General features: G+C 40.3%; 2 protein-coding genes across 5 annotated transcripts in view; both read right to left on the minus strand.

Annotated features, from left to right (window-relative positions):
• dgki (diacylglycerol kinase, iota) overlaps window positions 1-27,457 on the minus strand; it is a 233,394-nt gene extending 205,937 nt beyond the window's left edge. For all 4 annotated transcript variants that reach the window (XM_073058951.1, XM_073058953.1, XM_073058952.1 and 1 more), the window contains exon 1: window positions 27,112-27,457. In XM_073058951.1, coding sequence (XP_072915052.1) covers window positions 27,112-27,419 — 308 coding nt within the window. In that variant the 5' untranslated portion in view covers window positions 27,420-27,457. The remainder of the gene's footprint in view (window positions 1-27,111) is intronic.
• Window positions 27,458-48,722: 21,265 nt separating this feature from the next.
• Window positions 48,723-121,064, minus strand: creb3l2 (cAMP responsive element binding protein 3-like 2). The gene is made up of 12 exons (XM_073058954.1): window positions 120,893-121,064; window positions 91,557-91,764; window positions 84,643-84,851; window positions 82,317-82,404; window positions 77,860-78,041; window positions 76,238-76,387; window positions 75,016-75,074; window positions 70,116-70,184; window positions 65,082-65,181; window positions 63,187-63,313; window positions 54,894-55,161; window positions 48,723-54,238 (listed from the first exon to the last, which is right to left on the minus strand). Exons 1-12 carry the CDS (start codon window positions 120,992-120,994, stop codon window positions 54,169-54,171), a joined length of 1,632 nt encoding a protein of 543 aa, XP_072915055.1. The 5' UTR covers window positions 120,995-121,064; the 3' UTR covers window positions 48,723-54,168.
• Window positions 121,065-137,136: the final 16,072 nt, after the last annotated feature.

Raw genomic sequence — 137,136 nt, forward strand, 5'->3', positions numbered from 1 at the left:
AGGAACTGAATACAGTGCTCCAAGTGTGGTCTAACCAGAATTTTACAGAATTGCAACATTAGCTCACAGGTCTTAAACTAACAACATGACCAACTAACAAAGGCCATCACACCTTACGCCTTTCTAACCACCCTATCAGCTTGTGCAGCAACTTTGAGAGATCTATGGACTTGGACCATAAGATCTCTCGGTTCTTTCACACTGCTATGAATTCTGCCATTAATCCAGTACTTTACTATCAAGATCGACTTTCCAAAGTGAACCACTTCATACTTTTCTGGATTACATTCCATCTGGCACTTCTCGGTCAGCTCTGCACTTTGATCAGAGTCCTACAACCTGCTGCACTTAACCACAACACCACCAACCTTCACGGCATCTGCAAACTTAGTAACCCACCCTTCCACTGCCTCATCTCAGTCAATTATAAAAATCTCAATGAGCAGGGGTCCCAGAACAAATTGCTCTAGAACGCCACTAGGTACAGACCTCCAAGCTGAATATAATCCTCTACTACCATCTTCTGTAGACAAGCGAATTCTGAATCCACACAGCCACGTTTCTCTGGATCCTATGCCTCCTGATTTTCTGAGACAGTATGGCCATTAATATGATATCTGTTGGAGGTTTTTAGAAGAGGGGTAACACATTCAACCCCTTGAGCTAGCTCTGTTCTTCAATTACAGCCGCTAATACGTTCCTCAAACTCAATCCTTCAATCTCAATTCCCCTTTCACAGCAGCTACTGGGGTGGGGGCGGGAATGTCTGTAGTATAATCCCATCACAGTGAGTTCAATCCTATTAAATCAATTTTTTTTGTAAATAGATTAAACTACAAAACACAGAAATTATCCAAGGCAACACTAGAGCCTTTTGTACGTCAGTGCTCCTATGAGTCCTGCCAACTACTGTAAACTTCCTTCTTAATTTTGACCTCCCAAAGTGGAGCACCTTACACTTGTCACTACTCTGCCCACACTTCCAACTGGTCAATACTCCACTGAACAGGACAAACTTTCTCACCATCCACAACTCTTAACTATTTTAGTGTCATCTGCAGATTTACACAACAAATTTCAAGTACTGCAGGCATATCACAATTCAATCACAGTGCTACAGCCATTTCCCAAGTCTACAATAGCCGTAGACTCACACACTACCTCCATAACGATCGGCACTCTAAAATATTCACCAACTCCCACATAACATCCAGGGTATAAATACTAGCATACAGGCTTGAAAACCATTGCTTTGTTAGACTGGGAACCAGAGAGATAATCTTTACTTGTCACACGTACATCGAAACATACTGTGAAATGCATCACCTGCATCAGATCAAATCAGTGTGGACTGTGCTGGGGGGCAGCCCGCAAGTATCACCATATTTCTGACACCAGCACAGCATGCCGACAGCTACCTAACCCTTGCTCGTACAATATTGGAAAGTGGGAGGATACCAGAGCATGCTGAGGGAACCTGCGTGGTCATGAGGAGAATATACAAACTCCTTTCAGACAGAGGCAGGAATGGAACCTGATCTCACATCTAGCACTGTAAAAAGTGATTGCACTGACTGCTACGCCACTGTGTTGCCATAGATATTGCATCAATATCAGCAGGCAAGTGGACGAACTGCATTGGGTGCAATTACAACACATGACAGGGTATATAAAATTATGAGAGGCATAGATAGGGTACATAGAATCCTTCTTCTCCAATAGTAGAAATGTCAAAACCAAAATGGCATAGGCTGAGTGGGAAGATTTGAAAGAGGATCAGAGGGTTAATTTTTTCCATATAGAGTGGTTGATATATGGAACGTGTTGACAGAGGGGGTGGAATCAGATACGCTTAAGAGGCAGGATATTGGAGGACATGGACCTAATTAACAGAGACAATGGGGATTATTATTAATGGAAAAAGCAATCAGCACTAGCATGGTGGGCCGAAGGGCCTGTTCCTGGGCTATACAACCTCATGATACCAAGATTATGGAAGGTAAGACAAGGAAAGTCAGCCTAGAGTACATTAGAACAGTTGTGAGCACAGTTGTCCAGCTAACACTGCCTTTACCTCACAGCTCTGAATACCTAGATTCAATCCTCACCTCAGATTCTATGTGGAGTTTGTATGTTCTCCATGTGCCTTTTGGGTGCTCTGATCTCCACCAATGGAAATATTGTTGATTGATTGGTGACTATAAATTGCCGTGTGTCTGGGTGAGTGGTATAATGAAGGGGAAGAATAGGAAATGCAGGAACAATTAGTGGGATTACTGTAGGTTGAAAGTAGTTGCACGATGGCTGGCATAGACTCTGTGGGACTTTCTCCACACTGTATGACACAATGACACTACAAGAAGTTATTTTGGGTGTGTCCTGACCACAATTTGACTGAGAAGGAATGACTCGATTTAAACGCTGGCCTAGATGGACTGAAAAGACAGGGTGTCGGGACCAGAGGGAAGAGTAGGGCTGGCTCTGCAACACTCTTAGCCAGCTCTTTGCTGCAGTGAGGCTGTGCTGTAGGCCTGCTCCACTTGCTCTGGGATTTGAGCCTGTAGCTTCCACAACACTTGCTTCGCTACGTGCTGAACTGAAGCTGAGACCAGTGGGCCTTTTCTGTCTGCTCTGGGCTTGGTGTCTGAGGACTCTCTTTTGTTCTAAATGCCATTTGCTTACTTTTATTGTTTGCATGACTTATTTGCTTTTTTCCCTCTCACAGCACGTTGGTCTTTTTTTTTTAAATGGGTTCTTTTGGGTTTCTTGTTTTGTGGCTCCCTGTAAGGAGATGAATCTCAAGATTGTATAATATATACATAATTTGAAAACAAATGTGTACTTTGAGCTTTGAAGAAATAGACACAAGCAAGGGTACTTCCAAGACACAAGAGATCGTGCAGATGCTGGAAATCTTGAGAAACACACAGATGCACGATGCTGGAGGAACTCAGCAAGTCAGGCAGTATCTATGAAGGGAAGTAAATAAGGGTATTTCTATCCAACTGGACCTGAAGCTGAATCAAACCTCAGAATGCATGGACAACTCTTTAAAACAGGGATGAGGAGGAATTTCTTCAGTCAGAGGGAGTCTATGGGATTCATTGCCACTTTCAGCTGTGGAGACAAGTCATTGGATATACTTAAGTTCTTAGGTTCATAAGTTCTTGATTAGTGAGACATCAAAGGTTATGGGAGAAGGCAAGAGAATGGGGCTGAGGGGGATAATAAATTATCGAACGGTGGAGTAGACTAAATGGGCCAAATGGCCTAATTCTGCTCCAATGACTTATGGAAGAACAATCACATTTCCCACTAATGTTCTCTGTAACCTCTCCCCCAACCCCACATTCCCTTTCATTACTAAAGATTCTACCCCTCATCAATGCATGAGGGGCAAATTTGCATAGCCAAGTAACCTTCCAACCCACAAGTCTTTGGAATGTGGCAGGGAACCAGAGTGCCGGGAAAACCCATGCTGTCACTGGGAGAACGTGCAAACTCCATATGGAGAGCACCGATGGTGATTAGGTTTGAAACTGATTCCCTGGAGCTGAGAGCTCAAGTAGGCCACTCAGCCCCTCGTGAAGTTCCTCTGTCATTTAATAGGATCACAATTGATTGAAGAGTCATACAGTTCCCAGCCACATGCAATAACTGCTCGAGTGAAAAAAGCTAAGGGAAGTACTTGAGTGTGTGGAAGAGAACAATAACTTGGGGGATGTGGAACAAAGCAAAATGCAACTACTCCAAACTGATCCTACGACCTCCAGACTCACTTTCAATGAGTCTTTACAACTCATGTTCTTAGTGTTCTGGTTGATTGAACAGTTTGTGTTGTTTTACACATTCACACAAAATGCCAGAGGAACTAAGCAAGTCAGGCAGCATCTATGGAGGGGACACAGTTGATATTTTGGGCCAGAAAGGGTGTCAGACTGATGTGTCAACTATTTATTCCCTTCCATAGATGCTGACTGATGTGCTGAACTCCTCCAGCATCTTCTGTGTGCTGCTCAAGATAGTCACCATCTGCAGAATCTCCTGTTTATTTTTTTTTCGCAGTTTGTTTGCAGTCTTTGTCAGTTTATGCATATTTTTCATAAATTCTATTGGATTTTTGTCCTGTAAATGCCCATCGGTAAAATTAATCTCAAGCTGGTATTTGGTAACATATGTTCTTTGATAATAAATTTACTTTGAACTTTGAACTGTTAGACAACCAGAGAGCAGAAGGAAGTGAGGTTTAGAAATGAGTGCTGACTGGCATCCCAGGAGTCCCTGATGGAAGACAAAGTCAGCAGAAAATGTCAGACCTTCATAAAGACCATGACTTCAGCATTAACGTCCACACAGCGCTCAATATGCATATAAATGAAAATCACATGTGTACTCGTGACAGACATCACCACTCACTTCTGCTACTGGAACCATGAAAATTCTAACTTGGGCAATTTGCGTGTAAGTTTACACAAACTCTGAAAGTCATACCCAGAGATAAAGGAAACAGACCTTTCATATGTACTGCTCTTAGAGTCACCGGTGTGTCAGGAGGTCAGATGATACTTCAAGCCTACACTGATTAAATCAGAATCAGATTTATCATCATGGTGCGAAATTTGCTATTCCATGGCAACAGTGCAGTGCAAAAAAAGTTATTATGAATTACAAAAATAAGGCGCAAAAAGAAAGGAACGATTATGTAGTGTTGTGGACCGTTCGGAAATCTGATTGCAGGGGGGGGAAGAAGCTGTTTCTGAATCTTTGAGGGCAGGTCTTCAGGTTCCTGTACTTCCTCCCCGACAGCAAGAAAGCATCACTCGTTTCTTCAACTGAAAACTCAGTGCAGTTTCCGAGCCGCAGACGGTCATTGAGCATATGCGGAGGTTGACAGGCTCTTGATGAGAAAGGGCTCAAAGGTTACGGGGAGAAGGTAGAAGAATGGAGGGGAGAGGATAAATATATCAGCCGTGATGGAATGGCAGAGCAGACTCATGGGCCAAATGGCCTAATTCTGCTGCTATGCCTTATAGAAATAGAAATCAAGAAAAACCCTGCTTGCTCTGATTAATCCCTTGCTGCCTAATTAACTGAAGTCCGTGTATTTCGTGTTTGGATGGGGCACAGTGAGTACCGAGACAAACTGAAGGTCTTTTTAACCTCCCACTAAGACAGCTTTAATTTAGAATATTTTTGGCTCACAGCCGCCTTCACATTCCGTTCACTTGTGAGGAGCTCTGCTCCTTCTCACATGTATTGCTCCATCTTATTCAAAGCTATTTGTTAGAGAGCTAGAAAGATATTGCTTGAAGCATTGTTCAATCCTGTTCCAATAACCTGAACCAAACCTGCGACGTAGCTGGCTGACCTTCAGTATCTGGCTAGCACCAAGGTTACCCTTGTGGTTAGTCTGGATTTCTTCAGGATAACTCCTTGAAAGCGATGTCACAGGTAGATGGGGTTATAAAGAGGGCCTTTGGCATGTTGGCCTTCATAAATCAAAGCATTGAGTACAAGTGTTTGGTTATTATGGTGAAGTTGTAAAAAACATTGTCAAGACAGATTTGGAATATTGTGTGCATTTCTGGTCACCGACCTACAGGAAAGCTATTAATAAGCTTTAGAGCATGCAGAGAAAATTTACAGGCCTGTTGCTGGGACTTGAGGAGCTGTTACAGGGAAAGGTTGACTGGGCACCATGGTAGAGCAGTGGTTAGCACAATGCTATTACAGTTCCAGAGTTCGGAGTTTCATTCTGGTGTCACTCTGGGAGTCCTCCTCGTGGAATGCGTGTTTTTTCCCAGGGTCCTCCAGCTTACTTCCACTGTCCAAAGATGTACCGGCCAGGTTAATCAGTCATTGTAAACTGTCCCCTGATTAGGGGAGGGTATAGGGAGCTCTGGATAGAGGTAGTACCTTTGATATCTGGCATGCTGCTCCTTACCAGACAGGGTGGACAGGCATCACCGGTCGTCATCCATCTCCTAAATCTCTCATGTGTTGGCTCCAAGCATCATACCCTGGTAAACCATTTCAGCTGGCGGGCTAAACCAGGTGAGGGGGTGGTGTTAACATGGCACCATGGGTGAATAACTTCCATGATGAAGTCACCAACCCGGGTCGGAAAGGTTCTCAGATGAACTATAACGGCCACGTGTTCAGGACCAAGGTGAGCCATCTAGTTGGAGGAAATCGGCTGTGGTCAAACCTGGAGAGGGATGGGATCCACCAGGTTTCAGAGGCCCAAGACACGCCGCGTGATGAGCGATCACCAAAAAGCTTGTCATGATGGCACCCCAACGACTCCACCAGGAGTTAAGGGAACAAGAAGAATCGTTTTTGTTTGGGATTGCTGGGGAGGTGTGGCTCGAAGGGCCAGAAGGACCAACTCTGCTGTATCATTAAATAAAATAAAAGGTTATTCACTGGAGTGCAGAAAATTTTGAAGGGTATAGATTAGGGTGAGTGCATGTAGGCATTTTCCCCCTGGGTTGTGTTCAAAGTGCAAGGTGAAATTTATTATCAGAGTGCATACAACCCTGAGATTCTTTTTCTGCAGGCATACTTGGGAAATCTGTAGAACAGTAACTGTAAACAGGATCAATGGACTACAAGCTGTGCAAATGCAGAGATAAATAAATAGCAAGCATGAAATTACGAGATAAAGAGTCCTTAAGGTGAGACCATGGGTTGTGGAACACCAGAAGTAGAATGGGTGTAGTTATCCCCGTTTGCTCAAGAGCCCAATGGTTGAGGAGCAGTAACTGTTCCTGAACCTGGTGGTGCGAGTCCTGAGGCTCTTGTGCAGCAATGAGAAAAAAAGCATAGCTTGGGTGGTGAAGATCTTTAATGTTCGATGCTGTTTTTCTAGAACTAGAGGCCATAGGTTTGTGCAGGGTTGAGGGTGAAATATTTAAGGGGTATCTGAGGGGGAAGTCCTTCTCTCAGAGGGTGGTGCAAGTGTAAGATGAGTTGCCAGAGGATGTGGTGGATACAGGCTCAATCGTAACAGTTAAAAGATGTTTGGATAAGTACATGGACGAAAGGGGTAAGGAGGGCTATGCCCTGGATGCAGGTAGATGGGATCAGGTGGAAAACAAGAACTAAATGGGCCAAAGGTCCTATTTCTGTGCTGCTTTGTGTCTCAAGGATATTATTTCATCCTCGTGGAACACTGCAAACATAAAGGACAGACTGGAAAATATGTGCAACTTGGAAAGGGAACTCTGTGGAGAGAAATAGCCAATGAGATTATAGCACTGAGGTATGGAACTATCTCCCACATTCTTTCAATCATGTGTAGCACAGTTCAAGCAACCAACAGCTACCAAATAGTACAGAGCTAATATGTGCTGAGCATGTTACATGTGGAAATGGTAAAGCATGTTTGCTCTAGTCTTGCAGAGTTAGGGTCCCTTATGTTCCAACTACTGTCAGCTTCATATTTTACCAATATTCAGAATCAGAATCGGAATCTAATTTAGTATCACTGGCATATATCATGAATTTTGTTGTTTTGTGTCAACTGTACAGAGCAATACATAATAAAAAACTATAAATTACAACAAGAAATATTACATATAATTAAATGAAATAAGAAGGGCAAAAAAAGGGAAAAAAATTGTCTATGGGTTCATTGTCCATTCAGAAATCCGATGGCAGAGGGGAAGAAGCTGTTCCTAATACATTTGAGTGTGTGGCCTCAGGCCATTGTACCTCCTCCTTGATGGAAGTAATGAGAAGGGGGCATGTCATGGGTGATAGGGGCCCTTAGTGATGGATGCTGCCTTTTTGAGGCATCACCTTTTGAAGGTGTCCTCTGTGCTGGAGAGACTAGTGTCTACGGTGGAGCTGGCTGAGTCTACAACTTCCTGCAGCTTTTTCTGTTCCTGCGCAGTGGTCCCCCCATACCAGACGGTGATGCAACCATTTAGAATGCTCTCCAGTAAATTTCTACCAATGTACCATGGAGTCTTTGGTGTCCTATGAAATCTCCTCAAACTCCTAGTGAAATATAGCCAATGTTGGCAAGCATTCTTAATAGTCGTGTAACAGTGGTGAACTGTGTTGGCTCCACTAGTTCCACAGGTGATATGTTGGCGGTGGTTGGTCAGAGACTTCTGGTTGTAATCGCAAGGCATCGGGGTGCGAGTTTCGTGACTGCTGATCAGAAAATCAGTTATTGGCATGATCCTGAGCCACAAGACATCAACCCAGAAAAGCTTCAGACCCCTCACCCTTTAATACATCTCTACTTATGAGCTTCTACTGTTAAATAAGTTTCAGAGATACAGTAGCATTGTATTTTTCTGATGCTGCTAGAAGCAAAGAAACAATAAACAATAACCAACCCATGAGGGATTAACAAAAAACTCTAAGTAGATATTACGTGGGGAACTGGAGAGTTTAAACATGGAAAGCAAATGAAAAATTTGCATTCTTGCAAGAGTCTCACAACCTTAGGGTTTTCCAGAAGTCTTTATAGTGGAAATGGGCCCTTTAAAATTCCGTCCTTCACTTTGGGGGTAGAAACAATCCCCATCAATGTCTCTTTCAGTTTAATATTAAATATATTCAGTGAGGTGCCAGATAAAAGGTTATTTTAGACAAGATAATGACTCATGGTGCTGAGGGTCATATATCAGTATGCATTCCCCTCAGAGTTAACAGCTCAGTTGCTAACTTGAGAGCAACTATTCGGAAACTTGTATAAAAGATACGGTCACCGGTTTAAATCCCTACATAACAGCTTGGGGATTTCAATTAAGTTTATTAAATTGTCTAGAAGTATAAAACTGAAAGGTAGTTTCAGGAATATACAAGTCACAATGCTGTTATAAAACCTCATCTAATTTCCAGGGAAAGAGGTCTATTCACTTAAACACAACAGGCAGCATCTATAAAGAGAAATAAACAGTCAATGTTTTAGGACAAGACCCTCATTGGCCCAAAACAGCAACAGTTCATTCCTCACCACAGATGCTACCTGATTTGTTAGGTCTATTGGCTTTACTTGGATGGGTGTAAATGCACTTCCAACCGAAACAGACTGGATGACTTGTAACCATCTCTGTCACCTAACAAGTCATTCGGTTGTTATAAATCTGGATTAAAACACAATGAGAATAAAAGTAAACTGAAATAAGGCATCGTCATTTCAGACACAGGAAGTGGCACTCGGCAATAGCTGGGAACAGGATCAGGGACCAAATTTATTCACCATACTGTATATTTACATGTATTAGTGGTTTGCTATGGTGTATCAGCGTGACATGCAATAAAAATATTCAACAATTATAAGAATAAAAAATTAAATAAAAAATACACTGAGTTTAAAGTCTGGATATGGAATAAAATGTGGATAAATATATAAATACTGGCATGTATTCACAATGTAACCAGCGGTATAAAAACTGGTTTAAAGTGTTTACAATGTGGTGCAGTTGTAAGGGTAGATAGATAGAGCTGACTAGAATGGTTGATCAGATTAACGGCCTGGAGAAAGGAACTTTTAAGATGGCTTTAAGTTTTTGGTTTAATTGCCCTATAAACTGGCAAGGTGGTTAGTGTCTGCAATGTTTTTTTCCAGCTCACTTCTTTGTCCTGGACTCATACAAGTCCTGCAGTGATGGTAGGCTGCAGCCAATGACCTTTTCAGCTGACCTGACAGTCTGCTGTCGTTTCGTATATTACAAGAGGAGCTGCAGCACACCAGACAGCAATGTCTAATGTGACAGTGCTCTCTGTGATGGCAGTGTAGAATTACACCAGTATGTTCTGAGGAAGATGGAATTTTACCAGCTGCCACACAAAGCACATCCTCTGCTGAGCCTTCTCGTTAATGAAGGAGATAAGAGGTCCTGCAAAATAATCAGTGCCCCATTTTGGGGAGCTCTTCACAGGACCATCAAGGATGAAATGGGACCACGAAGACTCTGAGGATGCTGGAAATGTTGAGCAACACACCCAAAATGCTGGAGGAATTCAGCAATGTCTTTTCCTCATCCCTAGCAGTCAAAGTCTCAGGCTTCCCTACCACAATGCTAAAGTAGGTAATGTCCCACAAAAGAACATATAGGTAGGATATTGTGATCCTCAAGGAATGCTCAGGAACCCATAAAGTTTCATAGTATCAGATTCCCTCCTCCCTCCATTTTCTGCACATCTTTCCCTCCCCGCCCACTTTCTACTTTACGCAGGGATTGCTCCCTACACAACTCCCTTGTCCATTCATCCCTTCCCACTGATCTCCCTCCTGGCATTTATCCTTGCAAGTGGAACCTACCCCTACACCTCCTCCCTCACTACCATTCACTACCAAACAGTCCTTCCAGATGAGGCAACACTTCACCTGTGAGTCTGTTGGGGTCATCTACTGTACCCGGTGCTCCTGTTGTGGCCTCCTATATATCGGTGAGACCTGACGTAGATTGGGAGACCGCTTCACCCAGCACCTATACTCCATCTGCCAGAAGAAGCGGGATCTCCCAGTGGCCACCCATTTTAATTCCACTTCCCATTTCCATTCCCATATGTCAATCCATGGCCTCCTCCACTGTCACAATGAGGCCACACTCACATTGGAGGAACACCAACATATTCTGTCTCAGTAGCCTCCAACCTGATGGCATGAACATCGATTTCTCGAACTTCTGGTAATGCCCCCCCCCCCCCCACTTTCACCATTCCCCATCCCTTTTTCCTTCTCTCACCTTATCTTCTTGCCTGCCCATTGTCTCACTTGTTGCTCCTCCCCCTTTTCTTTCTTCCATGGCTTTCTGTCCTCTCCTATCAGATTCCCCCTTCTCCAGCCCTGTATCTCTTTCACCAACTTCCCAGCTCTTTACTTCACCCTTCCCTCCCAGTTTCACCTATCACTTTGTGTTTCTCTCATCCCTCCCCCCACCTTTTAAATCTACTCCTCATCTTTTTTTCCCTCCAGTCCTGCTGAAGGGTTTCGTCCAGAAAAGTTGACGGTATTCTTGTCCATAGATGCTGCCTGGCCTGTTGAGTTCCTCCAGCATTTTGTGCGTGTTGCTTGGATTTCCAGCAACTTCAGATTTTCTCTTGCTTGTGATAGTATCAGATTCATTTTTTATTACCCGAGTGCATGGAATGTGCTCCCGGGGGGGAGGGGGTGGTACAGGAAGATACATTAGGGACACTTAAAAGACTTTTAGGTAGGTACATGGATGAAAGAAAAAAATGGAGGGCTATGTGCAAGGGTATGGTTAAACTGAAGTTAGAATAGGTTCAAAGATGGTACAGCAGTGTAGGCCAAAGACCCTGTGCTTTGCTGTGCTGTTCTATGCACATCAAAACGTGCAGTGAAAGGTATCGTTTGCATTAACAACCAACACAACCTGAGTCTTGTGCTTCACAGCCCGCAAGTGAAACACAAGCAAAGAAGCCTCTTAAAAGCACAAGACTCTGCAGATGCCGGAAATCGTGAGTGACACACACAAAATGCTGGAGGAATTTAACAGGCCAGGTAGCATCTTCCAGGGGAATGAACAGCCGATGCTTGGGCTGAGACCTTTCATCATGACTGGAAAGGAAGTTGGGCAGAAGCCAGAATGAGTTGGTGGGGGGAGGGGGAAGGTGTACTTGGAGGCAGGTCTTAGGTGAGACCAGTTGAAGGAGAAAGTGGGGGGGGGGGGATGAAATAAGAAGCTGGGAAGTGATAGATGGAAGAGAGGAGATTCTTCCTCATCACTGATCCATGGTGATCCTTTAGGTTAACTGTACAGAATACACTCTGGATGGAGGACCTCAATACCCAACTGCAATTGTGACCACGTGCAACCACTACTAATCAGAAGATACAGGTGCTGGCATGCATCTGAGGAAGGTGGTGAGTGAGCAGACAGTGAAAGGGGAACCTTACTGACCCTGGCTTCAACCAGCCATCTGTCTCAGCTGCATCTGTCATAATAGGCAGATGTCCACGGTAACTTTGCCGTACCAGTGACCCGGGTTCATTTCCCTCTGCTGTCTATAAGGAATCTGTATGCTCTACCATGACTGCGAGGGTTTCCTCCCACAGTTGGTAGGTTAAATCGGTCAATGTAAATTGTCCCATGATTAGGCTAGGGTTTAATGGAGGGGGTTGTTGCTGGGCAGCACAGCTAAAAGGGCTGAAGGGCCTATTCAGGGCTGTATCTCAATAAATTAATAAAATAAATAGTCACCATGGAGACAAAGTCCTGTCTGTAAACAAGGGCACCCTCTATCAGAGACTGTGCCACTATCATGGCATTAAAAGGAAAGAGACTTGGAGCTGATCCTGAGCTCAAAACTAGGCACCTGTGAGGTGCTGACAGCCAGCCACAGCAGAACAATATACTAAGGCAACCTGTCACCTCGTACCATGAAGCACCCTTCATTCTACCTCTGCCACCGAGGTAAGGGGCCAGACCTGATTCAAGAGCTCAGCAGGTGAGCTTCAACAGGAGGCATGGACCCGAGGGGGATATCTGAGCCACGAGTGCCCTGAACAGTGAAAACAGCACCTTTCCCCCAAAATACCTAATCCCGCAACCCAAGGAGCAGATGATATAGAATAGAGAATGAGGCAGCACAGGAACAGGCCCTTCAGCTAACGATGCTGTACCAAATAATTAAGATGCCCTTAACTCCTGGTGGAGTCATCGGGGCGTCATCATGACAAGCTTTTTGCACCCATCTTTTGGCGATTGCTCATCATGTGGGAGACAGAGTTGCTAGCTCGACACTCAACCCAGCACAGATGGAAAGTGTGCGAGGGAGCCGGCTGGATTCAAACTCGGGACCTGTTGCCCCGAAGTCCAGCGCTGATGCCACTATACCACCAGCCGGCACCAAATAATTAAACTAGTAATGAAATGTCTAACTAAACTAATCCCTTCTGCCTACACAATATCCGTATTCATCCATTCTCTACACATCCACATGTTTATCTAAAAGCCTCTCAAACATCTATATCACACTTGTTCTCACCATCAAGCCTGGTAGTGCATTCCAGGCACCCAACCACTCTCTAGGTAAACTTTCTTTGAACTTACTACACCCCTCCCCCACCTTAAATGCATCTTCTGTAATTAGATGTTTTGGGAAAAACATACTGGCTGCCTACTCTATCATTGCATCTCATAATCTTCGAAACCTTTAACAGATCTTCCGTCAGCCTTGGCCACTACAGAGAAAACAACCCAAACTCCCAAAGTAGAACACCTCACACTTGACCAGACGAAATTTCATCTACCATTTCTCTGCCCTTGTCTGCAACAGATCTGTATTCTCCTGTATCCTTTGGCAATCTTCTACACTATCCACAACACCATTGAATATTGCATCATCGCAGTACGATAATGCACATTTGTGAATGGTGATGGACATCGAACAGCAGGCTTGAGACTGATAGATTGAGACTGATAAATGTTGGTCTTCATTGGACCTGGGTATCCTCACACAAGGATCACAGAATGTTAACATGAATTAGCAAGCATTAGGAACTTCTGGTAATGCCCCCCCCCTTCACCATTCCCCATCCCCTTTTCCCTCTCCCACCTCATCTCCTTGCTTGCCCATCGTCTCCCTCTGGTGCTCCTCTCCCTTTTTCTTCCTTCCATGGCCTTCTGTCCTTCCTGTCAGACTCCCCCTTCTCCACCCTGTATCTCTTTCGCCAATCAACTTCCTAGCTCTTTACTTCACCCCTCTCCCTTGCGGTTTCGCCTATCACCTTGTGTTTCTCTCTCCCCTTCCCCACCTTCTAAATCCATTCCTCATCTTTTTTTCCACTCCAGTCCTGCCGAAGAGTCTCGGCTTGAAACGTCCACTGTACTCTTTTGCATAGGTGCAGCCTGGCCTGCTGAGTCCCTCCAGCATTTTGTGTGTGTTGCTCAGTCTGGTACATGATCAGAGCTTCATTAATATCAAAACAAGCCTTCGCCTGAAGAGCTTACCTTTGCACTAATAGCTGAATGAAAAATGGATCAGACAGCAGAGCACACAGTGACTCGAGCAGCCGCAACGACTTGTGAATGAAGTGTTAATGTTTCTTCAGTTTCGTGCCAGGCTGCTGTCACGAGCAGCAAGTTTTACTGAGTCACACCAAAGGACCAGATGGCCCTCCCGCTCAACCAGGAGAGTCCTTACAAAGCAGCTACAACCTGAGGGCCTGCGGTTTACAATTGAAGATGAGGGAGCTGAGGGATGAGGAAAATCCCATTCTGTCAATACCGATGAAGGGTCTTGGACCAAAACATCGACTGTTTGCTCTTTTCCATTGATGCTGCCTGGCCTGCTGAGTTTCTCCAGCATTTTGTGTGTTACTTTGATTTCCAGCATCTGCAGATTTTCTCGTTTCCCATTCTGCTTCCCAGTTTAATCTCACTCCCCATGACATCCAAATGTGTTTGCAGAATCATTCCATCTTGAGGATTTATCAGAGGAGACCATTATATGAGGTGTATTCAGGGCAGAGATTTATAGCTTTCTGACTGGTACAAAAGTTATGGATGGCAGGAGAATGGGGTTGAGAAAAACACTCAGCTATGATAGAATGGCAGAGCACTCGATGGGCCGAAAGGCCAGATTTAGCTCCTATTGCATATCTTATGGTCTTATGATGTTCATACCATCCAACAAGAACTTCTGTGTCACAAACCATTTGGCCTATTTTAGCTCATAGCCTTGTGGGTTACTGCACATACACAGTTAGTCCACCACTGTCAAACACGATGAGGGCTTCTCATGGAGTCTGGGGAGATAAAACACAGAAACAGGCCCTTCAGACCACTAAGTCCACACTGATCACTAACCACCCATTCACACCAATATATACATTTTTAAATTCACACCAACTCACCCCAAATTCTACCATTTACCCTAGGGGAAGTTTACGGCGGCCAATTAGCCCATGAATCCATACACTTGCAATATGGGAGGGAGTCAGAGCATTCAGAAGAAACGCACGCCACCACAGAGAAGATACTCATGCGCAAACGTGAGTGGTCAGGATTGAACCTGAGAAGAGAATGCAAAGAGGGCATGTCCTGGGTGGTAACGACGATGCCACCTTTTTGAACTTTTCCTCAGTGCTGGGAAGGTCAGGATCAAACGTGGGTCTGTGGAGCTGTGACGGAGGGTTCTCCTGGCCTCATCACTGTGTCGCCTCCTTCCATCTACCCAGTGAGTTCCTTTCTAGAACAGGAACAGGGGTCGGTCACTCAATCCCCTGAGGTTACTCCACCGTTCCTACGAATCTGATCAGACCTCATCTCTGCTTGCTCTTCCATTCCACTCTCCTACAGAGCTGCAATCTATTTCACTCTTGAACACATTCAGCGATGTTGTCAGCGTAGCATGCTTCCAACTCCAATTTCAAAGATTCGCCGCTGCCTAAGAGAGAAAGTTCCTTGGTTCTAGAGTTACTGGCCTCCCCCACTGCAGCTCAGCACCACCACGGTCGAGCACCTGGAACCTGATACTTCAATGAGATCCCCTCTTATTCCTCTGAAGTCCAGTAATGAGGGGACCCTTGCCTGTTAGCCACTCCTCACAAGTCAGTTCCTTTCAATTCACGTGTCAAACTAGCAAAGCTCCACTGCATTGCTTTCAGTGCTAATGTATCCCTCCTTAAATATGGAGAACAAACACAATACACCGTGTACGTTTGAAGTTTTCGTACTCCATTTCTATGCCAATTACTTGCCTAATATCTGGGTCCATTCTTCAGTCTCTTTCCAGTCAAACAGCACCGTGTTTACTTTTCTTCCAAACAAAGTGGATAACCTCACATTAGTTATTGAGGTACAACATGGACTACACCCTTCCAGCCCTTCGACCTGCACTGCCCAGTAACTCCCAGTTTAACCCTAGCTTAATCACAGGACAATTTACAATGGCCAATTCACCTACCAACCAGTATGTCTTTGAACTGTGGGAGGAAACTGGTGCACCCCGCGAAACCCATGTGGTCACGGGATTACGTGCGCACTCCTCACAGACATTGCATCTGCCAAAATTTTGCCTATTTGCTTGGCCTAGCCCTTGAGGCAGTAGGGTAATGTGGTGGCAAGTGTGACACCATTACTGCAACAGTGGCCTGGGTTCAAGTCCCGCTACTGTCTATAAGGAGCTATACGCTCTCCTCACGACCACGAAAGTTCCCTCCAGCTGCTCCAGTTTCCTCCCACATTCCAAAGATGTACAGTCAGGATTCGGAATAGTGATTTCTGGGAATGCAGGTGTCCCTCACTTTACGAATGTTCGCTTTACGCCACTTTGCTTTTACAAAAGGCCTACATTAGTAACCGGTTTTTGCTTTACAAAGAGGATTTTCACTTTTATAAAAAATTTTCCCATATAAATGAATGGTTCTTCACTTTACGCCATTCCGGCTTAAGAAAGGGTTCATAGGAACGCTCTACCTTTGTAAAGGGGGGGGGGGGGAAATACCTGTGTTATGTTGCTGCCAGAAACATAGTGACACTTGTACAACACAGGACAATCTTCGCTGATTTGATTTGATGCAAGCGATGCATTTCATTGCAAGTTTCAATGCTCATCTGACAAACAAAACTAATCTTTATCTCTCCTCATAAATAAACCTTGCCAAGCTCCTCTTACAGTAATATTCCTTTGCTTCTGTATTTCTGGTGAGCAGACCTTCACTGTGCTCTAGTTATACACTGTTTATCAGTCCTGTTTATGTATATCTTTTCATAAATTAGAAAGCACTTTTCCTGTAAATGCCTGCAAGAAAATTAATCTAAAGGTATTACAAATTGGGTACCTCTTATGCGAAATCCTTCGGGCCCAGAGGTTTTTGGATTTTGGGATACGTAATGAGATAGCTTGGGATCACCTTCATTTTCGACTCTAAATTTATGTGCCATGGTCTTTGTCTTACATTTGTTCATCACATATATGTACTTAACAGTAATGAGAATACAATATAATGTGTGCAGGCTAACAAAAACAGCACAGCAGCATTGGCAGAATACCTGAATCAGCTGTTGAACAACAACAACAAACAGCAGGCCTTCGGTCTCCACCTACGATGCCATGTTTTGATTAAAAGCTTGCAGTACACTATTTGTATTTTACTCTTTATTTAGATTTTATGTAAGGTATAACAACAATCATCATTGTAGACTCGCTCTGGTGTTAGATTTTCATCAGCGATTATCTTCACAAACTCATCAATGAGTTTCTCTGCTGCTTCATGATCAGCAGAGGCTATATCTTGAACATTTTTAAATCTTTAAAAATTTAATGTCGTGCCTTTTCTTAAAGCCTGCTGAATATTCACAATTACCTTCAATTTTCAGTGCATCATGATAGATCTTTGCTTGTTTCATGATCAGCATACTGGCACTCCAAAACTGGCCAATTCATTCTTTCAATATACAATCAAGATCTTCATTTTCCGCTTTATTCAGTATTTTTCCATTTTCATTAACTTCTGTTCATCGCATATATAAAGTCACCTCTCAGAGCTGTCTGTGACGCACAGAGTCCTGAGCAAGGCCTGGGAACCTTCCCAGTACCTTGTGGAATTTTTCCATTTGTCATGTCAGCACTCAAAATAATTTGAGATTTTGGAACTCCAGATAAAGGGTACTCAACTTTGTACAAGCCGAGTATGACCGCCTACATCATGTTTGACTGGTAAAGCCATTTATTCCACAAGACTTCTTAACAACCTTGTCATCAGACACTTGTAACACACTCCAGGATAGTTTGGTTTCTTACCCTTCCATTTGTTGTGTGTTTCCTTGCCTTAATCTTATCCTTCACTTCTCCAGACAGAATAGAATTTGCTGATTTTCTGATTGTCAAGTAACCTCCCTGCAGTTTTCACCGTTCCCCAGCACGATCACACATACACCCAAATTCCTGAAAGTTTCTTAATCAGACCCTCCACATTTACAGATGAATCATTTAAATGCATTCAAAAGGCAAGAGGCCTAGCACTGAGTCACACATAGATTCTCATTACAAGCAACCGGCCAGAAAATCACCCATCAACCTTTGCTTCACATACACTCAGCCAATTCCATACACACTTTCTCACCTTGCCCCAGACCCCATGAGTTTCTGCCTTTAAACCTCCATGTGAGTCTTTGTCAAAAGCTTTCCTAAAATCCAGATAGATGACACCTAATTATTTGCCCTTACTGGCCTTGTTTTCGCCTCCAAAACTTCAGTCAGATATGGCTTCCCACTAACGGACCTACAGTATGCTCCCTGTTCTTGATTAATTTGCTTTCGCAAAGATGATTTAAACTGTCCCTCATTAATTTTTCCAATAATTTGTTACTTTAAATGACTTCAATGTTTATGTCCATATTCCCTTGCCTGCAAATCATCCAAGATATTTATTAATCTTACAGTAAATACTTCATTCCTTATATCAATTACACGTTTACTCTCCCCTCATTCCCATTTATGTCTCAGAGACCTGCTGAAGGATTTTAACTATATAATTTGCATTGTTTACATATTTTTGCAAGATCTCTTCTTAAATACCTAGAAATAGAAAATAGGAGAGGATAATTTACCCTTTAGACCCCATTTCATCATTTCACATGATCATAGAAGGTTTAATATCTTAATACTATATTCCTACTGTCTTCCCAGAGCGCTTGATGGCTGGTGCTTCCAGAAACACATTCTGGGGTGCAAAAAATTGTGTTTTGTCTTTTCTTGATGCTGTCAGCTTTTTGCTTCTCCAGGAAGAAAATAGCTCATTTACCCTTTCCATTGCCATGCCATTATCTCCCACTTTTGTACTTTGTAAAGTTTCCAACTCTGCTTAAAAGCTGGTAATCATTAGGTACCAGCTTAGTCTCTTAGTCTCAGGAAATAAAGACACACCGTGCCTATTTTTGGCCTTTCAGTCATTTAAAGTACTAAACAACAGAAATAGGACGCCGACTATTGCAGACCTGAACAATGACAAATGTTTACAAGCTGCCCTGCATCTAAAACCTCATGAGATAGATTGCACAACATGCCAGGCGTGACAACACAACGATTTAAGGAAATTTGTAACAAAAATCACTGACAAAGGAGAAGGAGAAAAGTTACGAAGTTGTTACGCTGTGCTGGAAGTTAATGTAACAATGACTTTCAAAAAATAATTAGATAAATAATTGAAACAAAAAAGTAATGTTTCATATGCTGACAGTTCTGGCCATGATTGCAAGAAACTGCAGAGTTGTGGACACAGCTCAGCACATGGTGGGAAGCAGCCTCAGTAAAGCAGCCAGAATAATCAAAGATCTCACCCACCCCAGTCATTCACTCTTAGCCCAATGGACAGAAGACGCAAAAGTCTGAAAGCATAGCCTCTATCCCATTGTTATAAGTCTATTGAATCTTGGTCACCCAGAATGATAAGATGGACTCTTGATGGATCATGTTATGGCCTTGCACCTTATTGTCTGCAACCTGCTGAAGAGTCCCGATGAAGGGTCTCGGCCCAAAACATTGACTGTTGATTCTGTTCCATAGATGCTGCCCGACCTGCTGAGTTCCTCCAGCATTTTGTGTCTCAAGTCAAGTCTATTGTCATTTCGACCATAAACTGCTGGTACAGTACACAGTAAAAACGAAACAACATTCCTCCAGGACACTGGTGCTACGTGAAACAACACAAAACTACACTAGACTATGAGACAGCACAAGGCTACACTAGACTATGTAAAAACATAAAAACTGCACTAGTCAACGGACCTGCACAGAACTCCATAAAGTGCACAAAACAATGCAGGGCAGTACAATAATTAATAAACAAGACAATAGGCATAGTAGAGGACAAATTACAATATAATAATAAATGACATAGATGTCAGTCTAGTCTGAGTATTGAGGAGTCTGATGTCAGTTACTCTGCATTCTATTGTTGTTTTCCCCTGTAGAACCTTAATGGACCGAAATCAAAGTTCAAAAGTTCAAAGTAATTTATTATCGACATATTGTATAAATTACACAACCTTGAGATTTGTCTGCTTACAGGCAGCCCACGAAGCAAGAAACCCGAAAGAACCCTGTTAACAGAAGACCAGCACCCAATGCGCAGAGAGAGAGAAAAGAGCACACAAACCATACAAACAATAAATGTAAGCAACGGCGTACAGAATGAAAAAGAGTGCACAGTCGTGAAGCTCGCAGACATGCAGCAGTCAGAGCAGAACTGGCCCGACCCTCGCCTCTGATCCCAACACCCTCCCTTTTCAGTCCATCTGGCCTGGTGCTTAAATTGGCCCAACACAGGGTCGTCCCCCACACTAGGACCTGGGACCGTATAGGTGGTATGCAAAACAGTTTTTCACTTTACCTCAGTCTAGGTGAGATTAATATACTCAGTTCAATTCACCACGATGGGCAAAGTGCAAAGCAATCGGGATAACTGGATACAAATAATTGGAACAGGTACAGTGGATCAAATGAGATTCTGCAGATGCTGGAGGAACTCAGCAAGCCAGGCAGCATCTACAAAGGGGAATAAACAGTTGGTGCTTTGTGCTGAGAGCTTTCAGAGTTGAAATGGATTAAGTGGTGACTGCATTGTTTTATCACTCGAGCCACCCAACAGAAACACATCTTCACCGCGTTCGTCCTCACATCACCATGGGAAGAAAGGATGAATTTTCCACACCACCACACTTAGAAAACAACAGCTGCATCAGGAACAGACATTATGATTTACAAATGCGATTAACAAATAGATTTCATACAAGCTGCCTCCAGTCTCTGTGTGGGTTACATCAGAAGCGATTGCATCTCTCTGTAACTGGCATTTTTCCTGCCACCACGGTTTGTTTCTGCATACCTTATAAACTAAAAGCCATCAGGCTTCAAGGAGAGTTGCCAGTGTGTAGACTACAGGACTGGAGCTGAGGAAATCACAGTTAGCTCTCTTATTAATTACAGGTTGGAGACACCAAGGACAAGCCTGATACTTACAGTCTGTCCTTAATTGCCCCTGTGAAGAGAGTCAGAGAGAACTACAGCACAAGCATGGGTCCTTTGGGCAATCTAGTCCATGCCGGCCTAGTTTTCTGCCTAGTCCCATCTAACTGTAGCCCTCATTGGGATGGGAAAGGAAGGGGGCAGAAGCCAGAATAAGAAGGTGGGGTGAAGGGAAGGAGTACAAGCTGGCAGGTGATAGGTGAGACCAGATGAGAGGGGTGAAGGAAAAAGCTGGGAGGGGATAGGTGGAAGAAGTAAAGGGCTGAAGAAAAAGGAATCTAACAGGAGAGGATAGTAGACAGTGGAATGAAGGGAAGGAGGCAAGAAAACCAGAGGGAGGTGATAAGCAAGCCATGAGGGTTGGAGAGCAGAAGAGAAGGGGTGAGATAGCCGCCAGGATGCTAAGAGAAGGAACAGGGGAGTGTGGTCAGGTCGGAGACTACCAAGAGAGAAAATGAAAAGCTGCTTCTCCAACCAATATCTGGCCTCATCATGGGTGCAGAGGAGGTCATGGACATGTTGGTATGAGAAGGGGAAGTGGAATTGAAATGGGTGGCCACTAGGAGTTCCTGCTGTTGCATCAGACAGAACAAAAGGTGCTAGGTACTAGTATCCTATCTATATTCAAAACCCAGCCAAGAGTCCGCTTGATGTGTCACAGTAGGATCAGCTGGTGTACAGCACTGCTCTGCATTGTCTTTTGGGAGACACTCCTGTGGTGAACTAGATATACCTGTCTGACTGCTCCTGTGGCTCCTCCCAAGACCCTGCTGACTACCCCTGTGGCTCCTCCCACAGACCCCTGTATAAAGGCGACTGTGGCCTGCTGCTCTCCCTCATTTTCCCCAGGATGTAGTGTTGTTCTTCAGTCAATAAAAGCCGATATCTCACTACCTAAGTCTCGGCGTGAGTTATTGATGGTGCATCAACTCCATTAAAATTCCTATTACAGGAATTGCCGGCTGGAGTAGACCTCCGCATATGATCCATGGCTAATCTCTGCCATAATTCCACTGCCTAACAATATAGTAGCTGCAGTTCTGACATTTGCAATTGATTTCCAACAGCTGATGTGCTTTGTGTGGAGGTATGCTTCCCAATGTCATCTTTCAAAAACTTGATTTTAATGTTGAGGTTTGCCCTTGTTTTCATAAAACATTGCAGCAGCATACTGGCCCTTTGGCCCACGATCCTTTAATCCAAGATCAATCGAACCCTTCCCTCGCAGGTAGCCCTCCATTTTCCTTTCACCCATGTGCCCAAGAGTCTCTCAAACGTCCCCAACGTATCTGCCTCAACCAGCAGCCCCACTCAATGTGTTCTACGCACTATCCACTCTCTGTGTGAAAAAAGGAATTAGGAATATGTACAGAATTAATGAAGACAATTGGGAAGGATTATTCTTCCAGTGGGAGAGTACAGAACAAGATGAGGCATAGATAGAGTGCATAGCCAGTGCCTCCCCCCCCCCAAAGAAAAACTACATCTGATACCTCCCCTATACTTTCATCCAAACACCTTAAAGTTATGGCCCCTCATTTCCACTGTGGGGAAAAAGGCTGTGCACTCTATCTATACCTCATCATCTTTTTCTGTACTCTCCCACCAGAAGAATAATCCCTCCCAATCATCTTCATTAGTCCTTGTGTATTATATGCCATGTGTCCAACTGAAGGGCATCTGGGCCTTTCAGAGGCACGTCAGTGGCAGTGTGTCACATCCACAGCGTAGAGTCTTTCTCTGTGGGTGCAGCTTTTTTGCAAGATGCAGTTTCACAGCATAAATTCCATGCCATATATGGCCACGTCTGTGTTAGTAGCTTCAGTAGGAGGACACTGTCACTGAGAAAAAAGCAGCACCATCAACAAATAATTGGTTATAAAAAAAATCTGATTTTTTTTTTTTTTTTTTTTTAAACACAAGAAGCATGCAATGCATAAATGTCAGAGCTCTTCACGATGGAAAGGCAGATCGCTTATTATATGCATTATTTTATATCTTGCTAAGGGCAGAACTGTTTTAACTGATGGTTTGCGTTCTGACTCATTCAAGGATAATAATTAAACCACCAGGCTGTGTGATATTTTGACTAGTTTTAGAAGAAATCCTATATGATTGAAGCAAAGGCAACCTACCTTGCCTTGTCCCCATTCTGCAGGGGTTTAACACAAGTGACCACACCACACTCCTCTAACCTGCGTCCAGCTGTGTCGCACAGGTTCGCTTGGCATTTTCATCCATGCGGAGAATAAGCAGCAGTGGCTACACTTCCCACACTTGAACCATCATCTGCAGTGCCCCTTAAAGGTCAAGCCTCAGTTCCACACTACTTCCCACCTGCAGTCATGGAATTACAGAACACTACAGGACAGAAACAGGCCCTTCAACCCATCTAGTCCATGCCTAACCTCATCAATCTGCCCCCCGAACTATAGCCCTCCATACCCCTCTCATCCATGAAGTTAGCCAAACTTCTTTCACATTGAAATCAAACCCACATCCACCACTTCCACTGGCCGCTCGTTCTACGCTCTCACCACCCTTTGAGTGAAGCGGTTCCCCCTCAATGTTCCTCTTAAACATTTAATCCTTCACCCTTAACCCGTGACTTGTGGGCTCTTCAATGCCAGCATCATCTGGAAATAGTGTTGGCCATGCACGTAGGCTGATATCTTTTCATAGAATCACATGGTACAGAAACAAGCCCTTCAGCCCACCTCATCTATTCTGACCATCAAGTCCTCATCTACAATAATAAGCAGCACTTAGCATCTATATCCCAATAACACATACTCATCTAACTACTTAAATGTCACCAGCCACTCAGGCACAAAAACTGTTGCTCCCTCTAAACTTGCAGGACTACAAAACAGGAGCTACTGCGTCCAATCCCACCAATTTCTGTGGCTCCTTCCCCCTTCCTTTCCAGTCCTGATGAAGGGTCTCAGCCTGAAATGTCGGCTGTTTATTCCTCTCCACAGACGCTGCCTGACTTGCTGAGTTCCTTCAGCACTTTGTGTGTTGCTCTGTTGCTTCACCCTGAATTGCTTCTGCCTCCATGCCAGCTGTTGGAAACTAAATCAGACTGCTTGCATCACTGCTACTGTCTTTGACCCAAGGTGAACTCTGGCTGTAGGTTGTGCTACAACACAGATTTCATGGTATTATTAACCAGTTCCACTCTCACCCAGATCAGCTGCTGCTTCTGAAACACTGACCCATGCTTTGGTTACCTTGAGACCAGATTAACTGACACCATCCTAATCTGCTGTAGACGCCAAAACTCTACACCTCTTTCCTCTGTTTAAAATGCAGATCAGTTTCCACTTCGCTCTGTGGACTTGTTCCTCCCCGCTCCCCTCCTTCCCCCCTTCAGGTTGAGGAATATCTGCAATGCACTGTACATGTTGATGCAAATATCTAATCAGCCAATCATATTGCAACATTTCAATGCATAAAAGCACACAGACATGGTCAAAAGGTTCAGTTGTTGTTCAGACCAAACATCAGAATGGGGAAGAAATGTGATCTAAGTGACTTTAACCGTGGGATGATTGTTGGTGCCAGATGGGGTGGCTTAAGTATTACAGAAACTGCTGACCTCCTGGGATTTTCACACACAATAGTCTCTAGAGCTTACAGAGAATGGTTCAAAAGCAAAATCCAGTGAGCAGCAGTTCTGTGGGTGAAAACATCTTGTTAATCAGAGAGATCAGAGGAGTATGGCCAGACATTCAAGCTGACAGGAAGGTGACAGTGACTCAAGTAACAGTGTTACAAGAGTGGTGTGCAGAATTCTGAATGCAAAACATGTCAAACCTTGAAGTGGCTGGGCTTCAGCAACAGAAGGTACAAGAGGTACCTAATAAAGTGGCCACTAAGTGTATATGCTGGCTTCTTATTCAGCTGGATTTGGTCTTCAGTTTCTAATACTGGATGTTCTGGAACCTCTTTCATAAACTTTCTTACTTCCTTTTCCTACAAGATGTTCCTTAAAACTTTCTTCTCTGACCAAACATTTGGGAATCTACCCTTAAAGATCTATTTGGTTTGAAACTGTTTTTCTGGAGCTTTGATGTGGAGAGGATGTTTCCATTAGTAGGAAGGTCTAGGATCTGAGGGCAGTCACAGAGTTAAGGGATGTCCCTTTACAAATTAGATGAGGGATTACATGAGGCAGAAGCTAATATCTATTGCTACAGAGGGTGGTGCAAGCCAAATTATTGGGCATATTTAAGATGAATACAGTAGTTTCTTGATTGGAAAGATGGGTTAAAGATTAAAGAATACAGAATACAATTGGGGTTGGGGAAAAACAGCTATGATTGACCAAGGGAAAATGATCATAAGGCCATAAGATAGAGGAGCAGAATTAGGCCATTCAGCCCATTGAATCCGCTTTTCCATCCCATCACAGATGATTTATTCCTATCAACCCTATTCTCCTGCCTTTTTCCGTTACTGTTGACCCCCTTACTAATCAAAAACTTAGTGACATCCACTGTAAATAAACCCAATGACTTGGCCTCCACAGATGCTGTGGCAATGGTCCATGAATTCCACAGATCCACCACCCTCTGGCTAAAGAAATTCCCTCTCACCTCTGTTCTAAGGGGACGTCCTACTACCCTGAAGCTGCTTTCTATGGTCCTGGATTCCCCCCACTATAGCATAACATTCTCTCCTAGTCCATCCCATTTCAACCTCTCAATATTTGATAGGTTTCCATGAGATGCCCCTCATTCTTCTAAACTCCAGCAAGGACAGACCCAAAGCCATCAAACACTCCTCAGACATTAACCCCTTCATTCCTGGAATCGTTCTTGACAGCCTTCTCTTGACTCTCTCCAATCCCACCACATCCTTTTTTAGATAATGGGCCCAAACTTGCACACAACACTCCAAGTGTGATCAAACCAATGTCTTATAAAGCCTCGGGATTATATCCTTGCTTTTCTATTCTAGTCCTCTCAAAATGAATGCTAAATTGAATGGCAAAGCAAACTTGATGGGCTAAAACCTGATTCTGATCTTTTATCTTATGTTCTATGGTCTTTTGGGGGTATCTTCATTGCTTAAAGGTATTGGACCAAATACTTAGTCTTTGCTTTCTGCATTACATAACCTTCACAAAACAGAGAGTACTTTATATTTATTTCTGATTCTCTTCCTCTCTCACTCATCATGTGACTTTTGCTGGCAGTCTGCTGGAACTCTGTCAGAGACCACTGCACATTGGGGACCTGTTCAGACAGCCAACGCCAACAAACTATTGAACAGTAGGGCGGGCAGGATGTCACAAAGCACATCTCCCTTCAGCAGCTCGATTGCATTCTCCTAGCCCCTTACACCAACTCTTGCACTCGTCGCAGCTGCATATTTAACAGGTCAATAGAAGACTTCTTGATGTACAGGGCTAAAAAAAACAAAATTAGAATTAACCAATGGCTCGGTGAGCTTTCTTCCCCCAACTGTTTTCACTTGAGTTTTCATGCGACGATATGTCGCGCAAGGGCAGAATTGTCAATGGACTCAAATATCAACAGAAAAATGCAGCTGTGACTAGCAGGTTAAGCACTGACACTGCCTGTTGATAACAGAAGGCTCAGCAAGTCTGCAGTGTGTAGCAACCCCCTATCCTCAGCTGCACCGCACACTACCTCAAATTACACCGGCCAGGAGATATTCCTGGGACCCTCACCCTCTTACAGCCTGTAGCGAAAGGACAAAGCCAACGAAATCCGGCAAGAGGGTCCCAACAACCGAGGGGGGCACTCAATATTTACCACTCGCCGGTTATTTGATGTACTGCAGCTCTGTAGAATGGGCAAATTCGCCAGCAACGTTTATCGCCCTACTATGTAAACAAGCAACACCGTCAGGGTTGTACAATGCCGAAAAGAACACGGTTGGGGAATGGAGGTTCAGCAGGCAAACTTACAACACAGTCTATCTAAGCAACACACATCTTAAAAAAAATCTGCTACACGAATGTCAATTGTAAAATAGGCAGTGCATGTTCAGCGTCTACAGATTACCTTGAGCCGGGGGATGTTGCTTTGCACTGACATTGGGTTGAGCTGATTTTACCTCCCCACTCAGGGTTAGACCAGAGCCCGGGGTTCAGAGACCACGGTGTTGACCCACCTATACGACGTCTGTTTTCTGATGCCCAGCTCGCTCAGCTGCTGCTCCAGGCTCTGCGATCCGCTCAGCGACGGCAGCAAGGAGCTGTGTCCGGGATCCGGCGCCTCCCGTCCCGCCGCGCCCGCTACTGCATCCCGCTGGCCCACTCCCATCCCCATCCCGAGTCCCAGCCCGACAGCAGCGGCCGGCGACCCCGCCGCACCGCTGCGCTCCATCACGCCTGGCCGCGGCGCTCGGTCGAAGGGGAGCGGCGATCGCCGCTGCGGGGTGGGAGCGGGCAGAGCGGCCGCGGGCGGCGCAGCCTCCATCACGGCCGGCGCGGGATTGTGGGAAGATCCGTGCCCCTCCTTCGGGGAGTGGGGGGGGGGGGGGGGTGGAGGGAGGAACCGAGACCAAACCGGGAGCTGAGGTACTCGGGGCAAAATCCAAAGCGGGGTCCAGAAAAGCGGACCACACCTAAGCCCGGACTGGACCTGCTGCCGAAGGGAACAGAATCACAACTGGACCCAGAGCAAAAAGAAACAGGACCACAACTGGACCTGAAGCAAAGGGAGTGGGACTACAACTGGACCCAGGGCAAAAACGGGAGCGGGGCTACTACTGAATCCAGAGTAAAAGCAGAAGCTGCATCAGGTGCCAACGTGGGAGAGGGACCAGGACTGTATTCCCGCCCCCGTGCAAAACCGGGAGTGGGACCAGTACTGGACCCGAAGAAAGTCGAGAGTGCGAGCGACACCGGCTCGGGAATAGATCTGAGACTGGGACCAGGACCGGGAGCGGGAGCGGGGATCGGGACAAAACCGCGAGCAAGCCACAAGAGTGGCACTGGGACCAACAACTGAAATTCGGTCCAGGTTCAGGAGCAGGACTGGGAGCAAGTGCAGCAATCGAGATCCGGAGCAGTACCCGTAGCAGGCGCCCGGAGTGGGAAAGGGACCGGGATCGACAGCTTTTGTGGGGCAGAACCTTCAGCTGGGAGGCGGGCGGAATCAGAGAGAGGAGTGGAACCTGGACCGATGGCGGGAGCAGGTTTAGAATCTGAGCAGCAGGGAGCAAGTTATTGCGGACCAGCAGCCTGGGAAAGCAGTGCAAGCTTTCAGAGAGAGAGAGAGAGAGAGAGAGATAACTAGCACGAACAAAAGCCAGCGACAGAGTGCCAGCGGGATCCAGTAGCGGGAAGGAGCTCAAGAGCCGGTTTCTGACCGAGCGCCATTTGGGATCTGGATCCAGCAAGCAATGAAGACAGTAGATGCAGTGGGAGACATCAGCAATGGGTGCAAGCAGCTGGAGCAAGGAAAATTTCCGTCAGCATCAGAGTAAATACAGGCGGCAAATACCAGTGTCAGGAACCTGGTACCAAGGAAAGGCCTTTGCCTATCAACTGCAGATTGGACCAGAGCAGCTAGAAAGAACCTAGCATCAGGAAACAGGAGCAACTAGGAGGCTCCTGGAACTGAGATGAAGGCTTCAGATCACTATTGACCAAAGCCACCATCTTACAACCAACAATGAGTAGTAGTAGACAATAGGTGCAGAAGTAGACCATTCGGTCCTTCGAGCCTGCACCACCATTTGGAGATCATGACTGATCATCTACTATCAATACCCGGTTCCTGCCTTGTCCCCATATCCCTTGATTCCCCTATCCATAAGATACCTATCTAGCTCCTTCTTGAAAGCATCCAGAGAATTGGCCTCCACTGCCTTCCGAGGCAGTGCATTCCAGACCCCCCACAACTCTCTGGGAGAAGAAGTTTTTCCTTAACTCTGTCCTAAATGACCTACCCCTTATTCTCAAACTATGCCCTCTGGTACTGGACTCTCCCAGCATCTGGAACATATTTCCTGCCTCTATCTTGTCCAATCCCTTAATAATCTTATATGTTGCAATCAGATCCCCTCTCAATCTCCTTAATTCCAGCATGTACAAGCCCAGTCTCTCTAACCTCTCTGCATAAGACAGTCCGGACATCCCAGGAATTAACCTTGTGAATCTACGCTGCACTTCCTGTACAGCCAGGATGTCCTTCCTTAACCCTGGAGACCAAAACTGTACACAATACTCCAGGTGTGGTCTCACCAGGGCCCTGTACAAATGCAAGAGGATTTCCTTGCTCTTGCACTCAATTCCCTTTGTAATAAAGGCCAACATTCCATTAACCTTCTTCACTGCCTGCTGCACTTGCTCATTCACCTTCAGTGACTGATGAACAAGGACTCCTAGATCTCTTTGTATTTCTCCCTTACCCAACTTTACACTGTTCAGATAATAATTTGCCTTCCTGTTCTTACTCCCAAAGTGGATAACCTCACACTTATTCACATTAAACGTCATCTACCAAGTATCTGCCCACTCACCCAGCCTATCCAAGTCACCCTGAATTCTCCTAACATCCTCATCACATGTCACACTGCCACCCAGCTTAGTGTCATCAGCAAACTTGCTGATGTTATTCTCAATGCCTTCATCTAGTAGTATCAGAGATCTGAAATGTGTTTGCAGATCCCACCATTTCGTCAAAGGCAGTAGGCCCAGTTGAGAGAAATGAGACCTCCACCACCCGCAAATTCGCCTTCTGGTCACACACAGACTGCTCTGATTTGGAAAGGTATGGCCCACCCTGATCCTTCCCTGGTACTCCCTCCCCAACATCGCCATGGGAACATCACCAGGAGGGCTGCAGTGCTCTGGGTTGAAGACCAGTTCAAAGTTCAAAGAAAATTTATCATCAAAGCATGTTTATGTCACAATGTACTATTTTGAGATTTGTTTTCTTGCAGGCATTCACAGAAGAACAAAAAAATACAATAGAATCAATTAAAAACCACACAAAGACTGACAAAGAACCGATGTGCAAAAGACGACAAATTGTGACAACAAAATAATAAATAATCAGAATCAAGTTTATTATCACTGACATGTTGTGAAATTAGTTGTTTTGCAACAGCAGTGGAGTGCAATACATAATACTATAAAGTACAATAAGAAATATATATTAATTAAATTGCATATTTAGTCCAAAAAGCAAAAATAGTGAGGCAGTGTTCCTGGGATGGTTCATTGTCCATTAGGAATCTGAAGGTGTAGTGGAGGAGGTTGTTCCTAAAATATTGAGTGTGTGTCTTCAGGCTCCTGCACCTCCTTCTCTGATCACAGTAATAAGAGGGCATATCCTGGATGATAGGGGTCCTTAATGATGGATGCCACCTTTTTGAGGCATCACCATTTGAAGATGTCTTCGATGCAAGGGAGGCTAGTGCCCAAGTTGGGAGCTGGCTGAGTTTGCAACCCACTGCAGCATTTTCCGATTCTGTGCAGTGACCCTTCCATACCGGACAGTGATACAACCAGTTAGAACGCCCTCTACAGTACACCTGTAGAAACCAGCAAGAGTCTTTGGCAACATATCAAATCTCCTCAATCTCAATGAAATAAAGCCACTGGAATACCTTCTTCATAGTTGCATCAATATGTTGGTCCCAGGATATATCTTCAGAGATAACACTCAGAAATTTGAAACTGCTCACTCTTTCCATTCCTGATTCCTTGAGGACTGGTGCGTGTTCCATTGGCATCCCATTCCGCAAGTCCATGATCATTTCCTTGGTTTTATTGACACTGAGTGCAAGGTGTTGTTGTGACACCACTCAACCAGCTGAACTATTTCACTACTGTACACCTCCTTGTCACCATCTGAGATTCTGCCATTGGCAAATTTATAGACGGTGTTTGAGCTGTGCCTAGCCACACAGTAGTGGGTGTAGAGAGCGTAGAGCAGTGGGCTAAGCATGCATCTTTGAAGTGCAACGGTGTTGATTGTTGGTGAGGAGGAAATTTTATTTCCACAGTCTCAAGATTGATGGAAATAAATTTAAGATGGAGATGAGGAGGAAATGCTTTTCTGGGTGAGTAGTGATTCTGTGGAAACCTCTGCCCAGGGAAGCAGTAGAAGTTACCTCATTAAATATTAGATTTTTGAATACTAGGGAGATTAAAGACTATGAGGAAAAGGCCGGTTGGTGGAGCTGAGTTCATGGCCAATTCAGTCAAGATCTTGAAGGCAGAGCAAGCTCGACAGGGCAGGTGGCCTACTCCTGCTCCAATCTCTTGTGTTCTTAAACGTATGGAGAGCTTAAGTCACAAGGAGAGACTGGATAGGCTGGACTTTTTGCCATGGTGTTGAAGGCTGAGGGATTACCTTTAAGAGGTTTATAAAATCCTGAGGGAGATACATAACATGGATAGAGCTAGTCTTTCTCCGAGGCTAGGGGAGAAAAAAAACTAGACGACACAGATTTATGGCCAGAGGGGAAAGATTTGTAAAGGACCTGAAGGGATACGTTTTCACGGGTGTATGGAATGAGTTACCAGTGCTTAAATTCCAGCATTTAAAAAACATTCGGATAGGTACATGGATAGAAGAGGCCTAGAGGTAAACACAAGAGATTCTGCAAATGCTGGGAACCCAGAGCAAAACACACACACACACAAAATGCTGGAGGAACACAGCAGGTCAGACAGTGTCTATGGAGAGGAATGAAGAGCCAAAAGGCTGAGACCTTTCATCGGGACAGCAAAGGGGGAAAGAAGCCAGAATGAGAAAGGTGATGGAGGGAAGCAGTCCAAGTGAGAAGGTGATAGGTGAGGGGAAGATAGGTGGGTTGGGAAGGGGGATGAAGTAAGAAGCTGGCAGGTGATTGATGGAAGAGGCAAAGGGAAACGGTTGGCATGGATGAACTGGGCTGAAGGGCCTATTTCTGTGCTGTATGACTCTTACCCTAGTAAAAACAGAACCTATGAGCCTATGTGTCCATCACCCATTGACACCTACCAACACAGGTTTCTAGACAAGTAAAACATTTATTTTAAAATTCTTATTTTTGCCTTCAGATCTGCAAATCTCTGCATCCTACAATCTTCCAGGTAATGGAAAACAAACTGCAAATGCTGGAAATTGAAATAGTCAGCAGTTCAGACAGCATCTGTGGTAAGAGTTACAGAGTTAACAAGATATCCATACTCCTCTAGTTCTGGCCCTTAACCATGTTTGCATTTATTCACTCTACCTTTAGCTGCCAAAACACAAGTCTCTGAAGTTCCTATGCTAGCTTCGCCTCCTTCCTTTTCAGTGCTGATGAAAGACCTTAGCCCAAAACATCAACTGTTCATTCCCCATCATAGATGCTGCCTGACCTGCTGAGTCTCTCCAGCATTCCATGTGTGATCCTCAAGGCTTCCGTCATTTACAGAATCTCTTGTGATATCTTTGGATAATTCTCTTGTTTTCTGATTCGCCTTGCATTATTTGCTATGTTGAGGGCAAGAAATAAATATGTGACTGTTATTGTGGTGACTCAGTACAGGTCTTCATCCAGTTATGACTAGGGTTCTGTTCCTGAGAATTCTCTATAACAGAAAAGTTTGCAAGTCTGAAATGTGACTGCCTGGTCACACAAGGGAAATGTGTAAATAAACCAAGGTGTTTAACCCAACCATTCAGACTTCTCTGTAAGACAATAATATTCCTGTGAACTGAGTTTCCATAATGCTGAATACCTCTGAGGGCTTGCAGCAGCCCGGAAATCAATCCTGAGCGTCTCCCAAAAGCTCATTTATACATATGGGCTGTACAAAAGTCAGGCATTCATAACGGGGGACCCGTACATTGACATGCACAAATCGCAAGGGGTTACGTTGATATCATCCACAGTCACCTAGATTTCACAAAAAGTTGAAGTGAGCACAGAGTATATTGATGGAAGCTGGAGATGGGCTGAAATAAAAAGACATGGTGTAAAAAAAGTTTCATTAAAAATGTACTATAGGAGTACATCATCAAGGACCCCCAACATCCAGGTCAAGCTCTCTTTTCACTGCTGCCATTGGGGAGGTGGTACAGGAGCCTTAGATACCACACGAGCAGGTTAAGGATCAGTTATTACCCATCAGACTCCTGAACCAGCGCAGATTAACTTCACCCGCCTCAAAACTAAACTGATTCCACAACCTATGGACTCACTCTAAAGGACTGTACAACTCAAGATCTCAGTATTATATTTATTATTATCTTTTTTATATTTGCGTAGTGTCTTCTTTTGCACATAGTTTTTGTTTGTGTGTAGGTGTGTAGTTATTCCATTGATCCTATCGAGTTTCTTTGAATCTACTGTCAAAGCCTGCAAGAAAATGGGTCTCATGCTAGCATATGCTGACACATGTTCTTTGATAATAAATTTACTTTGAACTTTGAAGACCATGAGACATACATAGGAGCAGGATTAGTCTATTTGGCTCATCACGTCAACCCTGCAATTACATCAGGACTAATTTATTATCCATCTCAACCCCATTCTCCTGCCTTCTCAGCGTAATCTTTGATGCCCTTACTAGTCAAGAACCTATCCAGCTTCAGTTTAAAGATACCCAACTGGTCTCCACAGCCAACTGTGCCAATGGATTCCACATATCCACCACACTCTGGATAAAGAAATTCTTCCTCATCTCTGGTCTAAAGGGAAATCCTTCTATTCTGAGGCTGTGCCCCCTGATCCTGGACTCTCCCACTATTGCAAGCGTCCTCTCCATGTCCACTCTATGCTCTGGGTAGTGCTAGCAATACCAACATTATCGTTCATCCCTAAGTGCCCCTGAGAAGGTGGGGGGGGGGGTGGTGGGTGAAATGTCACATTTCACCCATGTTGTCCTCCAATGCACTGCTCCCACAGGGACAGAATTCCAGGGTTTAGACCAAGTGAGAATGGAGGACCAGTTTCCCAAGTTGGCATATTGTGCAATTTGGAGGAGAACCTGCAAGTGGTGGTGCCAAACCCCTCCTCATCCCCCTCCCACCCCACCCCATGATGTCTCCTGTCCTTTGTGATGGGATAGGTCATGAGCTTGCTGCTGCAAGTAGCAGGGGTAAAGAACTATTAAATTTGTAGGAATCAGCAAAGACTGAATAAGCAACAGATTTTTTAAATAGAGAGAGAAGATAGAAAATGAGTAAACTAGCATTCAGATTCAAATTTAGAATTATTTATCACATATCAAAACATGCAGTAAAATGTATCATTTGCATTAACAACCAACACACTCAGGGATGTGACAAAGACAGCTTGCAAGTGTCGCCACGATTCCTGCATCAACATAGTGTGCCCATCATGCTCAACAGGGTAGCACAAATATAAAAGATAATATAAAGCAGGCATGGAAAAGTGAGAGAAACAAGAGACTGCAGATGCTAGGATCTGGAGCTACAAACAATCTGCTGGAAGAAATGGTGCCAGAACATCGACGATTCCTTCCCTCCCTCCAAAGGAATGAAAAGAGAAATTGAAGTAAATGATACTCCCCTGTGGGAAGGAGATGCAGGGTTTTAATGTTAGGAAATAGCAGAGATTTTCTAAGGGTAGAAAACACTAAAAACATCCCAATAGTAATAGTCGATCGTGAGTTTATAAGGAGGGAGTAACATGCAACAAAACTTATTACCAATTGACAGAACCAGGCAACTAGTGGGGATGAAGGTTGATAAGTCTCCTGGACCAGAAGGCCCACATTCTAGGGTCTGAAAGGAGGTGATGCAGAGATACATGACAGCTAAGTTTTAATCTACCAAAAATCCATAGATTTTGGAAAGGATGGGAAAACTACCAATGTAATGCCACTATTTGTCATACAGGGGAGGGCATTGGAGCAGACCCAAATGCAAGACACAGACACTGAAGTACTAGGAACAGGACTAGGTGTGTCAAGAAAGCAAGGGAACTGGGGAGAAATGACACTGGACAAGACACAGGCCCTGGACAAGACTAGGATACAGGGCATGGGCTAGGACTAGACTAGGAAAGCAGGACCTGGACAAGGAACTAGGAACCTGGGTCTTGACTCAGGCTTGGACTCCAGATCTAGGCGAGGACAAGATGTGGCAAGCCAACAGGACTGAACATGGGGACAGGACACAGGACCAGAACTGGATGAGGACATGAAGCTCAGACTTGGTCTTGGGAGACAGGAACACAGAACCAGGACCCCTCCTTGGGAACAGGACATAGGACTGGGACTCATACACAGAAAGCTGAACACAATAGGACAGTTCCCAGCAGTAGGTAGCAGCAAACTGCCAGACCTACCTAGCAAAGGCATGGACACAAAGACAGTTCCAAACAATGAAAGACAGTTCCTTATCTTATCACAGCAAGGCTCCGGTCTTGTTCCAGCAGTAGAACTTGACAGCAAGAATAGGCAAGGACACAGGCAATGCTTCAGGAGGTAGGTGAAGGGAAGGGAACAGTCCCACCTCAGGGTAACAGCAAAGACAGCCTGACTTACCCCACAGAGGCAAGGACAGAATACTGACAAGAGGAACCAGCACTGACACTTGAGCCCAGGGCCACTTATATTCCCAGCCCCCAAGACGAGCATCAGGTGCCTGTGATTAAGCCCAATTGAAACAAGGGACAGCCAGAAGACCCGGAGTCCACGGTCCGGACTGTGAACTGGAATGCAGACTTCATGGACTGGACCATGACACTGTTCAGGAAAAAGGGAGACACATAACAGAAATGGTAGGTAAGTTACTCTAACTTTTGTCATTGGGAAACTTCTATCAGAATCAGATTTATTATCACTACAGTTAGTTAGATTTTTGCATATCAGGGCAATTAAAAGTTATTGGGAAAAGGCAGGCAGGTGGAGTTGTGTCCAAGGCCAGATCAACCATAATCTTACTGTATGATGGAGCAGACTTAGTGGGACGATGGCCTACTCCTGCTCCTATTTCTTATGTAGAGCAAAACAGGATAATATGTTAGTTTTGATTCAGCAATCAGCAGTTAGTAAGGTACCTCCAGGGTTCAGTAGTGGACTCAACTACTTACAAACTATAGTGCAGGCTTGAACTAAGGGAATGAATGTACTGATGAAACAAAGATACCGGTAGTAGGTTTAACATGTATGTAGAAGTCACAAAGACTGTGTATGATGTTATCCACTTTTTAACAAACAGTAATAATGCAAATTGCTACTTAAATATGGTGCGAGTACAAAATGTTGTGGATCTGGGAGTTTTAATATATGAAATACAAAATGGTTAGCAGAGAGGTATTGTAAGTAATTAGAAAGGTAAGTTGGCCTTCATTACAAGGGATATGGAGTGTAAAGGAATCTTTGATGTAACTTAGCAGGGTGCCGATGAAAAGACACCTGAGTACTGCTCACAGTTTAGTTTTCCATGTTTAAGAAAGGATGATATGCCTGCATTGGAGATAAGTGGGGATGAGGGAGTTGACTAATAAAGAAAGGTTATGCAGAATGGAGTAAAGAGGAAAGAGAGATGAACCTGGAATAAAAGGATTAACACATGAGGAAAGTTTAATGGCTCTGGCCCTGAACTTGCTGGAGTTTAAAAGAATTAGGGGGAATCTCATCAAACCCTATGAAATATTGAAAAGCCTAGATAGAGTGGATGTGGGGAGGATGTTTCCTATAGTGGGGGAGTCTAGGACCAAAGGGTACAATCTCAGAATACAATAATATCCTTTTAGAACAGTGATGAGCAGGATTTCTTTTGCCAAAGGGTGGTGAGCCTGTGGAATTTATTGCCACGGATGGCAGTGGAGGCCAAGTCTTTGGGTATATTTGAAGTAAAGTTCAAAGTAAATTTTATTATCACAGTACATGTATGTCCTGACGAAGGGCCTCGGCCCAAAACGTTGACAGTGCTTCTCCTTATAGATGCTGCCTGGCCTGCTGTGTTCCACCAGCATTTTATGTGTGTTGTGTACATATATGTCACCATTTTTTGTGGGCATACTCAACAAATGTATAGAATAATAGCTATAACAGAATCAGTGAAAGACTGCCCAACTAGGGCATTCAACCAGAGTGCAGAAGACATCAAACTGTGCAAATACGAAAAGAAGAAACAATAATATAAATAAATAATCAACAAATATCAAAAACATGACATGAAGAGTCCTTGAGAGTGAGTCCATAGATTGCAGGAACAGATCAGAGATAGAGCAAGTGAAGTTGAATGAAGTTAACCCCCTGGTTTAAGAGACTGATGGTTGAGGGGTAGTAGCAGATCCTGAGTCCTGAGGCTCCTGTACCTTCTTCCTGATGGCAGAAGTGAGCAGAGAGGACATCCTGGGTAAAGACCCTTATGATGGGTGCTGCTTCCTGTGACAGCAATTCATGTAGAGGTACTTAATGGTTGGGAGGGCGTTACCATGATCGACTGGACCATTTTCACTATTTTTTGTAGGATTTTCCATTCAAGGGCACCGGTGTTTCCATACCGGGCTGTGATGCAGCCAGTCAGTTACTCTCCACTGTGCACCTATTGAAGTTTGTCAAAGTTTTAGATGCCATGCCAAATCCCTGCAAATTCCTAAGGAAGTAGAGGCACTGTCGTGCTTTCTTCATAATTGCTCTTACATGTTGGGCCCATGACAAGTCCTCTGAAATAGTAACATGTAGGAATTTAAAGTTATTAACTCTCTCTACCTCTGATCCTGCAATGAAGACTGGCCCATGGAGCTCCGATTTCCTTCTACTGAACTCTATAATTAGCTCTTTGGTCTTGCTGACATTGACTAAGAGGCTGTTGTTATGACACCACTCAGCCAGATTTTTAATCTCCCTCCTATATAATGATTCATCACCACCTACTTCAGCAGAGGTTGATAGGTTCTTGATTAGTAAAGATGTCAAGGTTACGAGTAGAAAGGAGGAGAATGGGGTTGAGTGAGATAATAAATCAGCAGTGAGAAGACGCAATGGGCTAAATGGCCTAATTCTACTCCTGTGTCTAATTATATTATTTACTTCTGACGGTGGGGGGGGATCAACAAGGTGGAAGCTCAAGGGGATGTTTCCGCTGGTTTCAGAAACAGGTAGCCCATTTAAGGCAGGGAGAAGGAGGAATTTCTTTGCTCTGAGGGTCAGGAGAGTTGTGGAGTCGAGTGATTCAATAGCACTCTCTGTAGAACACAGGATGCTGGCCCACATCATGAGGCTTCCTGCTCAAGAGATGCAGCGTAATACAAACGGGGTTGTGTTAATTGATTTGTTTCAAACCAGACAACCCTGGCTAAGTTATCTACTTCAAGGAAGCTTGCAGACAAGATTGATACTATCACTTGGCACATCAGATAGCCGAGCTGTTAATAGTGGGAAGGTTTGTAGGCACAAAGAGTCAGCTTCACAGCATTAATTGCGTGAATGTGGAACCGTCTCCAGAAGCTTTGAGACCACCTGTATGAAAAGGTATCTGAAAAATGATCACATGTGTGGTCACCCACCAACTTGGCAGTAAAGCAGTATAGATATAAGAGAGCAGTCATGCCTTTTAAGAAGGCCAAAGAACATCAAGAAGAATTTCAAAAACATGGAGCGAACTAGAATCTGTTCCTCTAGCTTCATTTTCTTCCATAGATGGTTTGTTCATCTGCAGCTTGTTGGTATGTTCTTATAGGAATTGTACTTGTGTTTTGGAAATCCTTTGTGTTTTAGAAATTGTTTGTAATTTTGATGTCTTTTATAAGATAGAAATGCTCTGTGAGCTTTAAATGTGTATCACTAAAAATAAATGAACTGTGTTTAAACTTTAAAAATGAACTTTGTCAGCTGGAAGTATCTCCTCCTTGGTAGGGTGGGGAGGACCCACCACTCAAATAGTGGCAATTGGCAGCTCGACTCGACATGGAGGATAAACAAGGAAACCAACTAGCCTTTCTAGATTAGGTAGTTACAGTATATGCTCCCTTCAGCGAGGGTGCCCGTGGCTATTTATCTTGGATAGGGCTTAAGATCTTCGTTTGAGTTTAGAACTTTGCAGTCAGCAAACCCAAACTTATCTCATATTTCAGAACAGAATGGTGCAGGTGTGGACAGGGGTGAGGGACTGCAGTGTTATGCACAGGTTGTGGGGGGGGGGGGGGGCAGTTGGCAGTAATTCTCTGGCAGAAGGAGATCTCATGTGCTGAAAGTGATTAAGGAGAGGACCTTCCTGAGCAACAGATGATCTGGGGAATGGGACGATCCAGGGGGTAGGAATGGAGGTGATGGGCAGGTCAGATATGCTATCAAGATAGTGATGGAAGTAGGGTTTTCACTATCACTGGCATACACAGAAACCTCTCTGGGGTGGGGGATCCTGAATGGAAGTGCCATATCTCTCAAGACTTGAGACTTCAACAGGTGGAGTTGCCTCTGAGGCTGAAGTGGGAGGGAAAGTAGTTTTTATTGGAAGCTGCAGTAGGTCTGAAGGATTGAAAGTCCTGGCCTCTGCCGTATCCTGAGATCTGATTCCAAAAAACCACTGCAGGGATGTTCGGAAATGAGGAGGCAGGAGAAGTGTGATCCCATGTCCTTGGACTTGAGCCCAGAGTCTGTCAGACTCACAGCAAAATGGTCCAGGTTTCAACACTGGAGACAAGGATGTAGTACTGAAGGAAGATCAGGTGTAATAATGGGTCTTACTGTGACCACACCTTTAACTTTAAAGAGAAGAACATTAGTTGGAAAAGGCACAGAAGCCCCACAGAGTGTTGCAAACAGAAATCTGATTTCTGGCCCCAAAGGTGGGTAGTAGCTCTGTGGACAAGACTGTTGGTTAGTGGAGTGAATGCGGTTGGTTTCAATGTGGAGAAGGATGCGGAGTTGTGAAAGAGATGTGATGCGGTAACACAAAGGTTACTGCAGAGAGTTGGGAGACTGGGCTGTTCCTGTAACCGGAATCTCTCAGACAGTTACTGCACTTCCTCAGAAACTTCAATAAAGCATTGCCAACAGAAATCTGATTTCTGGCCGCAATTGGGAACAGAAGTGGGGTAGCACGGTAGCTTAGCAGTTAGCATAATGCTATTATGGCACCAGTTGTAAGACTGGGATTCAATTTAGCAATGAGTTTGGATATTGTGACCGTGATGGGAAGGATTTCCTTTTCCCTCCCACATTCCAAAGGGTTAGTAAGTTATGGATTTGCTATGTTTGCGTCGGAAGTGTGGCGACACTTGCTGGCGACCCAGCACGGTCCTCACTGACTTGATTTGATACAAGCAACGCATTCACTGTATGTCTCTTTGTGCATGTGAGAAATAGAAGCTAACCTCTCTCTGTTTATTAGCATGGGCGACGAGAAGGTTGGTCAATTGGGCAAATGTAGTGGACTTCAATGTGGGGAGGAATGCAAGTAAGTAGTTTATGGTGATAAAATAATTATTTTAGAGAGGGTGTCCAGGCACCTGCAGTAGCAAAACTCAATAATAGTTCTTCCAGTCAGGCCATTTGAAATACTTAAAGTCAAGTATCACTTAAAGGCTCTGAAAATTTGTGCCAACCAACTGGCGGGAGTATTCAAGGATTCATTTTCAACCTCTCACTGCCATGGGCGAAAGTTCCCACTTGCTTCAAAAAGGCAACAATTATACCAGTGCTAAGAAGAGTAACATGAGCTGCCTTAAGTACTATCGCCCAGTGGCACTCACATATGCAGTGATGAAATGCATTGAGAGGTTGGTCATGACTAGACTCAACTCCTTCCTCAGCAAGGACCTGGACCCATTGCAATTTGCCTGTTCCCACAATAGGTCAATGGCAGATGCAATCTCAATGGCTCTCCACATAGCTTTAGACCACCTAGACAACACAAACACCTATGTCAGGATGCTGTTCATCGCTTATAGCTTAGCATTAATACCATCATTCTCACAATCCTGATTGCAAAGTTACAGAACCTGGGCCTCTGTACCTCCCTCTGCAATTGGATCCTCGACTTCCTAACTGGAAGACCACAGTCTGTGTGGATTAGTGATAACATATCCTCCTCGCTGACGATCAACACTGGTGCACCTCGGGTATGTGCTTAGCCCATTTCTCTACTCTCTATATACAAATGACTGTGTGGATAGGCATAGCTCAAATACCATCTATAAACTTACTGATGATACAACCATTGTTGGTAGAATCTCATATGGAGACGAGAGGGCGTACAGGAGTGAGGTATACCAACTAGTGGAGTGGTGTCACAGCAACAACCTCGGTAAGATGAAAGAGCTGATTGTGGACTTCAGGAAGAGTAAGATGAAGGAACACATACCAATCCTCATAGAGGGATCTGAAGTGGAGAGAGTGAGCAGATTCAAGTTCCTGGATGTCAAGATCTCTGAGGACCTAACCTGGTCCCAACATATCGATGCAGCTATAAAGAAGGCAATACAGTGACTATATTTCATTAGGAGTTTGAAGAGATTTAGTATGTCAACAAAAACACTCAGAAACATCTATAGATGTACCGTGGAGAGCATTCTGACAGCTGCACCACTGTTTGATATGGGTGGGAGTGGGGGGGGGGGGTGGGGGGGCTACTGCACAGGACTGCAAATTTAGTCGGCTTCATCTTGGGCACTAGCCTACAAAGTACCCAGGACATCTTCAGGGAGCAGTGTCTCAGAAAGGCAGCATCCATTATTACGGACCTCCAGCGCCCAGGGCATGCCATCTTCTCACTGTTACCATCAGGAAGGAGGTACAGAAGCCTGAAGCCACACACTCAGCGATTCAGGAACAGCTTCTTCCCTCTGCCATCTGATTCCTAAATGGACATTGAAGCTTTGGACACTACCTCACTTTTTAAATATATATTATTTCTGTTTTTGCACGATTTTTAATCTATTCAATGTACATAGATTGCAATTTATTTATTTATTTTTCTTCTATGTTGTGTATGGCATTGAACTGCTGCTGCTAAATTAACAGATTTCAGGACACTTGCCGGTGATAATACACCTGATTCTGTAGTAATCAAAATGAGGTGACAGCTAAACCTAAAAAGTGGACACCAATAATTCTGGGGACAACACTGTAATATTATCCTGAGAGTAAATAAGTTGGTCTAATTTTACCCGTTATGAATGGATATCAATCCTCTTTTACCCTACCTGTCTGTGGGTCCACCCTCACCACTGAGGCCATATCTACCCTCATCCACAGGGTTCCCTTTAATCTAAGTTCAGAGTCTTCCCTGTCAGTGATGGTCATGTCCTGTGGCTGTATGATGCAAGAAGGGACTGATGTGTTCCTACTGTGGGGAAAAGGAGATGGAGCAGCTCAATGCTGGTTAGAAGGTTTTGCTTGTTGGAGATGAGGGGCAATGGGGGGATGGAAAAATTCTGGAACTTGTTGAGTTCCTGAAAACTGAGGATGGGTGAAGCGAGCAATTTGGCAAGTAAGCGAGCGGGTGCCCGTGGTTAACGGTAGCTGCAAGAATTGTACAACATGAAACGTGTGAGGGTTTCTGGGAACCATCTGTGGAGGCCAAGTCACTGAGTATATTTAAAGCAGGGGTTGATAGGTTCTCGAAGGTTCCAGGGAGAAGGCAGGAGAATGGGGTTGAGAGGGATAATGAATCAGTCATGATGGAATGGTAGGCAGACTTGATGGGCTGAATGGCCTAATTTGGTTCCTTTGTCTTATGGTCTAAGATCAAAAAGCCATTTTGAAACTTTAGTGATCTTTAAATTGCCCTTTGCTGATAGAGCTTCTTTCTTGCTGATTAGATATACACCTTGATACCCGGCCGACTTCAGGAGAGTGCGGAGTTTGGGACTTGAAGAAAAGTCTTGTTTCCCTGCTAACAGCAGAAACAATTCTATTCATCTCCAGTGTCACTGTTCTTCACACTGCATTATCCCACTGACTTCAATAAACTGAGAAGCAGAGAATGGCAAATTGTGGTTGGTCATGTGTATTCTTCATTTATTGAACAGCCTCAAGCCCACTCAACGTTTATTCTGCAAGGTCAGTGAATCCGAAAAGCAGAAACTTACAGCAGCCATTGAGATGATCCATACAGAAACATATTATCCACTTTCCACTCTAAAAGGTGATTCAGTCTGGCAGAGTAATACTGACTGCAAGTTAGGTCTCACTTCAGTTACTTCCAGAACATACCCCACATTTGCCTGTTAAGGATGGCAGAAAGTACAAGGTGCTCTGTCCAGACGAGAAAGACAAAGGATATTTTAAATTCAAGGAGTTTAGATTCAAGTTCACAAGTAATTGTCCTCCAATTAAGAAGCTTTTCTCTGGAAATTTCGTTTTGGCCTAATTTTATTAAAAATAGCCAGGATTCAATTTATTTTATGAAAATAGTTCAGAGTCCCCGTGGGCCCCACTAAAAGTCTTTTTTCTCGGAGATTCATCAGAATAAAAGAGATTGATGGTAGGCAGGGACATCAGGCTTGTCACACATAATTCATTTTCTAGCTGTCTCGAAGTATCCCTCTCTCTGCAGTTTTGCACAGCCATTTAACCTTTTTCAAACTGTCTTAATCAATTGTTATTTAACTCCACTTCTATAATTCTACCTTATTCATTAATTTCCCATCAGAAATCATGTTAAATGTTTCTCAATATTCAAGTATCTAATATTTCTGTGTAAGGTAAAAATGTCCCAATCAGGTTGTTTGAATTTAACTTTAAACCTTTTCTCTATTCTGTATTGATTTAAAAATTCTGAAGATAATCATCCTCCAGATCCCTCGATTTCCTTAAAATTCTTGTCAACAACTAACTACTGTTAAAGTAACCAGTTAGGCATGCTTTTAAAAACAAAGGAGCTGGTTGTGGACTACAGGAGGAATGGAGACAGGCTAACTCCTATTGTCATCAATGTATCTGGGGTTGAGAGGGTGAACAGCTTTAAGTTCCTCGGCATACACATCACCGAGGATCTCACGTAGTCTGTACATACCGGCTGTGTGGTGAAAAAGGCACAACAGTGCCTCTTTCACCTCAGACGGTTGAAGAAGTTTGGTATGGGTCCCCAGATCCTAAGAACTTTCTACAAGGATACAATTGAGAGCATCCTGACTGGCTGCACCACCGCCTGGTATGGGAACTGTACTTTCCTCAATTGCAGGACTCTGCAGAGAGTGGTGCGGACAGCCCAGTGCATCTGTAGATGTGAACTTCCCACTATTCAAGACATTTACAAAGACAGGTGTGTAAAAAGGGCCCAAAGGATCACTGGGGACCAGAGTCACCCCAACCACAATCTATTCCAGCTGCTAACATCCGGGAAACAGTACCGCAGCATAAAAACCAGAACCAACAGGCTCCGGGACAGATCTTCCACCAGGATATCAGGCTGCTTAATTCATGCTGATATGATTGTATTTCTATGTTATATTGACTGCCCTGTTATACATACTATTTATTATAAATTACTAGAAATTGCACGATGTACATTTAGACAGAGACATAACATAAAGATTTTTACTCCTCATATATATGAAGGATGTAAATAATAAAGTCAATTCAATTCTTACCTTCTGATGCATGCTTATCAGATGATAACATCACAGCTCCACAATTTTCATTACTCAATGTTTTAAAGAAGGCAGAAAATAAATTCCTCACTCTTCTCCTTGTCTCTAAGTAGAGACAATTGGGTTTTTCTACAAAGCATTTGATTGAATCAAAGGAATATACCTGACTGGGGCTTGCAGAAGATGGGGGAATTGAACTCATTGCAACCCTTGTATTACAATGGTCCAAATAGGAGTTCCTTAAGTAACTCAGATCTAGGATTCTAAAATTAGATTTGGTTTCCCCCATTCACTACGATATATCATTCTTTTATCATCCTCTTTTATTATTATTTCCAACTCTGATGCTTCTTGTTCCTCTAAATTTCCATCTTCCCTACTGTACTATTGGCCTCGTATCCTGTTGGGCTGTCCTGTGAAAACTTTATAAAATATAGTTTATAATAAAATAAACTTTATAACTTTATACATTATAGCAGGATGTTTCAGCAACAGAGGGGGTGTCGAGGAGACTTCCCAGGATGTTGTCTGCACTGGAGAGGTATGGTTATAATGAGAGACAGAATAGATTGGGTTGGTTTTACCTACAACAAAGGGTGACCTGATAGAGGGATACAAACACAAGAGATTCTGCAGATGCTGGTAATCTTGAACAACACACACAAAATGCTGGAGAAACTCAACAGGTCAGACAGCAGCTGTGGAAGTGAATGGACAGTCAACATTTCAGGCCTAAACTCTTCATCAGGACTGGAAAGGAAGGGGGCAGAAAACCGAATAAGAAGGTGGGAGAAGGGAAGGAGTAAAATGTGACAGGTGATAGATGGCACGAGGAAATCTGCAGATGCTGGAAATTCAAGCAACACACACAAAATGCTGGTGGAACACAGCAGGCCAGGCAGCATCTATGGGAAGAAGTACAGTCAACGTTTCGGGCCGAGACCCTTCGTCAGGACTAACTGAAAGATAGTAAGAGATCTCTTACTATCTTTTCTTTCAGTTAGTCCTGACGAAGGGTCTCGGCCCAAAACGTTGACTGTACTTCTTCCTATAGATGCTGCCTGGCCTGCTGTGTTCCACCAGCATTTTAGGTGATAGATGAGACCAGGTGAGGGGGCAAGTGGGTAGGTGGATGGAGGCAGGTGGATAAAGTAAGCTGGCAGATAATAGGTGGAAAATTAAAAGACTAAAGGAAAAAGAAACTAACAGGAGAGGAGAGTGAACCATGAAAGAAAGGGAAGGAGGAGAGGAACCAGAGGAAGAAGATAGGCAAATGAGGATAAGGGGAGAGAAGGTAAACAGAATTCATTCATTCATTATGTGCCGTGTCATATGACATGGCAATCATGGTTCTTTTCTACAGAAGAGGTTTGCCATTGCCTTCTGGGCAATATCTTTACAAGACTGGTGACTCCTGCCATTATCAATACTGCTCAGTGATTTATCTGCCTGGCGTCAGTGGTTGCATGAAAAGGACTTGTGATATGCACCAGCTGCTCATACGGCTATCCACCACCTGCTCCCAATGGCTTCACATAACCCAGTTGGGGGCTAAGCAGTTTCTACACCTTGCCCAAGGGCGACCTGCGGAAGGAGGAAAACACCTTACACCTCCTTCGGTAGAAATGTATCTCCACCTGCCACCCAACCAGAATGGGGTGAGGGAAAAGAGAGGGGTGGAGTAATAATCAGAAATTAAAGAAATTGATATTTATGCCTTTAGTTGGAGCTACGCAGATTCAATATGAGGTGTTGCTCTCCAGCCTGAGTTTGGCCTCACCATGGCATGGCATATGTCAGAATGGGAGTGGGAAGTTGAATTGAAATGGGTAGCCAATGGGAAATCCTGCCCTTTGCATACAGGAATACAAAATTATGAAAGGTGTAGACAAGGTAGATGATAAAAATAATTTTCCCATATTAGAGGCATCAATGGGTATAAGTTAAGGGTGAGAATTAGGTGGTTTAGAGAGGATCCAAGAAGACCATAGGACTCAGGAGCAGAGTTAGACCAATTGAGTCTCCTTCACCATTCCATCATGGCTGATTTATTATCCCTCTCAACTCCATTCTTCTGCTTTCTCTCCTTAACCTTTTGATCTTTGACTAATCTAGAACTTATCAACCTCCGCTTTATATATACTCAATAACTCTACAGCCACCCACTGGCTAAAGTTTTTCCTCATCTTGGTTCTAAATGGATGACTTTCTATTCTGAAGCTGTGTCCTCTGGTCCTAAACTCACCCACTATTGGAATCACCCTCTCCACACTCTACCTAGGCCTTCTAAATTCCCGTGAGTACAGGCCCAGAGCCATAAAATGCTCCTCACACATCAACCTTTTCATTCCCAGTATCATTCTTGTGAACCTCCTCTGGGCCCTCTCAAATGCCAGCATATCTTTTCTTAGATAAGGGGCCCAAAGCTGCTCATAATACTCCAATTGCAGTCTGACCAATGCCTTATAGATCCTCTGTATTACATCCTTGCTCTTATATTTTAGTTCTTCTGAAATAAATGCTAAACACAGCAATTGCTTTCATTAAGGTTTTCCTAAAGTTAACCTTCAGGGAAACCTGCACAAGGACTCCCAAGTCCCTCTGCACTTCTTACTTTGAATTTCCTGCCCATTTAGAAAACAGTCTGTATCTTTTTTCTTTCTACCGAAGTGCATGACCATACACTTCCCTACACAATATTCCATCTGCCACTTCTTTGGCCATTCTCCCAATCCAAGTCCTCCAGCAGACCCTCTGATTCCTCAACACTACCTGCCTCTCCACTTACCTTCGTATCGCTCACAAACTTGACCACAAAGCATTCACTATGGCTATCCAAATCATTGACACACAACATGAAAAGAAGCTACACCAACACCAACCCGTGCCAGATCACTAATCACCAGCAACTAACTATAAAAGCCCCCCTTTTTTCCCCCACTCTGCCACCTGCTGGTCAGCTAATGTTCTATCCATGCTAGTATCTTTCCTGTAATACCATGGGCTGTTATCTTGTGAAGCAGCCTAATGTGCAGCACCTTGTCAAAGGCCTCCTTAAAATCCAAGCAAACAACATTCACTGACTCTCCTTTATCTATCCTGCCTGTTATTTCCTTAAAGAATTCCAATATATTTATCAGGCAAGATTTCTCCTTAAAGAAACCTTGCTGACCTTGGCCTACTTTATCAAGTATTTCCAAGTACCCCAAAACTTCATCCTTAATAATGGACTCCAACATCTTCCCAATCACTGAAGTCAGGCAAACTGGCCTATAATTAACTTTCTTTTACCTTCCTCCTTTCTTAAAGGATATTTGCAATTTTCTTGTCCTCCAGCACCAAGAATCTAGTGATTCTTGAAAGATCATTACTAATGTCTCCACAATCTCTTTAACTACCTCTTTCAGTATCTCGGGGCGCACACCATCTGGTTCAGCTGAATTATCTACCATTAGGCCTTTCAGCTTCACAAGCACCTTCTCCTTAGTAATAACTACACTCACTCCTGACCTGACAATCCTGAATTTCTGGCATACTACGCATGTCTTCCACAGTGAAGACTTACACAAGTATTTATTAAGTTTGTCTGCCATTTCTTTCAGGAGTTCAATATCCATTCTTGACTCTTTTACTCTTTATATCCTGGGAAAATAAACTTTTGGTATCCTCTTTTATATTAGTGGCTAGCTAACTTCATATTTTCTTTTCTTTCCTTACAGCTTTTAATTGCTTTCTGTTGATTCTTAAAAACATCCCTCTAATCATTGTTATATTACATACCCTCTCCTTTGATTTTATGTTGTCTTTGACTTCTCCTTGTCAGTCAGTTTCCTCATCCTCCCATCTTCATCATTGGGATGTATCTATCCTGTCCCTCCCAAATTCCCTCCCCAGAAACTCCAGCCATTGAGGTTCTGCTGTCATCCCTGATAGTCTCCTTCCAATCAACTTTGGCTACCTCCCCTCTCATGCCTCTGTAAATCCCTTTACGCCACTGTAATACTTCTGACTTTATCTTCTACCTCCCAAACTGCAGGCTGAATTGATCACTGGCTCCCACCATCCTCTCCGCCAACTCCAACAGAAAGGGCATTAGGAATTTAGAACACGCTGTCTGGAGGAAGTGGAGGCAAAGACTCTCAATCACCTAAATTAGGCAACAGCCCTAACATGGATAAATGGTGTTAATGTAAGTAGGTAATGAGTAGTAGACTGGGCACCACTTTTGTGTTGTACTTTCAGCAAATTACAGGAAAAAAAATCAAGATAAGTGATAGTCTTATAAAGTTTATTTTACTACTGAAAATATTTATTTGCAATGGACAGAAGCATACCATACAATTTATATGTATAAAGACAGTCATTATTAATGAAAAAAAGTTTCTGTATAGAAAATATAAACTTTTCTACTCCAGAAAGGCAGGAATAATGCTTGATGCATTCCAATAAGCACTCCACATACATCATATCAAGAGACATAAAAAATGGATATCAAAAATTATACATGTTCAGCCAGTCAGGCAATGTGGTGGAGTTCAATACTGGTTCATCTCTTCCTCTGAGATTCTAAACCAAATTCCCTGGTCCCTTGTAGGATTACCAGTTAACTGTAGACCCAATACATTTACACTGCTGTTCCACTGTTTATTTGAACTATGTTGCCAGTATTCATTTAAATAAAGAGGATTTACAGTTTAAATATAATCAAATGTTAGAGAAGGATCATAGCTAATAACATCTTTACGTATAATTGAACTATAGTTTTGGGTATAGACAGAAGTCTCAGTACTGAGTTAGCATGTAATCCACTTGAATGTGCAGATTATCAGTTGTGAACAAATTGCACTCCTTGCATGTTTATGGATGAACATTGAAAATTGTCAAATCATTGAGATGGCTGGAAAGTATGAACGAAATTTCAAGGAGTTGCAGCTTTGTAGAACACACTAGCAGCTGAGAAAGGGAATGGCAAGCTCTCAAATTAAACAATCATTTCCATTTTAATCCTGTCAATATTGAGTATTTTGGTTATAATGTAGTGACTCAATGAATGCTCAGAACATTCTTGTGAAACTAATTGATTAAAACTTTTGTGCTTTTTAAACGTGAATTATCGTGAAATGCTTGATTGTGTTTAGTCATTGTGAAGAAAAAAAAACAATTTCTTCCATCCTAACACATGAAGGCTGTAGTGTATGTCAATGGCAGCAGTGTGTATTCATGGCTTACAAAGAATAAATGCAAGGGAACTATAAATAAAAGCCAAAAACAATGGTTGGACAATTATATTTATCTGCTAGTGATCAATGGTGCATGTGTTATGTCTTTGCTTTATCTAATTGACTACTGAAGTAAACTGCTGCTGTGCTAAATTTTTTGGCTAATGCACTTACGGTTAAGATACATTTGGTGGTTTGGAGCATTTACAAAGAAAATGAGTAGAAAAGATATCAAGAACTAATCTAAAAAAATTAGATATCCAGAGTGGAGACCTACACATATAATTTTAGATGAGTTTAACACAGTAAATAGTTCCATGAACTCCAGTATAAAAAAACCTTCTTTCAAACTCATTCAGGAGAGGCTCTGCTTAAAGTATAGTAGTATTTCAGTAAATAATTCTAGACATTCCTTTTAAGGCATAACTTTCAATGATATTTCTTTGAGGGCTTCATTCTTCTTGCAAGATCTGCACAATTCATCAATAAATTTGGGATTTTCTTTTTCTTTAATCTACCTAGCAGAGAAGTACTAAAACCATTTCACTGTGTACAGTATACATTTCATAATTTAAAATCCATTAAAAATTGCAAGATACTGTGACTTCAGTTATTAACAGTCCTAAAAAAGCAGCTGAATGAGCCTTTTACCCAACTCTGACACTTTAAAATCTGCAGAATCAGCATTCCAGAATTTATTTTTCTTAGCAAGTTTATTAGAGCATTTTGAGTGGAACAGGGACACCAGATAACATTAAAGTTATAAGGAATAGGAGACCCGGAAAACGACAAAGGTTAGATGCTTTCAAGCTTTCCACGTCATGGATTAGATGAATAGTTCAACAAGCACAAGATCCTCAAAGGGATCAACATAGCAAGGTAAAAGTGTGGGTGAAAAGCAGTGGGGTGAGGGAGGCAGCTTTTAGCTAGCAGCTCTGAAAGCCATAAAGAAAAAGAGAAATATTAACATTAAGGACCACAGCAATATAGATAAAATTAAGCAAACTTGTAATGGGGTGAAATGATCAGATTTTTCTTGTACGTTGTCATGGAGCATGAGAGAGGTGCACTGAGTCATTTCAGAAATAGAAACAGTACCAGCAATTCACTTTTCTCCAATAACAAAGACTAACTGTCGGGGAGAGCTGAGAGTCAAGGTTAGAGAGGACAAGGTGGCCAAAATATTAAACAATAGAATACAAAGAATAAATATGTCACCCCATCATAATATGGAAGATAAAACTGTAATATCACTAAATCCTAATAGTTCAGCACCTGACTCATTCATTAGTTTGGAGTGTACGTAGGGCGCATGGCAGCGCTGGGATCTGGACTATGAATGGTTGTGCAGCTGGAATCAGATCTGGAACTAGGGTAGGTTTGACAGTGGAGCAGGGTCCAGAGTGTCTTTATATTTCCTCCTCCCTTTACATTCAACAGATTCACTGGAAAATACTACACAAGCATTTAACATGTAACAGAAACAAAATGTTGTGCTATAACAACCAACAGTCTGAAATTTCTGCTTGTCTGGCACCAATGTTCCAAGGGTGCCAGATTATTGGATTTTCCTGGTCAGTACCATTCAATCCGAATTGATGCTTATCAGAATCAGAATTAGGTGAATTCTTCAGGAGAAACTAATAATATTTTCATTCTAATGTTTTTGTTTAATTTACTGAAGGTCACCAATTAAGGACTAAAATATCATTCATTTTGTGTTGGTTCAACTCAACTATAGGCAAGGTAAAAGCAGTAGAAAGAAGCAACTGATCAAGGCAAGGTACTGATATTCAAACGAAAGAAGCCAGATGTTCATCTGGTATATAACCAGCTTTTTCCAATTTCTACTAACTCTGATTTTTTAAAACAGGGAAAACATAATTGCAAACATAAAATGGTCATGAAAAAATGTGCAAACGAGCATATTTCTGAAAACTGGCTATCAAACTTGGAGTGGATTTCTCCAGCACTTTTTTTTTTACATGCATTGACACGGATGTAATAAAACAAAACAAAATCTCTTTGACCATTCTGGCTAACTACAGAGAATAAAATAAGTAAATTTCATCTAATGCTACTGACATAAAATCATTAAAACTTGAAAAAAAAGATCTCTTTGGAATCAAGATGGCTTTAAGATGATACTCATGGTGGATTTAAATGCTATTGGAAGAGTGAATCAAATCAACCATCAACAACAACCTTGGCAATGCAGTAACAAAGTCAGGGACAGGCACACAGTGGGAGGATCAACAATTATCTACACATGGCATTCATCGATTAAACTTCTGCAGCATCCCAATGAACATACGGTGATTCCTAAGTCTTGGTTCCAGTCAGGCTGCTTCTAAGTTTGTTACATCGTTGAGTACATTTTGCTTTTATGGAAAGTCAGTGCGCCATAATAGACAAAACATAATTTTAATTTCTGAACATTTTATGTTACAGTGCTGACCAGTCACCAGAAGTTATGTAGGCAAGAAAATAACTGATCCAGTTAAAATTCACTTATTGTGCTTTCCTACGTTGGTAGTATGATTATTCCTTTTTGAGAATAGGGGATAAATTGGCCCTACTAAAATAAATTTGGAAGAGTAAAGTATGATATCATTGGGGACTTCTGGTTGCTAATGTACGTGGACTGATTGAAAATCTTCATGCTCACTCTTATTGCAAGTTCATTTTCATTTACTAGTATAGTTGATGAACTCATTTATCAGCCAAAGCATTTTATATGGAAGATTAGGACCACCACTAAATTCTGCTTTTTAAATCACTCACTTCCATTTTGCCAAATATCATTCATTAATAAAAAATAAAGTTTACCACTTAGTAACAACTAAATAAATAGATATAATTAATTAAAAATTGGGTTCATAATTTTGAACAGATGGGAGGTCAGAATATTTCCATAGTGTTATGGATAGGAAGAAAAGTTGTCACTGATAGTGCTTCAAGTGTGTCATAACTCACTGATATCTTTGAATGGCAGGAATGAATTGCAGAACATTACAGCATAGAAGCTATTTGGGCCCACTGTGTGTGAGATACGTTCTCTTTGGTCAAACATTGGCACTATGCTCAAACTATAGGCAGGGAGACCATTCCTCCAGCAAAAAAAAAAAATCACAAATGTCAGAGGCTTTCCAATGCTTTACTGAATTACAGGTCAAGTCTTTGCCTGGTAGTGATAAGTTACTTTAAGGGAACAGTGAGGCACACAATAGTAAAGCTCCAGGAAACCTGGACAACAAAACTTAACATCAGATCTTTCAGAAAAGACTGAATCTGAATTTAAAAAAAATACAAACTTGTTTCCAGATCTTTACTTATAAAAATATAAAATGCGAGTTATGGTAAAAAAAATTGCTAAAACCCAAAAGGAGACTAAAGCTAAACAGCAACCAAACTAACAAAGGTTATTTAAATTCTGCCAGCTGTAGCAGACACTTACTGCCCGGCAGCAGAGAAAGGTGATGTAGAATCAATACTTTGACATCACGAAAGGTAGCAAAGCTGAACCAACCTCCATAGGGCTCATTAGTGGAGAATATCGTGGGTAGTGAGATCAAGTGTTTCTCCTGATGAGGGGAATAATTTAGAAGATATGCCGATAGTTCTTGTCTTAGGGATGACATTGGTAGGGACTTTTCTATCCCTGCTGTTCAATACGGCTGTCAAATTTATGTAAGAGGCAGGAAACAACTAATCACACTAAGTTCAGTAATTTGATGATAAGGTTGTTGATCTACTTGTGAAGGGGTAAAGCAAGACTTGGAAGGAGGTGGTGCCTGACAAATCTTCTGCTGTGAGAAATGGCAGGGGAATTCAATTGGAGCCTGTTGCAGGGCTAATATCCTAATTGACTTTACGTTCTGATAATGACAAAAAGTTTCACTTACATAAAAGAATAAATAAAGCAAGTAAGAGAACAAAATTTTGTTTTAAAAACCGTGGATGCTGGAAATCCTTAAAAAATAAACAGCAGGTCAGCCAGCACCCAAAGAGAGGACAAAAAAAATCATCAAACAAAAGAACCAAAAAATGTTGGAAAATAAACAAGTTTTAGGAGATAAAACTTGTTTATTGCATTTTCAGTCCTTATAAGAGGTTACTGATAAGTTAACTCCCCTTCTCCTTAGGAAGAACAAATCAAGACAAATTGACAGTGCACTTATCAATTCATTGAAACTCTACCTAATCTCTTCTGCGGGTTCTGATGTTGATATCTTAAGTACCTTTTAGTAAATGGTTTGCTGTACTCAGCCTGTGATATAAAGAGCCATCAATGCAAGAAAGATGTATGTTGTGACTCAAATTTCTAACACGTAGCTATTAATTTATATAAATTAATAAACAAGCTTGCATTAAAGTAGAACCGAAAATAATGCACTAAGATTCTGATCTTCTCCTGGAAGGTTGATGGGTAGTCCGAGTTGGGTATTATAAAAAGGGATTGCTTCCATTGGACATCAGGATTGAAGCCATGTTACAGTTCTTACGATGTTGTGTTGACTCTTCTGTCAATTTCCACAGCAGTTCCATTAATCCCTACACTGGGAAGGCCCCTAAAATGATGTAAAATAATAAATTAACACACAAACATGGGAATAAGTATTATCAGATAAAAGTTACATGAAGTCAATGAATTATCATGAAATACTTCCAGTTTGCAAGGCAGAAAGAACTGATTAAAATTTATTTTGCAATCACATCTCTGAAAAATGATGTGACCGTACTCTACCATCACACTGTTGTTGGAAGGGTCATCAGTTTTCACGTCGTTTTTGTCTATGTTGGCACTGGCTGTGCACAAATTCAGCTGTTTTGTGTCAAGGAACTGAGGTGTAAACCAATTCTGAACAGAACAGTTCCAAAAGTTGGACGAACCACAAATATGCCAAATTGTACTGGCTAACAACAGTCCAGTTCAAGATGAACTATTGTGTGCATGTCAAGATCTCTGAAAAGCCTATGAAATATGAAGCATTTTAACTTCTGCCAGAAGAATGTGATCCAGAAGGAAACAAACATTAAAAATAATAAGATCAAATGGATGTACTGTTTATGGAGCAATCAGGTTTATTTATTAGTGCTTCATGTGTCATAGTCCTCAAGCAATCCCTGCCCGCTAAAATATTTTGCGGATTGCTCCTTCCACTACCATCAACCATGTTAAAAAGAACAAGTGATTTTTAATACAGTTAGGATCATGAGCCATACCGTTGTGACTGGAGCTCTATCAGGACTGAATTTTCTGTTCCCGTTTCGTTAGCTATTATATATTCTCCTGTTGGCGGTTGCATGTGTACAACTGCTTCCTGTGCCTGCTGCTTCTGTGCTGAGCCCCTGACTGTGAGGAACTGTGCCAGTCGCGTTCTTTCTCTGACAGATTCAGCTAATTTCTCCCAGGCATCTGTCGACATCACTGAAGTGAACTCATCTTCAAAGCCAAGGCGCTCCTCATAAAATAATAAATGTCTTGAGCGAACTGTGGAAAATAAAGTTATCAGAATGTAACGCTACACTTTTATCCTCATTATTCAGTAAATGCTGTTCTTTCTAAATCAGTAGCCACTGTTACATGACAACTTATTTAATTTATTATACTGGCAACGTATCAAATACTGACAATAGAATACCACTGCGGTAGATTTTTTATATGTACAAAGGTCTCTAAATGTGTTATATTTTTGGATCTGTGGGTTTAAGGACACAAAGTGGCAATTACAATAATGCATATTAGACAGTTCTGCATAAAGTAAATATACATTTGAAACGATAACTACATTCCTTTATGTAATTGATATAGGACTAGTTCTTCAGCACAACAACACAAGAAAAATCAGAACAGGAATAGATCACCAGGTCCATCAAGCCAGCCCTACCAATCAATATGATCATGTTTCATCCATACTAGCTTGAACTCCTCTTCTATGCCAGATCCCCATAAACCTTTTCAAAAACTTTTCGAAATTGCATCTACCTCCAACTTAAATACTTCTAATGATTTAGCTTCCATAACGCCCTGAAGTAGAGAATTCCTGAGATTCAATCCCTTTGCAGAAAGATATTTTATGCATCCTTTGTTTTAAATGATCAGCCTCTTACAGAACACAGAACGGTGCCCATGGTCCTTCAGCCCATGATGCCTGTGCTGACCACAATGCCAAATTAAACTAATCCCATCTGCCTTTACTTGATCCATATATAGGACACAGAGCAGTACAACGTAGGAACAACTGTAACAACTTATCATGTAACTATTTCTCCTTGTTCGGTCTCTCTTATGAGTGAAAACATCTTAACATCTATCCTGTCATGCCTCAATAAGATGTGCTTTAATTATTCTAAACTCCAAAGAATACAGACCTAAACAATTTAGCTTCTCTTAATAAAAGATGGAGGGGAGCTTGGGAACAGGACGATCAACTTCAGTAAGCTGGACCAATAATCATTTAGTTTAGTTTTATTTTCTCAGAGATGCAGCGTGGAATAGGCCATTCTGGCCCTTTGAAGCATGTTGCCCAGCAACTTACAATAACCCTGATTTAACCCTAAACTAATCACAGGACAATTTACAATGACCGATTAATCTACTTGGTATGCCTATTGACAGTGTGAGGAAACCGGAGCACCCAGAGAAAACCCACACATTCATGGGGAGGACGTACAGACTCCTTCTAGAGGATGTGGCGATTGAACTCTGAACTCTGTTGACCCGTGCTATAATAGTGTCGTGCTAACTGCTAAACAGTAGCCATACATTCTACCCTTTTAGTTTTTGTCCCTTTTGCTGAAATGAGTCCTAGTTCTCTAGTCAGCCTGTGTCATTGTGTGTAGAAACATAGAAAATAGGTACAGGAGTAGGCCATTCGGCCCTTTGATCCTGCACCGCCATTCAGTATGATCATGGCTGATCATCCAACTCAGAACCCTGTACCTGCTTTCTCTCCATACCCCCGATCCCTTTAGCCACAAGGGCTAACTTCCTCTTAAATATAGTCAATGAACTGGCCCCAACTGTTTCCTGTGGCAGAGAATTCCACAGATTCACCACTCTGTGTGAAGAAGTTTTTCCTCATCTCGGTCCTAAAAGGCTTCCCCTTTATCCTTAAACTGTGACCCCTGGTTCTGGACTTCCTCAACATCGGAAACAATCTTCCTGCATCTAGCCTGTCCAATCCCTTTAGAATTTTATATGTTTCAATAAGATCCCCCCCTCAATCTTCTAAATTCCAGTGAGTATAAGCCTAGTCGAGTGTCACAGGCCTTGATAAAATCACAACTCAAAATGTGCATTGTCTTTTGAAAATTAAATACAGTAATGGGGTCCATTGAAATTTCAATGGATGCATGTGCCAGATAATTATTTTTGCAATTACAAATTTAAAAGCATTGCTTAGGATTATGGTTTCTGGGAATTAAAGCTTTTTACTGGGATAATTTGTTTTACAGAAGTTAGCCAATTTAAATTTCGAAGTGAAACACAACTATCAGCAAGTTCACCCAGAGTCCTGAAGGAGCTACCGGAAATTTAATGGTAAATACTGTCAGCATAGCACTGAATGCAGCACTGTCCAGCTGGTTTCGTTTACTGATGCTGGGTATGACTGTTGCAATCAAAATACTGGTTGGGAGTTTGCAGGGAATTGCTGGCATTACTATTAAATTTCCAGTAAAATGGTACTGTGACATGGATTACCAAGTATGCGTGTGCAAACATGCATGTTCTCAAACTTGCTGACATTTGACGGGAAATCTCATAAATTGTCCGATGATGTAGTTCTTGTGTAGAGGAATGGCATTATACAATTAAGATTAGTTAACATATATTTTTAATTGATTCAATTTATATGGATACTTAAAGTTGTTCTGTAGTGTATTTAAGTGTTGCTTTATGTTAAAAAGAATTGTAGTTTGAATAACGTTTGATATGTTAATTTAATGAATGTCAAAAATCTAGGAATATTCTGAAGTTCACGTCCTCCCATTCCCCACCAAGTGATCCACATAAATTTCAGTGTAGGACCTTGCCATTCAGAATGCCTTCACCTTCCTCTAACAAGTGGCCTTTGTAAGGTCCTCACTAGATAAGGATAAAATAATCATAAATGGTGGGCAAAATCATATATACAAGAGAAAAAATTATTTTCTGTTAAATACTGACTTTATATGTACAAAAAACCCCGATTACTAAAACATGGGGGCAAATAAAAATTGCTTCAAAACATTAAACCAGTTGCTGTTAACCTGGATCCACATGGATACTAAGTGATCCAGCACAAAATCAAGCCCTTGGTCTGTGCTGACCATCAGCCAACCATTTACACTCATCCTACATTAACTGCATTTTTTATTCTACTTCACATTCTCAGCAATGTCCCCCAGGTTCTACCACTCACTGACAAACTGGGGACAACTTGCAGTGGTCAATTAACCTTCCAACCTGCATATTTTTGGGAGGTGGAAGGAAACTGGAGCAACCTCACGTGGTCAAATGGGAAGTCTACACAGCCAGCATTCAGGGTCTCTGAAGCTGAGAGGGAGCGGCTCTGCTAGCTGTGCCACCGTGTTTTCTATTTCTTTATTTTTCTTCATCAGACAATTAACAAACAGGTAAGCACTGGTTAATGTTATCCACCACACAAATTGGAAATTATGTTGAGAGGAAAGAGGAATGGGAATATAGAGGAAATACAGCAAGAAGCTAAACATTTTCTGGAATATTTATAGGCATTGATGAACTGAATGAACATTAGTGATTGCAATACTGCCAATACTGACAGAATGGAACTGCACTTGCAGGTAGATAAGGTTAATGAGATGTAGAATGATGCTTTTAAGGTCAGTCTATCCAGCTGGTTTTGTAACAAGCACAAATGAGGAGCTTAATTAGTTCATAGCAGACATTGTAGGCTAAAGGGCCTATTCCAGTACTGTACGGCTCTATGTTCTAACTAGCAAGAATGATGAGCACAGGGAAACACAAATGTAGCCAAATCTAAAATTGTGCTCTTCTTGCTTCCTAGTTATGACTTTGCTACTTGAGCCACTTATGATAATGAACAAGGGCTGGCAATTCCCTTCATAATCCTCAAACCTCATTTAGGATCAATACTATCATAAGTACAAGTCAACCTTTAAAAGAAAACTGTCTCAAAAAACCTCAAGGAGGCAAAATTAGAGGAGCAAAGACCAAGCAAGTGATAATGAATATGGATTTTAAAATTAGACCTTGAAGAAAGAGAAGTAAGTGTAAACGTACAACAGTTTAGGGACAGGATTTCAAAATGTACATACTACCAGGCTAAATTTAACATTCTAGATTGTTTATTGACATTCTTCAGTACACCAGTGTAAAGGAACAAAATGATTACTCCTGATCTGATGCAGCATAATAAAAACACAATGTACCAGTAAGTTTTGTATATATAAAACAATCTGAAGGTTGTAGGACTGGAAATTTTTACTTTGAGAGGCAATACTGTAAATCTGAGGCATGGGGGGGGGGGAAATCAGGACCCAATGTAGAATAACAAAGCACAACTGACTGACATTGGGACAGGTGTATGATAGGAGAAATGCAACAGATTTGATGAAATGAACCTTATGGAGGGTGGCAGACTTTCCTTCGAGAATAATGGCCATCATAACATCCACTTTTTATCTCCATTGAAAGGTATGGGTGAGTATGATAGCAGGGATTGTAGGCTTAATTGGACCTGTAATGAGCCCATGAATGGTGTAAAACTCTGAACTTTGAAAACTGGAAGAGGAAGGATGGAGTGAGGAGGAGAATGAATTGTTGCAACATTTAAGAAGGAAGGAAGGAGGGGAAACTCTGTGAGATTGGTAGTTCAGAAGGGTTGAAGTGCAGATCAATTACAAGACCAGCCATTCAGAGACAATGAAATAGATCTTGACAGTCTATTCAATGAGGATGTCACAGGACAAGTGCAGGAGTTCAGAGATCACAATAGCTTTGAAAATGGGTTAAACAGAAATAAAAAGAAAGCGAAATTGAAAATAAAAATGATCTTGCATGTCAAAGCTGTCTTTTCTGAAAGGCCATGTCATTTGCATTGCTAAATCTTTTAACCTTGAGGAAAACTTTATACAGAATTTTTACTAAATTGCTAATATTACTCTTCAGTCACCAGAAACAGAACTGGGGGAAACAGTGTTAAAATGGTGTCACAATATTCATCTTTGATGTTGCAAGTTCCCATTTTATTCTACAGCTCTTAGTTACAGCAGAATCAATTTTCTATGGAATGTGTTAATATTTACAGTATGACTCATAAATAATTTTTAACCATGTAATAGACACCTTGTTTTGGGGGGGGGGGGGGGGGAAAGACCGAGTGCTTATTATTTCTGGCTATTTCTGATGGAAGTCGATTCCATATAGAACATTGAACAGTACAGTGCAACAAAGGCCCTTTGGCCCACAATGGTGTACTAAACTTTTTGAAATAGTAAGCATATGCTCAACTAAATTAATCTTTTCTGCCTACACAATGTCCATATCCTTCTATTTTCTGCAGACTCTTGTGCCTACTTAAGAGCCTCTTGAATGCCTATTTGCTCTCCAACTCCCACCCCACCACCCCAAGTAACACATTCCAGTTACCCACCACCATGTAAAAAAAAAATTGCACCACACATCTCCTTTGAACCTACCCCTCATCACCAAAATGACACTGGCCCTCTATCCCATCCTTGCCTCTCATATTCTTTTAATTTTTTTTTAAATCAGATTTCCCCTCAGCCTCTGCCACTCTGGAGAAAATAATCTAAGCTTGTCCAAGCTTTCCTTATAGCACATTTTCTCTAATCCGGGCAGCATTCTGGTAAATGTCTACAAGACAGCCTCCCTATAGCAGAGCAACCAGGACAAAATGCAATACGCCAGATGCGGCTACCTAGAGTTTTCTGCAGCTTATCATTACTTCTTGATCGATGCAATTCTTCAACTAATAAATGCAAGCATGTTATATGCCTTCTTTACCACCTCATTTCAGGGAGCTATGGATGGACCACAAGGTCATTCTACATATCAGCACTGTTAAGGGTAATGCAATTAATAGTGTACTTTCTTTACATTTGGCCTCCCAAGGGCAACTTCACATTTGCCCAAATTAAAGAACGTCTGCCATTTCTCTGCTTATATCTGCAACTGATCTATATTCCACTGTATTCTTTGCCAGTCTTCTACACTATCCATAACACCACCAATCTTTATATCATCTACAAACTTACTAATCCACCCACATACTTTTTCATCCAGTTCTTTTATGTATATCACAAATAGTAGAGATCCCAGTGGAACACTAGTCACAGACCTCCAACCAGATTAAGTCCCATCAACTACTACCTTCTGTCTTCCATAGGCAAGCCAATTCTTATTCCAAACAGCCAATTAACTGTGGATCTTATGCATCTTAATTGGTCTGGATAAGCCTTCTATGAGGGAGCTTGGCAAGTGCCTTACTAAAATCCATGTAGATAACTAACACATCTCTACCTTCATCAATCACCTTCACTGTTTAAAAAAAGGATTTAAAAAAAGTGAGGGCTAATGACTAGAAAACAGGGATGTGGATTATGCTAATGTGGTAACAGGGAAGCATAGACAAAACTTAGAAGTAGAGACATGAAGTGCAGCTACTGCAACACTCAAGTTTCAGGAGCTTCACCAGTTATGTTATAGTGTGCATCATTTGTTGTAATAGAAAACTGGACTTATTGTTAGGTGTGCAGATAATCATTTATTCTGTAACCAGGGCCTAGTCTGTTCCTTAATTAAGTTTTTCTGTAGCCACCATTGTTATCAAAAATGACATTACAGTATCAGTAAAATTACATTAACTGAGAAAGTAAAATCTGTACCAAATTCATGTTCAACTAGATCAGCTTTGACTGGTCTCCTGTTCTGCACTGGGTATTTTGAACACCAACTCCATGTGATCTTTTAGTTTGCTCCTAGAGTGGACTCCTCAATAAACTCAATCAAGTTAGTAAGACACAACTTGCCCTGCACAAATCCACTCTTATCCGAATTAAGCCCCGTTTTCCAGAAGTTCATAAATCCTATTCTTAAAAATCCTCTTCAGTACCTTCCATACCACTCATGTGAGACTCACCTGTCTATTGTTTCCAAGATTATCCCTTTTTCCCTTCTTGAAAAATGGAACAATATTAACGACTCACCAGTCATCTCACTTCTCACCTGTAGCTAAAGAGGACATGAATACATTGGTCAAGACCCCAGAAAGCTAATCTCTTGACTCTCTTAATAATCTGGGGTGTATCCCATGGGTTATTGAGAGAAGTAAGACATATGTCCTGGGAACTTGCCTACTTCACTGTTCTTGGAGGTTACCAACACTACCTTCTTATTTATCTCAAAATGTGCTAGCAATTTAGCAAGTTCCATACGGGTCTCCGTATCCTCCATGTCCTTCTCCTTGGTAAATACTGATTCAAAGTACTCATTTTAGGATCTCAACACACATCCTCTGCCTCCAAGCACATGTTCCCCAGCTTTAGTGGTCCTACCTGCTCACTAGTTATCCTCTTGTTCTTGATGAATGCACAGAATGCCTTGGGATTCTCTTTAATCTTACCTGCCAAGGACTTTTCATGACCCCTCCTAACTCTTCTAATTCCTCGAGTTCTTTTATGTCTTCTTTATAACTCTCAAGGGCTCAGTTTGACTTTAGCTTCCTAAAGCTTACAGAAGTTCCTTTTTTCTCCTTGGCTAAATTCACCATGTCTTGACATCCAAGGTTCCCTTACATTGCCATTCTGTCCTTCTGTCTTACTGGAATGTACCTGTCTTTTACTCAATGTAGTTAGCCTTTAAACATCCTCCATGCCAGATGTAGACTTACCCAAAAGCAGATGTTCCCAATTAACTCTCCCCTTTTCATTTGTTATATAAAAAAAATGAAAGGTGGATGAAGAAATTCATTAAAATGATTCCAAGGATAAGGGACCTTAATTACTGTAAAGATGATAGGTAGGGTTCTTTTTTTTTTGACCTGAAGAGTTTGAGGTGATATCTGATAGTTTTTTTAAAAATCATAAATAGAATATACAGAGGGAAACTTTTCACTGGCTAAGAGATGAAGAATTGCAGGACATGAAAAGAAGATGATTGGTGAATGAATCCCGAGTGACTCTAAGATTTTTAGTTTAAACACAATGAGCAGAATATGTTGCTGGGAGATTTGTGGAGGCAAACTCAATTGCAGAATTTAAAATGGAGCTGAATGAATGGGAGGAAAGAACTTTTAGGGGTTTGGAAAAGGGTGTCAATCAGGACCAAATGGATTGCTCTTACCAAGTGCTAGCATGAACGTGACTGGCTGAATGACTTCTTTTTGTGCTGTATCGAGTCAAGTGTACCAGTAATATGGCTGCTATCAATATTATTCAACTCCATCAGCAAATGTCAGTGCATTCCGGTCTCCTACCTTCCTTTTATAGATTGCAGCCTTTTACTTACCAGTGGCTGCATATGATTCTTGTGTGGAATCTTGAACAGGTACAACTGTTTTTGTCACAGAAGATGAGAATGGGTCGAATTTGTTACTTATTCCCCCCAATGCAATGGCAAAGCACAGCACCACAATCTGGAACAGCAAGAAAATCAGAAGTCTAAAGTGATTACAGAGATTATATAAAGAACACTGATTTTATTAAAGCACAGTTGACAACACAGAGCAATTTTAGCCTTACTATTATTGGTGATGTGGTAGCGCGATTTATGATATTAATTCAAAGTTATTCCAATATACAATTCAGTAATCTTGAGAACTAGGTTTCCACTATTAGTAATATTGCTTGTCCAATCTATTAGATACATCTGAATGGAAATAAATATTAAAAGAAAATCGTAGCATTGTTATTTAATAACGAGGCTGAGTTGACCCATTCACAATATTAGGAAGCAGGACTAGAGGAAGAAGAGGTAATGGTATGTATGCTGGGCACCCTGAATAGATAAAAATGCTTTAAAAATATGTGAATAACTGGTTGAAAAGCAAAACGGTGGTGAAGCTAGCCAACTTGTAGCGCAGGCCAACCAACTAATCTCAGTCACATAACTACAGCATGGCTGCCAGTGATAGTTTGCCTCCCCATTTATAAACAGTGGAAAATTTTCTCTTGTTCAGTGTCTAGATATTGCAAATGCCAATGAATGGATGACAACATAGATTACTGAGAAAAATGCTATGCCATTACATTAAATACTGGGAAAACTTTGGACATGAAATGTTTTTATAAATGTAAAAGTCATAAAATAAAAATAATGTTAACAGAACAGTGAACCATTATTCGAATCAGTAAAGAGATCTGTTATTACAATAGATAAATCAATAAAACACTTGCCATCTTGTTTAGTATTGCTGCTTATTAGTGTTTTCTTTTATTACATTGACAGTATATACAAGATGTTATCAAAATATTGCTTATGCTATGCCACATGTAGTACAATTGGTCCATCAAAAGGACCAGAACAGCTAGATACTCATCTTTGCTTAAATAGTATGTTAAGTCTAGTAAAACACCCTGATGAATAATGTATTGTCACAAAATCGGAGAGATACAACAGAGAAATAGGTGCTTCAACCCACGGAGTCCTTGACGACTATCTACCCCCATTATTTAAAAAAAGAGCGAAATCCTATGCAAAACCCATTTATTCTCCCAACTTCCATTAACTTGCCCATAAAGTCTACCACCTACCCACTAGAAACAATTTAAAATGATTAGGTAATCTAACAACCTGAATATTTTTTGGGGATTTAGGAGTAAACTGGAGCACCCGGGGGGACCCATATGGTTACGGGGAGAGCATGTAAACTCCACACAGACAGCACCAGAGGTCAGGATTGAGCCTGGGCTGCGGGACTCTGAAGCAGCAGATGTACCAGCTGCACCACTGTGGAGCCTTTGCTTATGATGCAAGATCACTGACACAAAAGACTGACTTGGTTTTGTTTTCCCACAGGCAACTCCCTATTCCATATTGGCTCAAGTAAAGAAACAACAGCTAGTTATAGCCATCTCATGCTTTTGGACAAAGCAAAGCAGATATAGTGATGAATGCCAAGTACAAGAAAGTGCTCTGATTCTTAGAGATCTACAGAAAATCAAATTAGAACCTATTTTTCCATTGAGTGCGCGAAATGATTATTAGTTAAATGTGATAAGTTAACATTCAATTGGTAGGGAAACAACAATACTTCAATGGATACACTACACATCAGGGAAAGAAAAGATCAGCAATACGTTGGGTAAAATATCCTAAAATGCATCCCTGCTATAATTACGCCCACAACCTGACCTTACTCACACATATTGAAGAACCTTCAACAAAACAATATTAGTGCTTACCATCAAACAAGTGCTGGTTTGAGTACTGGCCATCTTGCAGGATCTGGGCACCTTCCCAGCAACCAGAACCTGAAGTCCCTGTAGCTGCTGGAGCAAGGACCTTAAAAAAAAACAACACAAAACATTTACCCTAATCAGATAATGTCAGTGAAGGCAAGTATAATAACTTAAGAACAGTTATTTTCCTAGTTTGGTTTTCAAGATTAACCTTGGAATACAGAAAAATAAAATACAGTCATGTGCAGTAACATTGCTATGTTAGAATGACTGATCGTCTTCTTCTTAGTTGGAAGTAATCAATACTCGTTACATGACAGACACACACTACATTAGTAATGTTGCAAATGAGTTCTGGAAAATGACACCAATGAAAAGCTAAGCATGTTGATATTCAAACTTTAAAAGTAAAACTGAAAGTAAGTTATATGTGGCCATTCAGGCCATTAATGTTGCCATTAATTATTCAGAAAATAAATTAAACAATTTAAAACCTTTGATATTGGTCATTAATGAGATCAGTGCCCACTTATTTGGCTGGAGTTGGGAGAACACCATGAATCCTTTCCTTTTCCCTAACTTCCAGATTTTCATAATTTACACTGTTATACCTTTGTAAATTTGTGACATTATCATTATATAGCAGGTCTTACTTTGTGTGGAAAAGCAATTCAATATGCATTGCTCGGTTATTTAAAACCTGGAAGCTGCTTAGGTCCAAAATGACAAAATGGCCAAAAGATGACCTTTCAAACAGCATTAATATTAATTACAGGAAAATGCTGTCTGAAGGTTGAAAACAAACCTACTTGCAGATCATTCAAAAGATTAAATATTTAATTTGTATTCACTGTTAAAATACATTTTTAATAGAATTATTAAAATGTGAGACAATGGCATTAAATTACCTAATTCAAAGCCATAGCCTTAAAGTTATTATCAAAGTACTTGCATGTTACCATAGACTACCTTGAGATTCATTTTTTTGCAGGTAAATAAAGTAGTACAAAAACATTTATGAAAAGCTACACATAAACAAAAGTTGGCAAACAACCAGTGTGCAAAAGAAGAAAATTGCACAAATGAAACAAAATAATACTGAGAACTTGAGTTGCAAAGAGTCCTTGAAAGTGAGTCTGTAGGTTATAGAATTAGTTCAGAGTTAAGGTGAGTGAAGTTATTCACAACAGTTCAGGAGTCTGCTGGTTGTAGGGTAGTAACTGTTCCTGAATCTGGTGGTGTGGGACCCAAGTTCTCTACCTCCTGCCTGACTGTAGTAGCAAGAAGGGAGCATGGCCAGGATAATGGAGGTCCTTGATGATAGATGCTACTCTCTTGTGGCAGCACACTGTGCAGATCTGCTCAACGGTGCGGAGGGCTTGCCTGTGATGGATGCACTAGCATCCAGATAGTTGCACTATTCATCTAGAGGCACAAGATCAAAAAACTACCATAGAAGAATAATTTAAATTTGCCCAACTAAATAGAGATGAACTGAAAACCTGGTATCAGTAATGGTGATTGCAAAACTACTGGATTAGCATAAAAATTAATATCCTTCAGACAAAGGAATGAGCTGTCACTATTCGAGTCATTACTCATGTGTACTGCTCTGTCATTTCCTAGTTTAGCCTGTGACACCAGACCGAAGGTCAATAGTGATATAGTTGATTCTAAATAGCTCAGCGGCAATTAGATATGTGCAATAAATTCTAGCTTTCTCAATTATATCCACATCACATGAATGCAAAATAAATTCCTGGCAGCTCCAAGACTAATAAGATACACTCAGTGGCCTCTTTATTAAGTTGAGGAGGTACCTAATAAAGTGGCCACTGAAAGATCTGTATGTTCCTGACCTTCTGCTGCTGTAGCCCATCCACTTCAAGGTTCGATGTGTTGTTTGTTCAGAGATACTCCACTGTTGTAATGTGTGGTTATTTGAGCTACTGTCACCTTCCTGTCAGCTTGAACCAGTTTGGCCATTCTCTTCTGACCTTTCCCATTAACAGGACATTTTCACTCACAGAACTGCTGCTCACTGGATGCTTTTTGTTTTTCGCACCATCCTCTGTAGACTCTAGAGACTGTCGTGCGTGAAAATCCCAGATCAGCAGTTTCTGAGATACTCAAACCACCCTGTCTCGCACCAACAATCATTCCACAGTCAAAGTCACTTAGATCACATTTCTTCCCTGTTCTGATGTTTGGTCTGAAAAGCAACTGAACCTCTTCACCATGTCTTCTGCTTTTATACATTGAGTTGCTGCCACACGATTGGCTGATTAGATATTTGCATTAACTAACAGGTGTACCAAGTAAAGTGGCCACTGAGTGTATTTGAACCGTTGGTCTGGGAGATGATAACCAGCAATGGCACAATTTAAGATTGCCACAATTGCTGCAATGGAGAACATTTATTGCCAGAAATTGGTTGGCACCACTGAAGATTCATTCTCAGTTGGTTCGTGTTGGGCTACATCTCTGCATAAGCCAGCATTTCTAATCTGGGTCTGTTGGTAACCTAACTCCTCCGTTCTTATCAATCTCCTCCTCTCTATTCCTCGCTCATATCTCTGCTCTTCCTTCCTCTCTCTCACATCCCTTGCTTCTTCCTCACCTTCCTTCTCTCTCTTGGCTACATCAGGAGCAAGGTTCAGCTGGATGTTGTGGATGAGTTCTGTTTTCAGTAGGGCTTCTTGAGCCTTGCTCTGTAAGATTTACCCCAGTGGTTCTAGGAAGCTCACTGGGCAAAGGTCTCTGCTTGAAGTTAGTTTTGAAGTTAATGGCCAGTCAACATACTGTAGTTAAGATTAAGTAATTAAAATTGCTCTTAGCTATGCCTAATATTTTATACTGATCTGGAATAACTTCATGTTAGGGTTAAAAGTGATTCTATTCTTCAAAAGTGTCCACTATTTCAAGTCTGTATGATACATGCCTTCACAATACAAGATGTGTAGGTCAGAAAGTCATGTAATATTAGGAACATGGATACTAATCTGGGTGTCTGAAAGGAGTAAACAACCGAATACATAACACAACTCTGACAATTAGTATCAACCTGCATCAATCATGTGTCAACTATAAATAATTTGTTAATCAAAATTGGAAGGCTATCAGCCATTATTACTCGTGCTAATAGTAGGACACCTGCAACTCTCCTCAGAAATCCCAGTTTCCAGCATTGGCATGAGTCTAGCTGAAAGGTAACACGAATCATAAGAGAGTGCCTGGTGCAATTTCACTATTTCACTCCTAAGTCATTGAGAGCGTTTTTTGTTTCAGGTAAAAATTCCATATTGGGAAGTCCAACTACTAAACTTAGCTTGGTAGGATTTTAGCTGAAAACCAGTCAAAACAATTAACAGTGTGGTTATCAGGGAAATGTCAACAGCAGATCCTAACATACTAAGAGCACACTGCCCCAGTCTAACGATGTTACCATTTCCACCGGTGTTAGCGTTGTTGCACAAACATGGTAGACTGAGCGCGTGAGCTGAGTGCATTATGCCCATTGCCGATAATGCCCTTGTCCCAGCTCATAATAAACACCTAGTTCCATTTAAATCAACCAATGGTTATCACTAGTGTTCATAACTTTCTGTATTATCAGCCAGCTTGTCCTTTGGGAAGATGGGGGGGGGGGGGGGGAAGAGGTTGTGGGAGGTGCCACCGGAGTGAATTCCTTGAAGCTTTTTTTTTGTAAACAGAAATAGCCAGAAAAGTTGAGCTACAGCTCTTGCCTGCAAAATCCTGCTGGAGGTTTACAGAGATCTGGAAATAATCAGTGAAGACAGACTCAATTTACTTGAGACCCTTTCCCCTCCTAGATTCAGAAACCCAAATTTATGTACTGTTTTCTCTAGGCTTCAGGTTTTAAAGGCATGCTCAGTTTTCATCAGCAGAACTGCTAGTAACGTATAAGAAGAAATTAGCAGCAAGAATGCATTACATTTACTTTATGTAGAGGTTGCATCATTTGAGTCATTCAGGCACTTTATCCCACTGTACACTTGCCAGCCATCATATAACTACCTCTATAAATCCCATTCTCTAGTATTTGGCCACAAGCTGGTATACCATGGTATTTAAAGTGCTCATCTAGGTACTGCCCAAAATATTGTTGGAGTACCTGTATCCACTACCCCTTCAGAAAATGCAACACACACAAGAGTTGAATTAAAGTACCTCAATTTATTTCCTACCCAATCTTAACCGAAGTTGATATTCAGAACTTCATTCAAGTTAACATAATTTATTTCTTTCATCATTTTTTAAAGTGGCACAAGAATTCTTTAACATTGGACATGGCAAGGTGAACATCTACTTTTTTTTGTATGTTTAAAAGTTTCAAAGTTTCTTTAGCAGGTGCATATAACTATGTCAGTCATAATTTTTGACATACTAATCATTTTTGTTTAAGTGCAGTAGGTTACTTATGACTGATGTGGATGCAAGGATTATCTGATCTTCAGTTAAGCAGTGAGAACAGTAAGCTTTCTGCTCACATGCTGCTTTGGTAGTACAGGTATTCAGGCTACTTCATGAAGGCAGTGTTTTGGACCACATTGGAGTGAATAGTGTGGCCTTGAGCAGTTAGCCAGTGTTTCCTGGGCAAGCAAATATCTGGCCTATTAAATCACATTCAAAAGTGACAACAATAATTTCAAAGCTGGAAACCCTCACTCAGCCATCATCGTATCTGCAGGATCTGGACCCAAGAGGATATGGATCGCACTGTCTACGTCAGCCCAAAACTGACTTCAGTTCATTTCAGTCTGGCTCAGTCTCCAATAATCTGCAGATAGAAACCTGAACTGGACTGATCACATCTCCTTGTTCCTCTCTGAACAGTACCTCATCCAAATTAACTCATTAAATGATTAATTGTTTAATAAAATTTACATAGTTAATTTCAATGAATTTTATTTAAAACTGATTTGACACAGTAATTGTTCCAGATTAATTGTTAATTATCCTGTAAAAGGGGCAAATTAATATTAAGTAACACAGAAAAACATGGTACATTATTACCTGTTTGCCTTTTCCAAATTTTCTACCTTTTTACGGAGTTCACTGTTTTCATTTGAACAGGATTCTACCCTAGAAAGACACATTAAAAAAAAAACAACTTTGTTATTCTGAGAAGGAATGAACATTATATCCAGCTTACTTGCATTATCCAGGAAGAAAGTGCTTTCTCTAAGTAAATTATTATTTGCCAAGTGACTTTTCAGCAAACCTGTTTATAAATAGAAAACAGCACACTGTTTAGCTTATTTTCCTTTTGCCCACTGATATGACAGCTGGACTATGTTAATCTAAAATTTCTATCATTTGTGCTCCAAGAATATTCTATGATGATCATGGAAAGTCTGGTGACACTTGTGGGCTGCCCACAACACATTCTTGGGTGTGCTTGTTGTTAATGCAAATAATGCACTGTGTGTTTTGATGTACATGTGATAAGTGAATTTGAATCTGAATTAGAAAGTGGTTTACTATAAACCTCCTTTGGATTATACTGGCACTTTATACATTTGAGAACACAGGGACAACAGTAGGTTGTGTTATCCCTTCTGTCACTCAATCTGAACATGCCTGATACGTGACACAACTCTGATCTGTTAAAACCCTTGAGTTATCAAAAATCTCAGACTTAAAATTAACCACTGGCTGAGTATTATTTGCCATTTGCAAATAGAAATTCTAATTGACCAAGTGAGAAAATTAAAAAAAAATTCTTAAATCTTAATAAAATATAACATTTTCTTAAAGACTATGATCTATTGTCCTGGATTTCATAACTAAAGAAATTTAGTTTACTTACCTTTATCAGTTCCCCATGACATCAATAAAATTTCAATCAACTCATTTTTTTTAAAGTACCAGGGAATACAACAATCGAATCTGCAGCTTTTTACTATAATGTAATCCTTGTATCCAGGTTTTATTCTGGTAAAGTTTTGCTGCGCTCCCTCCTTGGTCAATATATCCTTCCTAAAATACAGTGCCTAGAATTGTTCAAGTTAGTTCAGATGTGATCCAACTGGGCCTCTGCACAACTTCTATCTTTTTGTACCACATTCCTCAGACATAAAACCCAACATTTGATTACCACTGCAAACACGAAGAAATCTGCTGGAGCTGGAACACACACAAAATGCTGGTGGAACGCAGCAGGCCAGGCAGCATCTATAGGAAGAAGTACAGTTGAATTTTCGGGCCGAGACCCTAAATCCTGACGAAGGGTTTCGGCCCGAAACGTTGACTGTACTTCTTCCTATAGATGCTGTCTAGCCTGCTGCGTTCCACCAGCATTTTGTGTGTGTTGCTTGATTACCATCTATTTTCTAAATCCATTCCCCTTTTTATAATTTATTGCAGTTCTATCCATTCCTTCAATTTCTTACATTTGTAATTTAGCACTTCTTAATATGCTGTTTATAACGTGGTTAATTTTAAGTCTGAGATTTTTGATAACTCAAAGGTCTTTGAATCGTGGGTAAAGTTAAATCTCCGTTGCAATATTGAATTCAAAGACAGATTGTGAGTGAGTGCATACATGTTTATTTATTTAGTTTTAGTTAGAGATACAGCATGGTAACAGGCCCTTCTGGCTCAACAATCATGTGGCCAATTAACCTACTAAACCTTATGTGGGAGGAAACCCCTGTGGTCAAGGGGAGAATGTACAAATTCCTTACAGACAGCACAGAACTGAACCTGGTTCAGTGGCACAGTAATAGCATTACGCTAGCTGCTAGCCTACAGTATATGTACAAAGCATTGGTATAGTAAAGAAGAGTGGTGTGCCGCCAATAAAATGAAAATTTTGTGAATGCATTACAGATAACTGTAAGATTATGCAAATACTGGCACGATTCTACATTAACATTATTGATGGTAACAAAGTGTTTAGGGAAGAGAAGTGGGGAAAATATTTGCAGTAGGTTTCATAGCACTGCAGCGAGAAGTGGGTTTCCTTGAGGAGTTCATGAATTGAATCAATTTGGATGGAGTTAAGAAACAATTGGACACCTTCACTCTACTGGATATTTTCTCTAGTACACAAAATTGTTATGAATTAATAGAAGGAAGCCATCACAGCTTAATGTGTTAACAAAACTTGTTTGCCATTTATGTTTTTAAACGCATTCAAAGATATGGCCTTTCACAGAATATTTTATGAAATAAAGGAAAAATGTTAGCATCTTACTTCACAAATTTCCAATGCAAAGAAATAGAGAATGACATATTTTGGCTGGAAGAATTAGAAGTGATACTGACTAAAAAGTACAATTACATAGGGAACAGTGGAACATGGGTGCACACGTACACAGGTTTTTTTGGTAAGGTTATGTTGCGAAAGCAGTTAAAAACAAAGGGGATCCTTGGTTTCATAAAGCAAGGCAAGAGTCTAAACAGAAAAATTCTTTACAAATTACTGGTCAGACTGTATAGTACAAATTCTTGCCATTGCACAAGGCTAAAGAGAGAATATAGAAAAGCTTAACTCAAGTGGATGACAAAGTTTCAATCATGGCTTTTAAAAGGAGAATTGACAAATACAATGAAGAAAAAGTGTGCAAGGCAATTGGGAAAGAGTTGTGGAATGGAACTGCCTGGAAAGAATTCAAATCCCTTGATTCTTGCAGCCACTCCTCTCTTAAGGCAGTTGCCATGAGTCCAGAAATCATGGCAAAGGGCTACCAAAGCCAGAAACATCAAGAACTAGCAGGAACAATTAACTGAAGGCTTTAAATCAGAGCTGAGACTCACCAGTTAAATATCTATGAAGCAGACTTAAAAGTGAGACAAAGCTAGTGGTCATTTAAAATCATTTACCTGTGCTAGCTTGAAATACACCACCAATCTGATAAGGTGATTCCAAGCAGTAGCAGCTTTCAGTGCTTAAAAAATAAAAATGGTCCAAGGTCACATGTTCCCACCATCACATACACATAGTGCACAGTGAAGGAGTAGCCAGGAATGATTCTAGCAGGAACACAAATGCTACTTGAATGGTGATGAGGCAGACTTAACCAACATCTCCATGCAGCCTTTCAGAAATATTCATAACATGAGCAGAAAGAGCTGTCTTCAACACAGACAAGTCATTATAGCTATCCTGGGCTTACTGACACAATAGGAAATTGATACCATCTTACCCTAAAGAAAAAAATCAGTCACCAATTTTATTTCAACTCTTTAGAAATAAGCAATCAAATGAGCTGAAAATTTTAATGAAGAACAGTATAGGAATGCCAAGGATCCAAGTTGTTAAGAACAAACTGCCCCAGAAATTCAGTGAAAATCAATTGTTGTACAATACAGTAATGACTATTTGCTCCTGGAATAGGTGCTTGAAAACTTGGAAGGAACAGTGCTAGTGTATTGGTTTTGGACAAGTATCTTAGACTATACTCCAGATGCTGCATATGGAGGAAATCTACTCAATTCAGGGCTATGGTAGGATTTGGTGAGTCACTGTGATATGTGGCTGGGGTTATTGCTGTTGACCAAATCAAAGCTAGTGATGAATCAGCATATAGGAGAGAAGTTGAAAGTCCAGCTGAGTGGTGCCAGAACAAAACCTCTTACCCAATGTCAACAAGACCAAGAAGCCAATTATTGACTCCAGGAAGAGGAAACTGGAGGTTCACGAGCCAGTTCTCATTGGGGATCAGAGGTGGAGTTAACATTTCAGAAGATTGTGAACATTCAGCATGTCACCTAAAACTCTGACAAACCTCTACAGATATGCTGAGGAGAGTTTATTGACTAGTTGCATCACAGCCTGGTATGGAAATACCCATACTCTTGTATGGAAAATCCTACAAAAAAATGATGGATGCAGTCCAGTCCATCATGGCTAAAGCCCTCCCCACCATCAAGGATGTGCTCCCCACCCATGATCCAGGCCATGCTCTCTTTTCACTGCTCCATCAGGAAGAAGGTACAGGGGCCTCAGGACCTATTCTACCAGGTTCAAGAAAAGTTATTATTGCTCAACCATCAGTATTGGAAAAGTCTGGTAACAGCTGAAGGTAAGGGGCACTCCACATGGAGTGACTGTGATCTCTGGACAGTGCTGGGTGGGTTCAAGTGAGGGCCATGTGCTTGGTAGATAAATATTATGGATGAGGGTGGTGGTGTAGTAGGTGAAGTAGCTAATCTTCAATAAGTAAGGGACACCCCTTTAAAACTTGCCACTGAAGACCAAGCAGTATTATATCTGTTTTAGTGTGGCCAAAGCAAGCGTGTTTTAGAATTACATTAACCAATTTCACTCCACATGATTAGGCATTACATTATTTACTGCTTATCTGATGAGAAAAAGCGATACACGAATTGTGACACTGTGCTCAGTTGAATGTCTGGAAAGGTGGAGATTCAACCCAAAACCCAACTATAATTTTCATGAATGAATGGCAATTTTGTTCCAGTCCAAGAAAATCTATCTTCCTATATGCAGCACTGAAAGGAAAGTGAACAACACTACGTAAAACAATATCTAGGTTTTTCATGTGACTTCTTCATCAAAACTTCATCATGACCAATATACTATTTTCAAAGTGAAACTATTATGTCCTATCAAGAAAAAGTGCTCCTCAATTTCCCAACTTCATAGTTGTATTATCCTGCTGTGTGTGAAATGGTTGAACCTTTTCTGTACAACAAATTACTTATTTTTAGTGTACCTTCATGGAATATACAAATGGCCCTCTTCAAATAATGCCATGAGAATAATGCCATGATAAATTCATCTATTTATCAGGATGACAAACCTCCAAGAAACAGCATCTCTGAGATCCAACAATTTTTAAAATTATACACAAAGAGTTGAAAGTGATTATCAAGTAAACAAATCTATAGCAAAGAGGGAGAGGAGCAACATAATCAAACAAGCTTAAGTAAGTTTCAGACGTACTTTTTCTCCAGTGTATCCATGTATTCTTTCTTCTTCCTTCTGCTTTCTTGAGCAGAGATCTGCAGAAAACAAATATTAGAAACACAGAATATTAGCAACATATAGAAATAGGCCCTTCAGCCTAACGTCCACACCAACCAAGGTGCTCACTATACTTGTCCCATTTGCCAGTATTAAGCCCATAACCCTCCAAGTCTTTTCTTTCTATGTACCTGTCCAAATGCATTTTAAATGTTGATAGTGTACCTGCTTCAACTACTTTTTCTGGCAGCTTGTTCACATACCCCCACTGTGTGCAGAAAGAAGTTGTCCCTTAAATCTTTCCTACTCACTGTTTACCTAAGCTTTCTAGTTTTGTTTGTTCCCTTTCCCTGGGAAAAAGTCTATGTGCTATCATCCTATCCACGCTCCTCATGATCACACAGTTCTCTGAAGACCACAAGACAGGGGCAAAATTAAGCCATTCAACGCATCAGCTCTGCTCCAGCATTCAATCATGGTTGATTTATTTTCCCTCTCAACTTTATTCTTCTGCCTTCTCTCCATAGCCTTTGCACCCTTACTAATCAAAAACCCAAGGTCTCCTATGTTCCAAGGAATAAAATCCTAGCCTGCCAAACCTCTACATATATAACTCAGGCCCACAAGACTTTGGAAAACTTTTGTTACTCATGTGGTATCTCTAGAATACTATATTTAGGATGGAGAATAGATTATGAATTATAATCATCATCTTGCACTTAATTTCATTTCATTTATATGTGACAGTGCCATTAAGTGGCATTTACCAATAACCCGATTACCAATGCCAACTTTGGGGTGCCACCAGGATAACTCAAAACCTGGCCACAACTTTAGTGGCATTTAGTGTTGGAGGCTGGGTGGAAGAGATTAGGGACAGGGATTTAAGAGATCTGTTACTAAGGGAAGCTGGACAGTCAATTCTGTAGAAATGAGTTAAAGGAGTCAGAGTGGGCAAGACGAGACAGACAGAATGAGATTTCTTAAGGTTTATCTACAATAATTGATCCACTAGGATTAATTTGTGCTGTCACAGACATGTTGCTATTTCTGTATTTCAGCTTATTTTGCAGGCAAAGTTTAATAATTTACTGAGATTTAAAAAAAGGGTCTATTTAAAAATCCCTAATAGTAAACAAAATGTTCCTATAGTTAGAAGCAGGAAGACATAAGCTTGATAAAGAAAGAAACATCTCATTACTTTGTTCTTAATTTTTCTTCGTATTTTCTTGAGTGCTTTCTCTTCTGCTTTTGTAAGTGGCAGTTTGACAGGAACTGGGTATCCTTCAGCAATCAGTGTGCGTTTCTCCTCTTCTGTCAGAATCAAAGGTCCTGATGAACCTTGCAACTTCTAGAGCAAAGAATGATTCAGTTAGATTTAGTTATAAAGAATTTTATTCAAATCCAACTTATTTGTATAATATATTAACAATTACCGGTTGTGAGTGTGGTTTGCTTTATTGTTTGGAATCTGATGCAGAAGCACATCGATGTAGGATGGACACTCTTCAGAGAATACCACTTAACAGCTTCACAGGAAGGCCTAAGCAATTTCTCAGTCTTAATGTAATAGTATAAGTATTGGTTTTGGTTTATTATTGTCACATGTACCAAGAGAAAGTGAAAAGCTTGTCTTGCATACTGTTCATACAGATCAAAACATTCCATAGGGCATTAAGCTAGAATAACACAGAACAACAGCAATACAGAATAAAGTGTAAAAGCTACCAAAAAAGTGCAGTGCAGGATCAAAACAAGGTAGATTGTGAAGCCGAGAGCCCATCTTAAAACACAACAGGCCCCATTCAAGAATCTGATAACAGTTGGATAGAAACTGTCTGATCCTGATGGTATGTGCATTCAGACTTTTGTATTAATGGGAGAAGGGAGAAGAGAGGAAGGCATGGGTGAAGTCTTCAATTATGCTGGTGGCTTTACTGAGGTGCTGAGAAGTATGGACAGAATCTGTGGAGGGGAGCCTGGTTTCCATCATGTGCTGAGCAGTGTCCACAAATCTCTGCAATTTCTCAGTCATGTGTAGAGCTGATGCCATACCAAGCTGTTATGCACCCAGACAGAATGCTTTCTAAGGTGCATTGATAAAAATTGGGTCAGAGTTGACAGGTGCATGCTGACTTTCTTTAGCTTATTGAGGGAGTAGGGGTATTTGTGAGCTTTCTTGGCCATGGTATCAATACGATTGAACCAGGACAGGCTACTGGTAAAATTCACACCAAGGAACTTGAAGCTCTCAACACTTTCAACCTCAATACCACGGATGTAGACAGAAGCATATGCACCACCTCCTTTTCTAGTCAATAGCTTTTGTTGACATCAGGGAAAAGTTGTTGTCATGATACCATGTCACTAAGCTTTCTATCTCCTTCCTGTACGTCATCATATTTGAGATGCAGCACATTCTGGTGGCATTGCTTGCCAACCTTTTAGATGGAGTTAGAGCAGAATCTGGCCATGCAGTTATGTGTGTACTATAGAATATAGGGGGCTGTGAATGCAACTTCATGAAGCATCAATGCTTAGTATAATCATGATGGAGGTGTTGCTGCCTATCTTTACTGATTGTGGTCTGTTGGTCAGGATATAGATATATAACTTCAATGGAAGTAAAATTAAACCAAAATTCAGACAAAACAATTCAGTAAATTTCTCAACAGGTGTATTAGAATTTCTCAAGTTTCAGTTTTCAACCTAACAAATAGGTAGCGTCCTGTACTCAATGCCAGGCTTTACATGTAGCTTCCTATAAGATGTGACAAAGAATAGGGGTCCAGGTTCACTTATTAGTAATAATTTGTGACTTACATGTGGTGCAGTGAGAAGAGGGGAGCTGGACAAAGCAGATGGTGCACGTGTTATAACTTTTCCTGTGGACTGTGGCTCAACAGGGTCTGGTGACTGAATAGAACGTGTTGGGCTTTGTCCACACTCACAGTCGCTGCCATGACTACTTGGTGGGGTTGGTGGTAGTTGCACAATATCTGTTCCTAATGCAAAGAAAGGCAAAGAAGAAAAACAGTAGTGTTCATCTTACATCTTAAGTCGACTGTCTTCAGGACAGAATGAACCAGTTGTACAGACATGCAAAAGATTAAAAACTTGTACTTGCATCAATAGATTTAACCTTGTACAATAAATTTACAATTAATTCATTTATGAGAATAATATTGTGCCTAAGAAAATTAATGATTTCTTCATCTTTTATGCTCTTTGCATTTCACAAGGTTACTTGACAATGATTACATAAATTGCTTTGACAACAAGCCTTAAATGGCTATCAATTTCTTATAACTTGAGTCGTTAATGTGCTCTTGAAAGAAGGATGCAAGGATCTTCTAATTCAAAAGCTTTAACAAGCCACTGGGAGCTGAAAATAAACAGCTTTGAGTAGGAGACTTCCTATTTAATCGAGAAATCAATTAAATGCTATGATCCTTATTGCAAGAGCTTGCAGAAGACCAGAATCAATGATCGTGTGATTTTAAAAAATAAAGATTTAAAAGCCCTGTACACTACAAGGACAAATTGAAAAAGATGAAGAGTTCCTGTTTTTTGGGTCTTGAAGAAAGTGAGAGTAATAGGAATCCACGGGGAGGGGTTTAAATTAAATTGGAAAGGGGATGGCCTTGGCATGTAGTAGAGGAGATGAGCAAGGCGTATAATGGCAGATAACATTAGAGTTGGAAATTTTATGCTGGAGCAGATTACAAGACCTATGAAGAAATCAGAGATGGATTTTGAATGCAAATGTACAGACTTAGAAAGTAGTGATGACAATTTAAATGTGGTCCAAAAATTGCAGGAAATATACAGATGTATGCAAGAACTGCACAGTAATGTCAGGAAACATTAATTTTTAAAAAAATTAATGGGGAGCAGTAGAGGAAATAGCAAACATAGGAAGAAAGATCTGAAACATGCTTAGAACATTGTGTGCCCTTGTCACAACTGGAATGGAGGTGTTACAAGATTCAGTTGTGGGGAATTGAGTTGCTAAATGTCAGTACAAGAACACGTGGAGAACAGCAACAATTCGATCACAAGGCCTGGTTTGGTAAAGGAGAAGGGCAAGGAGCATTATGAAGTAGAAACAGTTTTTTGGAAGAAGGCTCAGTTTAAAAGGATGAAAGAGGATCTAATCACAGTAAAGTGGAACTCATGACTGGTAGATAAAACAGGCAGATATCAGAACATCTAAACACTTTTAAAAGGGAAAATGTTTCAACTATAGGCCAACTATAGGTGAAAAACACAGAGTAAAGAAAGCTAGCTGTCTCAAAAATGTGATTCAACAAATGAAGTTGATGTAGTGAATAATTCAAGCTACAACCAAGCTGAATATAAGGTGACAGGAGGTGAAAAGGAATGCAAAATAACCCAAAAAAAAACAAGAATAACCAATTCTAAAAATTTTATAGGTGTGAAATTTGCAAGCTGTCAGTAGGAGGAGGCTGGGGTTAACTGGGACCAAGGTAACCTGTGCAAAGAGGCAGATGCCAAGGCTGGAATACAAGGTAAGTATTTACAATCAGTCTTTACAAAGGAAAGAATGATGCTAATATTTCCATAGCAGTAGTTATAAATGATTTTTTTTTTAAAAAGGGGGAAATATTAGGAAACCTCTCTATGCTAAAAGAAAACTACACCTGGTCCAGGAGGGATAGAAGCTAAATCGCCAAGAGAAATGGGAATGGAGATTGTGAAAGGACTCAATATAATCTTTTTACACTGTACTTCCTAGAAACTGTTTGGAGGTGCCAGTGAAATGGAAAATGGCAAATATAATTTCCTTGCTCCAAAGAGAGTATAAACCAGGCAATTGCATGATAGTCAATTTTATCTTGGTGATGGAGAAACTTTAAGAAATAATAATCAGGGAAAGATTACCAACTCAGACTTCTTCAATGGCTGTTAATGGATTTAAAGGAAAATTATGTTTGATTGAATCATCTGAATTTCTTGATTAGCAAGTATAGAAGGCTGTTGAATCAATGTATTGTTAAATGTGGGCTGAATATCTAGATAGACAAAAGACCAAAAAAGGCTAGGATTTTCAGCTGCGATACTCTTTAGTGGCTAGAGAATAATTGCACACATTGTATTCCTCCGAATTTTGCTGATAGTTCAAATTCCTTTTTCAGGAAAGCAGCTTGAGCATAAGAAATGCAAGAGAACACTCAAGAAGAAAATCAGGGAAGGGGCTGAAAAACGTGAGGTTGTTCTGTGAAGGAGAATCCTAAGGACTTCTACAGATACAATATATTAAGAGGAAAAGGATCCTAAGGGACAAAACTGGTCCGCTGGAAGATCAGAGTAGTAATCTATGTATGGGGCTGAAAGAGATGGGAGAAGATCTTAAATGGATTTTTTTGCATCTGTATTTACTCGGGAGATGGATAGAAACTATAGATGTGAGAAAATGCACCAGCAAGGTACTGTTCCCTATATAGGTTACAGAGGAGGATGTATTTGCTGTCTTGAGGTAAATTGGGGTGGATAAATGCCCAAGCCCTGACAATGTGTTCCATTGGATTCTGTGGGAGGCTAGTACAGAAATTCCAGGGGCCCAAGCAGAGACATTTAAAGCATTCTTGGCCACGAGTGAGGTCCCAGAAAACTGAAGGATAGCTAATGCTGTTCCATTGTTTAAGAAAGGCTCTAAGAAAAAACCAGGAAATTATAGGCAGGTGAGCCTGACATCAGTAGTGGGAAAGTTATTGGAAGGTATTCTAAGGGACCAGATAAACAAGTATTTGGACAGATAGAGGCTAATTAAGCAGAGTCAATAAGGCTTTGTTCATGGCAAGTCGTGTCTAACCAATTTTATAGAGCTTTGAGAAAGTTACCAGGAAAGTTGATGAAGGCAAGGCAGTCATTGTTGTCTACATGGAAGGTCTTTGACAAGGTTCTGCATGGGAGGTTGGTTAGGAAGGTTCAGGAACCTGGCATTGAAGGTGAGGTAGTAAATTGAATTATGGACACTGGCTTCTCGGAAGAAGCCAGATAGTGGTGGTAGATGGTTGCCTCTCTGACTGGAGGCCTGTGACTAGTGGTATGCCGCAGAGACCAGTGCTGGGTCTGTTGTTGTTTGTCATATATATATAAATGATCTGGATGAAAATATGGTAAGCTGGATCAGCAAATTTGTGGATGACACCAAGAGTGGGGGTTTAGTAGATAGTGAGGAAAACTATCAAAGCTTGCAGCGGGAACTAGACCAACTGGAAAAATGAGCTGAAAAATGACAGATGAAACTTACTGCATACACACGTGAGGTGTTGCACTTTGAGAGGATCAAACACAGTTGGTGAGGCCTAATTTGGAATATTGTGTGAGGTTTGGTTACATACCTATTGGAAAGATGTAAATATGATTGAAAAAGTGTGGAGATAATTTACAAGGATGTTACTGGGATTTGAGGACCCGAGTTATAGGGAAAGGTTCAACTGGTTAGGACTTTATTCCCTAGAATGTAGAAGATTGAGGAGAGATTTAATAGAAGTATACAAATTATAAGGAATATAGATAGGGTAAATACAAGCACACTTTTTCCATTGAGATTAGGTGAAAATTCAACTGAAGGTCACAGGTTAAGGATGAAAGGTGAAATGTTTAAGGGGAACACGAGGGGGAACTTCACTCAGAGGATGAGAACGTGGAACGAACTGCCAACACAACTGGTGAATGTGGAGTCAATTTCAAAATTTAAGAGAAATTTGGAACATATATAGATGAGAGGGGTATGGAGCACTCTGGTCCAGGTGCCGGTCAATGGGACTAAGCAGATTAATGGGTCGGCACAGACTAAATGGGCCAAAGGGCTGTTTCTGTGCTGTAGTGTTCTTTGATTCTATAACTAAATGTGTTGCTATGATTCTTGGAAAAGTTGTACATCTTTTTGAAGGGAACTCAAATGGTTGTAAATATTCCTACTCATACTGATCAATGGTAATTTTATTCTGGGCTCCATCAGAATAACTACTTGGTTTTCTTTTGGTTAATACCTGCGTAGTTGCAGTTTTGTGTCCCAAATGATTATAATTTGCACATTTCATTTTATTTATATTTGTCCCAGGTAGAATTTGCAGAAGACTGTCACCACATCTGTCTAATGTGAAAACAATTTATCTTGCATAAATTCCTGCACTTTTAATTTCTGCCTTCAAAATTTAAAAAGTTAGCCATGTAGGCATTTAGCAGGACTGTAACATTGGTTCCAGCATTTGGAACAATGCCTCTAATTTATCAATAATCTATCTCACCTTCCTTTGGAGACAGGTTGAGGAACTGATCCACCTCATGTGGCTCCAACTTTATCTTTGGAACAATCTTCTGAGCGCTGCTGTTAGTCTGAAAGAACACAACATGGAAGCATGAAATTATGATCACCAAAGCAGAGTTTGAGAAGCTATCACTATGGGGACTAGGTTGCATAGCTCTCTTGACACAGACGCAGGCAATTTCCCATGGGTTAGTTTTAATTAGAGCCTTTTGAGGAAGTGAGCAATTGTTTATTCAGGAAGCATTTCTACAAACAATTCAAATTGGAAAGATGTGGGCTCGTATTAATTTAATAGAATTTTTCTATCCTTTGAAGGAAAAGCCAAGACATTATAGTTACATTTTCTTTCCAAAATTTAGTTCAATTGAAAACTCTAGTTTCCAGTTTCAGAAGCAAAACATGATCCACATACAACTCTATATCAAGCATCTAGCTCACAACACCAAGGATAAATTCTGCCCCCTTTTGGTCTAATTCATAACACTGTTAGACCTTGTTAAATATCTAACCTGCATGATACCTCCTAGATTCGGGCAGAGGAGCTTACTAGTCAAGTCATACAAAAATTTGCACTTTGGATGATACTTTAATTAATACTGAACCCAAAAGTAAAAATAATCTAAGAAAGTGTTCTGCCGAGTTTCTACATTAATTATTCTGATTCAATGAAATTATTTTGTTACATTTATATTTCACTGCTCAATAGGATTTGGCTAACTATGTGAATGATAATTACTCTGCATAATTAACTTGAAGACTAACTTGTAATAGGTCGCTGATCTTCGATAGACATTGAGAATTAAAATTATTTTTAAGACATGGCACAAAGCTAAAGAGCAAGTGTAACAAGCATGAGTGACTGTAAATGATAATCACTATTTAGCTAATGATAATCAAGAAAGTGCAGATGCTGGATATGTCTGAAATAGACTGTAAAGGACTGGAAAGACCCGGATCTGTCAGGAGGCACCAAAAGAGAAGAAGAGCTAAAATTTCAGGTTTAAAACTGTTCTTCAGACATGGGAGAGAAAGTAAATTAGTTTTAAGTTGCAGAGTGGTAGGAATAGGGCTGGAGAAGGTGAAACCATGGATAGAACAAAGGGAAATTTCTGATGGAGCGGAGCTAAGATTGGTGAGTGAGGCAGGCAGCTACAGATAGGTCAGAAAGCAGTGGGCAACTGGAAGTTCAAGGTTATGCATGCAGAATGAACAAGGCAGTCACCTAATTTGCCTTTATTTTCTTCAATGCAAAGAACAACACAAGTATTGGATAGAATAATCTAACTGGATGAAGTGCAAGTGAGTTGTGCTTCACCTCAAGGAACCAATTGGGTGGTAGAAAAGGAATTAGGTAATTCACCGTGTACTGCATCTTCTGTGGTTGCACTGGAAAGTACTATGAAAAGGAGACTCATTGGTGGAGATGAAGAGTGGACCCAAGAGTCAGAAATGGTGCTTTTGAAATGCTGAAAGGAGTGGAAGGAATGAGAGCAAAAGAGATGTGATGAAATTGTAAAGAATGTAGTGGAAAATTTAAAAGGATGACCCTTTCATTGTCCGTTGCAGATGGAGTGGCATGTGAGAATTAAGAAAGTCTATTCTTGTACTGTTTGGGAGGAAAGGGGTTGAGAGTAAAAGTCTGCAAAATAGATGGGACATAGTCAAAGGCTTTATCAAAATAAATGATGAGGGAATGCCAAGGTTAGTGAAAAAAAAAATTCCTTAGAGGCACCTGTCCAAATGTCTGGTCATCAATAAAGGTAAAGCAGACAAGAAAACACTAGGAAAATGGTAGTCATGGGAATCTGTGAACTCGTAATGAATATTAATCACTGACCTATTTTTTGAGATGCAGACAGAGAAATAGAAGAGAAGGAAAAGTCAGAAATGGACCATACGAGGTTAAGACAAAGGAGGAATTTGCAGTTATAGTAGCAACATTTGAGTTCTATACAAGTGGAGAAAGCAGTATGAATAAAATGGAAAAAAACTGAGTTGAAGGTAGGGCTGAAACAGGAATATTCCATCCACAGCTTGGGATCATTTGGGTGTCATATTACCTTTGAAAGCGAGTGGAATGGGAAGAGAATTTGTTTACGGTGACAATGTAGCATTTAGTGAATTTTTTAAAAACTTAATCTACAAAGCATTCACTTTCCAGCAGGGACCAACATTGCAACAGGATCAGAAATCTGCAAATATTTTGACTTTATCAATCCTAACTGAATTAGTGTTTTTTTTTAAATTCCACAAAAGACCCTAGGAGTCCTAGAAAAGCTAATATAAAGACACAAAGTAAACCTCACCTGAATAGTAGAAACTGAATCAAGACCAGATTCATTCACCGAGGACACATCCAACTTGTACGTGTTTAGTGTAATATCCAGGACTGTAGATGTCGCTGCATTTGTTAAGGTGACTGAAGGAGCAAGGCAGTTATCAGCGAGGAGAGCTTCATGTTTCATTGAGATTGGCTTTAGATCAGAGCTCACTGACCAGGATTCACATTCCATTTCTGCAGGGAAGAATTTAAAGTACTTAAAATTTCAGATTTTAAATTTGATTGCAATGAAAATATATAATAATCTTCCTAGCATGATTTCCTAAAGTAGCGTCAATAGCGACATCCAGTACCATTAAAGTGACTGCTTATGCAGCAGATACAGATAGTCCCTGAGTTACGAACGTCCGACTTACAGACAACTCGTACTTACGAACTGAGGAAGGAGAACGCTGTCCGCCATTTTAAGTTGGATTGCGAAGCCGTACGCCATTTTAAGTTGTTGCCGTTGACACTGTGCTGAGTGTTTAACTTTGTATTTGGCTTAAATTTTTCTTAGTAAGATTCACCCTGACCCACGCGCCCCCCCCCCCCCCCCCCATTCCGGTCGGATGGTGGCGCAGTGAGATCAGCACCGGGCTCGAGAACGGAGGTTCAATCCAGTGACAGACCACTACCGTGCTGGGTTGATGTCGATCCAGTGACTCCCATACCATCCGTGCCAGGTTGATGTTGAGCTCGCAACTCGACCTTGTAAAAAAAAAACACTGCCACCTCCAGTTTAAATACCCACGTGGAATATTGTGGAGGATCAAATGCCCAAACCCAGCACAGCCCCCACTTATCCCATTTAGCCTGTCTCAGTGCAGTGGTCCTTAGGACCCAGCAGACCTCGGCAGCCGGTGCAGCTCGGGACCCTCCGCCCGGAGTGTTTCTGTTCCACTGACGGGAAGCGATCACGATTGAAAATAAAGTGGAAATAATAAAGCGTTTGGAAAGAGATGAATCGCCATCGGTCACTGGAAAAGCGTTAGGCTACAGTCGGTCAACGATCGGAACAATTTTAAAGGATAACAGATAAAATGTTAATAATGGAGCATGTGAAACACCCTACCCCGATGAAAGTTATAATTATTACTAAGCAATGCAGTGGTTTAATTATTGGAATACATATGTTTTATATGCATGGAAAGGTAAAATATGTACTACATACTAAGACAAACGTTTCATGAACTGATGCTAAATAATACCTGATGTACTTGTTCCGACTATGTACAAATCCGACTTAAAGACGGACTCAGGAACGGAACTCATATGTAACCCAGGGACTGCCTGTATTTCTTTTCTGTTGGTACCAGTCCATTGAATCACAGGTTTACTATCTAAACTTCCTGAATATATTTGGCTGCATTGATGATTGCCATGAGCTGCTTGCGCAGGCTCAAAATAAACATGATAAGGACACTAGGTTCTAGATTCATGTCAATGATTTCTTTTAATATTATTGCTGGTATTCATATGCATTGTGGTTTTAATACGTCTACATGCACCTTTGGGTTAGAGTGAAAGTTGAAAACAAATCTAAGAAATTGGCACAAATTCAGAATTTGAAGAAATGCACAAAGCCAACTTTCCTATTCCTTCTGATCTCTCATCAACATATCTACTTGACTTCTTCAAAATGATTAACCAGCTACAAACTGTGAGAAGGTTTAAGGTATGGATTTATTGTCATTTATTACATACTTGTTTACACTGCAAACAAAAAATATTGCAAACTTAAGAGGAGCCTGTAAAGAATGTTATTTTCCAAAAAAAAACCAAAATCAGCTCAACCAGGGAAAAATAATTAAAGGCTTCACACAGAAAATACAAAAATAAATAGTAAATGACATTGTTCAGTAGTCTATATCTGTCTTTTGAATACTAAGTACAGCATTTGTTAAATCATAGTACTCTTCAAGCATTGCTAATATGTTTGACATCTTCAGAAATGTCATGGAAAGGAACCGTAGTTATTAAAAGTTGAAAAGAAATGTGGGAAATAGAGGTTCACTATTACCAATGCAAGGCCTACAAACTTCTTCCTTCAAACCGGGCATCAAGTAACTGGAGTTCTAATTATATTATAATAGAACCATCTAAATTATATTGTAGACACACAGAGATTTACAATGCATATGGTTGTCTTGGTACTGAATTAATTACCCTGGAGTTCTTACAACTGTTTAAGGCAAAATGTTTCAATTTTATATTTGTTTCTCAGTGCAGAATCTTCCAAAAGAAGCCCGTTATCTATTTGGGAGATTTTTTAAAATAAACAGCTATGATCCAAATGTGGGTTGATGGGACCAGACAGACTAACAGTTTGCAAGGACTGGATGGGCTGTAGGGCCTGATTCTGTGCTGCAGTGCTCTATGACTCTACCATTAGGGAACAATTAAATATTCTTGGCCACTAAAGCACGCAACTCTGTTATAATTCCTAAATAACTATGAAGGCAGACACTATTTTGACATCAAAATTCATAAAGATGCAGTGTTCTTCCCTTCCATGTCAATTTGTGCTTATCCTGGCCAACTATGAGCAAACACAGTGAAGACAGATTAACATCCTTGCTGATTGCTCTCAGATTGGATGTAATCTAATACTGCAAAAACAAAAGCATCTGACCCTTGCAAAAGATTAACACTGTAAAATGATAATTTGGAACAGGAGTCAGACCAGTTACTCACATTTTCATCTGATACAGTCCCTGATGGTAGGTTAATCCAGAAGACTGAGACACAGGAGATCCATTGTGACTTGGTAAAATGGATTCAAGAGTAGCTTGGCCATAGAAAATAACAAGTACTGGTGAAGGAGTGTTTCTCTGACTGGAGGTCTGTGACCATGTTATTCTACATGAACCTCTTATTTGTGCTATACACAAATGATTTGGATGAAAATATAGATAGACGATTAGTAAATTTGCAGATGACACAAAAAACTTATGCGGTTATGGATAGTGAAGACGGTTGTCAAAGGATATAACAGGATATGGATCTGTTGGAGATATGGCAGTTAAGAATTTAATCCAGACAGATGTGAGATCCTTTCGCAAGTTAAATGGCAGGATCCTTCGGAGTACATGTGTACAAAATGATGTTGGTGCACAAGTCTTAGGTTCCTGAAAGTGGCATCACAAGTAAAGAGGCTGGTAAAGGATTACTCTATGCTTGTCTTCATCGATCAGGGCACGGGGTATAAAAGTTAGAAAGTAAAGTTTCAACGACATAAATTTTTCACTATGCCACATTTCTAGTATTGTTCACAGTTTTGGTCAGCAATTTGCTGAAAGGATATGGAGGCTTTGGAAAGGTGAAGAAGAGGTCCACCAGGAAATTGCCTGGATTAGAGAGTATTAATTATGACAGGGTGGACAAACTTAGGTTGCTTTCTCTGCAGTGTCAGAGGCTGAGGGGAGACTTCATAGAAGTTTATAACATCACTAGAAGTATAGCTAGGGAATTTTTCCCTTGAGGCGGAGATGTGAAATACTAGAGGACACAGCTTCACGGTGAGAGTGTGATAGTTTAAAGGAGATGTGCAAGGCAATTTTGTTCCCCCCCCCCCCCCCCCCCCCCCCCCCCCGAAAGAGCACAGAGTATGATAGATGCTTGAAATGCACAGCTGGGACAGTGGTAGAACCAGATATGATAGTGATGTTTAAGAGGTATTTAGCTATTTTGGGCAAATGAGTCCACAGGGAATATAGGGATATTGATCTTGAGCAAGCAGATAAGATGTTCAATTTGGCATCATGGTCAGCACAAACATTGTGGGCTGAATAGCCTGCTCCTGTCCTAATTTACATTCTATATGTGGTTCGTAATAGTTTACTCTAATCTGGTCTTCATGCAAAAACTGTGACTAGAGCAGGAGTAGGCCATCTGGACCATCGAGCCTGCCCCACCATTCAATAAGATAATGGCTGATCTGTCCGTAAACTCAGCTCCATCTACCTGCCTTTTCCCCATAACCCTTAATTCCCCTACTATGTAAAAATCTATCTCACAGTATCTTAAATATATTTAGTGAAGAAGCCTTAAATGCTGCCCCGGGCGGAGAATTCCACAGATTCACCACTCTCTGGGAAAAACAGTTTCTTCTCATCTCTGTCCTAAATCTTCTCCCCTGAATCTTGAGGCAATGTCCCCTAGTTCTAGTCTCACCTACCAATGGAAACAACTTTCCTACTTCTATCTTATCTATCCCTTTCAAAATTTTGTATGTTTCTATAAGATCCCCTCTCATTCTTCTGAATTCCAGAGATTATAGTCCCAGGCGACTCAATCTCTCCTCATAAGTTAACCCTTTCATCTCTAGAATCAACTTGGTGAACCTCCTCTGCACTGCCTCCAAAGCCAGTATATCCTTCCTCAGGTATGGAGACCAGAACTGCACACAGTATTCCAGGTGCGGCCTCACCAGTACCTTGTATAGTTGCAGCATAACCTCCCTGCTCTTAAATTTAATCCCTCTAGCAATTAAGGCCAACATTCCATTTGCCTTCTTAATAACCTGTTGTACCTGCAAGTCAAATTTTTGCAATTCATGCACAAGCACTCCCAAGTCCCTCTGCACAATAGCATGTTGCAAACTTACACCATTTAAATAATAATCTTCTCTTCCATTATTTCTTATTTATTACCAATGTTGTATTCCATCTACCAGACCTTGGTCCATTAACTTAACCTATCTATCTCCCTCTGCAGACTCTCCACATCCTCTGCACAATTTGCCTTTCCACTCAATTTAGTGACATCAGCAAATTTTGCTACGCTACACTCAGTCCCGTCTTCCAAATCATCAATGTAAATAGTAAACAGCTGCGGACCCAGAACCAACCCCTATGGCACCCCGCTCACCACTGACTGCCAACCAGAGAAACAGCCATTTATACCAACTCTCTGCCTTCTATTGGTTAACCAATCCACTAACCATGCCAATACACTTCCTCCGACTCCATGCACCCGTATCTTATTTACAAGTCTCTTATTCGGCACCTTATTGAATGCCTTTTGGAAATTCAATTATACAACATCCACCTGTTCCCCTCTGTCCACTGCACTCATTGTATCCTCAAAGGACTCCAGTAAGTTTGTCAAACAGGACCTGCCCTTTCTGAATCAATGCTGTGTCTGTCTAATGGAACCACTCCTTTCTAAATGTTTTGCTATTTCTTCCTTAATGACAGCTTCAAGCACTTCACCGACTACAGATGTGAAGCTAACTGGCCTATGGTTGCCCGTCTTTTGCCTACATCCTTTTTTAAAAAGTGGTGTGACATTTGCTGTCTTCCAATCCGCCAGGACCTACCCAGAGTCTAGAGAATTTTGGTAAATGATTACCAACTCGTCTACTATAACCTCTGCCAATTCCCTCAGCACCCTGGGATGCATCCCATCAGGACCAGGGAACTTATCTGCCTTCAGGCCCTCTAGTTTGCTCATCACTATCTCTGTAGTGACAGTGATTTTATCGGGGTCCTCACCTCCCATTTCGTCCATAACATTATTCTTTGACATATTAGATGTGTCCTCCACCGTGAAGACCGACACAAGATAGTCGTTCAATGCCTCAGCCATTTCCTTATCACCCAATATCAATTTCCCCTTCTCGTCTTCCAAGGGACCTACGTTGTGCCCATGAATTATTTCAAAACTGGACCCACCTGTTTTTCACTTCCTTAAATTAACCCTTAGGTCAATTTGAGGGTTCCTTTTGACTCTAAAGTTTAGAGGATCACAACCCAGATTAGTTTAAGTAAGACAGGTTTAAGGTAAAGTTACATTCTCTAGATGCAAGGTAAAATAGTACCAAATAACTACCAAGCTCACTACAATTAAGAATTAGAGAAACAGTCCACCTGCGTCTTCAAGTATGCTTCCCATTAGTCAAAATCTTGGCTGATCTATTTCAACTTAAGTTATCCTGCCCCATCTCCATATCCCTTGATTCCCTTAATGTGCAGAAATATCAAACTCAGTAATTTAATAACTGTTCCAACACAGCTCTCCAGGACATAGAATTCCAAAGATCTTGGATCTTCATGTTGAGTGAAGAAATTTCTCTGCATTTCAGTCCTAAATGGCCTACCTGTTGACCATGACCATTGGTCCTACACTTATCAGCCAAGCAAAATATCTTCCCTGTCATACCCCCAGGGAATTTTAGAAGTTTCAATGAGTTCACTCTTCATCCTTCAAAACCATTGAGATTAAATGCTTAGTCTACTTAATTTCCTCTCCTCTCAAATGCAAAACTGCCATCCTAGGAATCTGGTGAATCTTTGATGTACTTACTCTATAGCAAGCATATCACCTTTTACATAAGGAAACCAAGACTGTACAATACCACTACACCCCATGCAATCACAATCTGATATCCATCACTCAGATCTTCTTGTATAAAGGCTTACATACCAATTGTCTTATTTATTGCCTTGCTGCATGTTTACATGGGTAGAAGGAAACCTAAGTTGCTTTCAACATCAACATTTCTCAAAAATGGTCACAACTACATAATACTCTGCTTTTCTGTCTCATACACCTCATATTTTGCCAAATTAAATCTTCCATTTGCCATCTTCACACCCAGCTCATCTATAGAGTAATCCCATTAAACCTCATTTTTGCTTGATCTATTGCCAACATCAATGTTGGGAATTACTTTTAAAATCCCGGATTACTAGGGCATCTCTGAATGGATTTAATAATTTTCATTTGCAGAAATATTCATCACAAAATAGAATCAAATCATAACATTCCCATTCAAAATGATTTCTGATCCAAGAAAGATACTAATCAAAGAAAGTGCACATTTTTAAAAATTTTAAAATATTCTAAACCTCTTTTAATTCAACTTCAAACCTAAAGCAAGCAAAATATAAATACCTTCACTAAAATCATCTTCAGTTGAAAGCTGTGTGAGTGGAGACTGGGGTCTGGAGTCACCAGCTAAGGAATAGCTATGTTCAGCCTGAATATGAGGAGCAGGTGAGAGCTCTGCATCCATCAGTTCATTTTTATCAGAAAGGAAAGGATCGTTGAAAAGATGGCCCAGCATGTCCTTGGAAAATTCATCCAACATCTCTGTGAAGTGCTGAGGAGAAATGCAGATGAAAAATTTTAAATCTTTAAGTATACTTAAACAAACCTTTAAACTTTGTCATGATGACATTTTCAGGAAATATAGTTTGTCATACAGAAACAGCCAAAGGCCCATGTTAGTAGCTCAGTTTTTCCTTCTTCCAAGAATTCCTAAACTACTAGGCCATTTCTTCAGTCTTGACATGCACTTCACTGCTTCAATGTGTCCCTCTAATTGTTTTCTCTCTGGAATCCTGCTAAGCTATCAACTGCATAGCTTCATTAACAGCTTATCACCATGGTCTCACCTTTAGAGATACTCCTTTTGACTTTCCTCCCTTCTCTCTGCACAAATTAAAACTAACATGTTTTCCTTCATTAGCAGTTCTAATGATGAATGGTAAATCAACCTGAAATATTAACAGTTTCTACTTTCACAGATGCTGCCTGACCTGCTCAGTGTGTTTTTATTTCAAATTAATGGGTGTGCTAATTACAAGCTACCGTTGCAGCTTTGCTGTCAATGGATAACCAATGGAGAGAATAAATTATTCATTGAGAAAAATTCCAGTCAATTTAGTCAATGTTTGTGCAGTTCTTGGTTTAATATGAGAACTGACCATTAGTTCAGGTACTATATACTTGCATGCGCATTCTAACAGCAGAATCCAGAAAGTATTTTCTTGCCTTGAACCTAGAAGTGAGATTTTCTGATTACTTCTTTTTTAGTGATTAAATATGATTCAAGAAGTCAGATAAATGTGTACAGAGATTGAATGTAACATTTTTAAATGCCATCAAATGTCTGTCAATAAGTAGATGCCTATGGTCGGAGTCGATTTGGCGGGCTGCATGTCTCTATCACTAAGTTATAAAACGTGCACTCAGATGATTTTCCAACCTACGAGAAGTAGAACAACATGAGAAATGGTCTCCCTTTAGTTTTGTGGGATTAGTAATTAAATGATATAGAATATGTGTATCATCCAAAAATGGAATACGCCAATTTGCTTGAACTTCTCAACACAATGCAAGCCCACCCAGAAATTTAAAGATGTGAATACCAAAATTCATTTGTGTTGAGAATGCAAGTAAGGTTCAGGGATTTTCTTTCAACTCCCAGAAGAGTATTAAGGTTGAATTCACTCCAAATGCAAGAATAAAAGACAAAAAATATGAATGATAGCACATTCATAAACAGTCAAAACTATATTGGAAATGTTGCTGATTGGGATCACAGATGGACCCAATCTTCAATTTTATATGTAATGCTTTCTATATTATAGTAAATGATTCTTTTTTGAAATGTGGTCCAATGTTTAGGGACATTCTGTTAAGGAAAAAGAAAGATGCTATATAAATTCAAGTCTTGCTCTTGTATATAGTTGGAGCAAACTTCGAAAATTTGCTTTTAAGGTTCATGGCCTTTTTTTGGAGAAGGACTTCACCTCAAAAATACCTCCATATCCATTGGATTTGAGTTGTGTGCAGAATATGACAAATAGTCCATTGCTTCATCGGGCTTACAGTACTCAAGGATGAAGGAAAGTTTCATTTGCTACATATGCATTAAAATGTCATGTTTTGCTTGGATGCAGTTTGGAATTTCAATTGAAAAACCTGTAGTATTAACTTAGTTTTGTTTCCTCTTCACAAATGCTGCATGATCTGCTGGGTATTTCCAGGATTTTCTTGTTTCAGATCTCTAGCCAACGAGTTCCTTTGTTTTTTCTCCCCCCCTCCACCCCGATTCATCCACTGGCACTGAAAGTAAGCTTATTTCTGGGGCAACATTGGATTCAGTCTTACCACAAACATTTCCTTTCCAACTTTAAAACTTAAAACATACTTTTATTCTCACTGTATCGGTTGCAATGAAGTTTTTCTTTCTATAGATATCAACTGACCTGCAGTGTGTTTCTAGAATTTATTTGTGCTCCAAGAATCTTGATATTTGGTTTTGCAGTTCTTCTTGTTGGATTGGTTCCTTTCTAGCTTTTATTTCATTTGAAGTAATTGATGTCACTGTTGAAGTTGACAATAGCAGGACAAGGAAGGATTTCTTAAAGTTATACAGCAGACTGAGTCTTCAAGGTCTTGAGAGATATGCATTTGTTTGTAAATTAATAAAATTTTTCAATAAATGTGTGAGTTGCTGATAGTGTGTTGGAGCTTCTTGATGGGTGGGATAGACAATATCTATCAAATAGATAGACAATAGACAATAGACAATATCTATCAAATATCTATCAAAGTGTTGTCAAATATGGGTGGCAATATTTGACAACACTGCTAACTGCTCAGTTAGAGCCAATATAAAGGACCTGGTGACTGCCTGTACAGCTGGAGTACACCTAGCTGTACTCCTGATTCTGATTCCTCAGTAAGCTTTATGTGTCAGTTTGCTGAAAGTGGTATCCTAAGTATTCTTGTGCTGGGTCCCCATGTAGTACCTGAAATTTTCTGGATAATGTTAACTTCTGCTCTGATCTTGATTGCAGTCTCAGTAATCTATCAAAAGTCACTTTAAGATACATTGGAGTTGTGCTTTGGTATTACCTCTTGACAGAATACACTGTTGATTATTACAATTCTCAGGCAGTTTGCAAGATAGAATTCAGTAAGCATGAACTTCTGTGGGTTTCTTCACAGCCTCCACTTCTGGAAGTATTAAGCCCTTGTAGCTGACACTGGTGTTTTAAGGGTCCTCCACGTCTGAGTTTTCATCTGCATACAAAAGCCATATCACCAGTGTAGTAGGCAAGCTTCCTTAGTACTTTACCAGGTGTACTCACTGCTGTCACTATAAGTGATAAAAGGAAGGACACTCCAAGGAAGTCAACTACTGAGGATACATGGCTTTCTGATCTAATTCCAAAGGTGAACCTTCAGGATTTTTAGTTAAAAAGTGCTTATAGGCTGTAACTGCACATGCCACCAATTTGGCGAGTTCTGTAATTAGCTGATCAGAGACTGATAAATGTGACTCATTTTGGATCTGACAACATCTGCAAAGTCAAGGAATTGATTGAGTTCTGGGAGAGGAAGTCAAGAGCTCACATATCAGTCCTCATTGAAGTCAGTGGTGAAAAGGGTGAGTAGTTTCAAATTCCTGGGTGTCTGTATCTTGGAGTATCTATCCTGGGCAAAACAAAGAAGGCACACCAATGGTTCTACTTCATTAAGAATTTGAGGAGATTTGGTATGCCATCAAATTTTCTTTAGATGTATTGTGGAGAGCATTCTGACTGGTTGCATCATAGCCTGGTATGAAGGCTCCGATGCAAAAGATCATAAAAGACTGCAGAAGGTTATAAACTCAGTCATCTCCATCATGTGCACAAGCATTCCCACCATCGAGGGCAACTTGAGGTGTACATTAAGGTGGCAGCATCCATCATAAGGATCCTCACCATCCGGGATGCACCGTTTTCTTGTTACTACCATTGTGGAGCAAGTAGAGGAGCCTGAATACCCACATTCAATGACTCTGGCACAGCTTATACCTCTCTGCCATCAGATTTCTGAACAGTCCATAACAATACTCATTATTCCTTTTTTATTGCATTATTTTGTAATGGATATTAATTCTATGTCATGGAATTGTACTATTGACAAAATTTGTTGTTTTGCACCAATCTGTGAAAATAAATCTGATGCTGATTATGCTCAAATTCCACCTTAACATTCATTGAAAAATGTAGTCAGAGCTTGGTTATTACTGGTCTATTGGGACCAAAATTTACTGTGTTAAATATCTCTTAGTGCAAAGCATTTTTATTTTTGTTATCAGCAACCACTAGAGGGAGTTGAGCAATGGAATCACAAGTGTCCTTGCAATCTGGATATTGCAGGAAGGGCAACGGACTTTGCCACTTTTAAAAAAACAAGGTCTTTGTCACCAGAATGATGAATATTGACATTGTCTATAGCACCAAAGGAAGCTCATACTCATTTGTGGGCCTTTGAAGTCCAACAGAGCTCTGTCCCCCCAAAAAAAAATTCCCTTGCAGTGGAATATCCAAGCAATCAGCAAATGAAGAACAAAAATACGTCCATATCAACAGAGCGTCTTTAAAACAGTCACAAGTCTTTCTTGCTGATAAAGATAATTCTACTTTATTTCTGTTTACCATTTTTGCTTTATTTAACATGACAAATAGAAAAAGGATTTACTACTGGTCACAGCAGAAGCTCTGCCTTTTAATAAGATCATGGCTGATCTTGTAACTCAGCAGCACTTACCTTTACTAACCCAGTGATCCTTAGATTCACTCACCATAAACAATACACTTAAATCAGACATCAAATATTGCTAAAGAAATACAGTTATTGTGCCCTGGATCACCTTACACTTCGCAATTTTCATCTCCACCAGGAAACAAGTCTAAACAATTCCAATGTATCTTCTATACATAGAATCTAATAAAGATATTTTCCATTGTGCATTACTTGAGACCAGTAACTTGTGTAGATTGTTGATACAGACTGTGATTGATATTGGCAAATAGGTTAAAATGTGTGCTGAGTTATGAAGAAAGTCTGTTTGAAGATGCAGTTAGGTGCATACTTGATGAATTGAAGGGCTAATCTCTGAGCTGCACTTCTATGACTGTATAACTGTTTTGAGAAAATAAATGACCATTTCCATTCTGTGTTCTAAATCAGTCCTGAAACTGTTCTATAGACATCCAAGAGTGTGTGTGTGGGGGAGAAAACAAAAGCTGGAGTGGGGGATGTAAAGTGGTTGGTATAGAGTTTAACAGCATTGGATCCACACTGTCCAAAGTAAATTTTTCCATTATCCATGATACCCAAGTTGCTCTTTTACAAAAAAAAAAACAGCCAATTTAGGTTTCAAATGAAAACCCAAATGTCATTGAAATATTTCAAATCCAGTAGTTTGAAAAACTTTTATATTGGAGGTGGTACATTTTGTTTTAAAACAGCAATGACAGCACATTTCGGATTTAAATAAAAACAGGTCTACTACACTGGATAATTGCAGCATTTTAAATTTGTGTTACACATGTTCTGTTAAGTTGCTCTTCAGCTAATACAGCAGAGAAGTAATTTACAAAAAGGTCTATAATAAAATGCTTCAAAAATCAACTAATTCAGACATGTAGAAACAATTAGTCAGTTTAAACCTTGGTTAAATAAAATTAAGAATGTCCATTGAAAACAACTTAAGAAAATTATAAGTCTTGTCACAACAGGTTAAAGGAATTTTTGGAACATCTGTTCAAAATACGTAATGTCTGCAATGCTTGAGCTTGATCCAAAATATTTCTTGCATTTGATATAAAGAAAGCTTCGATAATCATAGCTTTGCTCTTTCTCCAGTACTATGGTATTACTCAGACTTACCCGAAATGGCAAGGTGAAATCAGATTTTAGAATGTAGTGCATTCTACACAATACAAAAATAACTAAAGCTTTCCTAGTGATCTCAGTAGTACACTACAAATGATCCATAATAAAAATCGAGTTCGATAGATGCAATTTCCAACCATATTTTGGCCTCAGACATTGAAGAAAAGCATTCAGGAGGGGACAGAAGCACTATTTCCTAAACAATTCCAAGTCCATCAGTGTCGCCAACCCATTCCAAACCATAATCCACAGCATCAAGGTTCAGATTACACTCAGCCGGCTGCAAAGGGTGTGCCACATAGTTCACATACCTGACTCCCAATTCTGAACTAAGCTGTGACAAAATTATGGTCAGAAGAGCAGAGAAAGCAAAATGAGTTCTCAAAGGCATCAACATATAGGTCTCTCCACCCCACTACTGATTAAACTGAAGCAAAAGCATTCAGAAAGGGATTGAGATGCTCGATTCTCTTTTTGAGAGTACAGGGAAATCCAGGTGAAATAGAACTTTTCTCTTGGCCTCAAATCAACTGATCCCACAAAGCCAGCTCAGAACTCACAGAATATAAGCAAGTTACTCTTAACCTCAAAGGACTGATGACCAATTTAATTTGGAACACAAACAAAGCATACTGGAAATACTCAGAAAGACTCCCAATACTTAAAGGCTTGGCTTGTTAAGAGATTAATGTCCTGTAAATGCCCCCATTTAAATCAGAATCACCAGGGCAACACAGATATCACCCTCACAAAGATAATCCCTTTATCCTATCCATTACTCCTCCATCAATTATGTAACTTAAAAATTTAGTGTCTCACGTTCCCACTGTTGATAAAGGCTCTTCAAACTGAACTGTTCTTTTGCTGTTTCCATAGATGCTACCTCACTTGATGTGCGTGTTTAAGAATTTTGTGCCTTTATTGCAGATTTCCAGCATCGACAAGTTGTGATTTTCAATGACTGTGATAGTTCGGAAAGCAACATTACCAAGGAGACACAATGTGCTTTGCACCAGCAAGTTAGCAGATATAGATGGGGAGTTAGAGATATAGGGGTTTAAAAAACCCAAATAGAAAACATACTGGATACACAACACTGGAAATCCAAAAGAAAAATAAACTGGAAATATCAGGAAGCAAATAGTATCTATGAGAGAGAACAGAGTTGATGTTGCCTGTACCTGATTCTGCAACAACACGTCTGACACAAATAGGAAAGGCCAGCCATCTGAAATTGTTGGATTCAACAGAGTCCCAATGCCTACAAGACTGGAGTTGACTTTCATGACATCCAGTCCTCCTGAATTTCAGGTAACCAGAGAGGATCAGATGTATATTTTACTCAGTTACATTGAATTGCCAGACATTTGTGAAATTAAAATAAAAACTGGCTAGCTAGAGATGAGTATTTTCCATGCTTTAAAATTCCAATCCAAGTATGATTCTTTGAGGATTGTGAACTAAAAAAATTCCAAAGAACTAGCAGAATTAGCTGATAGTGGAAATGTAATTCATGATATTTATATACATTTTCTTCATCACTACTGAGAGGTGGTCCCCGAGATATTTTTCCAGTATCATTATTGTTAGAGGGAGATGTTGGGTCAGGAACAGGTTGGTAGATAATCTATGTGGATGTGAGTATAAAGCCTACTCTCTTGAATACTTCAGTGAACAAATTTATGAAAAGTTGAAGAGTAGCTTCCAAACATGTGCAAATGCAAGTGCCATCTATGGCCCTAGATGAGGGTGGATGGTAAAAAGCAGTTTTAAAGGGTGCAAGAGAATTGACGTATCTACTGAGGGGTGTGAGTGTGTGTGCAAAAACCTGTAAAAATGATGGGGTATGTTGATACAGTAATTAGTAAAACTCAGACAAGATCCTAGAGATCATAAAAAGGACACATGGAACACAAAAGCAGGAAGATTACGTTGAACTTGTGTAACAAATTGATTAGGTTGCAATGTCAGTAATGCATCCAATTCTGACCAGTTCAGTGAAGGCCTCAGAGAAGGTGCAGGAAATTATAAGGTTAGACAACAGAAACCTGGAACAAAAAAAAAATAGGGGACACTTGATAAACAATGTAAAAGATAATTACTGGATATGATAGGCAGACAAAGGAAAATTGTTCCTTTTGACTCAAGAACCAGGGTTAAAGTTAAAGTTAAAGTCTGTCCCAAGCCTCATAGGCTCATCAGGCCTGTGCTTATGCCGGTTTCTGCAGCGTGACAAGAACCAGGGGTACAGGTTTAAAAGTTTCATGAAAATGACATGGAGAATTACAAGTAAAGACTACTTTCAAGGCAATGAGTAGACTTGATTAGAAATTTAGATCCTCATGTCTCCTCAACTGCTCAGCTAATACTCTGACTCTGCTAAGTTTTCTTGCAACGGATCAAAGCTACAGAAATGAAGTAAATAGTTACCTTCTACAGTGGGAGGGCAAAAAAAGGGAAGAGAAATGGAAAATGCTCGTAGCACAATACCTTCCAAGAATTATTAACACAAGGTTGTCTGACACATTTGCCAAAAAAAATCTGCTGGATAATGCAGTTTCTCTACTGAGTGTAAACAATATATATTTTGCTGTAATTGCTATTTTACAACAACCTCAGTTTGAATAATTTGTCTGCACATTGCAGAACCATCTATGTGAATAGCAGTTGGGATCAGGAATAGGACAATAAGACCCCTCAAGCTTACTCCACTATTTAGTAAGATCATGGAAGTTCTGAACCCTATAATCCCATCTCTCCCCAGTAAACATTCACCCAGTTGCCCATTATGTATGTATGTATTTATTTATTTATTGGGGGGGGGTCTTATTTTTCCATTTTTTGTAACCTACTATGAGTTTGGGAGGATATTATATGTGAATTATTAATTGTTTGTATTTGTATTCTAGCCTATTAATTATGTACTCTCAAGCTCTCTGTACTTGATGCTTTTCTTCTCATGCTTGTTTGAAAACTAATAAAAAGATTTAAAAAGAAAGAAACTATTTATCCACATTTGCTTTAAAAATATTCAATCTGAGCAGCCTCAGACCCCAAATAATAGCTGAGGCAAGTAAGAAATCCTCAGCACACAGGTCCCATCTTCACCTCTGTAGACCAATGATACAGAGGAACAGTTCCGTACAAAGCCCAATACACGAACGATGGGCCAAACTGGGCTGGATTTGGCTTGTCAACTAAGGCTGTGCACAAGCTCCTCATCCACCCATACTTGATTGGAGAAAGTTGGTCAAGTATTCGCCCCTAGTTCATGGAGTCATGTAGCACAGAAACATGCCCTTCAGCCCAACTGGTTCATGCTAACGACAGCATCCTCCCTGCATTTCAGCCCATAACCATCCAAGCTGTTTCCCCTCCATGAACCTATCCAAGTGCCTCTTAAATGTTGCAACTGAATCTGCCTTGATCACTTCCTCTGACAGCTCATTCCAGGAACTCACTACCCTTCTGTGTAAAGAAGCCACCTCTCTGGTTAGCTTTCAATCTCACCTTAATTATATGTCCCAACTACCTACATTTGGTAAAGATCATTCACATTATCCATACATCTCATGATTTTATAAATTTCAATGAAGGCATCCCTCACTCCAAGGAAAAAGATCCAGCATGGCCGACCTCTCCAATGAACTCAGGCCCTCTAATTCAGGCAACATCTTGTGAATAACATCTGCATCCTCACAGATCTCAAATTGTATTCAGTTTGATAACATCTGTCCTATAACAAAAGTGGTGTCAAGTGGTGAAGTCTGATGCAGCCTCAGTGGTGACCAAGTCTTAACGTATGAACTATCTGAGGTCAGCACCCAGAATGGCCCAGACTTTGACCTTTAAGATATTTGTAAACAAAAGAATGGAAATTCACTATTAACAAGTCAAATTAAAAACATGCAATCACAAAATTACCAGAAACTCAAACAAGTGATTTTAAAGAAAACGTTACCATTTCCCACCTAATCTCCAAGTCATTTGAAAAGGGTTTATGATCCTATGCCTGATTTGACTAACCCAAGATTATAAAAGTAAATTCTCCAGTAAAAAATTGAGAAACCCAGCACTTTCAGCTGTACCATTGAACTCCATGTTTAATCCAGCAATACAGCAGAGCAATGGATATATCAGCTTCCAATACTCAGGCCATCTCAGACACAGTAGTTCTGAGCAAGCCCAAGACTGACTGATATAGGACAGAGTGAACACTGTAATCCTGCCACAACTTATACAATTACATTTGTTCTTGAGAGCTTTCACTCAAACATCTCCTCGAAATTAACAAAAAGGTGAACTGCTGGAGGGCTGCAAATTAGGAATCCTAGTGTTCTCAAGGAAATGCTGCATTGCAGCTGCAAGACAATCCTGTGTGAAATCCAGTACAACGAAGCATCCTGTATGACAGAGGTACAAACCAATAAACATAGAACAAAGTCTAACATTCTTAACATTAACTACTACTTATTCATTCACTTGAGACATCGGTCTGCCTAAATATCTCCTGGGTATGAGCATGAATAAAAAAGGATAGTCACACATCTGGATGCCATCTGTGGATAAAGTTTCTTCTCTCAAAAGGACCTTTATTAACAAAATCCTTAGGTGGCCACACTCCTGTGCACACACAAAGCTTTCATTTATATATCGACCTTTACAAACAACCATACACAGAAATTCCATCCATACTCGTAACCACACGTTATCCAAATTATAAATTAAATCCGTAGCACCAAGAACTCATACTCCATTTATGTTTGTTTAATATCTTGTAAGCAATGTGATTCAAATTACAAAAGCAAATTGGTTTTATCATTTTTGGGGGCAAAAGGAGCAAATATTGCTAGGAATCATGTCAAAAATCAATATTACACTGTAGGTCTAAATAAAGTGAACTGAGAAACCAGCTCAGTCAATTGCTCTGTAGCAAAACAGAAGCACAGAAGTGACGACTGCTGAATAGAGATGTGATTAAAGGATTTTTTGTTTCAGTATTCAAGAGAACACTAAAGATCAACTCGATTTTTCAAAAATCAGGGGTTGTTAAAGCAAAGCCAAGTTGATACTCCCACTTTATTATAAAAGGAATAAACTCATCCCATTCAATTTAAAGGAGACACAAGATACTGCAGATGCTGGAATCTGGAGCAACATTAAAGGAACGTAACAGAATGAAGTGTATGAAGTGTCTTAATGAAATCTCAACCATCCATTCACTCCACAGTTGCTGCCTGACCTGCCAAGTTCCTCCAACACTTTGTGCATCATTCATTTTCATTCTGTTTGTTGCTGATAGCACCAGAAGGCTGTTTTTCTACAAATCAGTTCCCACAATGTAATTTGTGTTTTTTCTAAGGATATAGTGCTGAGAAGTATTCATTTATTTTTCCAATTTGCATTTACTACTGATGTTACCTTGGAAAAAGATTTGCTTGCCTTCTGAAAATAAATAGCATCTCATTAATTAGTGCTGTATTTGCGAAACACAAAATTAAATACAAGAGCTCCAACTTACTTCTGGCAAGTCAAGTGGTTTACTTCAAGCAGTATAGTCAGCATAAAAAAAAACTACACTTAACCACAAGAGTTTTAACAAAATATACAAGTCCCTAATGTACCAGGCAGTGACAAAGAAATTCAGCAAGACACAAGGAAAAAAATTGTAAAAACGAGGAAATCTGCAGATGCTGGAAATTCAAACAACAACAACACACAAAATGCTGGTGGGACACAGCAGGCCAGGCAGCATCTATAGGGAGAAGCACTGTCGACGTTTCCGGTCTCGGCCCGAAACATCGACAGCGCTTCTCCCTATAGAAAAAAATTGTATGAGTTTTTGAAGATGAAAGAAGATGAAGGGAATTGGGGATAGATACATTCTGGAATGCAGCGAGAGAAATTATAGTAAAAGATGTAGGGCGACCATTTGAGGTAGCAGGGAAAAAAAAAGAGGTAATTTACTTCCCTACAAAACAACATGGCTAACAGCATTCTTGGTTACATACGTCACAGGAAATTCAGGTGACAAAAGATGGAGTGTTACCGAAGGAAACTGGAGAGCTTATGCCTGAGATATGTTACAATGTTTGGCACACACTTAATCAAGTTGCTGAATATATCCAGTGGATATCAAATAAGCTCAAAGAAGCTCAACTTTTTTTCTCTTTTCATCTATATCCTTCAGATGTGATGAAAGCTAACTCTTGCCCATCAACTTCAACTGGTACTGAATTATCAACCTGAAATCTTAATCTTTCATTATATATTTTTTTTAATTGTAGAGCTTTGATTTTTTTAAAAAATCCAATCTTTTTCTTTTCTCCATATCAGTAAATATATGTACCAATTTATACTTTCGCCTCAGCCTGTTATTTTACAATCCTTCAATTAGAATGGTAACAGACTCTTATCCCAATCACTCAAATTCCGGGTGCAGTCTGCTTGAGGCAAAAGTAGCAGCTTAAGACATTCAATAACTTTCCATAAAACAAATTTTAAAAACCCAAACATGAACAGACAAGTGTAACTACTGTCAGATGTTAACTTCACATCTGCAAGAATTATGGCATGCAGACAGATTTTGCTAATAACCACTCTCATCATACAAATCACTAGAAAGCAGCTGTGTTATTTACCCCCACTGCTTGGTTCACACAAACAAATTCTCTTCCTTCATTCGAAAAGAAAAACTACAACCCAGATGGAACTTTGTCGACTGGTAACATTAATTCCCTTTCCCCATCCCTGACTACAGATGCTGCTTGACTGCTGTGTATATTCCACCATTGCCTTTTATTTCAGAATCCAGCAACTACTATGGTTTCCATTTACTTGAGCCAGCATTTCAATTTTTCCCCCTTTTGCTCCACTGTTCACAATGTCCCCTATTGATACTCTAGAAAAATTAGCTGTGATTAGCATGCATTAATCACCCTCCCTTAGGTGGATTCAACAGCACTTTTTACTAGTAAATCTTGGTGTCCTCACCATGACAGATATTCCCTTTGTTCTATCCAGCTCTCTCTCTTTCTGCAATGTAAGCTGTGCTAGATTTTTCACTTTTTCCAATTCTGATGAAAGGTCATCTAGCCTGAAACATGGTTTTCCTCTCTCTCCAGAGATGCTACCTGACTTGTTAAGTATCTCTAGTAGTTTCTGCTTTTATTTCAGACAGGAAGTCTATCAGACCACACTGCATACTATTAGATTTGTGGCTGTAGATTTTCTAAAATGCACCACGGGATGGTCATCCTTGATGATGAAGATCACAGCTTTTTGTATAAACCTACATTGCTGTCGTGTAACAGCAATGTGTCCATCAAAAGGCTATAGTTAACTAGCAATGTAAAATTGAGGATTTATCAGGAACTACCTTGAGCCAATTATTCACCAGAACCTCAAGCATTATTCCCCACCCTCACCTGGTTTCACCTATCACCTGCCAGCTTGTACTCCTCCCCTTCCCCCCACCTTCTTATTCTGGCTTCAGCCTCCTTCCTTCTCGGTCTTGATGAAGGGTCTCAGTTTGAAACAGCGACTATGTATTCCTTCCATAGATGCTGCCTGACCTGCTGAGCTCCTCCAGCATCCTGTGTGTGCTGTTCAGCTTTATTTTCTGTGCCTATTACCACAAATGTACTGGATTCAGTATGAAAAAACAAATCAGTGAGTAAAAATAATGCAAGCTCCAGATACAAAGAATTATCACTCATAATAGCCAGCAGCACCAGTTCCTGCACACTTGTCTCAAAACTATAAATCTATGTCAAAGTAAGCTTGCCAGATATATCTGGGCCATTAGCCAATAAAATCACTGATCCAGCTTTAACAAATCTGATGTGTGTATTCTGCAGCGTCTCTGCAAGAGCCCAACACTGCTAGTGCAATTTAAAATAGGGCAAAACAAATATGATACTGCTCTCAGAAGATATTAGATGTATTCTAGTGCAATCTGAAGCAGAAAAAGATTACCATATCATCAAATGTAAAATGGTTTTTCTCTATGCAATTTAATAAAGGAGATTGTGCGCACTATATTTACGCTGCAACCACTTTCAGTACAGCATGCATTACAATCAGCTAGCTCTGAATGCCATCAGAATTCACATATACAGTTTGTTGGAAAATTTGTAAATCAATCGAAGCTCACATTTTATGCAGGTTTACTTTAGCAATTTAATCACATTCCAATGTAAAATAAAATCTACTAACAGAAACATAAAGTATCAGATTTTATACAGTCCCTCCCATCCTTGTTCACAGTGAACAGCTTAGCATCCCTTCTTGAAAACAATGGTTCATTATGGCTGCAATACTGTGGAGGGTGACAGCTACCAAAGACACTTCATTCCATAAAACCACAAAACCGTAAGACTCAGGAGCAGAATTAGGTCATTTAGCCCAGTGAGTCTGCTCCATTTCATTGTTTATTATTTCTTTCAACCCCATTCTTCTGCCTTCTTCCTGTAACCTTTGATGCCCTTACTAATCAAGAACCTATCAAGCTCTGCTTTAAATATACTCAATGACTTGGCCTCCAAGCCATTTGTGGCAATGAATTCCCCAGATTCACCACATCTCTGTCCCAAAAGGACGTCCTTGTATTCTGAAGCTGTGCCCCTATGTTCCTAGACTCTCCCACTAAAGGAAACAACTATTAGCCTTAAAATACAGTAGTCTTCTTCTTAGGGAGTTCCATGGATTCAAAGGCCCATTTCTATTCCTGTTATGTGGGTTCTGAGATAATTAATGAAGCCAATTTGGGATTTTGGAATCTGCTACAGATAGGGCGATGTCACCCTTGGATTTGAGTCATTTATGGCTATGGGTATTTGGTCCACAACAGCTTTAGAGCATGCATGTTATGGAGTTTCTAACTTGCCTGCATTCTTTGCACTCACTATTTATTGTTTAGGTCTCAGGTTTCTTGCTGGACTTCTGCCCTCAGTTATCTATGGAGAGTTGCTTCCCCAACCTGTCTCCCCAAACCAAAGGGGCAGAGAGGTGCCTTTGCAAGGTCTTTTCAACTGCGATTCTGCTTGGAAAAAGGATGTGCATGATGGTTGTGGCTGCTCCCTTTATCCTTCTTACTGTCATAATGGGAGATTGTGTGTACTAGGTCATCATGCAGATCCAAAATGCAATTCAGAGGGCTGTAATTCAGCCACAGTTGAAGAAGACTCTTATGATGACCTGCCCTCGCTGGAAGTTGGCAGAGAAATCCTTCTGAATTTACTACAGTCAAACTCATTCTATTTCTTGAAGTGTTCTAGACACCTCAAACTAGTGCCAATCCAACTGGTACAGCACAACTGTGCCAACCTAATCTCCCAAATATCCACGCATAGGCATTTCACATCAAAGTTCACAAGGAAAACACTTAGATGCAGATAAAAGCAGGTATTTTCCATTAAGAAGCCAATTACTCTTCCACTTCTCCAAATTTTTGATCCAACCATGATCAGTGCAGCAACTGTTAGGATCAGTAGAACCAAGGAAGCAATTCACTGAAATTTAAGTGGCATAGAATCCCTGCATCTTAAGAATGAAAACGCTGCCTACAAGATATTCACTGAATAAATTATTTATTTTTAAAATCAGTTTGACATATGGACAGCCAAGATCAAAATAAAATGGGAAGCTGTGGTAAACCAAATACATTGGTAAAGAAACACATCTTAATCACTTCTATATCCTCAATTGGCTATGAGAAACAGGAATATCCAAATATTTGGAGATGTTCCATCAAATAAAAGATCTTATCCTAGAAATCATACTCATTGTTTAATATTCAATTCAGGGATTAAATAGTTGTTCCAGGGTTAGAGTGCATTAATGATCAGCTATGGTTTGGTAGGATCCATTGGGAACTTGATCTGGCCACTGCCATGCAAGATTCACCTTAGCACGAATGATATCAATTGCATGCATTTCATACAGCTCCCAAAAGAAACCACACAAGCCCAGTTTTAGTAGAAATCTAAGTTCAAAGTAAATTTATTACCAAAGTACATATATGTCACCATATACTACCCTGAGATGTATTTGCATATGGGCATTCACAATATATACATAGAAACACAATAGAATCAATGAAAAACTATGTACAAAGACAAGCAACCAATGTGAAAAATGACAAAAAAATGGTGCAATTACAAAAAGAAAAACATAATAACAATGAAAGATTTAAAAAAAGTAATAAACAATATTGACAACAGGAGCTGTAGAGTCCTTGAAAATGAGTCCATAGGTTGTGGAATCAGTTCATTGTTGGGGGTGAGTGAAGTTATCCACTCTGGTACAGGAGCCTGATGGTTGAGGGTAATAACTGTTCTTGAACCTTGTGGTGTGGGTGCTGAAGGTCCTGTACCTCCTTCCTGATGGCAGCAGTGAGAATAGAGCAGGGCCTGTCTGGTGTGGGTCACTGATGATGGATGTTGCTTTCCTGCAACGTTGCTTCTTGTAGACATGTTCAGTCGTGTAGGGGGCTTTACGTGTGATGGACTGGGCCTTATCTACTACCTTTTGTAGCTTTTCTGTTTAGGAGCATTGGTGCAACCAGTCAATATACTTTCCACTGTGCATCTATAGAAGTTTTAGATGATATGCTGAATCTTCACAAATTCCTAAGGAAGTAGAGGTGCTGCTGTGCCTTCTTTACAGTGGCACTTATGTGCTGGTCGAAGGAAAGGTCCTTGGAAATAATAAGACTGAGGAATTTAAAGTTATGGACCCTCTCCACCTCTGATCCCCTGATAAAGGCTGGCTCAAGGACCTCTGGTTTCCTCCCTCTGTGGTCAATCATTATCAGCTCTTCAGTTGAGCAAATTCCCACAACAGGGTGACAGACACAAGTTACTCTTATCGTATTCTGGGATATTTGTGTGGATATTAATACTATATGCAGCATATCTGTGACACCAAAAAAAAGTGAACTGCAACTTAATTGCAGAGAACTATTAAGTCTTGAATTAACTGAACTTGTGCAAGATTCTGTGATTTGAACACAGGCAATTGGAACAGGAACTCCAAAACTGGAAGGTGACAGACCAATATCTAGCAATGAATGATTTACAATATACTGTAGCAACTTATTAGGAAGTCCAGAGTCATTTGGGTCAGTCTATGACACACTTTATACCATACACTTTAGTCTTCTCATAGGAAATTGTTTGAAATGGAACCAAAATATTTGCAGTCTTGATGTCATATAATACCAGATGCACTTCCAATCATACTGTATATCTGTTACATTGCTAATATTGCCTATTTCCAGTATACAGATACTCCACCAGTGTCAGTTCATCTGTTACTAAAATCCTCATCCATACCTTTGTCATTTCCAGCCTTGAAATTTTCTAAAACTCTTCTGGCCAGCATTTGTCACTCTACCCCCCGTAAATCAAGGATCCTTCAGAATACTGCTGACTATCTCTTAACAAGTACAAAGTTCCTTTCACCCATTACCCATGGAGCTTGGCAAGTAATAGTAGCTTCTGAATAAGCAATGCTTATACTTAAAATTTCTCATCCTCATCTTCAGTTCAGAATCAGGTTTATTATCACTGGCAGCTGTTGTGATATTTGTTAACCTAGCAGCAGCAGCTCAATGCAATACATAATATAGAATAAAAAATCATAATAAATAACTAAATCATTACAGTATACGTATATTAAATTAAAATCATGCAAAAAACAGAAATATATATTTAAAAAGTGAGGTAGTAGTCACTGTCTATTTAGGAATCAGATGGCAGAGGGGAAGAAGCTGTTCCGGAATCACTGAGTGTGTACCTTCAGGCTTCTGTACCTCCTACCTGATGGTAACAGTGAGAAAAGGGCATGCCCTGGGTGCTGGGGGTACTTAATAATGAACTCTGCCTTTCTGAGACACCGCTCCTTGAAGACATCCTGGGTACTTTGTAGGCTAGTACCCAAGATGGAGCCGACTAAATTTACAATCCTCTGCAGCTTCTTTCGGTCCTGTGCAGTAGCAGTAGTAGTAGTCTCAGAGTACTAGCAGTAGTCCTCAGAGATCTTGACATCCAGGAACTTGAAACTGCTCACTCTCTCCACTTCAGACCCCTCTATGAAGATTGGTATGTGTTCCTTCGTCTTACCCTCCCTGAAGTCCACAATCTGCTCTTTCGTCTCACTGACATTGAGTGCCAGGTTGCTGCTGCGACACCACTCCAACAGTTGATACATCTCGCTCTTGTACACCCGCTCACCACCATCCCAGAATCTACTAACAATGGTTATACCATCAGCAAATTTATAGATGGTATGAGCTATGCCTAACCAGACATAGAGAGAGTAGAGCAGTGGGCTAAGCACACACCTGAGGTTCACCAGTGTGGATCGTCAGCGAGGAGGAGATGTTATCACCAATCTGCACAGTTTGTGGTCTTCCAGTTAGGAAGTCGAGGATCCAATTGCAGAGGAAGGTACAGAGGCGCAGGTTCTGAAACTTCTCAATCAGGATTGTGGGAATGATACTGCAGAGATCTTCACAGCTGTAGTTATATTCTCCCTTTCAAAGCAGGCATAGAAGGCATTGATTTCATCTGGTAGTGAAGCATTGCTGCCATTCATGCTATTGGGTTTCGCTTTGTAGGAAGTAATTCCTTCCAGTGTAACATCTTCCAACATAATCTCCTCCAGTCTCACTTCTGCTCCTCCATTTCTGAGATCTTGGGAACTTGCAAATGTAATTGCTTCACCACAGGTGATAGCAACTTGAACTAGTTTGACTATATGCTCTACATTTTCCAGCCCAAACCTCCCCCTTGTTAAATTTTTTTTTTACAATACTCTTAAAGTCTTTCTCTTTCACACAATTTTTCAGGCATCTGCCATGATCTCACCTGTTTTTTTTTAAAAAAGGTTTAATATATAAATACAATGATATACTCTGGGAGTATGACACTAAACGATGCATTGGTGTCCATGCACTGATGGGGGTGGGTGGGAAATGGTGGTTGTTTCACAGTGCAGAGCTTCACAGTCACAGATATTCATGATTTAGAATAAGCTACCTGAAATGCTTTCAGAACAGACACAAGGTTCAGATTTATTTATTCATCACATTTACATCAAAACATACAGTGCAATGCGTCGTTTACATTAACAAACAACACAATCCAAGGATGTGCTGGGTTTAGCTCACACATGCCGCCACACATTCTGGTGCCAACATAGCATGCCCATAATATTCAACCAAACAACAAAAATACCTTTCCTCTCAACACATATACAATCTTCTAACCCTAGGACAGTCCACCTCTGGACCTCCAGCTTCCAGTAGATTTGTAGACGCAGATATTGGGCCTCTGACTTCCCCAGTAGGCTTGTACACTCATAGACCTGGGGCTTCAGCCATCAGGCCACAAATTCCAATTATGATGAATTAGGACCCTGAACTTCAGGTCTCAAATTCCACACACATTGACAATGAGATCTCGAACACTAGGCCTTGAACACCAGGTGACTTGCATACCTGGGGTGTTCCTGCCTAGACAGAACTCCAAACTCAGAAACACCAGATACAACATTCACGCTTCAAGATGGCGGCGCGACGCAGTTTGCAGAGGCCTCTCCAGAGTTGATGTCTGTTATTTGTCAAGCGGGGAGCCGTGCACAATCCTAATCTGATGAAAAACGGACGTGGGAGCACGGAGAAACATCTGGAAATCTCCAGGAAGGCCTTCTTCGTTGCTGCTGCTGTGAGGTTCGGGTCTTTGCTGGGAAGAACAGGCCCCCAGTCCTCGGGGTTGCGTTGCCAGTGGCCAGTGGTGGGGGTGTCGTAGTGTGCTCGGCAGAGTATGGTGTTCAGAGAGGCAGTGCTGGAGGGGATGATCGGAGGCTCGGAGGTTCGATGGACTCGGAGTCCACTGTGGTCGGGGCGCTTTCACTGTGTGCTACGTTTGCGAGGCTAGGTCCAGCAGTGCTTTCATTGTGTGCTGTGTCTGCAAGGCTGAGTCTGGCGGCGCCGTGGAAGTCCATAGCGGGGGTATTCCCTTCTGCGCATGCGTGGGATGATGAGTCTATCGGGACCTTGAGGACTTGTGGAAACTGTGTGGTGGTTTCTTTCGAACTTATAGTCTTTTAACATCTTTGGACTATTTTTACTGTGCCCATGGTCTGTTTTTATCAATTACGGTATTGTCTGCACTATTGTAATTATATGTTAACTATAACTATATGTAACTATGTGGTTTTGTCTAGGTCTTGTAGCTTTAGTTTTTGATTTGTTGGGTGGTAGAGTTGGTCTCCTAACTTGGTGTGTCTGGGTAGTCTTGTTTTGTCTGGTGGGTTTGGAGCTCCTTTCCCAGGAACGCGCTAAAATGGTAGCGCGATATTAATACGCAGCAGTCTCTCCGGACTCTGGATTTGGGGATTGCCAAACGTTCTGTGGATTTTCTGGTGTAGTCTGTTTTGTCGTGTGCTTTTGTAATATCATTCTGGAGGAACGTTGTTTCATTTTTTAAACTGCATCACAGTTGTGGTTTCTAAATGACAATAAACCGAAATTCAATTCAATTCAATTCAACCAACCTGGAGTTCTCACTGACAACAGAATGAGCACAGTTGATTTTATTTCGGCTTCACATTTCTGCCAGACCCCTATACTTCTAGACTTCCCTCTACTCTAAAATTTTTCTTTAACTTATTCAATGGTTTCGCCACCAGAGATCTGGGCATTCCATAGATTCAACATCCCTAGAGAGAATAACCTTTTAAATCACAGTCTTAAATGGACATTTCTAAAAGCTGAAAACTTACCCATGTTCCAGATACCTCAAAGGGAAACAATCTGTCATTCTTCTCAACTCTAATGAGCTCAGTCTTTCCTCAGAAGATAACGTTTCATCTCAGGAGAAAACCAAATGAATCTTTTGTTAACTGCATCTAATACACAAATATTCCTTTCTAAATGAGGAAGCTGAAGCAGTGTGCTGTCCTTCAGGTGTGGACTTACTTACAGTTGCAGAAAGACTTCCCCATCTTTGTACCAAAACCTCCTTACGATAAAGGCCAACATTCTCTGGTTCACAACTACATGCTGCAACTGCATAATAACACTTTGTCTTTCATGTACAATGGCACTAGGTGCTACACTCTCTCCGTAAACTCTTATGCTACACAGAACAGAAATCTTTTACATGGAACATTATCAAGGAGCTTTAAGAAATCCAAATGCACTACATCTATAGCTTCCCATTACTCTGAAACTCCAGAACATATGTTAAAAGATGAGTTCTCCTTCACAAAACATGCCAACTCTCTCAAATTATTAACTTCTACAGTAGCTATCTTGCTACTTATTTCCTTAATAATGGATCCCAAAATTTCCCACACCCCTCACCAACTGATGTTAAGCTATTTGCTCTTTACTATCTCTTGAATATGGATAATAAATTTGCCATTTTCTAAATATGAGTCCTTCGCAGAAACTGTTAGAGATCATTTTGGGGCTTTGAAATTATGCATAGCACAATTATGGATTAACTACATCGTGGAAGTCAATAAATGAATGTTCCTTCCATTAGCTAACGGTGAATCGCTGCCACTTAATGCACAGTTCAGGACAGGTCTGTTTTATCACTTAACTTTCAGCTTAGTTGTATATTCAGAGCCACTGTTCAACATTGTGACAAAAGGGATATATCTCTTCATATTATATTCTCAATATTTGTCATTTATTTATTATTTTTTCTTTCTTTTTGGATTTGCAGTTTGTTGCCTCTTGCACACTGGTTGTCTGCCCTGCTAGTGCAGTCTTTCATTGATTCTATTTTGGGTGTCTGCAGTTTGTACTCAGAGGCCTTTGGAACAGACACTGGTATTGAATTTTTAAAGGTTTTGCTATTTGGGATGTGCCGCCAATGCAATATGCAGTTCTGTCCTGATGAAGGGTCTTGGCCCAAATCATAAACTCCTTACTCAATTCCATAGATGGTGCCTGACTTGTTGAGTTCCTCCAGTATTTTGTGCACATTGCTCTGTAATTCTGTAAATTTACCTATTTTCCAAGTGTTAAAATTAAGTACTGTAAGTGTTTATAGCAATTGAAATGGTAGTTAATTTTTTTTTTATTGTTACCTTTGTGGTGAAGTACAAAATATTTTGTCAGCAGAGTGAGGTTCTCTTGGATCCTCATGGAGTCTCTCCTGGAGAGTTGCTGTGTGAATAAAGACTTTTATGTTTCCCCAGTTACAGCTTTTGTGTGGTCCACTCTCAGTCAATCACTCAAGAAATTAGGGAACTTTTAAAATCCATAATGTACAGACACTTCCCTTAAGGCAAGAGGATGCAGGCCACCAGGTACAGGGACTTACCAGCCTTAAATCTCATTAGTTGACCTTGTACTTTCTTCTAGGTGATAATAGTTCAAAGTACATTTATGTAATTTCATTTTCTTACAGGCATTCACAGTGTATACAAAGAAACACAATCAATAAAATATAAGACACAAAGATGGATAAACAACCAATGTGCAGAAGACAACTGAGCAAACATAAAAAATAAAAATAAAAATAAAACAAACAATAATAAGTTGTAAATATTGGGAACATGAGTTGGAGAGTCCTTGAATGGGAGTCCATAGGGTGTGGAATCAGTTCAGTGTTTGGGTGAGTGAAGTTATTCACTCTGGTTCAGGAGCCTGATGGCTGAAGGTTAATAACTGTTCCTGGACCTGGCAGTGTGGGACCTATGGCTCCTGTACCTCCTTCCTTATGGCAGCAGTGAGAGCATAGCCTGAATGGTGGGTGTCCTTGATGACGGACCCCACTGATGGGGATCTTTGCTCATAAAGAAGAAAAAATTGCAGATGTTGAAAATCAAAGTAACACATACAAAATGCTGGAGGAATTCAGCTGGCCAGGCAGCATCTATGGAAAAGAATAAACAGTCAACGTTTTGGGCCAAGGCCCTTTAAGCAGTCTTTGCTCCTCATCTTTCTTTCAGTGATTTTCTGCTAGTATTGGAAGCTTTTAATGTCTGCTATGGAATCAGGTATGTTATTAATGCTGTTCATTCATAATATCTTTATCACTTAAATACAATGATTCCAGATCACATTTAAAATGCAGAATATGGGCTGCCATGGGACAAGATTGTGCTCGATACGATCTGTTGTACTCACGTCACAGTACCATCGGCTGAAGAGTGGCACAATCGGGCTCATTGTAACTTAAAATATTATGAACAAAAGGGAGTCTGTGTGTGCAATCTGAAGCCTTCTACACCCTGGTGATGAATGATCCCTGTGTACCACCTAAAATACTTCTAGCAGTATTTTATATCTACAGTGCAAATACTTCACCAAATATTGGAAAAACCTACAAACTGCTGAGCTTAACTAAACAGTTAAGTCCATAACAAAGATGCATTCAATATTTCTAACCAGTTATTTGTTTTATCTTTCATTGTTCATACATGGTATTACCCCATGAATTCATGGATGATTCCAACTTGAAGAACATCATTACTTGAAACCTCTTTCAGCCCACTTTCATTCAGTTGCTTGACCATTAAAGACACTCAAAGCTCACCAGAGCAGCAACTGTAGAAAATTAAGAGTTACTGATCAGCCATTAATTATAACAAATACCAATTTACTGTTCCAATGAAAATTAGTTCAATTTTGTTTCTATCACTCAAAGTTAAAACTTAAGCATGTGTATCTCATGTGTTTATGAACACAAACATGAATTCACCTAGTTCAAGTAACAAATACTCTGCAACTGTACAAATGAGATTGTCATGATTCATACTTGTAATGCATCTTTCCATGATCATTCGTGCAAAAGAACATTGAAAACGATCCTATTCTGTATGTTTTTAAAAATGCATTTTACAACGGGAGCTCAACTCAATTAAATACTTTTTGTACACTTACAATGATAGAAGAAGGCAGAAGGCAAAATATAAGACATGGAAAAACAAGAGTCTGATACAATTCCTATGCTGGAGGAACAATTTTAATTCATGATGAAAAGTAAGGAGTGGGATTGGGGGTGGGGGGGGGGGGGGGAGGAGCAAAATCTGTGACCTGTGGTGAAAAGAAAAATATCACCACCCCTCAGTGAATTACCATGGTCAGCACATATTAGAAACTATATACCAGCATTGGAGGTATAGAACAAAAGTTTGCTTTGTTATAAAAGTTAACGGTTCAAGGATCAGTGATTGTATGTTTTGTTTTAAAGTCAACTTAAGTGAAGCAAACTAGGCATAGATTATTATTTCACTTTAAAGTCATGTTATATAAATTCAAAGTTCAAAGTAAATTTATTATCAAAGTACATATATGTCACCACACACCACTCTGAGATTTTTTCTTGCGCACATGCATAGCAAGACAAAACTGTGTACAGTAAATAAAAAACAACTAATAAATAAATAGTAAATAACTGATACTGAGAACAGAAATTGTAGAGTCCTTGAAAGCGAGTCCATAGGTTGTGGAATCTGTTCAGTGCCGAGGCGAGTGAAGTTATCCACTCTAGTTCAGGAGCCTGATTGTTGAAGGAACTGTTCCTTAATTTAGTGTTTTTAGATGCAAGGCCTCTTTCCTGATGGCAGCAGCAAGATGGTGGGGGTTCTTGATGATGGATGCTGCTTTCTTGTGGCAGTGTAAATATTGAAGCATTATGATGTGGAAGAATGATCTAAGCCTATTCCGTTGTTGTAAATCTGAAAAAAACCTTGAATCTTCTGCAGACATGCTAGCAGTCCTGTACATTTAGTCTTGTGATCATGCAGATGTTGGAACACATTTTGAAAAAGACTGAAGTACTTCCATGCATTGGAACACTGCCCAACTCACACTAACTTTGGCCTGCTTATGATTTTCACAGCATCTCAGCGTTCATGCTAGGAAATTGGCCAGCTTGCTGTTCCTATGCCATGTTGGACTGACACAAGAAAAGGTTGCCATTAATTTGAATACAGAATACAGCTGACTAAAATGGTGAAATAACTTACAATATGTTTTAGCTGAGACAATATAAATATTTTTAGGTTTATTTAAAATATATTAAAAATGTTTCCACAGATTTGCTGACCAAAATATCCATGAAACTTAAAGAATTTTACACTATGAAATTTAAGTATAATATTTTACATGTTGGACATCTGAAATAAGTCAAAAATGCTGAAAATAACCAAAAAGATTATGGAATAATGAGAAAATGAGTTGACACTTCAAGTGGGTGACTTGTCATCAAAACTGACCTTTCATCAGATTTTAGTGACAACTGGATCAATACTTGGTAACAACTCTGATTATCAGTAATACTTTGACTTCTGGCCTGTACAGTCCTTGATATCTTTAGTGTGAGGAGTTAAATTGTATGTATTCACATATTCCACACGTGTGAGCACATACATGCAAGCTGAGCTGTGATTAGTTCTTTAAAGGCCTGTTTATTTACACGGAATAACTTTGCAGGCAAATTAGTCATCAAATAAAAATACAAACAATTCCAAATTCCAATTCATCAAACGAGTAAGGCCAAAGTTTAAGCATACTAATCATGTAATAATTTGCAGAATAGCAATTACACAATTATAATTTATCAAAGGGCACACTGACTTTAGGGTTCACATGAACCAATCCCATTTTTCCCCCGAAAACAAAAGTATGATTCTCTTTAACAGGGAATGAATAAACAAACTTGGCAGAAGATTCCAGTATCAAAAAAACCCTCAAATGCAATTTAAGCATAAAAGGCTAGCTTGAAATTCCAGTACTGAGTACTCATCAACTGGACCTCACTACTGAATTCAAGGGGCAGAAATAACCTCTGCATCCAGCCTTCAAACAGCAATTCTGGCAAATACAATTTATCACATTTATATCTGTGCTAGAGAAATGATTAAATTGTAATTATAGATTAGTACATCTTTAAAAATTTCTCATGGAACAAACAATAAAAATTACAATGCTTCTTTTTTTTAAAAAATAGGGAGATTAGTTTGTTAGCACTTCATGGATTCCTGCTGATCAGTGGAAAAGTCTGTAAAGTAAGTACTGTGTGGAGCAACAGAGAATCACTAATAATTTCTGGATAACTTTGCACATGCACATTTGGCTGAATCCTCCATGATAATAAACAGCACTAAACCTACATTTTACTACAAATTGCATCTCTTCTTATTGTAACATCCAATAATATAATTTCCTTTAATCTTGATAGAAAGCAACTCCAGGTTTAGAGGTTCTCAGTAATGACATCCCAATGTAAATACAATAGTAATTTTGCTGTATATATATCCAGCAACCTCTGTAAAGAAAGGGAATAGATATACAACTCCATCAAGTAATCAACTACAAGTTGCCCCCATTAATGTTATTGCTTCTTCTGAGTCACTGAACTCATGGCATTTTCACAACTTCACAAGCAGATCTAAACTGAATTTACAACACAGAAATGATGCACTCCTCTCTATTCTCATCTCCCAACTTATGTACCAGACATAATTGTCCTAAAGTAGTTTGTAAACTCTAATGAAGTACACTAGAAATACTAACCATGAAAAATTCTGCAGATGCTGGAAATCCAAAGTTACACACACAAAATGCCAGAGGAACTCAGCAGGTCAGGCAACATCTATAGAAATGAATAAGCAGACGATGTTTCAGGCCTAGACCCTTCTTCAGGACTGAAAAGGAAGGGGAAAGACAGAAGTATAAAAGGTGGGGGAGGGAAGGAGGATAGGTGATAGGTGAAGCCAGGTGGGCAGGAAAGGTAAAGGGCTGGAGAGAGAGGAATCTGATAGGAGACAAGAGGAGAGAAGAAAGAAAAGGAGGAGGGACCCAGGGGGAGGTGATAGACAGGTGAGAAGAGGTAAGGAGCCAGAGTGGGGAACAGAAGAAGAAGGGAGGGGAAAGGATTTTTTTTAAACTAAAAAAAATTGATTTTCATGCCATCAGGTTGGACAATTATTGCTACTGTTATAATGGTGGAAACTTTGCAACCAAATCCAATTACAAACATGAGAAATTCTGCACATGCTGGAAATCCAAAGCAACGTTCACAAAATGCTGAAGGGTCTCAGCCTGAAACATTGACTGTTGATTCTTTTCCATGAATACTCCCTAACCAGTATTTTGTGCGTGTGTTGCAACCAAATGCAATTGGCAATGTGATAAAGATGAGGGAATCCGCACAGTGACTGAGTGATAACTGCTTGCTAGGACACCATAAAGAACTCAACGCTCTTAAAAAAGAAGTGCCATGGAACCCTCTACTTCCACTGAGAAAACATACAAGCCTCACTTTAAATTCTCTTCTCAAAAGTCAGCATCTCCAATAGTGCAGTATTCCATCAGTATGATACAGGAGCCTTACCAAGCACATACAAGTAAGATAAGAATGATTAATGTACGGTCAAAAGCTGGTGTGATAGAAGTGGATTCCAATGCACTAGTAAATGGAAGCTGGACAGCTGCAAACTCAGGATTTAAAGAACTAGAGAAGCAAGTAGATAGAATGTTTGGAGCAAGTTTTCAAAGTTTGAAAGATGAAGTAAGACAGGGATAGAGAGAGATGTGTTAATGTGTGAAATGATAAACATACTGTGACAAGAATGGATAGAGTTATAATTAGACAAGACTGATGGCTCCATATCCAAATGCTCAAAGCATTCAAAACAAAGACAGATAGACTGAGGATACGGTAACATGCTGCAGATGAAGGGGAACCAATGGATATTCTGCATGGTTATTTTGAAATTGCATAAAGATGCATGCCTGGAAAACATCTTGTTGAGCAAAGTTTTGTAAATCATAAAGACTGGACAAAAGGCATCATGGATATTTCTGTACAGAGTATTTTTGTTCACTAATGCAAAAGTTTGTTTTCTTCTGAAACTAAAATGTTCTCAGTTATTGTGAAGGAAACTGAACACACATATAGGGAAGTTACGCTTTAGTTATATATGGCATTGTTACAACCACATCTGGAAAACTCTGTACAGTCTACGTAACCTCCTGAAACCTAGATTGGGATGGGTGTTCAATGAGGAATGGTTTGACAGACTATGTTTTTATCCACTGGAGTTCAAAAGAGGAGACAGGACATGGTAGAAATATAAAAGATCTCAAGAAGTCTTGAGAGGATGGATGTGGAAATGCCATTACTTTATGCGAGAGAATCAAGAACCTAGTTTAAAAGTAAGAGGTTGCCCATTTGAGGCAAACAAAATACAAAGCTCTTAAGTGGTCATGAATCTTTGGAGCTCAGATTCCATCTCCTTTTGAATAAGGGAAGCTTTGAATATGTTTAAAGGTGTAAGGTGGATAGGTTCTCGATTATCAAGGGAATGAAAGCTTTCCAGAAATAGGTGAAAATGGATAGCTGAAATTACAGTCTGATCAGCCATGATCTTACCATGGATGAGCAGACTTGATGGGCATAATCATCTACTCCTTACTCCCAGTGCTGTAAGAATACTTTAAGATTTATTATATTGAAACCTGGGATGAAGTAGATTAACCTATGAAGGGTGACTGAGTTCAATGGTCTAGATTCACGAAGGTTTCGGATCAGTCTGGATTTTGTACTCAAGACCCCTCAAGAATTAAAATCAAAACTCAGAGGAGAGATTACTTCCACATACTTTTCTATCCATCTTACTAGCAGCACAGCGGGTTAGTGGTAGGTGTAACACTTTACAGTGTCAGTGATCAGAAGACAGGGATTTAATTCCTACGCCTGTCTCTGAGACCGTGTGGGTTACCCCCCCCCCCCCAGGTGCTCTGGTTTCCTCCCACATTCCAAAGATGTACAGGTTAGAGTTCGTAAGTTGTAGGCATGCTTTGTTGGGGCCGGGAGCATGGTGACACTTGTGGACTGCCCTCCAGCACATCCTTGCCCTGAGTTAGTCATTGAGGCATACAATGAATTTCACTCTATGTTTTGATGTACATGCGACAAATAAAGCTGATCTCTTAAATACAACTATAGTATTTACTTCAATTACAGGTAATAGCAAATTCCAGCCTCACTTTTTAGGATTTTGAAATATGCAGTTAGTGCATCCCAGCTAAGTCTACCTCCATCACACAAGTATGTTCAAAAATACTCAAATTCCAAGCAACAATCTTCAGCATGAAAGGATGCAATTACTTTGCATCAGTTACATTATATAAAAAAACGATTTCATCAAGGCAACCAAAATAATCAGCAGGCAATGATAAACACAAGCAGTATGTCAAAGGAGCTGAAAAACAGAATTAAGGAAGGATGTTGTTCACAAGGGAAAATTTCACTTAGGACTAAACAATGTATTTCTTCAGCCTGGACTCTTAGTAAGTTTTAGTTCCAGGTGTTGTCGGTGCCAATTCATGCCAAGGGCTAAGTCAGTCTCCTCCGTCACACAACAGACTGCGGATGCTGGAATCTGGAGCAACACAAAAAGCGCAGGATGCGCTCAGCAGGTCAGGCAGCATCTATGGAGGAGAGCTGACAGCCGAGTTAAAGGGGAACGTCGATTGTCCACAGATGCTGCCAGGCTCGCTCAGTTTTTTGTCTGTTGCTTCTTTACCCAGAACTGTTCTCAACACAAGCCCCCGAAAACCAGACAGGGGCTGAGAAACTAACTTTGGATCTGACTGACATTTTTTTTTAAATAGCTGCAGACAGCAGTAGGAGTCGCTCTCTGAACCGAGCCAAACCATACTCGGGGACTGGAAATTCTGCTGTATCTCAACCCTGAACACAAAGGCAATAGTCGAGGGCTCCTACCGTCGCGCAGAAAGCATCGCAATTCCCCGTGGAGAGATTCAGCTCGCTGAGCTTGGTGTCCCACTGAAGGGGGTCCATGTTCTCACTGTCTAACGCTTCCATCGCGCCGCTCGGCCTGTCACTTCGCCCTGTGTTTTCACCCAGCTCGGCCGGAAGCACGCAGCTAACCTTGACAGACGGCCGCCTCAACCAATGGGTCGGCAGCAAGCCGCCGCAGTCCCCCTTTGCTATTGGCAAATGGTTCACCCAATCGCTTTGAGACACTTCGCCTTGTGCTTTGGCCCGCCTTCTACCAGTCGCCCCCTTCTTGGCTCGGTTCCCGCGTCCCAATGGCGCTCGCTGGACGGGAGGCAGATCGACTTACACCCTCAACAGTGAATCTGATCAGCAGTTTAGAGAAAGCTTGTGGCTGATTCCTTCATAAACACAGGACGGAAGCAAGGCGCAAAGAAGGCACGACGGTGACTACTTCGAGATTTACGTTGATTCGGCATGTCACCAAATAATTTGACAAACTTATGTAGCTGCACACTGGAGAGCAACACGGTCTTGTATGGCAATGCTAATGTCCATTTACGGAAAAGATTACAGAAACTGGTAGACACATTCCAGTCCATCATAGGGAAAGCTCTCCGCACCAGTGAGTCTATTTAGATGGAGCTGGGCCACAAGAAAGCAGCCTCTGTCATCAAAGACTCTCACCATCCAGTCCATGTGCTCGGCTCGGTACAGCCATTGGGCAGGCGGTTCAGGAGTCTTAGTTCCCACAGCACACGTTCACGAACAGTTATTACCCTACAACCATCAGGACCAGCGTTGATGACTTCATTCACCACTACTCTGAACTGATCCTATTACCCACAGTCTCACTTTCGAAGGACTCCTTACAACTTTTAAAAATCTAAGTTATTATTTTTATTTATGCACTTTGTCCATTTGCACATTGGTTGCCAGTCTTTAATGATTTTTGTTCGTAAAATTCTATTGTATTTTTTATGTTTTTGAAAGGCATGCAAGAAAATGAATCTCAAGGTAGTACATGGTAACATATATACTTTGATAATAAATTTATTTTTGAACTTTGAGGTACTTAATGTGGTGGATGTGAGAACTGTGGCTGGTGAAGGAGAAGTTGGAAAGGCAGAACTTTAATGGGCAAAAAGTTTGAGGTTGGACTATTCCAACTTCCTGCATACTGGGATTAGTCAGTCATTTTCCTGGGGACAATAAATTGAATAACCAACTAATCAGAGTAACTAGCCAAATAAAGAGGGTAACTAGAAGAGCTGGATATGGGGTGACTTACTTTCTAACAGCTAAAGCTGTTCCACTACTTACCAAATGAATCTTGTGTACCAACATTGTTGTTAGTTGAGAGTTCACTATCTCCAATGAAACTGGTTCAGAACTCCCCAGGCAGGCTCCTGACAGGTGCCTGGAAGAGGGACCATATTACTTCTATTCTGGCATTTCTCCACTGGCTACCAGTACGGTTTAGAATTGATTTTAAGGTTTGTTTATAAACCCCTAAATGGGCTGGCCCCCTCCTATATCGCAGGCCTTCTAACCACTTATTCTACTTCCAGGTCCCTCAGGTTGGCTGACTTGGGGCTCCTGGCTGTCCCATGATCTAAATTTAAGTTCAAGGGTGACCATGCTTTTGCTGTTGTAGCCCCTAGACTGTGGAACAGCATTCTCCTCCCTATCAGATCTGCCCCCTCCATTGACTCTTTTAAGTCCAGGCTCAAAACTTTATTCACTTTTGAATCTTCCAGATGTGACTGATTTTTGGGTTGTGCCTAGGCTCGTGTGTTGTTTATTTTGTGCCTAGAAGCTGAGTGCCGTGTTGTTTATATCTGTGTTTCTTGTATTTGTGATTTTAACAACCTGTTATGGTTTGTACAGCAGTTTTTAAAGGTGCTTTATAAATAAATTTGACTTGACTTGACCTGACCAAGCTCAGCGAGCTGAATCTCTCCATAGGAAATTCCAATGCTTCATGGAGATTGGAGCTGAGTAACTCTAGTGAAGACCAAACATTTTCCTGGGGACAATAAATTGAATAACCAACTAATCAGAGTAACTAGCCAAATAAAGAGGGTAACTAGAAGAGCTGGATATGGGGTGACTTACTTTCTAACAGCTAAAGCTGTTCCACTACTTACCAAATGAATCTTGTGTACCAACATTGTTAGTTGAGAGTTCACTATCTCCAATGAAAGATGGTTGTTAGGTAACCCTATGCTCCAGATTAAAGGTCTTCTAACAGTGAATCTATCCATTTCCTTCCACTGGATTCACTGAGTTAATTCAATAGCACTGCTGAACCTGTGCAACAGCTTCCTGGTAGTGTCATAAGGTGGGCGTTGGGAATAGAACCAATTGCAAGACACAGACACCAGAGAGGACTAGGTGTATCAAGAAAGCAAGGGAAGTGGGGAAGAAACGACGCTGGACAAGACACAGGCCCTGGACAAGACTAGGAGACGGCATGGGCTAGGACTAGAGTAGGAAAGTGGGACCTGGACGAGGAACTAGGAACTGGAAACCAGGAACCTGGACGAGGAACTAGGAACTGGAAACCAGGAACCTGGACAAGGACTTTGAGCCAGAGACTGGACAGGGACCCAGAATCTGGGTCTTGACTCAGGCTCGGACTCCGGATCCAGGCAAGAACTGGACATGGCAAGGCAACAGAACTGAACGTGGGGGCAGGACTCCAGGGCCGGATGAAGACATGAAGCTCAGATCTGATTGAGGGAGAGCAGGAATCCAGAGCTTGGGTCGAGGGAGAGCAAAGCAGAAGCGGGGAGAGACATAGTTTGACACAGACACTAGCCCTGGATGAGACCAGGACTCAGGGCTTAGGCTACAAATTGGACGGACACAGACTGAAACCTCCTCGGAGCCTTGGACACAGAATGGAACCTCCTCAGAGCCTTGGACACGGAATGAAACCTCCTTAGAACCTTGGACTGGAGCACAGGAACACAGAACACGGAGCCAGGACCCCTGCTTGGGAACAGGACATAGGGCCAGGACTCATACAAGACACTAAACACAGGGACACAAAGAGACAGTTCCAAACTCAACGATAGATAGTTCCTTCTGTTGGCGTGGCAAGGCTCCAGTCTCACTCCAGCAGCTGAACTTGATGGTAATACAGGTGAGGACGCAGGCAAGGTTGCCGGCAAGGCTTCAGAGGGAAGGAAGGGAACAGTCCAGCCTCAGGGTAACGGCAAGAACAGCCTGACTTACCCCACAGAGGCAAGGACAGGATACCAACAAGACAAACCAGCAACCACACTCGAACCCAGGGTCACTTATATTCCAGCCCCAAAATGAGAATCAGATGCCTGTGATTAAGCCCAACTGAAACAATGGACAGCCAGAAGACCCGGGGTCCATGGACCGGACCATGACAGGTAGTCAAAAATCTAAGAAATCCAACATCATTAAAACTTTGCCAAAAATACCTTTTCTGAGGTAAATTATGTTAATTATTGCTGCAAACAGTGAAGGGGCGAGCAGTGGTGAGGCGAGTTCGGGAGATGAAATGTTGCAGATGGAGTTCCGATGCTCGTACAGCTGGCGCAGGAGTGAAGTTGGATTGCTCTGGGCGATGAGCTGATGTGAAGAGCTTGAGAGTGTTTTCGGGCTGGGCAACAAAATCTGGTCCCAGAGGGAGTGGCTGGGCAGTGTGGTCTAGGCCTGGGGCCCTTTGCAGCAGCGGTGCCTGGGTCTTAGTGCAAGTTACCTTACGCTGTTTAGACAATTTAAATGCTGGCCCATATTGGAGGTGAGAGCCAACTTCGCTTGCTCTCTGCAATTTTCATTCCTCACTCCAGGGCGCTAGACCTTTTACTGTTCCATCATTGGGTCAATTTAAATGCCAGCCCAGATAAACTGAAAAGACATGATGGCCAGAACGAGACCAAATTTTGCTTGTTCTCCATGATGGTCATTTTCATGGTGCTGAAGCTGTGAAGTCTGCCCCGGCTGCTGTGCTCTGTACCCGCTAATATGATGAACTGATAAGCGAGGCTCTGGGCCTACTCCATGGTTCAGATCTGAGGACTCATTTTTGGTTCTGAATGCTGTAGTTTGCTTCAGTTGTTTGCATGACTTGTTTTTTTTTATTGTGCATTGAGTGGTGGTCTTTTATTATTTTTCTTTAAATTAGTCTCTTTCACGGTTCTTGCTTTTTGGTTTCCTGTGAGCAAGCAAATCTCAAGGTTGTATAATTTGATAATAAATGTGCTTGAATCTTGAATCTTGAGTTCCTCCATCAGGTTGTTTTTACCCAACTAATTACTTGGTTAGAAGCTGAATGACTTAAAGTCATAAATAGGCATCCGTTAGTCTCAAGAGACCATGTATTTGCACCTTGGAAAGTTGTTTCCAGGGCTCAGGCCTGGGCAAGGTTGTATGGGAGACCAGCAGTTGCCCAAGCTGCAAGTCTCCCCTCTCCATGCCACAGATGTTGTCCAAGGGAAGGGCAAGGGCCGATACAGCTTGGCACCAGTGTTGTTGCAGAGCAATGTGTGGTTAAGACCCTTGCTCAAGGACACAACACATTGCCTTAGCTGAGGCTCAAACTAGCGACCTTCAGATCACTAGACCAATGCCTTAACCACTTGGCCACATGCCAACACAAAGTCATATATATATATGTGTGTGTGTGTGTGTACACACACATATATATGAAATACATATTTTTAAACAAAAATGAAATTGCAGGGCATAGTAGACCAAGTAGATGAAGAGTCACTAACCTGGAATACTAACTCTATTTCTCTCTCCGGAATCACATCAGGTTTACTATAACTGACATATGCCGTAAAATTTGTGCTTTTTGTGGCAGTAGTGCAGTGAAATTCATAAAATTGACCAAATAAATAAACACATAGCTAACTACTGCAAAAGAGGAATAGCGAGGTAGTGTTCAGAGACACTTTAAAAATCTGATAGCAGAGGTCAAGAAGGTGTTGCTAAAACATTGAGCATCCATTAATGCTGCCTGATCTGCTGAGGTATTAAGCCCTGATAGTGTACTAAAAACTTGTGCCACTACTTGGTGGGAGTGTTCAAACACATGTTCATCTCTGGTGTAGCCGGAGGTTCCCATCTGCTTCAAGAGGGTGTCAATCATTCCAGTTCCCAAAAAGAGCAATATGAACAGCCTCAATGACTGCCTAGTTGCACTCTCATCTACTGTGATGAAGTGCTTTGAGAGGTTGATCATGGCCAGAATCAACTCCTGTCTAAGAAAGGACCTGGACCCGCTGCAATTTGCCTACCACCACAAAAGGTCTACAGTGGATGCAATCTCACTGGCTCTCCACTTGGCCTTGGATCACTTGGACAACAGCTTATGTGAGGCTGCTGTTTATTGATTACAGCTCAATGTTAAACACCATCATACCCTCAGTACTAATCAACAAGCTTCAAAACCATCTTCCTCTGCAACCGGATCCTTTAGTTGTCATCAGATCATTGGCAGTGTGGATTGGAAAAAACATCTCCTGGTTGGCAATCAACACTGGCACACCTCAAAGATGCATGTTTAGCCCACTGCTCTACACTCTCTACACCTGTGACCGTGTGGCTAGGCACAGCTCAAATGCCATCTATAAATTTGCTGATGACACAACTTTTTGGCAGAATCTCAGATGGTGCTGAGGAGATATACAGGACTGAGAGAGATCTGCTGGTTGACTGGTGTCACACCAACAAACATGTACTCAGTGTCAGTAAGACCAAATAACTGATTGTGGACTTCAGGAAGGGGAAGTTGAGGAAAAGCTCACCTGTCCTCACCAAGGAGTCAGTAGTGAAAAGGGTGAGCAGCTTCAAGTTCCTGCATGTCAACATCTCTGAACATCCATCCTGGGCCCAACATACTGATGCAATTATGAAGAAGGCAGCTATATTTCATTAGGAGTCTGAGGAGATTTGGTATGTCACCAAAGAATCTAGCATATTTTTACAGATGCATTGTGGAGAACAATCTAATTGGTTGCATCACCATATGTTCTGGAGGGTCCACTGCAGGGGATCAGAAAAAGCTGCAGACGATTGCAAACTCATCCAGCTCCATCATGCCCACTAGCCTCCTCAGTGTCGACATCTTCAAAAGGCAATGCCTCAAAAAGGCAGCATCCATCATTAAGGATCCCCATCACCCAGGATATTACTCTTCGCATTTCTACTGTCAGGGAAGAGGTACATGAGCATGAAGTGACACATTCAATATTTTAGGGATAGTTTCTTACCCTCTACCACTTCAATATTTTTGCTTTCTTTTTGCACTACTTATTTAATTTGATATTTTTCATTTAAATATCAGAATCAGGTTTAATATCACTGGCATATGTTGTGAAATTTTGTTAACTTAGTGGCAGCAGTACAATGCAATACATGATAATATAGAAAAAATAAATCAGTATACCAATTACATTAGTGTGTGTGTGTGTATGTGTATATATATATATAAAATGTAATGAAAAATAGTGCAAAAACAGAAATAATAAAAAAGTGAGGTAGTGTCCATGGGTTCAATGTCCTTCTTTTAGGAATCCGATGGCCGATGGCAGAGGGGAAGAAGCTGCTTCTGAATCGCTGAGTATGTGTTCAGGCTTCTGTACCTCCTTCCTGATGGTAACAATGAGAAGAGGGCATGTCCTGGGTGATGGTGCTCCTTATTGATAGATGCCTCCTTTCTGAGGCACTGCTCCTTGAAGATGTCTTGGATGCTACAGAGGCAAGTACTCATGATGCAGGTGACTAATTTTACAACTTTTTGTAGCTTCTTTCAATCCTGTGCAGTAGCGCCTTCCCCATACCAGACACTGATGCAGCCTGTCAGAATATTTCTTTGGAATTTAGTATTTTTTTTAAATATTGCACTGTACTGCTGCTGCAACACAACAAATTTGATGATGTATGTCTGATAATAAACCTGATTCTGATTCTATTTCTAGTTTCTATTGTCTATTTCTATTTCTATTGTCTGTTTTTTCATATTTATAGTATCTTCAATTTTTATATAATTCATTTTAAACATAACGTGCATTATTGGTATTACCTGCATTTTATGGATAGTTTTAGTTATTAATTTTTGGGTAGTTTTCTGTGACTGGATTATCCATGAGAAAGTAGTGAGGAGCTGCTTTAGAACATGGAACAGTACAGGACAAGCCCTTCAGACCACAATGATTTGGCTGTGGTCATTCTGGTTGGTTGAGAAGTTCCAGTGTTTAGCAACAGGGACAAGAAAGGATTGGTAATGTATTTAGAAACAGGATGGTGTTTAACTTGGTATTATTGGTTTCTTATTGTCACAGAGTTACAGAGCTATACAGTATGCAAACAGGCCTTTGGGTTGATCTGGTCCATGTTGGCCAAGATTCCCATCTAAGCTTGTCCCAGTTATCTGCATTTGGTCTACGTTTCTTTAAACCTTTCCTATTCTCATACCTATCCAGATACCTTTGAAATGTTGTTTACATACCCATTTCAACCACTTCCTCTGCCAGTTTATTCCTTCTACTGACCACTCTGTAGTGGAAAAGTTGTTCCTCAGGTTCCTGTTAAATCTCTCCCCTCTCACTCTAAACCTATGTCCTTCAGTTCTTGATTCGCCAATCCTAGGAAAAAGATTTTGCATATTGGCTTACAGTATCTGTATTCCTCATTATGTTATGCATCTTGATAAGATCACCCTTCTCCTACACTGCAATGAATTATTGCCAATCTGCTCAAGTTTTCTCAGTGTAATTTGAGTCCTGGCAACATCCTCATAAATCTTCTCTGCACTCTTTCCAGTTTAGTGCGATCTTTCCTATAGAGTGACCAAAACTGAACACAATGTTGCATATGCAGCCTCATCAATATCTTGTACAATGGCAACATAACATCTGAAATCCTATTCTCGATGACTGACTGATGAAACCTCCTTCACTTCCCTTTCTACCTGCAATGCTGCTTTCTCATGTCCTGTTATAGTGTAAAACTTTGTTTCTCGAGCCATCCATATAGATAATTTCAAAACATAAGTACTGTACTTAGAGATAGTGCAAGGAAAATCAATAACAAATGTAGAATATAGTGTTAAGGTTGCGGTTACAGAGAAAGTGTAGCACAGGTAGACTGCACTCTGCAAAGGCCATGATAAAGTAGTCTGTGAGGACAAGAGTTCCCTTAAGAGTCTTATAAAGTGGTATAGAAGGTTCAATGGTCCTAAATAAGGGTGAAAGAGGTGTCTCCATTTTCTTCGCTCACTAGGAAAATGGAGACACACCTTTCTCCCTTATTAGGGAGAGAGAGAACCTGTGGTATGTTGAATACTGGGTGAAATGCAAATTCTTTGCTATTGCTTTGCTCATGCGGTGCCAATGCATTTTTTTATGGTGGGGGGAGGGGGAATTGTTGCTCACTGCTACTTACGCGTGGGTAGAGGGAGTTGGGGGAATTTGGGATTCTAAGATTTAACTGTTGTTCATTCTTTGGGGCACTCCTCTGTTTTCATGGATGGTTGCAAAGAAAAAGCATTTCAGGATGTATATTGCATACATTTCTCTGACATTAATTGTACCTTTGAACCTTCTGTGAAGTAGAGATGCTGTGCTTGCTTGGCCATAATTTAAATGAGGTTAAACTATTAGTGATATTGATACCCCGGAACTTGAAGCATCAATCATCTCCACCTTAGCATCATTGATACTTATCTAGATAATATGCTCCAAGTCAATAAACAGCTCTTTTGTTTTACTGACAGTGACGGAAAGGCTGTTGTAGTGACACCAGGCCACTATACTCTGTCTCTTTCCTGTACTCTGTCTTGTTATTTGAGACTATGGTGGTGTTATCTGTGAACTGCGGAATCTAATCACATACTTGTGAGTGCATAGGGAGTAAAGTAGAGGGCTGAGGACCACAGCTTTGCAGGATACCAGCATTGAAGATGATTATTGGAGAGGTGTTTCTGCCTGTCCTTATAGAGTGTTTTGTTGGCCAGGAAGTCAACGATCCAGTTGCAAAGGGTGGTGATGATCCTAGGTGTAGGAATTTGGAGGTGAGTTTGTTTGTAATTATTATATTGAATGTTGATCTGTAGAAAATAAATGGGAGTCTGACAAAGTGTCTTTGTTATTCAGATGCTCCAGAGATGTGTAAGGTTAGGGAGATAGCATCTACCATGGACATGGGTCAGGCAAATAGCAATGGATCAAGGTTGGCTGGAAGGCTGGAGTTAGTGCATGCCATGACCAGCTTCTCAAAGCACTTCATGAATATTGATATCAGAGCCAACAGTTCAAAGTCATTAAGGCATGTTACCTTAGTTTAGTTTGTCACTGGGTTGATGGTGGTCTGGACATGTGGTCGATGTTTAAGGATCTTTTGCAGGATGTTAGGGATAAATTTGTCCGGTGAGGAAGATAAAGAATGGTAGAGTGAAGGAACCATGGGTGACAAGTGAAGTGGAAAATCTAGTCAGGTGGAAGAAGGCAGCATACATGAAGTTTAGGAAGCAATGATCAGATGAGTCTATTGAGGAATATAGGGTAGAAAGAAAGGAGCTTAAGAAGGGGCTGAGGGGGGACGTCACGTGATGACGTAGGGTCGAGACGTTGGAAATCCAGCTCCCTCGTAAAAAGTAATGAAATAGGGTTTAAATGAAGAAGAGTTAACTAATATCTATTAGAAATTACTTATAAGCAACTCGGGAATATCTTTTGATATGGCTCCTAAACTGAAACAGAAGAAAGCTATTACTTCGAAGACTGCGCAAATTGGTGGGGAAAAAGGCCTAACCGCTTCGGTGAAGCATCGGACTCAAGTTGGATCTCCTCCTGGCGAAGTGCACGGTACTTCTGATGATGAGGGGAAGGAAGTTGTAGCAATGTCGGCGGTCTCTAAGAAGAATCGGAAGGAACGCATGCGCGAAAGTATCTATGGGAGGATATCAACAGAACTACAAAGCCTAACTACGGCTGGAAGTGAAATTGGATCGGAATCGGAAGGAGACACATACTCTTTGGGAAATTCGGAGGAGGAAGAAAAGGAAAAGAAGAAAGAGATTAAAGGAGACATAAAAGATATCCTGAGATATATAACGAATGAATTAAAATCTATAAGAGCAGATATGATGAAAGAATCAAAAGTTACAAGAACAGATATGACGAAGGAATTAAAAGCTATAAGAATAGATATGACGAATGAATTAAAAGCTATAAGAACAGATATAAAAAGGATACAGAATACACTTGATAATGTGGTGGAAAAACAAAAGAAGATGGAGAAGGAAGTTAAAGAGATGGAAGTAAAAGTGGAAGAAAATACTGAAAGAATAGAAAAAATAGAAAATGATAATTCTGTCTGGATAGCAGAAAGAAAACGGATGCTTGAAAAAATGGATGCGCTTGAGAACTCTAGAAGACGAAATAATATTAAAATTGTTGGTCTTATGGAAGGTACAGAGGGAGAAAATACAATAAAATTCTTTCAAGATTGGATTCCGAAAATTTTGGAAATGGAAGAAGGAAGTCAAGTAATTGAAATTGAAAGAGCACATAGAGCTTTAAGAACAAGATCTCAACAAGATCAAAATCCAAGATCAATTTTGATAAAATGCTTAAGGTATCAAGATAAAGAAATGATCTTGAAGGCAGCTACTCAGGGTGCCAAAGAGAGAAAAGGGCCGTTGATAATAAAAGGGAAAAGAGTTTTTTTTTCCCAGACATAAGTTACGATCTTCTGAAGAGGCGGAAAGAATTTAATCCAGTGAAAAAATCTTTATGGGAAAAGGGTTATAAATTTTTATTGAGCTACCCAGCAAAATTGATAATTTTTCTGGAAAATGGAGAAAGAAGTTTTTTTGTTGACTACCGGAAAGCGGAGAAATTTGTACAAGAACTACCCGATGTTCATGAAGAGGACTAATGAATTATAGAAATGAAATGGACTTATGATGAAGATTGAAATAAGGTTGGACTTGATGGACATTTATAAAGAAAAAATAGTCGAAGAGAATTAATTGGGAGTAGAGATATTAATTATTTTCTTTTTTTTTCTTCATTAATATATATATATGTTTTTTTTCTTTCTTTTTGCAGGGGAGCTGGAGGAGCTCCTGATCGACGGCTGCGAGTTTCACGTGTACAATCATGGCAATTGCCATGACCCGTAAAATGGGGGGGGGGTAATGTTGTGTTCTTTTTATTTGCAAGATTAGTGGGGGGGGTATTTTGTTTTTTTTTCTTATATATTAGTTATCTTTTTTATATCTTTCTTCTTTTTTGCCTGGATGGTTGGGGAGAGACTCATAGCAACATGGAGAATTTTAAAGAGTTCCCAAGGTATTATGAATGACTAATTTGCTTAATTTATTAAGTTTTAATGTTAATGGAATTAATGGACCTGTGAAAAGAAAGAGTTTTAACATATATTAAGAAAATGAAAGGAGATATAGCTTTTTTACAAGAAACGCATTTAACAGAAACAGAACATAAGAAATTAAAGAGAGATTGGGTTGGAAATGTTATTGCAGCTTCATTTAATTCAAAATCGAGAGGAGTTGCAATTTTGGTTAATAAGTCTTTACCAATTAAAATACAAAATGTAATAATTGATTCTGGGGAGATATGTAATTATACATTGTCAAATTTTTTCAGAATTATGGACTTTTATGAATATTTATCCACCAAATGAAAATGATACAAAATTTATACAAGAAGTCTTTTTGAAATTGGCTGATGCACATGATAAAATATTAATAGGTGGAGATTTTAATTTTTGTTTAGATCCAGTTTTGGATAGGTCAACTAAAGTTGCTACAAAATCAAAAGTAACAAAATTAACTTTATCATTAATGAAAGAATTAGACCTGATTGATATATGAAGAAAAATGAATCCAAGAGAGAGAGATTATTCATTTTATTCAAATAGACATAAAACTTATTCAAGGATTGATTTTTTTTATTATCAAAAAATATTCAAGATAGAGTGAAAAGTGTGGAATATAAAGCAAGAATATTGTCAGATCATTCTCCCTTGATAACGACAATGATAATGATGGATAAGGAGTAATCAATTTATAGATGGAGATTTAATTCAATTTTATTAAAACATCAAGATTTTTGTGATTTTATGAAAAAACAAATTGTTTTTTTTTATACAAATTTACATTCAGTAGAGGATAAAATTGTATTATGGGAAGCGATGAAAGCATATTTAAGGGGTCAGATTATAAGTTATACATCTAAAATCAAGAAGGAATACGCAGCAGAAATAGATCAGTTGGAAAAAGATATTATAAAGTTAGAAAAAGAATCTCAAAGACACATGACAGAAGAAAAACGAAGACAACATGTTAACAAAAAATTACAATATAATACACTTCAGACATATCATACAGAAAAAGTAATTATGAGAACTAAACAGAAATATTATGAACTAGGTGAAAGATCACATAAAATTCTTGCTTGGCAGTTGAAAACAGAACAGGTTTCTAAAACAATAAATGCAATTAGAACAAGTGTAAATAAGGTTACTTATAAGCCTTTAGAAATTAATGAAACTTTTAAAAAATTTTATACTGAACTATATCAATCAGAATCAAAAAATAAGATTACTGAGATAGATAAATTTTTATCACAAATAACCCTTCCAAAATTAAATTTTGAAGAACAGAAAGGATTAGATATGCCTTTTACATCAAAAGAGGTTGAAGAAGCTTTAGGATCACTTCAGAGTAATAAATCTCCAGGAGAAGATGGTTTTCCTCCTGAGTTTTATAAAAAATTTAAAGATTTATTAATTCCTGCTTTTATGGAATTAATATATCAAGTGGAAAGAATGCATAAACTCCCACAATCTTTTTTAACAGCAATCATAACTGTACTGCCAAAAAAAGATAGAGATCCTTTAAAACCAGCATCATATAGGCCTATTTCTTTGTTGAATACAGATTATAAAATAATAGCAAAAATTTTATCTAATAGAATATCTAAATATTTACCAAAATTAATACATATGGACCAAACAGGTTTTATTAAAAATAGACAATCAATGGATAATATAACCCGGTTAATTAGTATAATTCATTTGGCACAAAAAAGAGAGGAAATGAGTGTGGCAGTTGCTTTGGATGCAGAAAAAGCATTTGATAGATTGGAATGGGATTTTTTAATTAAGGTATTGGAAAAATATGAATTAGGAAAATCTTTTATACAATGGATTAAAATTCTAAATACTAATCCTCAAGCTAAAGTAGTTACAAATAGTCAGATTTCAACACCATTTTGTTTAACAAGGTCAACTAGACAAGGCTGCCCATTATCACCTGCTTTATTTGTATTGGCAATAGAACCATTAGCTGAATTAATTAGAACAGATTCAGATTTTGAGGGCTTTAGAGTTAATCAAGAAGAATATAACATTAACTTATTTGCTGATGATGTTTTGATTTACTTAACAAACCCATTGCAATCTTTGCAAAGATTATCTTTTAGATTGGAAGAATATGGGGAAGTATCGGGTTATAAAGTAAATTGGGATAAAAGTGAAATTTTACCCCTTACCAATGGAAATTATAATCAATGCCGATTAGCAACTCAATTTCGATGGTCAATAAATGGGATAAAATATTTAGGTATTAGAGTTAATAATGATGTAAAAAATTTATATAAACAAAATTATTTGCCATTATTAAAAACAATAAAAGAGGATCTTGATAAATGGATGATATTACCAATAACATTAATAGGTAGAGTTAATGTTGTAAAAATGAATATATTTCCTAGATTGCAATATTTATTTCAAACTCTACCAATACAATTACCTCAGAAGTTTTGTCAAGAACTGAATAAATATGTAAGGAAATTTCTTTGGAAAGGAAAGATGTCAAGAATATCATTGGAAAAATTGACATGTAAATTTGATTTAGGAGGGTTACAACTTCCAAACTTTAAGAATTATTATAAAGCAAATCAACTTAGATTTATTGCATCTTTTTTTGATGAAGGAAAACCGGCACGGATTAGAATAGAATTAGATAAGATAGGAGAAAATACACCAGAAGATTTTATATATAAATGGGAATCCAAATGGATACGGGAAAAAAAAGAATCTCCTATATTAAGACATTTGATTGATTTATGGAATAAGGTAAATATGGATGATGAGATAAAGAAATCTTTATTAGCAAAAAGGACTTTAATTCAAAATAGGCTTATTCCTTTCACAATGGATAATAAACTTTTACATAATTGGTTTCAAAAGGGGATTAAATATATAAGTGACTGTTTTGAAGGAGGTATATTGATGTCGTTTGATCAATTAAAAATAAATATAAAATATCAAATAACACTCTTTTCTGTTATTTTCAATTAAAAGCTTATTTACGAGAAAAACTGGGACAAACAATGTTGATACCAAAACCTAGTGAAATAGAAATATTAATTCAGAAAGGAAAAATTAAAAAATTTACATCTTGTATGTATAATTTGATTCAAAAGCAGACAATTAAATTAGGAATTCATAAATCAAGACGAAAATGGGAATCTGATCTGAATGTTAAAATTGATGGGAAAAATTGGTCAAGATTATGTTCTGATAGTATGAGAAATACAATAAATGTTCAACTTAGATTAATACATTATAATTTTTACATCAATTATATATAACACCACAGAAAATAAATAGATTAAATTCAAATATGTCTGACCAATGTTTTCGATGTAAACAAGAAATTGGTACTTTTTTACATTCTACTTGGTCTTGTTCTAAAATTCAACCATTTTGGATTAATTTAAGATTTTTATTGGAACAAATTATTGGAGTACAACTTCCACATAGTCCATTGCTATTTTTATTAGGAGACATTGAAGGGACAATAACGAAATTTAAATTGAATAAGTATCAGAAAAAATTTATAAAAATTGCTTTGGCAGTAGCCAAAAAAGTTATTGCAGTTACTTGGAAATCTGATTTAAATTTAACTATGGATCGTTGGAATAATGAAATACATAGTTGTATTCCATTTGAAAAAATTAAGTATAATTTAAGAAATGAATATGAGATATTTTTGAAAATTTGGTCACCATACTTACGAAAGATAGGATTAGATACATAGGTCCTTTGAAGATAAAATTATAGTAATTGGGGAAAGTGAAAATAAATATCAAAATTATTTTGAACTCCATGGAACATGTGGGGATCCTCCGATATCCAGGCAATCTTTCTTCTCTTTTCTTTCTTTCTTTATTTTTTTTCTTTAGATAAGGAATAAGGGGGGAGGGTTAAGGGGAGGGGGGAGGGTTAATATCACTTTTCTTACCATTTCATTATCACATTTATTCTTGTAATTTCTAAAATTCAATAAATAAATAATATTTAAAAAAAAGAAGGGGCTGAGAAGAGTAAGAAGGGGGCATGAGAAGGCCTTGGTGATTAGGGTAAAGGAAAACCCCAAGGCATTCTTCAATTATGTGAAGAATAAAAGGATGACAGGAGTGAAGGTAGGACCGATTAGAGATAAAAGTGGGAAGATGTGCCTGAAGGCTGTAGAAGCGAGTGAGGTCCTCAATGAATACTTCTCTTTGGTATTCACCAATGAGAGGGAACTTGATGACAGTGAGGACAATATGAGTGAGGTTGATGTTCTGGAGCATGTTGATATTAAGGGAGAGGAGGTGTTGGAGTTGTTAAAATACATTAGGATGGGTAAGTCCCCGGGGCCTGATGGAATATTCCCCAGGCTGCTCCACGAGGCGAGGGAAGAGATTGTTGATTCTCTGGCTAGGATCTTTATGTCCTCGTTGTCCACAGGAATGGTACTGGAGGATTGGAGGCAGGCAAATGTTGTCCCCTTGTTCAAAGAAGGTAGTAGGGATAGTCCAGGTAATTATAGACCAGTGAGCCTTATGTCTGTGGTGGGAAAGCTGTTGGAAAAGATTCTTAGAGATAGGATCTATGGGCATTTAGAGAATCATGGTCTGATCAGGGACAGTCAGCATGGCTTTGTGAAGGGCAGATCATGTCTAACAAGCCTGATAGAGTTCTTTGAGGAGGTGACCAGACATATAGATGAGGGTAGTGCAGTGGATGTGATCTACATGGATTTTAGTAAGGCATTTGACAAGGTTCCACACGGTAGGCTTATTCAGAAAGTCAGAAGGCATGGGATCCAGGGAAGTTTGGCCAGGTGGATTCAGAATTAGCTTGCCTGCAGAAGGCAGAGG

This window comes from Hemitrygon akajei, chromosome 10 (assembly GCF_048418815.1).
Source record: "Hemitrygon akajei chromosome 10, sHemAka1.3, whole genome shotgun sequence".
NCBI classification, from domain to species: domain Eukaryota; kingdom Metazoa; phylum Chordata; class Chondrichthyes; order Myliobatiformes; family Dasyatidae; genus Hemitrygon; species Hemitrygon akajei.

Bases quoted from the DNA above. Each gene is read 5' to 3' on its own strand.
- creb3l2 (XM_073058954.1), bottom strand. From the start codon at position 120,994: ATGGAAGCGTTAGACAGTGAGAACATGGACCCCCTTCAGTGGGACACC. The intron at 65,182-70,115 runs GTAATAATGTAC...TTTTTTTTTAAG, and splicing joins AATTTGGAAAAGGCAAACAG to GTCCTTGCTCCAGCAGCTAC. The intron at 54,239-54,893 runs GTATGGCTCATG...ACATCATTTTAG, and splicing joins ATAGAGCTCCAGTCACAACG to GGGCCTTCCCAGTGTAGGGA.